At 41.8% G+C, this 140727-nt stretch overlaps 1 protein-coding gene across 2 annotated transcripts; it reads left to right on the top strand.

The window, feature by feature from the left end:
- The first annotated feature begins 36363 nt into the window (after positions 1-36363).
- EFHC2 (EF-hand domain containing 2) lies at positions 36364-126214 on the top strand. 2 transcript variants are annotated; one of them, XM_007064441.4, is made up of 15 exons: positions 36375-36592; positions 47877-48065; positions 52374-52524; positions 70324-70547; positions 78651-78902; positions 80533-80643; positions 80999-81137; positions 88995-89160; positions 91073-91215; positions 105763-105959; positions 110123-110256; positions 114980-115177; positions 115900-115992; positions 122293-122398; positions 125884-126214. In XM_007064441.4, exons 1-15 carry the CDS (start codon positions 36551-36553, stop codon positions 125977-125979), a joined length of 2241 nt encoding a protein of 746 aa, XP_007064503.2. In that variant the 5' UTR covers positions 36375-36550; the 3' UTR covers positions 125980-126214. The 2 variants fall into 2 exon arrangements, with proteins under 2 accessions (XP_043394046.1, XP_007064503.2); XM_043538111.1 differs by lacking the exon at positions 122293-122398 and having other exon boundaries at positions 36364-36592.
- The last annotated feature ends 14513 nt before the right edge of the window (positions 126215-140727 follow it).

The raw sequence follows: 140727 nt of genomic DNA, 5'->3' as shown, positions 1-140727 counted from the left end.
GATACTTTCAAAGCTGGAGGGTTAATTCATTCCAGAGAATTAAAGGTTTGTCAGTTTATAGCCCAGGGAGGAGATGACACTGAGTGGCCGGAAGATGTCTACTACGAAGGGAAAAGTGCTGGTGGTGTGAAAGAGGTGAACCTCTCCATGACCCTTGGGCATATGCACAGACAGCAGATCAAGGAGCTGTGCACTAGCTACGTGCCAACGTTCTCAGCCACCCCAGGACTGACTGAATGGGCATACCACTCCATTGACACAGGTAATGCTCACCCAATTAAAGCCCAACCTTACCAGGTGTCTCCTCAAGCTAAAACTGCTATAGAACGGGAGATCCAGGATATGCTACAGATGGGGGTAATCCGCCCCTCTGGCAGTGCATAGGCATCTCCAGTGGTTCTAGTTCCCAAACCAGATGGGGAGATACGTTTTTGTGTGGACTACCATAAGCTAAATGCTGTAACTCGCCCAGACAACTATCCAATGCCACACACAGATGAACTATTAGAGAAACTGGGACGGGCCCAGTTCATCTCTACCTTGGACTTAACCAAGGGGTACTGGCAGGTACCGCTAGATGAATTCGCCAAGGAAAGATCAGCCTTCACCACCCATGTCGGGCTGCATGAATTTAATGTACTCCCTTTCGGGCTGCAAAATGCACCTACCACCTTCCAAAGACTTGTAGATGGTCTCCTAGCAGGATTAGGAGAATATGCAGTCGCCTACCTTGACAGTGTGGCCATATTTTCGGATTCGTGGGCAGAACACCTGGAACATCTACAAAAAGTCTTTGAGCGCATAAGGGAGGCAGGACTAACTGTTAAGGCTAAGAAGTGTCAAATAGGCCTAAACAGAGTGACTTACCTTGGACACCAGGTGGGTCAAGGAACTGTCAACCCCCTAGAGGCCAAAGTGGATGCTATGCAAAAGTGGCCTGTCCCAAAGTCAAAGAAACAGGTTCAATCCTTCTTAGGCTTGGCCGGTTATTACAGGCGATTTGTACCACACTACAGCCAAAATGCCGCCCCACTGACAGACCTAACCAAAAAGAAACAGCCAAATGCTGTTCAGTGGACTGAAGAGTGTCAGAAGGCCTTTAACCAGCTTAAAGCGACACTCATGTCTGACCCTGTACTAAGGGCCCCAGACTTTGACAAACCGTTCCTAGTAACCACAGATGCGTCCGAGCGTGGTGTGGGAGCAGTTTTAATGCAGGAAGGACCGGATCAAGAATTCCACCCTGTAGTGTTTCTCAGCAAGAAGCTGTCTGAGAGGGAAAGCAACTGGTCAGTCAGTGAAAAAGAATGTTACACCATTGTCTACGCTCTGGAAAAGCTACGCCCATATGTTTGGGGACGGCGTTTCCACCTGCAAACCGACCATGCTGTGCTACAATGGCTTCATACCACCAGGGGAAATAACAAAAAACTTATTCGGTGGAGTTTAGCTCTCCAAGATTTTGATTTTGACATCCAACACATCTCAGGAGCTTCTAACAAAGTGGCTGATGCACTCTCCCGTGAAAGTTTCCCAGAATCAACTGGTTAAAATCGTCCTTGAGATGTGGAAAATATTGTTAGTCTTTATATACTTGGTAGTATATTTAGAGATGCATGTGTCTTATTAACTCTGTTTTCTCCTAGAGCTCCAGGAAGAAATCACAGCCAGCGTTTCACTCTATCTGTGATTTGGGGGGCGTCATAAATATAAAGGGAAGGGTAACCACCTTTCTGTATACGGTGCTATAAAATCCCTCCTGCCCAGAGGCAAAACCCTTTCACCTGTAAAGCGTTAAGAAGCTAAGATAACCTCGCTGGCACCTGACCAAAATGACCAATGAGGAGACAAGATACTTTCAAAGCTGGAGGGGGGCGGAACAAAGGGTCTGTCTGTCTGTGTGATGCTTTTGCCGGGAACAGATCAGGAATTCAGCTCAGAACTCCTGTAAAAAGTTAGTAAGTAATCTAGCTAGAAAGACATTAAATTTCCTCTTGTTTAATGGCTGGTAAAATAGGCTGTGCTGAATGGAATGTATATTCCTGTTTTTGTGTCTTTTTGTAACTTAAGGTTTTGCCTGGAGGGATTCTCTAGGTTTTGAATCTGATTACCCTGTCAGGTATTTACCATCCTGATTTTACAGAGGTGATTCTTTTTACCTTTTCTTTAATTAAAATTCTTCTTTTAAGAACCTGATTATTTTTTCATTGTTCTTAAGATCCAAGGGTTTGGTTCTGTGTTCACCTGTACATATTGGTGAGGATTTTTATCAAGCCTTCCCCAGGAAAGGGGGTGTCGGGCTTGGGGGGATATTTTGCGGGAAGACGTCTCCAAGTGGGCTCTTTCCCTGTTCTTTGTTTAACACGCTTGGTGGTGGCAGCATAGGATTCAAGGACAAGGCAAAGTTTGTACCTTGAGGAAGTTTTTAACCTAAGCTAGTAAGAATAAGCATAGGGGGTCTTTTATGCAGGTCCCCACATCTGTACCCTAGAGTTCAGAGTGGGGAAGGAACCTTGACAGAGGGACTGGACATTTATATGAATAACAAGACTATCCCGAGTTATAATAGTTAATTCTAACACATTTTTGGAAAAGTTCTAAAACTTCATGTTTAAAGACTTAAATTAATATTTGTCTATTAAGGATTAGGATGACACCTTAATGAGGAGCTGATTAAACCACATCTGCTTCCTGGTGGGTTTTGTGCACGTTCCTCTGTAGCATCTGATGCTGGCCACTGTTGGAGACCAGACAGACCACAGAGCTGATCCAGTATGGCAATTCCTATATCCCTGTGTAACATATAATGAACATAATTTAGTTTTCTGCATAGTGGGTTTTGAGAGAGCTCTTTAATAAGTTGTCTATTCAATTTGTATATGTATAACTTGGTAATCAACACTTCAACAGTTATTTCTAGGTAGCTAAACCAACGTCAAGCAATTATTTGTCGTTCATACTGACCCTAGTTCTCTTCCCAATGAAATCAATGGGAGTTTTGCTATTGAATTTTCAGGGATCAGAATTTGTCTCATTGTCTGTGGAGGCGATTTTCATGCAAAATGCAAACTGAAATGGCAGCACTGAAATTAAACATACAGCAGATATTCAACAGTGCAGCAGTTTTCAAGTATCTTTGTCTTAAGACTAAAGGCATAAGCATGCAGTAGAAATGGAGAAGCTACCAAAATTAAACACAGAAGGAGAAAATGTTGCTCTTTAAACAGTAGTACTTCACGATGTTTCATAAAGTCTGTAATTTCCAGTGCTGAGAAGGAAGCATCACAAAATATATCCTAGAGACCTTTATTCACATCTAAAGATGAGGGGGAACTAAGCAGAAGAGTGTTTTCACAGTTGAGTGCTGTTTTTATTTGCAATGCTCATGTATATTTCAATGGAAGTATCTGCAGCTGGCTGATTGTGACCCAAATGTTGTGGTGATAGAGGTACACTAGCACTCCTTTCTCCTTCCCAGAAATGAGCAGAATGCTCTTTAATACATGTTCAAACATTTCTGCATACATGCAGTGTACATTTTTCAAATCCTTAATAGAAAATAGTATCAAGAAATCAGTGAATAAGTATTAAATCATGAATCCCATTTACAATAGATGCTTTGAAGAACTTCCATTTCAAGCAGAGGTTGTCTACGTATGCTTGCCAGTATTGATTCAACAGAAGACAGAACCAGTGTGTCTTGTAATGATTGTTAATAAAACTTCATACTTTCTCAAACTATACATAAATTGGGATGGGAAGGTTACCCAATTTTCCCATATAGTTAAGGAACAACAAACTTTCAATGTAATAAAAAAAAAGTGAAGATGGTTTTATTTTGAGATTTTAAATTCACTGCAATGAGTCAGTCCAAATGTCTTGGTGGTTAAACACTGAATATTGAAGATGCCACACTTCGTCTAACCAAATTTTTACAAGAAAAACCTACAGCTGATAAAGCCAGACATTTTTTCAGTTTCCCTTTGAAATAAAAAGAATGAATCTTAAGTATTAATAATGTACTCCACCATGTGTTCCCACAGTTGCGCGTGATTGTCAAGGATAACAAATTTCTCTGGAAATTACAGCATTTTAAATTAAGGCTGTTGTTATTTATATAGCATCAAATGTGATTATTGGTTTATAAACATACAGTTTCCTCTGCCCCACAGAATGTACTATCTAAGGCCCTGATCCTGGAGACACTTATGTATGTGCTTGATTTTGAGCACGAGTAGTCTCACTGACTTCAATTTGACTGGTTATGTAAGTAAAGTTAAGCCCATCCTAAAGAGTCTGCATGATTGGGGCTTAAATGGATGAGATTTAAATGAAGGTTGATAACAGTAAAACTTTTAAGTTGGAAGAGGTAACTTGCCAGCTACACATTTTTTCTCTTTCAACAATGAAGCTCATTTCTTCACAAACTGGTGTCGATGTCCTTCAAGTGCTCTGTAGAGCTTTCTCATGTGGATCACAAAACCAACAGAAATGATACCATCTATTGAGAAAAATAGAAGAATTAAGGGGTTTGGAGTAATGAATAAGCCGCACTCTTACAAAGTAAGGTTTAATCGACTTGACTATTGACTAGCTGGCCTTCTGTGTTTATCGAGCTGTTAAGTATTTCACATTTTCAATTGAAGTCAACGCTACTAGTATATATTATCAAGTTGCAGGTGGCAGTGTTTTGGGGGGTTTTTTCAGTTCACTACCTCCAGTGATTCTTGAAATGAATTAACTCATCTTTCAGTAGTGGGAAAGGTTGATAACGTTGCAGTAGTACTGTAGAAGGCTGAGGTGCATTTTGGAGTTGCCAATGTACAAAAATCTGAAAAAGTCCATATTATTCCCCTTTATTCTACCTTCCATTCTTGTGTATTCCTGAAAAAAAAAAAAGCAATCAAGTCCATGGCTTAGTTCCCCCCACATGAAACATTGTATAGAGGATGATGTAGTTACATTTATTTTATGCATGTGTTTTTGGTAGGTTACCTGCTTCCATGTATTTTCAGACAAAGTCTTTACATTAACTTCAGTGGGTATAAGATCAGGCCCTAAGTGCTTGTATTTCTGAGTGTATAGAATAAAAGATCTTATGGTTAGTATCCTCATACTCATGAGTCTCATACTGACCAGAATAAATTGGTACTGAGGGCATATTATGATATTATAACTAGTTTTAGGTCTTTTTTTTAAAAGGGGGAGTTCATTGTATAAAAGTTGAGAGTGTAAAATAAACTAATCCGCCTTGCCTGGCTTACCTATCCTGGTTGCAATATTGGAGACTTGGATTAGGATGGGTTGGAAAAGATGGATTTCTGTCTGGCCTCTCTCAGTCCCAAGAGAGAACAACCAAGTAAACAAAGAGCACAAACAAAAGCCTTCCCCCCCCAATATTTGAAAGTATCTTGTCCCCTTATTGGTCCTTTGGGTCAGGTGACAGCGAGGTTATCTTAGCTTCTTAACCCTTTACAGGTGAAGGGGTTTTGCCTCTGGCCAGGAGGGATTTTATAGCAATGTATACTGAAAGGTGGTTACCCTTCTCTTTATATTTATGACAACAGCACTGGTAAGTGCGATACTAGAGTACTGCATACAGGTCTGGTGTCCACATTTTTAAAAGGATAGTGAAAAGCTGGAGAGAGTGCAGAAAAGAGCCACCAAAATTATTCAAAGGCTGGAAAAAATGCCTTACAGTGAAGGACTTAAAGAGGTCAATCTGATTAGTTTACCAAAAAGAAGACTGAGAGATGACTTGATTACAGTGAATAAATACCATCTGGGGAGAAAATACAGGGTACCAAAGGGCTTTTTAATCTAGCAGAGAAAAGTAGAACAAGATCAAATGGCTGGAAGCTGAAGTCAGACAAACTCAACTTGAAAATAACGCACAATTTTTTAAGTGAGTGTGATTAACCATTGGAGCAAACTGCCAAAGGAGAAGTGGTGGATTCTCTATTTCTTTATGTCTTCAAATAAAAACTGGAGGCCTTTCTGGAAACTATGATTTAGCCTAACACAAGTTGTGCTTTAGTCAAACACAAATTATTGGGCTCAATACAGGGGTATCTCGTTGAAATGTAATGACCTGCAGTATCCAGGAAGTCAGACTAGATGATCTAATGTCCCTTCTAGACTTAAACTCTATGAATGTATGTAATTCCTCAGCAATGTGGCAGTTTGGGGAGCAGGCGAGTATAGCAGGCATTGGTATGTACTCTGCAGGTCACCTTAGCAAATAGAAATCGAGACCACTGTCCATTACTGCCATACTTCAGAATTCATAGTCTTCACTCCCATCAAGTAGCAACAGTGCATGTGGCTTGCTATCACCCAGGCAGTGTACCAGGATGTATAATTATTTACTTGTGCAATTGACACCACACAAGGACATGGTCCGGGCAGCATAGTGATCTCATCAGCTTACATGGGTTGAGGAAGTCAGTGAGACCACACAGGTATAGCCATGAACCATCCTACTGCACGGGAATGATAGGCATGCTTAACATTCCAACCATTTCCACTACACAGAAGGTATTTTGTACCACAATGGAAGTGTGATGTTATGTTACTATAAGGAAGTGTGGGTACAGTCCAGTGTAATCAGGGGTGCATGGACATGTTGGTGTTAGCTATGACACCAGGAAGAAAAGCAACCTGGATGGACAGGGCATTCTTCCAGCACAGGCATTTGAGGTGTCGGAACATGGGCTTAGCCTGGACATGCACATAGTTCCCTGGACCAATACCATCTGCCACACATTTTCTGGATCTCACCTGGATAGCACTCACATTGCACAGCTGTGTTGCTCCAGATGTTGTTGCTGAACACTGAAGTTTTACCCAGGATCATTTAGCACTGTCACTCCCACATAGCTGCCTCCTGCATAACCAAGGCATCAGTGGAAAGGTGCTTAGCCATAATAAAAGAGCGTGATGTGTGGAGCATGCAATGTATGCTCAAGTTCCCAGCCATCCCTTACTTGGTTCTCTTTATTATTGATTATTAAAGTAGTGCCTATGGGCCCCAGTCACGGGCCAGGCCCCCATTGTGCTCCATGCTGTACAACCATTGTGCTGATCACTGTATTCTATGGGCATGTGTTTTATATTGCCACATCTTATTGCATAAATTTACTCCTACTATCCACACCAGGGATTGACTCTTCAGCTATTACATGCTGAGGACATTGGCTAGAGGAGCTACATATTCTTCTAGCCCCTCCCTTTATTTCCCTGCTTCCCTAGTAATCTATGCAATTCCAGCTAGGTTCTGTTTGCAAAGCTACCAAAGGTAAACAGAATGCTGTCCATAGTTTCTGGCTGTCTTCCTACCCAGTATCTTTTCATAAATTCCTTTCCAGCTAATAATACTTACACCTTTTGTAAAGCACTTTGAGATGTACCAAGTAAAAGTGCTGTGTAAGAGCTAAGTATTTTTATTTATTACTATTATCATAAATGATGCTTAAGTATAGGCATATTAGAAATGCATAAACTGTGATAGATTAGATCATCTTCTGTTGTTCTGAAGAAGTCCTTGGTATGTACTGTGGCAAGCCAAACCAAAAAACCAATCTATGTGGTTAGATATATGGCACAACAAATGGCATCAATACTCATTTTGCCACTCTGATTCCATGTGAAACAGCTGGCTAAGGAGTGGTTCCACATCCATGAAGCCAGGTCTTCTTTCTCTTTGTTAGCTGGCAACATGAGCAGGGATTTAAGAAGTTGTGTAGCAAAATAAAGAAAATGCTAGTGCTGTTCATTTCTAAATGGGTAAAAATTAGCTCACAAGAGAAATCATCTCAGATTCACTTGAATGAGGAGGAGGACTATACACCTCATCAAATCACAACCCCACCCACTTTTTGAGGATGCTGGCTGTTCTATACACCACAGAGGTACAAGACAGGAGCTGGGTCAATCTATCCACAGGTTAGAAGGAGAGTGCATTGGCAGAAATGGGTGGGATTCTTGGACAGCTCCAATCTAAGCTATGTTGGCTCTGACCAGCTCTCTGACTCTCTCAGGAGAATCAGCTTCACTTACCTTTTTTTTTTTTTTAAAAGCCATACAAACAAAACACGAATCTCCTCTATTTAGATCAGAGCAAAACAATTAAAGTGCTGTTACAGGGTACAGCTGGTAAGCAGAGATGAGTCATGGAAGCTGCTTACAGACTTTTATTCAAGTAGCTCAGGCACCTGAGAACATACTTGGTTGGGGTGAAGACGATGAGTTGAGAGAAGCAGAAATGGGAAAAAAAGCATATTCTACAATGAATGAGTTAGAGCAGTGGCTCTCCGCCCTTTCTATGATATGACCCCACATTATAACAGAAAAAGGTTTTGGGATGCCCCTGCCACTAATTTACACCTCTCTCTCTCTCTCTCTCTCAGCCATAAAGAAAGGGAGGGTATGAGCCCCAGGTTAAGAATTTTTGCTTATACTGGTTTGACTTATGCCCATATGGAAAGAGGAATAAACTATACCAGTATAATGCTCTTTTATACTGGTTTAACTGCATCCACACTTGAATTTATACCCATTTAATTATTTCATAAAAAATCACACCTCTATCTGAAATAGCTATACTGTTAAAAAAAACCACCTCTATATAGATTAGACCTAGAGAGTTGACTGGAGCTTATATCATCCAGAACATTCCATATTTTTGTCCAAAAATTGTAATTAAAAATGCTGATGATAAACTACAACTAGGATACTATACTGAAACAAATTATTTGTGGCAGAGTGGATTTATAATTTTAGAGAGGACTAAAAAGTGTTACTTCAAACTTCGCTATAAAATGTATAAACGTAGAAAACCATTTGAAATAAACTAAACTGTAGACATTATTGGAAGAGTAACAGTAAAGTTTAATATCATTGAAATTTGTTCTTGCATCAGTAGGAAGGGATTTGCATAGGTAACTCCCATTTATGTTAATAGGAATTATGCATGTAAATTCTTTGTACAATGATAGACTATACCCTATTTGCATCGTTTACATTTCCAGTGACACTTATGTTTGAATAATATATTCTGTTTACGTATCCATGCTGTCACTTACTAAATTATACAGTCATGACTCATCAACATTTCCAGTTTCTTCTGTAGAACCAAAGGCAAGCTCACAGGTCTATAAATTCTTGGATTTGTATCCTCTCTCATTCATTTCGGAGTATAAACTACATTAACTACTCATCAGCATTTAATAACCCTGTTTTTAGGAAGCTATCAAAAATGTTGCATAAAAGCTTTCCAATTTCATCTGCTTTCTTTAGAATTCTAGGATGTGATTTATCATTCTGGGCCCAATGCTTCGTCAACTTTTAATAGTTCTTATTGCCTTATTATCCACTCTAGTGCAATAGTAAAACCTTTTGATATTTCACTTCCTTCCCCCCAGGAAAATGTATCCCAATTCCCGGGATATTACCTTCTGTTGCTTCTGTGATTACTGGGGCGAAGAATTCCTTTAGGGCCTCTGTGTTATCAACCTCATCCATCTATTCCTGCATCCCAAAGGCCCCTAGCAACTTTGTACATTTGGTTATTTAATGTCATTTTTTCTCTTTTTTTATTTGCAATTTTAATCTTCTTTGTCAGTATTCTACCCTTTTATCTATGTGCTTTCCATAGTCTTACTTTCCTCATAGTGCGTTTTGTAGTATATATCCCACTCCAATTTACTATTTTTAAATGTAGTTTAGGAATCCAAAGCCATAACCAGTGCGGGGCAAGTGAGGCAGCTGCTCAAGGCGCAGAGCTGCAGGGGTGGGGAAAAAAAGGTAGGGGGAGCAAATATGCTTGCTTGCCCCGGGTGATAAAATGCCTACTTACGATACTGTAGGAATCATGTGTGTTAAAAACCAAACAAACTGTGACCTATACACCAAGTGGCTCTGCTGCCCCATATTATAAACGTGTTTCTTACGTACAAATGCAAATCTTAAGTCAACTTTTTTGTGACTTTTTTTAAAGAAGTTTGTAGACAGATTACCTTTCTTTGCTCAGTATTTAACAGGAACTGCAACTGCTTTGTGGAGACAGAAAAAGTCATCTGGTTTTACTCGTACTTCTGTAGCTCTCTTCATCTTCTACAGAAATGGCATTTGACAAATAACTATTTGATAAATAACATTTAAGTCTAAGCAAACCACAGCGAATATTCCTACATGCCCTCTAGCAAAGGAATTTATTTTTCTCGTGACAAAAATATACCAATATCACAGAAGAGTTTGGTAGATATCTTACACGCTTGGTGGTGGCAGCATTCTGTTCAAGGACAAGGCAAAGTTTGTACCTTGGGGAAGTTTTTAACCTAAGCTGGTAAGAATAAGCGTAGTGGGTCTTCATGTGGGTCCCCACATCTGTACCCTAGAGTTCAGAGTGGGGAAGGAACCCTGACAGCTGTATACAGAGGTAAAATCACCTTCTTACTCACTACACCTCTGTTCATACATCCAAGGATTGCATTAGCCCTTTTTTCCACAGCATCCCACTGGGAGCTCATTTTCAGTTGTTTGTCTACCATGACATCTAATCATAGAATCATAGAATATTAAGGTTGGAAGGGACCTCAGGAGGTCATCTAGTCCAACCCCTGCTCAAAGCAGGACCAATCCCCAATTTTTGCCCCAGATCCCTAAATGGCCCCCTCAAGGATCGAACTCACAACCCTGGGTTTAGCAGGCCAATGCTCAAACCACTGAGCTATCCCTCCCCCCCAAATCCTTCTCAGAGTCACTGCTTTCCAGGATACAGTCCTCCTTCTGTATCTATGGCCTGCATTCCTTGTTCCTAGATGTGTAACTTTGTATTTGACTGTATTAAAAGGCCTTTTGTTTGAATTGGCCCAGCTCAGACGCGGGAGTCCTAGTAGGACAGTGGGGGCTAATGTGCCCACAATAGAAATATTGTGGGAGCTATTTCCCCCCTCTCCCCACAATATTTCCTCTGTAGCTGCGGGAGTGTGAGATCCTGCTCCTTCTCCAGCCGAGGTCCCGCAGTGCCAGGGAAAGGGGATGCTTGGAGGTGGGGCTGGAGGTGGACCGGGCAGGGAAGGAGCTGCATCTTTTGGGGACAGAGGGAGGGCTGTTTTCCTAGCAGGGCAGAACCCACTGACATTTATGTAAAAGCAGCAATCAGGGTAGGGAGCTGGGGTATCTGGAGGCCTGGAGCGGGATGCCGGGATACTATTCTGCCACAGACACCCTCACCACTCCACTTCCTCTTCCTGCCATGCCTCTCTGAGGCCAAGGTGAGTGCCTGCCCACCACTGCCAAAGCCCTGGCAGTGCCTGAGCTCCCTCTGCACCCCGGGCTCCTTGGCATACCCACCCCCGGCTCCAAATCTCAGCCCTCCCACTGTCTCTGGCCCAGCTTACCAAGTGATCCAGATTGCTCTGTCCTCTTCGTTATTTATCATTCAGCTGATCTTTCTGTCACCTGCAAATTTTATCAACTGTGATTTTATATTTACTCCCAGTTCATTGATGAAAGTGTTGGAAGAGTGTTGAGCCTAGTACTGATCCCTGCAGAACCCCCCTAGAAATACCCCCATTCCATAATGATTATCCATTGACAACTACTTTTTGAGATCCATCAGTTAGCCAGTTCTTAATCCATTTAATGTGTGCTCCATTGATGTTGTATAGTGCTAATAAATGTCATGTGGTACATACATTGCAAAGTTGGTGTTTTCTGAGTGAAACTTGCACATGCATATTTCCATAAAGGGATTTGCCAAAGGTCCTGATGTGCAGTCTCTGTTATTCCAGCTCTTCTCCTGGAGTATCTTTCAGGACCCACTAGACCTGCTCCACTGTGCACTTTGCAGGTAGAGCATGTGAAGCTGCAGTGCTGGGGGTTGGATATGTTGAGTCCAATCGGGCTACTTCATTTCTTGCTCAGGAATGCCTACCTAACTTCTAAAAGCTGCTTCAGATCCATATCAAATGGGGAGACCTCAACATTGATTCATTTGAACTGTGGGTTTGTCAGGCTGGGCATTCCCCCTCCACCTCTTTTTTTAAAACTTTGGGACACCGACCTATCCATAATGGGGCAAAATCCCCGCTCTTGGACCTTTTTTTTTTTTTTTGGATGGGCTTCTCCCTGTAGCTTCCCCTCCAGAGGTCACAAGTTTTTCCTTATATCCAATCAGTTCATGCAGTGAGCAGTTACTGAGACTTTAAATTGAAGCGCTCCTGCTGTGGGCTCCTTACCTTAGGACACAAGTTAGGCTCTGGCCAGTTTGTTCAGTACATTCTGTAATCAAAAGAAAATCCTGTATTTCTCCTGGCTACATCAAGGCCCAAAGAGGCCAGTGATAGAAAGGAAGGAATGAATTTACCAAGAAGCAGAGTAGGTCACAAAGGGTAGTAAGTTTCATCTGAGCCCTGTGGGGAAAACTTGTTTTCAGATATTTTCCTTGCAATTTCTTTTGTTGGAGGAGGAAAGGTTAAAGATTGTGCCTGTGCTGATTCTGTTTGCATCATGAAACAACTACACTATGGAAATCATCTGTATACTTTTTTGTATATCCTTCAAAGTAACCACAGAAACATAAGATTAATATTTAAAATTAAAAGAAAAATTCTTAGGCTAAACACACTAATAGAATCTATCTATCATTACCCCTTTGGTCTGAGTGGTCAGGTTGTCTCCGTTAGGATATGAAATTCATGATATGAGTCAGGTATATTTCTGGTGTAATCTTGTGTTTTTACAACAAAAATATAAACAGAGCCCTGTTTCCCTGAATGTGGTATAAACAAACAACACCAGGAAGTTTTCTTGTTCAGAAATCCCCAAGTCTGCTACTCCAATGAATTCTGCAACCAAGAAGCCCTGTCTCTCTGCTTCCTCTCAGTGTCATGCTCATAAATCCATCTTATGACTTTTTTCTGTCTCCAACACAAACAAGCCTGCCACTGATATCGTAGCCCTTGCATGTGCAACCAGGGAAACCTCTCAGTTCACATAGCTTAGCTCTGCCCTGCCATGTAGCCTATTGTCTTTGAACATAAGTGACATAATCCCGACCATGACTGATTGAGCACTATGGACAAGGGCAAATTGTGTTGAGAAGTGGTTTTCAGGAAACTGCTCAGTATTACACTGGTTTTCCATAACCGGTTGATACAATGTTGAACATGACTTATTCCTATGTTAAGATTGCACAATTTTCTTTAACATTGTGCTAGTTAACACAACTCCTCAAGGTCATGTTCTGACACAAGCTAATTTTCTAGTGGAGATAATCTTTTATGGTACAATAGGAGAGCAGTAACCTTAAAAATAAATAGGAAAATATGATTGTAGAACTACAGAAATTGGCAGAGGGGCCCTTTGCAGGGTTGGTACCTGAAACTACTTTAAATTGAAATTTTTAAGCTGTCTTTGTTTTGGCTGACAGGGTCCCTTTAAAACTAAGCAGGTCATGTAGCTAAACTAAGCAAGAGCTTGTCTTCTGTATGAATTGCTGTGAGTCATGTTTGTACTCACAGGGAATAGCGTAATGCGTTAATTGAATCTCTCTCACTGATTTAATTTTCAATTGACAAGTAAATAGGTCTGGTTTAAAAAAATTAACATAGAAAAAGAAGCTGTCAGTAATACTTTGATGATAAATTTCTCAGGTGCACATTTTCCCTTTCTCAGACCAACAAAAATTGCAAGGGCTTAAATTTGCAGCATTCTCTTTTCAATGAATTCTACCACATTTCATTGCATTAATTTGATGGCTCAGTGTTTTGGCACTTATTTCCAGAGAGATTTTCTTCACATCTTTATATAAAGCTGAGTGTTTCCAGGAAATTTTAACACTTAATAGAACTACTAGTCATTTTCATACCCCAAGAGGGTCAACCCTGACCCAAGCCCCAATACAGAACGTACAAGTAATGCAAAATTAATAGATAAGAAGCCCAGTTTGAGAGCAACATGACTACATTTTAGAGGTCAAATGCTCCCATCCACTTACAGGAGCAGAAGGAAACTGGAACCTCTTGATGTCTATCCAGGGGCGTGGAAGTGGAGTGCATTTTCTTCTAGTTCCCCAGACTACACGGGAACTCCTCTCTTCCTTCATGGGGTTTGGACTCCATTGCTCAGGTGGGGGAACACCAAAGGTAGGATGGGGTTGTGACTGTGGGCCTGTTGTACAATGACATCATTCCTCCACCCCATTTACATGGGGACAAGAAGCACAAGCTCTCACTGACTGAGTCAGCATTAACATGTGCCAATTCCTGTTCCAATGGAAAACCTATTGCGAGGGGGAATTCCAGGGGCAGGGATGATAAGGTTTGAAATCTAGAAGCCTCTGTTCATTGGCTGAGCCTTAGTCAGGGGTGGGGCTATCAAGAAGGCCAGGGCTTTATAAAGCAGTGAGCAAGCAACCAGGGAGCTTTGCAAACAGGGACCACTAACAGGGAGTTTCAAGAGGGAGTTGGGAAAGGGAGTGGAAAGGGGGTGAGGTACACTTGCCATTCTTTAAAACCTTTAAACTAAACTATAATCAAAACTTCATGATTTAAACAAAAACCCCTATCATTAACCTAGGTAGCTGTAGGAGAAAATGCAGGCAGAAGCCCAGCAGCAGAGTGGGGGCTATCCTGTTTATTGCACTCAGTGTAGCATGTATGATTACCTGTCCTGTGGGCGGGTGGCGTATGTGTGCATTCGGTGCAAGGAGCTCCTGGCCCTCAGAGACTGTTTATGGAACCAGAGGAGTTAAGGGAGGCAGAGAGGTATGTTGATGAGGCTTTCCGGGACACTGTAGATTTGTCCCACCTCCGGTCAGACAGCCCCTCCGCTGTTAAGGAGGATGAAAGGCCCAGAGAAGGAGAGCAGTCAATGGGAACAGACAGAAGTCTTCTTATAGTTGGGACCTTCCTTCCAGATGATGTTGGGGTATCCTCTCACACGAGGTTACCTCTCTGGTGGAGGGAACTCCAGTCATTAGGAAAAGGCAGGTGTTAGTAATGGGAGATTCGATCATTAGAAACAGAGATAGCTGGGTTCGTGATGCCCGGGAGAACCGTATGGTGACTTGCCTGCCTGGTGCAAAGGTTGCGGATCTCTCGAGGCATCTAGAGAGACTTATGTGAAGTGCTGGGGAGGAGCCAGTGGTTGTGGTATATGTAGGTACCAGTGATGTAGGGAAGGGTAGGAGAGACATCCTGGAGGCCAAAATTTAGGCTGCTAGGAAAGAGACTGAAATCCAGGACCTCTATGGTGGCATTCTCAGAAATGCTTCCAGTTCCACGTGCAGGGCCAGGTAGGCAGGCAGAGCTTCAGAGTCTCCATGCGTGGATGAGACGATGGTGTAGAGAGGAGGGGTTTAGATTTATTAGGAACTGGGGAAACTTTTGGGATGGGGGAGCCTATACAGGAAGGATGGGCTCCACCTAAACCAAAGTGGATCTAGACTGCTGGCACTTAACATAAAAAAGATTGCAGAGCAGTTTTTAAATTAAGAGATGGGGAAAGCTGATTGCTGCAGAGGTGCACGTGGATCGGACAGAGACTTCTCTTAGAGGAGAGTCTATTGATAGAGATTCTCTAGGTTTTAGTCAGGAGGAGGGGATGGAAGAGGACAAAGTATGAGCCAGATCAGACAAGAAACATTCACATAAAGAATCTGACATCAGAAAAGGGCAGACAAATAAACAGTGACAAGTTTTTAAAGTGCTGGTACACAAATGCTAGAAGTCTAAATAATAAGATGGGTGAACTAGAGTGCCTCGTGTTAAAGGAGGATATTGATATAATAGGCATCACAGAAACCTGGTGGAGTGAGGACAATCAATGGGACACAATCATTCTGGGGTACAAAATATATCGGAAGGACAGAACAGGTCATGCGGGTGGGGCTGGGGAAGAGTGGCACTATATGTGAAAGAAAATGTAGAATCAAATGAAATAAAAATCTTAAATGAATCTGCATGTTCCATAGAATCTCTATGGATAGTAATTCCATGCTCTAATAAGAATATAACAGTAGGGATCTATTATCGACCACCTGACCAGGACAGTGATAGTGACGATGAAATGCTAAGGGAGATTAGAGAGGCATCAAAATAAAGAACTCAATAATAGTGGGGGATTTCAATTATCCCCATATTGACCGGGTACATGTTACCTCAGGACGAAATGCAAAGACAAAATTTCTTGATACTTTAAATCAGTGGTTCTCAAAGCCAGTCCGCCACTTGTTCAGGGAAAGCCCCTGGCGCGCTGGGCTGGTTTGTTTATCTGCCGCATTCGCAGGTTCAGCCGATCGCGGCTCCCACTGGCCGCGGTTCATCGCTCCAGGCCAATGGGGGCTGCGGGAAGTGGTGCAGGCCAAGGGACATTTGAGAACCACTGTTTGAGAACCACTGTTTTAAATGACTGCTTCTTGGAGCAGCAGGTCCAGGAACCCACAAGGGGAGAGGCAACTCTCGATGTAGTCCTGAGTGGAGCGCAGGATCTGGTCCAAGAGGTAACTATAACAGGACCACTTGGAAATAGTGACCATAATATAATAACATTTAACAGTTCTGTGGTGGGAAGAACACCTCAACAGCCCAACAGTGTGGCATTTAATTTCAGAAAGAGAAACTATGCAAAAATGAGGAGGTTAGTTAAACAGAAATTAAAAGGTAGAGTGACTAGAGTGAAATCCCTGCTAGCTTCATGGACACTTTTCAAAGACACCATAATAGAGGCTCAACTTAAATGTATACCCCCAAATTAAAAAACACAGTAAAAGAACTAAAAAAGAGCCACCGTGGCTTAACAACCATGTAAAAGAAGCAGTTAGTGATAAAAAGGCATCTTTTAAAAAGTGGAAGTCAAATCCTAGTGGGTAAATAGAAAGGAGCATAAACACTGCCAAATTAAGTGTAAAAAATGTAATAAGAAAAGCCAAAAAAGAATTTGAAGAACAGCAAGCCAAAAACTCAAAAGGTAATAACAAAATGTTTTTTAGTACATCAGCAGCAGGAAGCCTGCTAAACAACCAGTGGGGCCCCTGGATGATGTAGATCTAAAAGGAACACTTAAAGACATTGCAGAGAAACTAAATGAATTCTTTGCTTCAGTCTTCATGGTTGAGGATGTTCGGGAGATTCCCAAACCTGAGCCGTCTTTTGTAGGTGACAAATCTGAGGAATTGTCACAGATTGAAGTGTCACTAGAGGAGGTTTTGGAATTAATTGAGAAACTTAACAAGTCACTGGGACCAGATGGAACTATTAACTATTAACTATAGTTTGTAACCTGTCCTTTAAATCAGCTACTGTACCCAATGACTGGAAGATAGCTAATGTAACGCCAATATTTAAGAAGGGCTTGTTAGGGGGCTTATTCCTTCACCCACTTACTTCCCTGGTCCTTCTCGCATGAACAGAGAGCAACAATACCCAAAGTCCAAAGGTGCAAACAATTCGATGTTTATTGGGGTGAACTTCCAGCAAGCATGATTCCAGTTTCCTTCCTTAGTATCCTCCTTCCCAGCTCTGACACCACAGAGCCTTACACCTGTGTCCCTGTTCCCATTCCTGCCTTTAGCCAAATATTATTCCAATTTCCTTACCCCCATTCCCTGTTCCCATCTCCCCCACCCACACACCCATCCCCTCCTACCCACGCCCACTCACTTCCTCATTGACTACAGATTATATAGTAAAACTTGAGTTCTGCTTAGCTATACCTTAACCAATCATTTTCCTGAAATGTAACTAACCAATCCTAACATATTGTAACATGATTATGTAACCAATTATATCCCACCACCTTAATTAGTTTACACCAGCAAAATTAATTATACAGCAGACAGGAACAATCACAGAACCAGACAGAGATTATACAGACAAACAATAGCAAAGTGGGAACTATAATGACAAGACAATAGAGAAGTGAGGATTTCACATCCCAGCTATTGATAAGTGAGTTCTTGCCAGACAGGATGCTATCAAACTAAGTTTCCTTTTACATTTTCTAGGCACTTCCCTTTCTCTGGAGGTGATAGGAATACAATCCTGTCCTGATAGTGCCTAACAGCCCAATAGCACCTTATTTCAGTGTGACTAGTTTGGAATGTGAGGATGTGACTGTTCGCTTCCTAGCTTATGGCTGCCTCTGCTGCTTAGCCAAAGGCCTTAGCCTAAGAACAGGGCCTCAAACTGTCACAGTAAGAGAAGGCCCTTACACCAGCAGAAAGTGATTTTGATTCTTTCTTTTATACCTCTAGAACTAGCCAACTGATAAGAATACCCCTAAATTCTTAAAGTACAGGCCTTTGCAGACAGGCCTGAATATCTATATCCTAACAGGGCTCTAGAGGTGATCCTGGCAATTAGAGACCGGTAAGTCTAATGTCAGTACCAGGCAAATTATTTGAAACAATAATAAAGAATAGAATTGTCAGACACATAGAAGAACATAAATTGTGGCGCAAAAGTCAATATGGTGTCTGTAAAGGGAGATCATGTCTCACTAATCTATTAGAGTTCTTTGAGGGGGTCAACAAACATCTGGACAAGGGGGATCCAGTGGACATAGTGTACTTAGATTGCCAGAAAGCCTTTGACAAGGTCCCTTACCAAAGGCTCTTATGTAAATTAAGTTGTCATGGGATAAGAGGGAAGATCCTTTCCTGGATTGAGAACTAGTTAAAAGACAGGGAACAAAGGGTAGGAATAAATGGTAAATTTTCAGAATGGAGAGGGGTAACTAGTGGTGTTCCCCAAGGGTCAGTCCTAGGACCAATCCTATTCAACTTATTCATAAATGATCTGGAGAAAGCGGTAAAAAGTGAGGTGGCAAAATTTGCAGATGATACTAAACTGCTCAAGATAGAAGTTAAGACCAAAGCAGACTGTGAAGAACTTCAAAAAGATCTCATGATTGGGCAACAAAATGGCAAATGAAATGTAATGTGGATAAATGTAAAGTAATGCACAGTGGAAAAAATAACCCCAACTATACATACAATATGATGGAAGCTAATTTAGCTACAACTAATCAGGAGAATGATCTTGGAGTCATCGTGGATAGTTCTCTGAAGACATCCATGCAGTGTGCAGTGGCAGTCAAAAAAGCAAATGGGATGTTAGGAATCATTAAAAAAGGGATAGAGAATAAGACAGAGAATATCTTATTGCCCTTATATAAATCCAAGGTACGCCCACATCTTGAATATTGCGTACAGATGTGGTCCCCTCATCTCAAAAAAGATATACTGGCATTAGAAAAGGTTCAGAAAAGAGCAACTAAAATGATTAGGGGTTTGGAACGGGTCCCATATGAGGAGAGATTAAAGAGGCTAGGATTTTCAGCTTGAAAAAGAGGAGACTAAGGGGGGATATGATAGAGGTATATAAAATCATGAGTGGTGTGGAGAAAGTGAATAAGAAAAAGTTATTTACTTGTTCCCATAATATAAGAGCTATGGGCCACCAAATGAAATTAATGGGTAGCAGGTTTAAAACTAATAAAAGGAAGTTCTTCTTCTCTTAGCACACAGTCAACCTGTGGAACTCCTTGCCTGAGGAGGTTGTAAAGACTAGGACTATAACAGGGTTTAAAAGAGAAATGGATAAATTCATGGAGGTTAAGTCCATTAATGGCTATTAGCCAGGCTGGGTAAGGAATGGTGTCCTTAGCCTCTGTTTGTCAGAGGGTGGACGGCAGGAGAGAGATGACTTGATCATTACCTGTTAGGTTCACTCCCTCTGGGGCACCTGGCATTGGCCACTGTCCGTAGACAGGATACTGGAATGGATGGACCTTTGGTCTGACCCAGTATGGCCATTTGTATGTTCTTATGGGGAGCCCCTGGACGCAGAGTTTCTTAGAAGCCCAACAGCTAAGGAGCCTCAGGAAGCAGGAGTCAGGGCAGAGGAACAGAGCATCTGTGCAGAGGGCCTTGGCTTCTGGTGGCACCTTGGAAATCTGTAGGCTGCTGAGCTATTGCCATTTCAAACCTTCTCCACTCCCTGCAATAGAAGAATTATGAGGAAACGCTGCACGTATCAGCTCATGGAGTTCCCAGTGCTCTACCTGAAATATTTCCAGACAAGGAAGCACGGTGTCCAATCTGGTTTTGTTTCAAAGAGGCTATTTTATTTCAGTGGGACACCCAATCTAAAAAACCCTCCCTTATTTAATCATAACCTCATTTGTGTCTATAATGTCCCCTTGGAAATTTGAGATGGAGGGCCCTGATTCTCCACTATAGTCGAACTGCACATGTATACAGGAGAGTGGTGGCGATAGGGAGCTCCTTGATCCTTAGCTGCCCAACTCCAGTGGAAGTTAGAGTAGCCCTCCCCAACTCTAACATCTGCTGCTGGTAATAGAACTTTCAACAGTGAAGGATCAGGCTTAATGGAGCTTTGCTCCACCGCACCTTCTTCTGTCTTGCTCTGTCTATAACCCATCCATGTAACATGCCTGACATACCCCATGAATAGAGGAGAGTGCGTGAGGGGGAGAGAGACAGCTGGCATAGGAGGTGGCAGAGTGATCTCTGCTGTCTTTCCACAGAGAAAGTTCCCCTGTGCAAGGGAATTCTCCACTGGCTATCTTTAGCCATTTTAAGATGGTTTTTTGGTTTGTTGTTGCAAGGTTGCTTAGCAGTGTTGGCCTAGTAGTAATGCTTTGTATTTTATTTTAGAAAAAAGCATAGTCAGTCATTGGCTTGGGAAAAACACATATATAAAGAATGACACAGGCTTTGTAAGCAGATATAAGGGGATAAACTGGCACTGTAGGCCATCTCTTTAACTTTCCATAGAACATTGTAAAATGACAAATCTGTTAAAATTTGTCGTTATAATACTGCTCCTTCTTCTCAGGTTCTATATGCCATTAGGGATGGAGCTCCCATGACTTTCATGGAGTTGATCTGGGGTGACTTTTCTATGTGTATGTAACCAAACTTCTGTTGTGTATTATTATTTCAAAAATCCCTTTAATTAGAAACATTAATAATTTACTTCATAATTGCAGTGAATGGCTTCTGTGCCGTGTTTCTCTTTGTGTGGACATGTAACATTAATCTCTGGAATTAATTGTGATTGCAGACCTCATTGTTTTCCTTTGAATAGCGGACATTCAAAACAAAAAGTTCATAGTTGCATGAGGTAATAATAACAACACAATATTTTACTACACACAGCTGATATTTTTAATTTTTACTAATCTGTATGGGCTATGTTATTGTAAATTATACAAGACAGACAAATGTAATGGTTGATTGTAATAGTTTACTGCTATAGCTACCAGGCATCCCACATCTCTACATTTCCTAATGTATTACTAGAACCAAGCATGCACAGAGCAAAATCAACACGCTCTTACCTTTCTCTTAAGGACGGCAGCTTCACTATTTATTTAAAAGAAAAGCCAGAATAAAAGGACTCATCTTGATGGCCTTTTTCCCATCCCACTTGTATAGATACCAAAACTAAAGTAAATCCCTTCCATTGGAAGCAGATTGGTACAAAGTACATGCTTTCATCATGTATAGAGAGGAAGGGCTAGACTGGGGTACACCTCAGGCAATCTAGGACTGTATTCCCAATAGAGCTTGAGCATGCATTTATTTGCAGGCACCATATGGCTTTATAATTTGTTAATAGGCATTCATATGAATAGCTTCTCATTGTTATCAGAAGAAGATAATCCCCAGGTGAATAGAACACTGACATTTGTGTAGTCATTGCAGTGGTTAATCACAGCACAAGCATGAGCAACAGACTTGGCTGGATAGACACACAAAAATGTCCTCTTCACTGATGACATTGAAAGGTGGTTTGTTGGCTTCTAGGTGCTAAACTGAGGGTCACTGAAGAGGTAATATCAAATCAGTTTCTGAAAAATGCATTCGAACAGTGGCAATTAGAATCAGCATTGACTAATGCAAGTTCCGCCTCCACACTTCTGAAAACCTCCCTACGGTGAGTTCTTGAGATACCTGGGAGCATGGCTTTGTGCCTGACCTACAAAATTTGGTTCTGGATTCAAACTTCCCCAAAGACCGGTGGTATTTAGATCTGGTGTTTTAGTATGGCTCATTATAAAGATGGGGCCATAAATAAAGTCAGGGTCTGGATGTGAACTGACACCAAGTTTAGATGGTCTTTGGATCTGGAGCTTCAGTTTGAGCCCATTTGTACCAATTTTTGTTGAATTAGGAATACCTTATTGCAAAGGTTAGTCATTTCAGTTCAGCTGTTAATGATGTTATCTATCAAAACGAATTTCACTTAATATGAATAAAATAGATGCAGAGGCTATGTAATAGGAAACATCCAACAAATACTTCATAGTTTACAGTTCTTTTACTCTGCCTCAGTATAGAAAGCTGTCATTGTTAAATGAAAAACTAATTGCAGAAGTCACTAATTTTTTCCTGTATAATGCTCTGTCTGATCATCAAGCTAATTTACAATAGGAAGAAAAAAAGGAAAAATGTAAAGCCTTCAATTTTTCTAAAATTGAATTGTGGCTGGTGTATAGATTAAACCCCTGATGTGTTGCACCTTTAAACTATTTAAACTCTACAACCCCTCTCCTCTGTGAAGCCCACAGACAATAACCCAACTCGATAAAATTACTGTCACCTACCCATAAGACTAAATAGACCTGAAATCAAAACAAATATAATGCTTCTTTTAGGTCTCCCAGTGCAGTTTATGTTGACCATCTACTTAGATAATAAGTACATTGGGCTATTTCGTGGATCAGAAATATTGAATGGCTATCTATTCAGTAAAAAGAAAAGGAGTACTTGTGGCACCTTAGAGACTAATAAATTTATTTGAGCATAAGCTTTCATGAGCTACAGCTCACTTCATCGGATGCATTCAGTGAGCACCATCTATCCAGTGCACTAAATAAGGCAGAAGTCCTGTGGAAAAACAGTATGTGATCATGTAATTAAAGTCTATTCATAATGCATACACACAAGAGGGCACAGGTAGCCTTAATTCCGGAATTTCCTAAATTTTGAGGGCTTGACTTTGCAACCTTAACATTCTTGTAATGTCATTTTTGGGGATGTAATATGAAAATGATAATACCATGAGGTATCACACTAGGACCAATGTTGTTTAACTGTCATTATTTGGAAAAAGGCGGGAGCAATGTGATGGCAAAATTTGCAGATGACACCAAATTATTTAGGTTCCTCAAATCAAGAGAAGATTGAGCAATTCCAGAAAGCTCTAACCAATTTAGGTGAGTAGACAACACAATAGTAAAAGTATGTCAATGTTGATAAATGCCAAGTAATGTACATTGGAGGGAATAATCTGAACTGTCACAAACATTGCTAGTTCCTAAATTAACTGTAGGAAGTCAGGAAAACGACCTGAATATCACTGTGGATAGCTCAGTGAAAACCACTGGTCAAAAAAAGGAAAGCAGCTGTTAGGATACATAAGGAATGTGATGGAAAATAACACTGTCATTATAATTTCACGTATGCAGTGTTGTAGCCGTGTTGGTCCTAGGCTATTAGGGAGACAAAGTAGGGTAATATCTTTTATTGAACCAACTTTTGTTGGTGAGACAAACAAGCTTTCAAGCTTACACAGCTTCTCTTCAGGTCCAGAAGTCGGCCCAATAAGAGATATTACCTCAACCACATTATAATTTCACGGTATTCATGGTATAGTGTGTTCTGTCACACTATAGTATAGTATAGTATAGTATAGTTCTGGTCACCCTACCTTTACAAGGATATGATATGTAGAGGAGATTCACAAGCAGGAAATGAAAGTGACCATAGGTATGTAAGAACATTCAGAGATGGAATGTTTAATTAAGAGAGGAGATGAATACGGGGAGTATACAAAATAATTAATTGTTTACAGAAAGTAGGTCACATTTTTTTTTCTAATAATGCAAGAACAAAGGGACGTTAAATGAAACTGAAAGGCAACACATTTCAAAATGACAGGAGGAAATACTTTTCCAAGCAACACACAATTAATCTATGGAGCTCATTGCCACAAGAGGCCAAGAGCTTAGCAGGATTCAAAGAAGGACTGGACATTTATATGGATGATGAGAACATCCAGATTTACATTAGTAAAGATTACATTTTAAAAATCCGAAAGATTTGAAGAGACAAAAACCCTCCTGCTTCAGAACCTAACCTAACTTTTAAATGAGTGGATTAGAAAGAAATGTTACCTACTGTGGCAAGACACCGTCTCTGCTGCCACAGGCTCAGGGCTGCCCCCTCTGGTGGTGGGGGCCTGGACTCTGAAAGGAGGACAGTGTTGTGGAAGTGACTGAACCTTCTTCACTTGGGAGATGTGACAAACCTGCAGGGAGGGGCCCATTTGTGTGGAAAATCTATGAGGAAGATTTGTCCACTATCTCAAAAAAACCCCAAACAGTAGTAAGTTAGCACTTTCCCTATCCTATCACCTATAATATCAATAACAGTTACCTTATTTTTTCCACTTCTTTCCCTCACATCCAAACAGTTTTAAATTCTGTATCAAGCATATTCAGCATCCCTAAGGTTAATCTGATTTGATCCTGTCTTACTCCTTATATTTAGACGTCTTTATCGGGCACTACAACTTGAAACAGAGATGTCCCAGATACATTATATAACAACAAAATTACGTGTACATGTAAAAATTAACCGGTAGTAACTTGACTTATTGCTTGGGCTTGAGGATCAGCATGATCCTGGCCTTCTCATCCACATAAAAGTTATTCAGCCGCAAAAGGCCCTTGAGCATAACATGACATTTACAGCGTGTATCTGTATTTCTTGTTTATTTCACATAAATTTCCTTTGATAATGACTTGATAACTGAGAAACATTCTGCAGCATCCAAATACGGTACATGATTATCCCATATTTTATACAACACATGTTAAAGTAATTAATTTTCCCAGGCAAATGTCATACCATTTAGTTCATAGTTAAGAGCCAAATATTTGTGCACTCATTTGTTAGAAAGATATGCATAAGCACAGAACACTTTAGTTCCATTGTACTGAACAAGTGTAATTTAAAGGGACACTGTCATGGCTGTTAAGTTCTTAACTTTCACATTAGTTGTTGTTCCAGTTAATTGCAATTCCCTTAAGAATTCTGCCCAGTTTTATTTTTTTTTAAATATCCTTGCTACAGCATTTAACATGGAAAAAAAAAAAAAAAGACTGGACCTACTGTGTTGTGGAGTGCACTGCAGGCAGTCTGATATTTGTGTCCTATGGTGCCAGAAGGACATGTTTTATTTTAACCCTCTCTATCCTTTTTATTGACACGATCTTGAGCCTTTTTAGTTTGGAACCATAGCAATTGGGAGCCTGTAGGTGAACTTGAACAGAATTGCAAGTTGGAGAAAGAAACTTCTTTAATCTTTCCCCCCTCCCCACCGCAGCCCCCAAAACAATAACAACTCTGGAGCAGCAATTCACAAGACAATACCCTCCATCAGTGAAATACAAGTTAGCAGCATTACATCATCAGAACAATCTCGCATTGGCGAATCATGCTCTGAGGGCATGAAACCATTTCTGGCAGTTTCTCATAGCTGTTTATTTCCAAATTAACCCTTTTACATATACTACACTCTATAATGCAAAAGACCCTCACAGCACTATATTTAAATTGGAACTGAACAAACCAGTTCAGTGAACTGAAGAGTAGAAATACAGCTGAGCAACTACAAATTCTCCTCACACTTGACAAGATTGGATTTCCTGAGCGAAACCAGAAATTTCTACTGAAGCTTCCAGTTCAATAATTCTAACCTACACAGCCTCTCCTATTTCCTGCATGGCCACTTGTTCTTCAGCATGTTCAACATGCTTCCAACAGCTTTGGAAGCAGGGGGCCTGATTCTCTTCTCACTTACATTGGTTTTCCACCAGTGTAAGTCCACTAACTTCAGTGACATTAAGTGAGAGGAGAGGTAGGCCCACACCTCTTGTCAGTCACTGAAAGGAAGGCAGTGCTGCTTCTGGAAGAACTGATTTAGAAATGGGAATGGGTGGCTTGGCAAAAAGTATGAGGAGGACTGACAGACATACAAGCAAAACATGCAGCAGATGAGAAGATATGGATGGTCAATGGGAAGAAATACAAAAGAGGTCATGAGAATAAGGAGGATCAAGAAGAAGCCAGGAAAGGGATGATGTGGGGAGGGAAGAAGGGAATGTAAGAAAGCCAACAGAAATACAAGACAAAGGGGGAAGAAGACAAAAAGAGACAGGAAGAAGTGCAAAAATAAGAAAACAAAAAGACGAGAAAATGAAAGGCAGCGTGAAAAGAGATGGGGCTCTGAAACATCTGATTTTATTCGTTCACAGATTTTTGAATCCTTAGAGTTTCTCCCAGCACTGCTTCTAATGCAAAAATGTACCAGCTGTTTTAATATCTTACACTGCATTAACAGTCTGTATGGACAATATGCTATCCTATTCCAGGCAAAACAGATGATTCCTCAAAGCAGCTTTGATCAATACCAGATCCTCAAAGCAGCCTGCAAGGATAGCTTGAAAGCTTTTTATTTTAAAAATAAATGGCATTTCCTCCTCTATTTTCTTAATTGAAATAGACGCTGAATCTAGGACACAGTGTACCAGTAGCATGAGGGTGGAGTATAAGTACATCCTTAGAAAAGCCTTGATCAATATTAGAGTCTCAAGACTGACTGGAAAAAGGAAGCTTAAACATGGGCTTGGGAACTTTTTAAAATGTTTTTCTTTTTATCCATCAGCCTAAAAGATTAAGCTGGGAAATGCAGAATTTGGAGGAGAGAGGGAACTGGTAATTCCTTCATGCAGCTCCAACTGATGTCAAAGCTTCAAGGCAGCCTTCAAGGGGAAACTTGGAGAAATGCCTGGGAAATTTTCAAAGGCAGTAGGCAGCAGGTTAACAACCCTTGATGAGTAGAGACAGCAACTGGGCTTTTAAGCAACTTGCTGTATTTCAGTTATTATATTTGATAGTGTTTACAATAGAGTATTCAGGCTGCAGACAAGTAACCAATGGTGGAAACAAGAATAAATTTCTCTGGGCACTTCCTCTGGGCCAAATCTGTAGTTTTGTTACCTGGGCACAGCACACAGACACAGCAGAAATTCACAAGATGCATGTGCTGTGTGTAGTTTTGTGTCCTATCACTGAAGGGAAATGTTACCCAGTGATTAAAGTAAAAGGAAGTGTATAAAAGCAAAGTACAGCTCCCCACTCCTCCTTGGTTGGTGCAGTGAGAGTTCCTCCTCCTCTTTCATTCTACTTTAAACTCTGACGTTGCCATGCTGTTTTTTAGGTACTGTACCTTTAAATATAGAGGCCTCTCCCTGGCAGCTGCAGGGTTGGCTGGGGGACAGATTGCCATTTTGCATTTCAGTTCAGTTGCAGAATGTCACAGAGGGAGTCACAGGGCTCTCCCGCCTTATGGTGACTTTATATTAGTTCTTTCTGTGCAGTTTCTAAATCTAAAATAAATGTCACCTAGATTGAGAAATGCATGCTTTGTGTATGAGAAAATATAACAGAGAGGCCTCAGTAAATGATGAAAAATGGTTATTGCTGCTGAGCAGTGGATTCATGCTTCCCTTCGTTGCTTGTGTATGTCCTGTCACATGGGGCTAGAGCTTTCCTAGTCTTCCCAGCAGTTGCTGTGCGTTTTAGTAAAAGTGTGTCTACAGTTTTCCTGCAAAAACAGAGCATTCCAGCTCTGAGTTTAATCAGATGCTTTACTTTCACATGCATACTATTTCACATGCTTTACTTTCACAAGCATCTCGCGTTGGCCCATGATGTGGGGGTGAGTAGGAGCTGCACAGTTATAGCATATCCCAGGTCACACTGAATATATACAGTGGTTGCACTTTAAAAGTTTCTGTCAGTTGGAAAGTTTTTGCTGCTTTTACTGGTGATCCCCAGTATGGGTATGATTTTCAAATGCACTCCGTGTAGGTCTAACTCTGCTTTTTTTAAAGTCAATGATGAAATTCCCACTGATTTCAATGGCAGCCATGCTGACTTCTGATCACTTCTGCCTACATGTACGCAGTATGTATATCAAACTGGTAAGAACTTCAAAACCTGTAGAGACACTTTAAAAGTACCACTGTACCTGATGTAACTTTACATCCTAGTCTATCTCATATTCATGCTCATTATTATGAAATGGCAAGCTTTTACCATGAAGTATTTCACATACAAGCTCAGATTCTTCCCTGTGTTAGGGCAGCTTAGCCAAAGTAACTAGCCACAGGAAGGTCACTTCAATGTAGGGGGATCTGCCAGTAGTTTAAAACTGGCATAGCTGCTCTTAAACCGTCCCTCTCTCTGAAGCTGGCATAGGCAGCATGGCTGGGAGAAGGGGATTATGGTTCATGTGCCATGGCTCTTTCCGACTGCTATATCGTAGATGCTCCAATTACGTGAAGATTTTGCAAACATGAAGGATATATAGATGAAATGCATTCCTGGGACCGAGTTCTCTACTCATGTATACTGGTGTGAGTCAAGTGTAACTTCATTGAAGGAAATGTAATTACTTCAGTGTAAAACCAATATAAATGAGAGGAAAATTAGGCCCTTTGTGACAAAAATGCCCAAGTGGTGAGTAGTTTTGTTCAAAGCAAATCAGGAGATCATAGTTTGAATATTGCTTGAAAAACAGTCCCAATACAGATTAGAATCACTATGTTTCTCTTTTCACCATGGTAATAATATATTGTATTTTTTTTTAGCCCTTTGGCTTCCTTTCTGCCTTCTTCCTCCTTGTACTACAGAACCAATACAGTGTCTGATGTATGTTTGCCATTATAACTCTCTGTTGCTGTCAGGATGTACAACTCTGTCCACATATCTATTCAGGGGACACCATCATAGGACCTAATCACATCAGCCACACTATCAGAGGCTCGTTCACCTGCACATCTACCAATGTGATATATGCCATCATGTGCCAGCAATGCCCCTCTGCCATGTACATTGGCCAAACCGGACAGTCTCTACGTAAAAGAATAAAGGGACACAAATCAGATGTCAAGAATTATGACATTCAAAAACCAGTTGGAGAACACTTCAACCTCCCTGGTCACTTAATTACAGACCTAAAAGTCGCAATACTACAACAAAAAAACTTCAAAAACAAACACCAACGAGAAACTGCTGAATTGGAATTAATTTGCAAACTGGAGACCATTAAATTAGGCTTGAATAAAGACTGGGAGTAGATGGGTCATTACACAAAGTAAAACTATTTCCCCATGCTTATTTCCCCCCTCCCCCCACTGTTACTCACACCTTCTTGTCAACTGTTGGAAATGGGCAATCCTGCTTATCACTACAAAAGGTTTTTTTTCTCCTGCTGATAATAGCTCTCCTTAACTGATCACTCGCGTTATAGTGTGTATGGCAACACCCATTTTTTCATGTTCTATGTGTATATATATCTTCCTACTGTATTTTCCACTGCATGCATCCGATGAAGTGGGTTTTAGCCCACGAAAGCTTATGCTCAAATAAATTTGTTAGTCTCTAAGGTGCCACAAGTACTCCTCGTTCTTTTTGCTGATACAGACTAACACTGCTACCACTCTGAAATTAATTTAATATTACTGTCCTTTGTCATTAAAATCTTCATTTAATACAAAGATTTTATTAAAAAATATTTTCTTTTAACACTTTTTCAGTAATGGTACTAATGAATCTGTTTTTGTTTTGGCCATATTCTCAAATGAATATAAAAAGTGAGGAACAAAAGATAGCCATGATAAATCATTCTCAAAGAAAACTGGATGTGGTAACAGAATCAATGATTCTAGACAGGATATATTGCTCCTTCACTTCTGAAAGCAAAATGTGACGGAAGAGTAGATGGAAAATGTTTGCAATTGTGTGTTATGTTCTTACAGCAGTTCTCAAACCGTGGGTCAGGACCCCAAAGTGGGTTACAACCCCATTTTAATGGGGTTGTCAGGGCTGGTATTAGACTTGCTGGGGTCTGTGGCCAAAGCCCAAGCCAAAGTTGAAGCCCAAGACCCCGCTCCCCACCCAGGTCGTGTAGTAATTTTTGTCATCAGAAGGGGGTCACAGTGCAATGAAGTTTGAGAACCCCTGAAACAAACCATATGCTTCTCTCACCTGTTACATCATGTAGGCCAAGAGTAAAGTCCTAACTGTGCTGAGTAATTGTGCAGGGTGAGGTATGATGTGGAGGGAAAGCAGCAATTCTGTATGTGTTCCCCTCCACAGCTGCCTCTGGCCCCTCCAAGGCCACTATGCAGGAGCTAATTTCCATGCAGCTAAGAAAAGCTTGGCCAGAATGTGAGGAAGAAGTCATGGGACTGTTCACTATGGATGTTCCCTTGTTAGTGAATTGTACTTTGCAATGATGTCATCTGATACAATAGTAAGGGCTCAGGCATTTTTATCACCATGTTGTCTAATCTTGCTCTGTGTTGTGTTAGATGACATGGTAGCAAAAAGGTCTGAATCCTGTCTACAATATGACTTCCACTCTTACTACCTCTGATGGAGCTACACTAAAGGTGAATTATGGCTGCCAGTTTTCCTAGTGAGATGCACGAAAGAAGTAGGAAGAAGTGTGAGTTCTTTTTGGGCTATAGCTGTGTGAGTCAGATTTCCATTGCTATCTGGAAGGCAAGAACAACACAGGTCTTGTCTATATTGGAAATTTAGATCAAGTTAAACCCAACGTTGTGGGTTCATGTTAACTAACGGGATGTTAAACACAATTTTGCAACTGGTGTAGATTTGTACAAGTTATGTTTAACAACATGTCAGCTGGTTGCGGTTTAATGTATAGTTCCATGACCATCTGACACAATATTAAACACAACAGTCCCTGCCGATATTGGTTGCAAAGTCTGTTTGACATCATGTTAGTTAACATGTCACCTCAAAGTCATGTTCTAACGTGACCTAAGTTTCTAGTGAAGACAAGCCCACATATAAGGAAACCCTTATATAGCCTGAGATCTGAAGGGTGTTCCCTGGGTATCCCTGTAAGTCTCTGGGTGAATGAAAAATTCTAGTTACATATTCGTCCTGGGCTCCTGCTCTATTCAGAAGTCAGGAGAGTGGCAGCTTTTTGAAAGTCCTGCAACTTTGAGGGCTGTGTTTACATTCTGTGCATTTTTACACAGGAAGAGAAGCATATGGCCCACAGTGAATAACATGTTTTTGCAGAGTGTTAATTGTGCTAAGTATGGCTTTCAAAACCTCACTTGGAATTTACTTATGATTTTTAATAGGATGCTGATAATACTGTAGTATAAAACCATCTCTTGTTGCTTGTGACAGATGAAAGCACACATTCCTTCAGCTACAGAGAGGAAACTGATTTTTGTACACTTTCAAAATATATTTACAATCTGATGTTACCTAGCAGCTCTGTGTTCTTGGGAAACCAGGGTACAGTACCCGGCCTGTCTGACTCACAAAAGACCTTTCACCCTCTTCCCCACCCCCCGCCCAGCCTCTGCTTGAACCAAAATCGATCAGAAGAAAGACTTACAAAAAGCAATGAAAAGGCAGTGAGATACACACCTAAACCACTGGGATAAGGGTGACAGGATTAAGGAAACTCCCCTAGCCTCATTTGCGTCAAAGATGGGACAAGGAGGCATCTCCATTAACATACAGAATGGAGAACAGAGATTCCAAGGCAAGAACCGCATGGAACTCTGGGACCAGAAAAGCAGAGTAGCACTGCATCATGGGGGATCTCTGCTCCAGATATTAATGATCCAACCCAGGCCTGCATACACCCAGCTCAGTAGCTATTCAGACCAATTCTAGTAATAAGTCCATCATTGGTATCCAAAATAGTGAAGCTCCCTAATTGCATTGTGAGCTCCATCTAAGGAACACCGCCCATTGCCAGGAATGATCAGCTCCGATTGTCTAACCTGAACAAAACAACTTTGGTATACTCCCTTGAGCTATCAGTTTACACATAAACAAATCTAGTGTTCTCCCTTGAACCATTGTTGTTTCTCTACAAAAAACTGCTACCCATGCTCAAGTAAGTGTTCTGATACCTGGATCCAAAATCTGCAGCAGTTTCATTAGGACTTCATCTTCTCCTGACTGATCGTGTTGGAGGCTCTGCCTGTCTCCAGCACTCCGGACCCTCAGCTACCACCACTACCTGTCCCCCCTGAGCGATTCAAGCTTCACGGAGTGGTGAGAACCCAGCTCTCTCTCTCTCTCTCTCTCTCTCTAGGTATAGCCTTCTGACCCTGACTTGTGTGGGCAGTTACAGTTTTCTAAACCTCACTTTTATAATCAAATTTAAGTTAGATTTAATATTATAACTGTTTTGTTTGTTTGGCTCCCCTATGGTTATTACCTGGCAATAAATAACTTTCATGACTGAGCTGGTTGCTTCTCTTTCTCTCCCCCGCACCCACCATGCCCCAGGTGTTTTTTGGTTTCCTCATTTGCTCTGCAGCAACGCTTCTCGTACCTAAGCTAAAAGATCCCTGCAGTGCCCAAAAATCCTGTGGGGTTTGCTCATCGGGTGGGTTACTACCAGAACAATCGTAACGTGAAAGTGGGGATAGGGACGTGCTGAACCTGGGACATAGGAGGGTGGCAGATTGAAAGTGCTGCTTGACCCAGCCTGCTCAGGCGCGCTCTATTCTGGAGTGGTGCCCATGGCATAGGAGGGGGACAGCTTGGAGGTGCTGTTTGACCCAGCCTGCTGAGTCCAGGGACATATAAGGGGTCAGCTTGGGAGTGCTGATTAACCCGGTCCTCTCAGACACACTCTGTTAATATGTATGTGTGTGTGTGTGTGTGTGTGTGTGTGTTCTTCTGATTCTGGGGCTGGAAGAACTCAGCCCTGGGGAACCTAGGTCCTGCAGGATAGCTCCATTGAGAGGGAACTTGCAGCAGGGAGAAGCAGAGCTCCGTATGGGAACACAAGTGACACAAGCAGTACATTGATAGAAGTACAGAAACCCTCCCACCCCCAGAAGAGTAACCCTAATAAATGAGCATACCCCAAAGTAATGGGAAAAGCTGGTAACACTGATGATTTGAGATGATAAAGTTAAGGACATTATTTCAAAAGTAAAGTATGTAGGAGGAAAGTTTGCATTTTTGTTTATTTGTCTTGGATCCGATAGGGCTTTAATAACATCGTGCATCGACTATGAGAAAGGGACCGAGAGACTTTTTCCATTAGACCATATGAACTGGAACCATAAACTCACTGAACATTAAATCTCACCAAATGAGGGTCAATCCATCCTCACCATCGTATCCACTCATTATACTCCACACCTGAACATAGCCATTATATGAACAACGTACCCTCATATCTCAATGTCTGTACTTTGACCCGTCAACCTTTTACCCCCAAGCGAGGATATTGCAGATTATGTATTCCTTACACCATCCTATCTTAAACCAAACTTTTCACCCCTTGCTAATCTGTATGTTATTCCCTGATAACCAGAAACTTCTATGCTTAAACTCTCTACCGTTCACTTTTTAAAAAATCATCTTAATAATGGCTGGAGTTCATGCTGATGGAAAAGCCATGCTCACTTCTGTATTTTCACATCTTTATAGAATTGTCCCGACCTAATTTAGGATAAACTCTGCAGTACTTTCTCAATTCTTTCTGAGTTGAAAACTGAGGTATTAAAAGGTATTTTACTAATGTAGTAATATCATTTCATCAGCCTATTGGTCAATACAAGAAGTGTCCATAAGTAGTTATTATGAAATTGCACTAGTCCATTTAAGCTTTCCCTGTGGTTAACTAATGTAGTATGGAATGGGGCTCATACCTGCAAAAGAGACTGAACAGAAAACTCTATTTTGCTTAGAAATTTTAAAAAGTAGAAATAATTTCTCACCATGAATTAACAGTGAAATGTATATGAAAGTAGAACTTTTAATTGGATTCTCTGAGCCTATTTTTGATAGTAGCCCTCTTGCTTTCAAATAGGATTTATGATGCTGGATCTATGGAAGTGAAAAGAAGCTTCTATGCTAGTTCAATAATCACAAAAAGAATAGGAGCATATTGGCATGTAAGCATTCCAAGATGCTTTGTGTCAATGTCCTCCAGACCCTCTCTTTCAAATGAAAGCTACTAACATTGACAGTTTTGCTGCTTGAATATACAGTGTTTCCTGAGGACTATACAGATAAATAAAAGGTAAAGACACATTGAAATGGATATAGAAGGTACGTGTATCGTAGGGGTGTTCTTAGAACTTCAGTCAGCACAGAAAGGGGTTAGTCATATGCGTGGTACTGGTGCTACATACACACAATGGCACCTTCAAAAGTTGTACAGCTTTTTGCAAAACTTCTTTGAAACCAGAGGTGGTAACAAAACAGGTTATTTCCCCCAAGGAAAATTTCAACTTTTCTGCAAAACGTCAAAAACTGAAATATTTCTACCAACAATCAAAGTAATTTGATCAGGAAATGCTGCTGTGGGGATTGTTTGAGTTGTTGTTTGGATGCCTCATGTTCCCATTTTTCTCTACAGGGTGGGCTCCCTGATCAGACAATATCGCCTGTGATACCCCGTAGTCTTCCTCCCCCCGCGGTGAAGGGAGGCAGTGCATTATGGGAGTCTCATGATTATGGTGCACAAGGAGAACTGACACCTGCCTGCAGAGTCTGACCCATGGAGGATACAGATAGGAAGCAACTGAACTACAGTGCCGAGGAGGCACTGTGGTGGCAGATCAGAGTCAAAATATTTGGTTTTTTGGCTAAAATATTTCAGCTATTGGCCAAAAATCAAAATCTTTTTGGATCTAGGCTGTCCAGTTTTTTTTTATAAAAAATTGAAATCTGCTGTGGAAAGCAGAACTTTCTGAATTTTTTTTTTTTTGGCAAAAATCCAATTTTCTGTGGAAAAACAGTTTTGATGAAACAGTGCTAGACCATCCATACGTGAAACACAAGGACAGACAGGCCCTTCAGTTGCTGCTTTTCTGGACTATGTTTTGGAGGTGCACTGAGCATCCAGAATGCCCCGAAGAGGGTGTCCTATTTACCGGGAAAAATTAAACCTCCCTTGGGCACTATCAGCTTAAAGTTTGCGCTCAGAACCGTGCTCGCCACTACTTATAGTGAAGTTCTTGAGTAAAACATCATCATGGATTTGTGGATTTGTGCTGGAAATGGCCCACCTTGATTATCATACACATTATAAGGAGAGTGGTCACTTTAGATAAGCTATTACCAGCAGGAGAGTGAGTCTGTGTGTGTGTGTGGGGGGGGGGGGGTGAGAAAACCTGGATTTGTGCTGGAAATGGCCCAACTTGATTATCATACACGTTGTAAGGAGAGTGATCACTTTAGATAAGCTATTACCAGCAGGAGAGTGAGTTTGTGTGTGTGTGGGGGGGGTGAGAAAACCTGGATTTGTGCTGGAAATGGCCCAACTTGATTATCATACACATTGTAAGGAGAGTGGTCACTTTAGATAAGCTATTACCAGCAGGAGAGTGAGTTTGTGTGTGTGTGGGGGGGAGTGAGAAAACCTGGATTTGTGCTGGAAATGGCCCAACTTGATTATCATACACATTATAAGGAGAGTGATCACTTTAGATAAGCTATTACCAGCAGGAGAGTGGGGTGGGAGGAGGTATTTTTTCGTGCTTTTTGTGTGTATATAATAAGATCTTCTGTACTTTCCACAGTATGCATCCGATGAAGTGAGCTGTAGCTCACGAAAGCTTATGCTCAAATAAATTGGTTAGTCTCTAAGGTGCCACAAGTACTCCTTTTCTTTTTGCGAATACAGACTAACACGGCTGTTACTCTGAAACCTGTCATCATGATTTTTTTCTTTTTAATGTCAATGAAAACGGTTTAAAAATGTTTACATACTGCCATGTAATCCTGTAAATGCAAATAGCGGGCATGGGGCCAGTGCATGGGAAGCAGAAAATGAAATCCACTGAGCTAAATTTCATGGTCAGAACCGTGTAACGTGCAAGATCAAACAAAAAAGGTACGAGATTCTCTCTTTACGGGGGGCGTTTTGCACCTTCCAGGGGGCCACGTTTCCAAGCTTTTCTCCACAGCCACCAGGGTTGGTCACTGAGCGCCCCTAAGCGGGGGAGACAGGCGGAAATGCCGCCCCAATCCCCTGACTCCGGGAGCTGGCGCTTTAAGGGAAGCACCCCGCCCCCCCATACAAACCCCGGGGAGTCCCCAGCCCAGGGAAATCAGCAGCGGGAGCCCAGGCTGGGCGCTGGGTCCACAGGGGCGGGGCAGCCGGCAGGGGCACGTGCAGTGACCGCCCCGAAGCCGCAGGGGGCAGCCGAGAGCCGGCACTCCTAGGCCGGGCCCCGCCCCGCTGCCATGACACCGCCCCCTGTGATGTCAGACGCAGGTCTCTAGGCAACAGAATCCCAAACAGCGCGTTGACGTTTCCTCTCCGCCTGGCAGCGCGGGGGGCGCGAGCGGCCGGGGTCCGGGCAGCAACACCAGCCCCGGGGCGGCATCGGGCTCGAGACCGGCACGAGCATGGCGCTACCGCTCCTGCCCGGGAACTCCTTCAACCGCAGCGTGAGTGACAGCGGCAGCCCCGCCCCTGAGACCCCGCCCCCAGCCGCATCCTGTGCCCCCCCCCTCGCCCCCCCCCCCCGGGTCCTTTGCCATCCCGCACAGCCCCCTGCCCCTGCCAACCCTGCAGAGCCCCCTCGGCACTCCCCCTTCCCCTGCATCCTGCACCGCTACCCTCCTGTCCCCTTCCCACAGCAACCCTGTGCATAGCCCCTGCCCCTAGCCCTCCCTCACCCACTCTGCCCCAGCCACCCCCGGTGTCCCCCCAGTACCTCCCACCCTGCCCTCCTTGCATAGCTCTTTCACCAGCAACCCTGCATAGCCCCTGGCAACCTCACATAGCCCCTCCCCTGCACCTACCAGCCTGCATCGCCCCTCTCCTGCACCACCTACCCCTTGTACTCCCTTGCACCTAGCAACACCTGCACCAGAGCCCCTTGTATCTAGCAGTCCCACTCAGCCCCTTCACCTGTACTCTTTACCTGTCACACCTACCTTTCACAGAGTCCCTACCCCTGACCCAGCACTCCTGGCACCGAGCAACTGCACAAGCGCCTGGGTCTGCATCAGAGCCCCATCTGCACTGCTTCTACCTTCTGATACCCTCACACACCTTGTAGCTCCCGCACCTAGCAACCCCCCCTGCTCACCTCTCCTGGCACCTGCCCCATGAATGCAACAACCCCCAGATATTCTTTCTAATCAACCCCCACCTAGCCACACACTCCCAACTCCCCCTTTGTTCCTCTCTATATGCTCCCTAGGTATCTCCCCAGCATACCATACTAATCTACCGTGCAGGTGTTCGATGCCTTTGTTTTCTCATGTGTGGGGAAATAGGGACAATGATACTTGGCTCCCTTGATAAAAAGCTTTTGAGATCTACTGATGAAAAATGCTCTGAAAGAGCCAAGTGTTGTTGTTGCTCCCCTGCAACGTACTTCCCAAGTGCACCCTAATGAACTCCAGGCTCCCCCAGTATTCTTCCACAACATACCCTTCAGCATTATCACTTCCAGTATGAAGAAAAGGAGGACTTGTGGCACCTTACAGACTAACAAATTTATTTGAGCATAAGCTTTCGGGACTATAGCTCATTTCATTGGATGCATGCATAGCCCCGATGAAGGCATGCATCCGATGAAGTGAGCTGTAGCTCACGAAAGCTTATGCTCAGATAAATTTGTTAGTCTCTAAGGTGCTACAAGTCCTCCTTTTCTTTTTGTGGATACAGACTAACATGGCTGCTACTCTGAAACTTCCAGTATTCTCTCAATATACACAAGTATAGCCCTTGATTGAACTCAAGATGTGATTGCTTCACACTGTCTCTCTTATACTTATCATGTTCCTAGAAACCCATACATTTGAAATGACTGTGGTTATCCCAGGGGAGAAGGGAGCGTAAGTCTAATTTTCAGAAGATTGTTAAAAAAATGTTTATTACCGACATCAGGGATTGGCAGTATTTGCACCTGAGGAAATGTTGCTACAAATGTGGTCTAGCAGCAAGTGTAGATGAGGACAAACACAACTTGTCCTTGTCTATACTTGCAGGTAAACAATGTTTCAGCTGTACCCGTTGTCAGCAATAGGTATTTTTCTCTGCGTATATGAGGCTTTGCTTCCAATACACTTATCCTCTCTGGCCTTGTCTGCACTGGAGAATTATATTGTGTGTGATTAAAATATTAGTCTGGGCCCAGTGTAAGTGGTATACTACTACAGTGTCCAGACTATCAATAATATTTCACTTGCACTTATCTCTGCATCCACCCACAGCTGTAAAGTAAGCACATTGCCCTCAGGAGTCAGTGATGGGAGGACTAATTATCATTTACAAACTAGTTTTAGTGCTTCTCAATTTCATGAATACTGTAATATTGCAAGCTAACATTGACTAAGAACAACTTTATTCAGACTTGCTTACAGTACGGCAAACAAAAAAAGATATAAAGTATGCCTTTAAAACATTTGTAGCAAATCTGGGACTTGGGGGAGAGAAGGGGGGAACTGACCTCTAGTACATCAAAAAAAATTCCAACATAGGTATGTCATAGGTGCTTTCTTCTGCTTCCATTGAAGTCCATGGCAAGACTCCTGTTGACTTGTTTGGCAGTAGGATTGGGCTCCACAGTAGTTGTCACAAGCAGACTTAACTTAAATTCTGGAGTTTGCCACCTTCTCATTACACATTTATTGAGCAAAAGTAAAATAGTGTTACATTTATAACATTTCTTCTTTTTGAGGGCTAAAGTAAAAAATGAACGTATTTAGCAAGCAAGGAAGAACTGAGTAACCAACCAGTAGTTTTTAGGACAGTTTGAACTTTACTTATTTATGTAACAAAGGAAAATGGAAAGACAAATACACTGTTTAAAAAAACCCACCAAAATCAAAACCAGGACACTTCAGGGATAAACAAAGTTAAGAATGATAATACATCATTCATAGCTGACAACAGCATTATTTATATACTTCCATAAGTATTCATGGCTGTTTGTAAATATGTAGAAGGACAAGGTTCTTACCATGAACTCTAAAATAAAAGAAAATAGAGTTTAGGCAGCCACCACTTTTTCAGATCTGTCCATTAAGGATGGGGAAATTTAAATAATAAATTTGCTGAATAGCACAAATATTATCAAATATTTTTGAATATCAGTAGGTAAATACTCGGAAGTGAGTGTGCCAAAATGAAGTTCAGGTTCAAAGGCTAGAGAGAGAGAGTTAAATCTTCATGAGAATATTCTACTCAGTCATGTGGCCTCATTTATCTATTTTGTAATCATTCTTAAGATATTTTAGCTGCTGGTTGTTATTGCTAGCTTTTGCTGTTCTCAGTGCCCTTTTCTCGGAGAAGACTAGGAGGTGGGATGGGGGGTGTAAATCTCACTCTAAAATTTTTCTCATGAGCCACTTTATCTCAACTACTACAGTTGGCCTACTGTGTTTTAATTTTGTAATGAACTGGCTGGTGTGTATATGATTCCTCAGATACTCTGGTGATGAGTGCATTCATAGGTGCTAGTGCATCCCCTGGCTTGAAGTGATTTCTGTCATATACAGCAGGGGTGGCCAACCTGAGCCTGAGAAGGAGCCAGAATTTACCAATGTGCATTACCAAAGAGCCCCAGTAACAAGTCAGCGGCTCCCCGTCAGCTCCCCCTCCAGTGTCTCCCACCTGCCAGAAGCACCTAACCCTCCATCCCTGTGCCTCCCACCTGCTGCGATCAGCTGTTTTGTGGTGTGCAGGAGGCTCAGGGGAAGGGTGGGGGAAGGAAGAGGAGCAAGGGTGTGGCAGACTCAGGGGAAGGGCTGGGGGTCTTGGGAGAAGGAGTGGAGTGGGGCTGGGGCCTGGGGCAGAGCCAGGGGTTGAGCAGTGAGCACTTTGTAGCACATTGGAAAGTTGGCGCCTGTAGCTCCAGTCCCGGAGTTGGTGCCTATGCAAGGAGCCACATATTAACCTCTGAAGAGCCGTATATGGCTCCGGAGCCACAGGGTGGCTACCCCTGATGTACAGGGTTTACAGTTTGATTCAAAGGCTCTCAACACCCCTATGATACAAATAGTTCCAGCAACCCTGGATGCATTAGAAATACCTACATAGAATCATAGAATCATAGAATATCAGGGTTGGAAGGGACCCCAGAAGGTCATCTAGTCCAACCCCCTGCTCGAAGCAGGACCAAGTCCCAGTTAAATCATCCCAGCCAGGGCTTTGTCAAGCCTGACCTTAAAAACCTCTAAGGAAGGAGATTCTACCACCTCCCTAGGTAACGCATTCCAGTGTTTCACCACCCTCTTAGTGAAAAAGTTTTTCCTAATATCCAATCTAAACCTCCCCCATTGCAACTTGAGACCATTACTCCTCGTTCTGTCATCTGCTACCATTGAGAACAGTCTAGAGCCATCCTCTTTGGAACCCCCTTTCAGGTAGTTGAAAGCAGCTATCAAATCCCCCCTCATTCTTCTCTTCCGCAGACTAAACAATCCCAGTTCCCTCAGCCTCTCCTCATAAGTCATGTGTTCCAGACCCCTAATCATTTTTGTTGCCCTTCGCTGGACTCTCTCCAATTTATCCACGTCCTTCTTGTAGTGTGGGGCCCAAAACTGGACACAGTACTCCAGATGAGGCCTCACCAATGTCGAATAGAGGGGAACGATCACGTCCCTCGATCTGCTCGCTATGCCCCTACTTATGCATCCCAAAATGCCATTGGCCTTCTTGGCAACAAGGGCACACTGCTGACTCATATCCAGCTTCTCGTCCACTGTAACCGCTAGGTCCTTTTCCGCAGAACTGCTGCCTAGCCATTCTGTCCCTAGTCTGTAGCTGTGCATTGGGTTCTTCCATCCTAAGTGCAGGACCCTGCACTTATCCTTATTGAACCGCATCAGGTTTCTTTTGGCCCAATCCTCCAATTTGTCTAGGTCCCTCTGTATCCTATCCCTGCCCTCCAGCGTATCTACCACTCCTCCCAGTTTAGTATCATCCGCAAATTTGCTGAGAGTGCAATCCACACCATCCTCCAGATCATTTATGAAGATATTAAACAAAACCGGCCCCAGGACCGACCCCTGGGGCACTCCACTTGACACCGGCTGCCAACTAGACATGGAGCCATTGATCACTACCCGTTGAGCCCGACAATCTAGCCAGCTTTCTACCCACCTTATAGTGCATTCATCCAGCCCATACTTCCTTAACTTGCTGACAAGAATACTGTGGGAGACCGTGTCAAAAGCTTTGCTAAAGTCAAGAAACAATATATCCACTGCTTTCCCTTCATCCACAGAACCAGTAATCTCATCATAAAAGGCGATTAGATTAGTCAGGCATGACCTTCCCTTGGTGAATCCATGCTGACTGTTCCTGATCACTTTCCTCTCATGTAAGTGCTTCAGGATTGATTCTTTGAGGACCTGCTCCATGATTTTTCCAGGGACTGAGGTGAGGCTGACTGGCCTGTAGTTCCCAGGATCCTCCTTCTTCCCTTTTTTAAAGATTGGCACTACATTAGCCTTTTTCCAGTCATCCGGGACTTCCCCCGTTCGCCACGAGTTTTCAAAGATAATGGCCAAGGGCTCTGCAATCACAGCCGCCAATTCCTTCAGCACTCTCGGATGCAACTCGTCCGGCCCCATGGACTTGTGCACGTCCAGCTTTTCTAAATAGTCCCTAACCACCTCTATCTCCACAGAGGGCTGGCCATCTCTTCCCCATTTTGTGATGCCCAGGGCAGCAGTCTGGGAGCTGACCTTGTTAGTGAAAACAGAGGCAAAAAAAGCATTGAGTACATTAGCTTTTTCCACATCCTCTGTCACTAGGTTGCCTCCCTCATTCAGTAAGGGGCCCACACTTTCCTTGGCTTTCTTCTTGTTGCCAACATACCTGAAGAAACCCTTCTTGTTACTCTTGACATCTCTTGCTAGCTGCAGCTCCAGGTGCGATTTGGCCCTCCTGATATCTTTCCTACATGCCCGAGCAATATTTTTATACTCTTCCCTGGTCATATGTCCAACCTTCCACTTCTTGTAAGCTTCTTTTTTATGTTTAAGATCCGCTAGGATTTCACCATTAAGCCAAGCTGGTCGCCTGCCATATATGTAGATGTGTACCATCTCTATCCACTGGATAGAAGTACAACTGCTCAATTGTGTGCTATACCTTCTTTCTAATAGAGGAGCTCCTTTTAGCTTAATCGGTAAAGGTTTCTTTCTTGGTGGAGAAATGTTAGGAGTTGTCTCTATTGCTTCTGTGAAGTTTTGAACAGACTTTGAGAACCATGAAGGTTCTACTTTGTCACAGATTAGATACAGTACTTGGCTTTATATACTAAAGGTCTAGATAAGGAACATATATCTATGGTGTGTGTAAGAATATAATATATATATATATATAGTTAGAACTCATTGAATTATATATACATGTACACACACAAACACACACATAGTCCAGAGAGATCTAATTATATGCATCATTTTCAAAAATTAAGTCACAGTTAGTACAAGACAGTACAGAACACAACAGAGTCGGAAGGTACCATGCTCACAGCACTAAGGTGGTCTTCCAAGGCTATGCTTGCTGTAGTGTAGCAGTGATGCTTAATTTTGCTGAGAGGCATGTTTTTGGAGGTTGCTGCTTTTATATACTTTTATATACTATATACAGACTAACAAAAAGGTTTGGACCATTCCTGCCACAGCTGCCTTCCCTTCTCTTATCTTCACCATGAGAACAACAGGTGCAGAGCAGCAACAGTAGCAGTGTTCTGGATGTTTGTGGGGGTTGCTGCTTTTATGTACTGGAAAACACAAAAACCACATTGGTTACTACTAGGAGCACTACCGCCAGTGCCTCATCTTTTGTGGAGAAATCTAGTTCCAGCAGTAGCACCTACAAAGCAAGAAGGATTAGTGGCTTTGTCCTTGCTATTCCTGTTAGCTCTTGGCTTATTTTTTTTCTGCTGTTAATTCCATCATTCCGCTTCCTGTTGCTGTTGTCAACACTACTACAATGACCATTCTCTTCTGTTCCCACTGCTACTGTTATGCCAGTTACTATGCCTATGTGAAGGGCAAGAAGAAGTGTGGATGGAGAGGTGAAAGTACCCATTTTATTTGATTTGTACATGCCTAATCAGGAAATTTGCCGAACTAGGATGTCTCTCAGGGGTACTGGTTGAGCTTTGTGATTTTTGGCAATTATTCTAGCTCAGTGGAGATGATGAATTTGTTAAAATTGGGGCTTGTAAAGTGATTTCATGATGCTTAGGTCTTTGTGTATGTCTCAGTCTCCTTCTGGTTCTGTATTTGTCAAAATTTATCTACCAGCAGCATTCAGTCTCTCCTTAGCTATGATACATACAGAAAGGTTTCATCTCTGCTTGTTTCCTCTTTCCATATCAACTGTACACAATAGACGGCTAAGATGGACATCTCACAGCTGCCCCTGTTGCTGGCACTTGGTAGGTAGCAGTCCCTGTCCCTGTCCTACTGTAAATAGTGCCTCCTTCCAACTTGGCAGCTTCCCAGAAAACAGTATTACTACTGAAATGGCATATGTTGTTAGTGGCCATTCTACTTAATTGGGACCAATATCTAACCATTTGGGCATCCGAGTTAATTAGACTCAAGGATTATATATAAATCCTTATATATACACCTTATAAATACCTAAAGATAGATTTTTACAGTATCCACCCTAGTGCCCTCTTTTCACTGGATGAAACAGCAGAACTAACAGAAACCGTGCAACTTTTGATGTTTCATTTGCTGCAGAGGGTAGGATGATTTCTGGTAGAAATGGATCAGGAGGCAGCAGAAGCTTGAAACATTCACTGCTTGCAAAGGGAAAAGGGAGGAACTCGCCTCCCTGCCCCCTCTTTCTGCTGCTTTTTCTTTTAAGGCACTTATCATGTTCCATTGAAAAACAGGGGAAAATATATTGTGCAATTCCATTTTCCTGATCCTGCTAATGAGGCCGGGATTAATTAAGAACCAATGATGTCTTAGTAGTAGTTACAGCAACAGGACAAGCAAGCACAGCTTCAGGAGCAGGAAGTCTCAAAGGCCAACTAGCATTGCTATTGTTAATGTGGTGGTTGATTTTTAATCCATGTAGAATGGCAGCATTTTGAGCTTCATATAGTCAGTGCCACACAAGCTGTAGGCACACACTTTGGGAATGTTGTTTGCTGGGACAGAAACTTGTGAAGCCTGATAACTATGATCCATCTGTTGAATCTTCTCTGTAATGGATGTCCCAATTTAGTGCATGAGAGGTATGCCCAAGTACAGCAAAAAGAATGCACAAGCTGTTTTGAGTCCAGAATGGGTAAGGAAAGTGGTGCGGTGGCATGCCTGGCACTATCTCCCTCTGTCATCCTACTCTCCTGCTGTAAGTACTGTCCCATCTGCCTCCACTCAAGGTAGCAGTACCATCACTTGTATTCTCTGTTCTCTTCTCCACTGGGGCTAAGGGCAAAAAAAAAACCCCAACCTAAATTGGTGGTAGCAACATGAATGCCTATTATTGTTCCAATCATGCAGTGCTTTAATACCAAGATCAAGCACAGTTCCTCTCACCCCACCATGCAGCAGATCACACAGCTGAGATGATGACAGTGGGCATGCAGCCCTTTTAAATTAGTGGGGTGAAAGGGAGAAAGCTGGATTTTAGCTGACCAATGAATTTTTGTTCCAAAAGTTTGAGATCCTATTGAGATGCACCTTTTCTCAAACAGTTCTGCCTGGTACTTCTCAGAAGATCTGAAAGTGAGTTTACAGACCTGAGAAGAAGGTGGCTGTGGGGGAACGTCTCATCTTCTGTGCCACTAATGTTTGGAACAGCTCAAATTCCATGCATGCACCTCTGACTTCAACAGCTTACTGGAATTACCCTCAGTGATGCTAATGTTGCTATTGTTACCATGACAATTGCTGCCTCATGCATTCTCTGCTACTTCTCCAATGTTGCCAACCTCAAGAGATCAAAAGTTGGCCCCCCCCAAAATCATGAGATTTAAAAAAAAAAAATTACATTGTGTATGGCAGTGGTTCTCAAAGCCGGTCCACTGCTTGTTCAGGGAAAGCCCCTGGCGGGCCGGACCAGTTTGTTTATCTGCTGCGTCCGCAGGTTTGGCCGATTGCGGCTCCCACTGGCTGTGGTTCGCTGCTCCAGGCCAATGGGGGCTGCGGGAAGGGCAGCCAGCGCGTCCCTTGGCCCGCGCCGCTTCCCACAGCCCCCATTGACCTGGAGCGGCGAACTGCGGCCAGTGGGAGCCGCGATTGGCCGAACCTGTGGACGCGGCAGGTAAACAAACCGGTCCGTCCCGCCAGGGGGTTTCCCTGAACAAGCTTGGACTGGCTTTGAGAACCACTGCTGTAAGGGGCATTTTGGGCTATCTTTTGATTTTTGAGCACCCCCTGCCCATCCCCAGTGTGTCTATGTGACAATTAGTGCTGCCCACTCTCCCAAATGTACTGGGTAAGAGGATTTTGGCCCCTGCTGTAGGAGCTCTCACCCCCACATCTGCATATCCACTATGCAGTGATTAATCCTGTCCCTCCCAGCCTCACCTCTGGTCCTTCTCTTCATTCCTCTTTTCCAGGCCTGTGGGGCGGGGGCCGTCTCTCCCTTCCAGGCTGTTGGGGCAGGTCCATGGACTCTTCCCACCCCTTTACCCCTTCCCAGGCTGGGTGCTGCAGGGGGAGGGGGTGGATCAGAGGCACTGTCCTGTCCATGTTTCTCACAGTGGGAGGAGGGAGTGGAGCTGCATTGAGCTGCTGGGCTTTTTGTTCCCTCCTTCCTTTGCCCCTCCTGAGAGTCCAGCAAGCAGAGGAGTAAGACTCTGCTGGCTTCCTGCAGCGCTGAACTTCACAAGGGGGCTGCAGCTTCTCACGTCATCGTGAGATGAGCGTTGGCAACACTGTACTCTCCAGTCAGTGCCACCAGAACTAGTGCATCACTGTTTCTTCGTGTTATTCTCCTCAACAAATACCACACATCCCTAAACATATTGGATAATCTGCAGGAAGTCTTGGATGGTACATGGCTAGAAAATGGTCAGCTTAAATTTGCCTTCTTTGTTATAGCCGTAAGGTCTAACATGGTGAGAGAAATTGCCAATAGATATTGTGGCAACTTCTGTTGCTTTGCTTATCCCTCAGTTTCCTGGTCATCCATTATTTCCAGAGAGAACCTGAATGTCAGAGTGACGTCACTGCCACAGTGTATACCATATGTATTCACTTCCAGTGTTTGGTCAAAGCAACCAACAAACTATATGTGTAAAGAGACCTTTGTGCTTTTCTTCCTTTCTTACTTAAAGGAATTTGCTGGCACATACACACTGTTTGAAAAGTTTATTGTTTGCAGAACCTTTTAAGGTTAGTTTGCTTCTAATAATGATCCTGCATATAACCATTTTTAAGTGTTCTTTATGTAGAACCCTCTATGATTTTGCAGCAGACAGTGGAAGATTCTTGATGGAATTTAATTATTCGGCTGTTTGGTTTTCATATAAAAAGTTACATTTCCAGAAGAATTCCTATGGGAGAAAATCTTGATCACTTCACTTAACAATTTAAGACACAACTAACCAAAATAAAAAACAGACAGAACAACGGGAAGGCTGTCTCAGGACAGGCTTGAGATACACAACACCTAGTTTTGAGAGCTGTTTTCCTTTACCTAGATAAAATACTTCCCTCACTTATTGGCCATGCTTTTGACAACTGCGTTTTTCTCCCCAGCTATTGCTTCAGTAATAGAGGGGGAAAAAATAAGAAATATTAGATGTGCCCAAAGTGGTGCTATTCTTTAGAGCCCTTTGGTACAAATCAGCCATTTTTGCCTGCAAATTTATTTTTTTAAATTCAGCTTTATTATATTTATTTCCCATTTGAACTCAAATGTAGAAAGCTTTCTCCTGCTATGTCTCCTCCACACCACCTTTCCCAGTTTGGTGAGGAGCTGCTAAGGTAAGAAAATAAGGAAACAGAACAAGAGAGCCATTAACCAGCATCAGAAAAAAAAGATGGAGAATAAAAGTAGCAACCCGCAAACCTTTTACAAAGAAATTGCCATACTGGATCAGACCTGTGGTCCACCCGGTCTAGTGTCCCATTTCTGAAGGTAGCCAGCATCAGATGCTTCAGAGGAAGATGCACTGTGTTATAAAGGAGTACTTCTTTAGTTGCTTTCATTATGCTTCCTTGACCATGAACATGCTCCTTATACTCTTAAACAATACTTCACTTCTCACTGAACATATGGGTGTACATTCCTATTGCCAGAAGCAGGGAAAGAATGGAAAGGAGAGATTTATTCACCCTTCTAGAGGCATAGGGGCAACTGCACACAAGAAGATGAGGGAGGACCAGTGGAGTAATTTTTGTCCAACAGTTGGACTGAACAAGGAACTGGTTCCACAGATGAGCACAATTCCCCCTCTTCCCAAATCCCCTCACTAGTACTGTGTCCTACGTTTATACCATAAAAGTTTGTGTGTGTGTGTGTGTGTGTGTGTGTTCATGCGTGCGCATCTACATATGATCAAATATATCAAGGATACAAATATCCCTATCTGTAAGATGGGTATTGAGAATTGACCAGCTGGATTTGTTCACTTGACTGGCAGTATTCTGGTTATGATATATTTTTAGAATTTCCATTTATATTAAAATTAATTTGAGGGAAGTTTTTAAGCTGTTGATTTAAATACATCTTTTTACGATTATTTAGTAATGGCATATTCTCTTTTTTCCAATCTGTTTACAGCTAGGGAAAGAAAAGTTTCATAAGTCTCAGCATTGGGGTTACTGCAATAAAATTGCTATGTTGGTGGGAGAAGATAAACCTGGAATAGGAGGTGAACCTTTGCATGGACAAAAGCTGAAACCTAAATATTCTGTGTTTCCCAGAGGTATGGGAAGTGATGCTCCTTCATGGGTAGCATTTGATAAACAGGTATGTAGAAGTCGATCTCTGATATAAAAGTGTTTTTACAAATGGTTAATTTATGCTAAAAAAGTATAAAGTGGGTAGAACCCAGTTAAAGAAAAAGAAAATATTTTCTGCACAGCGATGGTTAACATTTATTTTTCCACAGTATTAAGTGTAGCTACATTGATCGATATACTAACTGCAACTGTCTAAATAGTCCACCACAAAGTTCCTAACTGGGGATTGGAGGGTACAGTGTGAATTCTGCAGGACATAAAGTATAAGGAAGGACAATGATATATTTCTTTTTAGTGAAATATATGGGGACCAAGAAATTATCTGGTTATCTTAAAAAACATCAGTGGAGCTCATATATGAAAAGTTACAAGATGTAACTATCCCTGTCCAGTGGTGAGCTATGTATGGTTCAGAGACCCACTGGAACACAATTGGGGCTCTGCTTCTACAAAGTAATTCGCCTATCTAGACCTTTATACCTTTGCGAAGTGCCATTGACTTCCCTGGAACTCCAGATGGGTGTAAGGGTCTGATTGGATTGATTCCTTTTGTGATAGATAGACTACCAAAATATTTTAAGACGTTTAATATCCAACAGAAAAAATGAGTTATTTGATTTGTCACCCTAAATAGTGTTTATTCTTAGAGCACTTATGTGGTTTTTTTTAAAATTAAAACATAACTAGTCATTTTTCAGTTTAAGGTAATCTCCTTTTCTCTTCCCCTCTGCCCCATCCTTTCTAAATGATTTTGCATTATTGAAATGGATGACTTAGCAATTACATATATGTCAGTCTTACAAAGCATAAGCATATTCATATACAAGGGTATAAAGAGAAACAATGTTTGTGGAGCAAAAAGCTTAATTGATCAAACTCGTATTGCAAAGTGAAAAGCAATTGGGCATATGAGTACAGTAATGAATGGTTATTTAGGACCTGATCTTGCATAGAGGTCCTTGCATATGGGCTCTTCCATCTAGACGGATTCCCATGGGGGTCAGTGAGATTCCATTTGGGCACAAGGGACCAGCTGCATGGATTCCTGTGCGGATCAGGACATTAAAGTAGAGAGGTGCGTCAGCACATAATGCATCCCATTATTATGGGACCAATGGCTCTGCCCCAGAGGTAGGCTTGCAAACAGTCTTCTCATTATAAACCCTGTACGTAGCCTAATCACATCTGTTTAATCAAGGAGCTGAAAATGTGACATGCTTACTCTATGGCAAGAGGAGTTTATTTTGCCAAGTCTGAAGGATCTAGATAAAACTGGTTTTCAGTAAGAAGCAAGTAAAAATTCCGCCTACTTTTGTAATATAACAAAAATAACTAATACTTTTTGGAGTGTATATAATGGAAATATTGACTTAGTTTTAAATTCTCCCTGAGCCACGGCAGCTTCTTCATGCTCCTCTCTGGGACAATGACGCTCCTGGGGGTTGGTGGTGGAATGTCTCCTTTGGGCACTTACAAGCTCTGAGAAGAAGGGTGCTCTGTGGAAATGTACTGTCCAGATGGGGGGAGGGATGGGAGATGAAATCTCTCTTCTGTTCTCCATGTTGATGTGTCTGATGCACCATGCCTCCAAAAGTCTTCTCCTTTCAGAAGCAACTTTGTCTCAACAGGACCCCTTCCCAAAAGGCAGATGATTCTTTATGTACACCACTCCTGCAGTGGATTCGGCAAGTAAAGGCAGAATCTTTCTTTGCCCTTTGCTGTTACCAACCTTTCCCTCTTTAGTCTTAGTTAATGGACCATTGTATGACTTACAGGAAAAAAATAGAAAATGATGGAACCATGACTTCAGAGGGAACCATGACAGAAGTACTTTTCCATTAAATGTATGAGACAAGGGTTTCTGGCACACAGAACACACTACTGTGTAAAGAACCGAATGGGGTTGGAGAACATACCAGCTACTGGCAGCCTCATGGTCCAGGTGCCCTGCACAATTAGCCTGGTTCCAGCTTTATTTAAGTGGAAGTACAAGCACTGGTTTGCTAGAAAAGCTTGAGTGGAGGTGAGAATAACCAAGGCAGACAGGCTTGAAGGCTTGGAAAGGGATGGGTTCTGGAGGGCTGTCGGGAATGTCAGGAATGAAGCTGGGGAAGACACTTCCCACAGAGAGAAGAAAAAGAGGATGGGGGAATAGTATCAGCCCAAACCATTCTCTGGTTCTTACCTTACCCTTTTCCCTCCTTGGAGGAATTCTCATTCATCATTTAACATGCCTTCTTTGAGATGCTAGCTATACATATGTCAAGCTGCCCAGTCACCTCCCATGGTTATTCTTGCTGCCAGAGGTAAGATTTAAGCTTCTACAGAATTTAAAAATAAGTAATAATCAAATTATGTTTATATAGCATTTGCATGAAAGCGCTTTACAAATGGGTGGGCATTAGTGTCCCCGTATGGGAAAACTGAGGCAGAGCGTTGAAGAAAGTTGTCTGTGGACACGCAGCCAGTCAGCAGCAGATCCAGGAATGGAACAGGTCTCCTTGTCCATTGAATCACAATACATCCAGTTTTGTTAAGACATAAGTAATGTCATCTGAAATGGTTGACGGTTGAGGGGTGTTGGGCAAAGTTAAGATTGTTTATGTTTACTTCACTGACCACCAAAAATTTTAGCCAGTATTTTCACATCTGGGTGCCTAAGGTGAGGCACTTAAATCCATGATTAGAAAACTGTATAAGTGCTCAACTTAGGCACCAAGTGTGAGAATTTTGGCCTTATTTTTTAACTATATCAACTCAAAGTTGATCGGAGACTATATTGTACTAGTTAGACAACCTTAACTGATAACTTACAGATTTGTTATGTTTTTAACTCCTAATGTTATTGTCCTGAAGCTTAAGTGTTAACTCATTTGTTAACTTGCAATCAAGGTTACTAAAGTTCTTAAGATTTTTTTTTTTTTGGGCCAGGGGAAGGGTGGAAGTCAGAAGGGCATTATCATGTACTGTTCAAGTGCTGCAAGCTGCCCAGGTCTTTGTTCCTTCAGGGTAAATTTTAACCCCTTTTCTGTAAAGAGAGATTCTCCATTCTTGCAGTTACATCCTTCTTCAGCAGAGCAGGAAGGACAGCCCAATTATGAAACAGGACTGGGAGCCAGGAGATCTGCCACAGAACTTCCTGTGTGATCTTAGACAGTGCACTTGGCCCTTCTCTGCCTCAATTTCCCCAGCTGTAAAAATGGAGATTGATACCTGCCCAGGGATGTGCTCAAGTCTACTTAATTACTATTTGTAAAAGTACTTTGAGTGTCTCTGGTGGAAATGCTAAAGAAAGGCAAAGTATTAGCAATTATGTGTTATGTAGAGAATTTTGACATCTTTAAAAAATTTCGAAGCCTACTTCTGTCAGACATCCATCAGTACCCGTATGGCATGAAGAATGGATAGATAGGGTCTTTCTTCCATTGGTCAATTTTATCAATGGAATCCAGATTAAAAATGCATTCTTTCATTATGTAAATCTTGAAAATATAATGCTTGTGAAAGAGGTACTAGTTAGCACTGGTTTGAGCTGGACATGATAGGGAAAACTATGCAAGTTTCCTTCGTGTTTTCTTGCTTGTTTGTGCTGTGCTTACTTTCCTCTTGGTCCATATACAAACATTTTTTACAATTTTCCCCAAGCTTGACCTCACGAATAAAGACAATAAATGGTGCCAAATTGTTGAGTAGTTTTGCTATGTGCACAAATGAGTATTAATAGATGAGCAAAACTCACTAGTACATGTAACCATATGGAAGATGTCAGGGTCTCTAGAGGTGAAAGCTGCTGTAGTAAACTACTGAGCAGTGCACCCACAAACATTATTTTAGGATTACTACTACTATAAGTTAAAGGAAGGGAGGATCTAGATTTGTGTTTGGCGAGGCCAGCCCCAGCCTTCCCTGAGGTTCACACACTCACTGAAACACAAAACCAGGTAAGTTTTGAAGTGATTGTTTTGTACAGCCCTAAATGGCACCCAGTTATAGGAAGCTTATATGGGCTTTCTCTGTGACAGTAGTCTGCTGATAGCTTAATATTTGATTTTTTTTTTTTTAGTATAATCTTCCTTCTCTACTCAGATGTCGTGATAAAAATGCCACCCAAAAGAATATAAAAATATGCGATTTCATGTGGATTCGTATTCTTCTATTTCTGAAAAGTAAATCTACCTGCTGAAATGCACACATTTTGTTATCTTTATAATTAATTGTGCATCTGTACAACTTCCCTTTGACATCTTTTTTTATTGCAAACACACTAGATAAAGACTTTGCTTCTTTATATTTATTTATTTATGCTTTTTTGTAGGTATTGTCTTTTGATGCCTATTTTAGTGAAGAAGTGCCTGAAAAAAATCAAGAGCTATATAGAATAAGACATTGTAAAATATACTTCTATCTTGAAGATGACACAATTCAAGTGGTTGAACCCCAAGTCAAAAATAGTGGAATACCACAAGGTACCTATTTATAATAGACCTTTCTTTGTTTCTTCACCTCTAATCTTTTGCTCATTGAAGTCTTTGTCCGTCTAAAAGGATACCTAAAGTGTCTGCTTACATAGGCCTGTTCTACACTACAAAGTTTTGCTAGCATAGTTATGTCCACTAGGAGTGTGAAAAAAAATCACACCTCCTACCCGACATAGCTCTCCTGGCAAAGCCCTCACTGCTCTGCTGACAGAGGGGCAGGTATTGGCTTCTGTCAGCATAGTTAATGTTTGTGGAGATGGTGCAACTATGCTGGGAAAAGAACTTGTGCTGGCTTACGCCACTTCTGTACTAGGGGGCTCTGCTGGCGTAGCTATGCTGGCCAAGTCTTTGTAATGTAGACAAGTCCATAATGTAGCTAATCTTGAGTACAAATCTATGACGGACTATAGATAAAATTTCTTTTCTTGCCATGGCCATTAATGAGTACTTCCTCACAGGCTTCAGTTTAGAGCAGGGGTGGGCAAACTTTTTGCCTGAGGGCCACATCGGGGTTCCGAAACTGTTTGGAGGGCTGGGTAGGGAAGTCTGTGCCTCCCCAAACAGCCTGGCCCCGTTCCCTCCCACTTCCCGCCCCCTGACTGCCCCCCGCAGAAGCTCCCACCCATCCTTGTCCCCTGACCACCCTCTCCGGGGACCCTGCGCCCCTAAGTGCCCCCCCCAGGACCCCAACCCCTACCCACCCCCCCCCCCCCGCTCCCTGTCCCCCGGCCCGACAGGCCCCCTGGGACTCCGACACCTATCCAAACCCCCCCCGTTCCCCATTCTGGGACCGCCCCCGCCCAGAACCTCTGCCCCATCCACCCGCCCCTTGTCCCCTGACTGCCCCCCAGGACCTCCTGACCCTTATCCAACCCCCCTGCTCCCCACCCCCTTACCATGCTGCTCAGAGCAGCAGGACTGGCAGCCGCACTGCCCAGCTGGAGCCAGCCACGCCGCCGCACTGCCCGGCAGGAGCTCACAGCCCCGCTGCCCAGAGTGCTGGCGGCACAGCGAGCTGAGGCTGTGGGGGAGGGGCCGGGGTCTAGCCTCCCCGTCTGGGAGCTCAAGGGCTGGGCAGGACGGTCCTGCGGGCTGTAGTTTGCCCACCTCCGGTTTAGAGGATCCAGGTCTAGTAGACGACCCTCCTGTTTTTGAAAGTACATTCTGTGACCAAGCTGCTGGACAGAGTCCCTATTTTTACACAGCTATGATTGAAATTACATGATTATGGGTCTGTCAGCACAGTTGCGTAAACTCTTAGTTTTCCAAGGGGATCCAAATTTTTATATCTGCACAGGGCTCTACTTATCAGTGTTAGGGGTGAAATAAAATCCAGGAGTCCCTTTTCCTTTAGACAGTGCTTTGTGTACTGAATGACACTGCCTCTCTTGGTGTTGAGTGGCCCCTCCTTGTGATCAGAGGTCTCACTGGCTGTTCAGCAGAGGAGCTGGCTCTGGTTTCAGTAGGCACTCCTAGTCCTACCTGGGCAAATGCTCTATCAGGCTCTGGATGAAGGCTTGTCAAATCTCTGATTCTTTTAACGTGGGAAAATATGAAGAATTTAAACCCTCCGTCTGTGATTGGAGATGGCAGCCCGGAAAGCTGTTCCTTGGTTCATGTGATACAGAAGTGAGAGAAGCTACTTCTGGGTTAGATGTTCACAGCCTTTCTTGGCTACTAGAATGATCTTCAACAGCTGGTGCACCTGAAGCTTGAGAGCCTGCAATACAACATGGGGTGCCACTATGGGGCTTGTTGCAGACTTGTTTCACTAAAGCAAGATAGAGCAAGACCACTCTCCATTCCATTGGAGTTAGGTGTTGGAGCAAATATGTATCCCTATTGCCCGTGTAGTGGTAGGGGTTGGAGAGGCTAGGCTGCTGGGCTTAGAGTCCCATGCCGTTTGCTCAGGTTCCAGTGGGGACTGGAGGACTCTGACTGATCTCTTACATACTTGATTGAAGCTAGTGCTAACTGCTATTGGAGTACTTTATTTTTTTTTCTTTTGGTTTTAGATACTGTAACTTACCTTGAACATTATTGTAGAGAAGCAAAAATATTTTCAATGCACTATACAGGTGTATCTGGAAGAACTTTATGGCTTATACAGCTCAGTCCTGATTCTTTACTACAGAATTAGCAACTATTCTTGAGAGACGAGGTGGGTGAGGTAATCTCTTTTATTGGGCCAACTTCTGTTAGTGAGAGAGAGACACTTTCGAAAGTTTGTCTCTCTCACCAATAGAAGTTGGCCCAATAAGAGAGAGTACCTCAGCCACCTTGTCTTTCTAATATTCTGGGGCTGATAAGGCTACAACGCTGCATACAACAACTCTTGAAGAGTTAAAATTCATTCAAAAGGACTACTCTGAGATTTTTTAAAAAACTGTCTAACTCTCTGTTGCCACTTGGGTTGGTGAAGAGGCTTTATAATTTCAGTGTGTCTATAGCAGAGTTTTTCAGACCGTGGGGCATGCCCCCAGAGGGGGCCATGGAGAAATATTCAGGGGGGCTCGGGTCAGCCCTGCGTGGGTGGGGGGGTGTTGGGCAGAGAGTGCCATTTCTACCCATGACTCACCTCAGCAGGCCACCCAGCCTATGGGTCAGTGTCAACATATACATGCCCAGTGCTGGCTCTGCCCCTAGAGACCATCACATGCACCTTCCCCTACCCTGAAAACCCAAGGGAGGGAGGGGACCTGCAATCAAAAATTGTAACTCAAACGGGGGGGCTCAGCTCAAAAAGTTTGAAAACCGCTGGTCTATAGAGAGATGATATGGATAGAAAGCCTCTTCAGCCAACCAGATTACAGATTTCAGCCAAGTCATTTGAATAAAATAGTCCATAAAGACAAAATGAGGATTTTAAGTGTTCTAAATTTCATGGCGGCTGGTGAGCTTTCAGTTGCCTGATGTAGGTAAGCTGTAAAATACAATGTGTCCATAAGGAATTTATATTTTGTGTTAAATACCCAGGAAAGGTAAGAAGTATGCATTAACTTGGCTTTTTGAAAAGGTGAGAAACTAGATTTTACAGAAGATTTTACAGAAGACTTCTATTACTGGTATATGTGAAAATGTCTATTACTGGTGTATTGTTTAGCCTGAGCACATTAAAAGTACTTAAGCAAAGACAACATTTTAAAAACACTGTTTTTAAAAAAAAAAATCCAAAATCACTAGTTGCCAAGTACATTCAGTTGTAGATACAACAGTGGTCTAATGTTGTTAATCATATTTATATGCTGGTAACCCTCAGAACCCGTTCAGGACTAGGGCCACACTGCATTAGGTACAGTATAGATATGAGAAAACTCAGTCCTTACCTAGAAGAGCTTAATCCTGAAAAGGAGGAGGGTGGGAGAACAGACAAAGGGCGTGGGAAAGAATTACAGCAAATAAGTGAAGAGATCCTGGGAACAATGGCTCATATGTTAGTTGCATGTAGTTATTTTTATACATTTATTTTTGTTCATACTTGTTCTCTTTTGAGTGACTGTGCACTTACACGTTACACGGCAGGTGTATGTGCACCCAATGCACTCGAGTCAGAGACTTTTGCCAGTAGTACCACTAGGTGCGGCATGTGCCCTCTCCCATCTTGTACACCTAGCCAAGGGCATAAAAAGGGCTGATCCGCTGCCTCCCTCTTAGTTCCTTCACGCAACCCGTGGCAAGAGCTGGAGCTTTCCATACCTTTAGCTTAGGTTTGCCAGCTTTCTAACTAATTGTATCGTATATAGCTATGTATAGGTAGTTCTAGTGTAGCTATAAGTTAGTGTAATTATTCAGTTCTAGTTTAGGAAAAAACTGTTCATTTGGAATGAAGAAAAATCATCAGGATTCAAGCAGTGTACCACATGCAGAGCTGTTTTCCTTGTGACAGGCAGGCATAAAAGCTTCTTGATTTGCCTTGGTAAGGGACATGTGCAGTACTTGTACCTCCTTCCCTACCAGGACTAAGAGACTGAGGGATTTCCACCTCAAAGCCCTGCTGAGGCAGGGTGATGCATCCCTTTTCCTAACTGGACCCCAACAACAAAATAATTAAATCAAGTCGACAAGAAGTACTCCTTCTGCTACCTGGGATCCCAAGCAGAAATTGATGGGAAAACGTCACTCTTCACCCTCCTCCCCAGCCTCCTCAGAGCACTCCCAGCATTTTGACCCTTCATCTCATAAGAAGGCTTCCAGTAAGCACGCCAGTACTGGTTTGAGGTGTCATAAGCACTCACGGGCTCCATTTGAGGTGACAGTGTCAACTTCAGCTCCTTTGGGGCCATTGAGAGCAGTGTCTTCATCCTTAGCTGGTACATGGTCCGTAAAGCTGATTCAGACCCTATTGGCACTGCTGGCTGTCCAACTATCCTAGCTGAAGTCTTATCTGTCTTGGTCCCATTGGCTCCTCAGGCATTCCTGTCTGCAAAGGAATCTGTGTCTCCCCTTACCAGACTTTCCATTGTTATACCCGGCTCCAGTTGGGGCAACTCAGTGTCTTTGGCACAGTTGATACGATCAGCACCTTCAGCACAATCAGCACCACCAGCCTGCTCAGCAATGCCAGCGCCTTTGATGTAGTCTGGGCAGACAGCATGTCTCTCCACATTATTATGCCAGCACCATTGGTTCTGCCAGTACCAATCACCTTGTTGGTACTCCGGCCATCTTGTCCCTTGGTTTCTTTGGACCTGCTGGTGTCCTCCATACCCTGACCACTACAGACTCCAAGGGGGACTGCCCCTCCCTTTTCTGAAGAAACCTACATTTCCTCTTCAGACTTTGAAACGGAGGAACTTGTATCACCTTGAAGGTCTTTTAGATCACCTTTATAGCCCTCTTACGTGGGGGTTATGCGTCCTAAGAATCAGGACTGGTTTTCCACCCTGGGCTACTCAGACATTGCAGTATCCCTCCTAGCTTTACTGATCTTGTGCTGCTCTGAGGGATTCTAGATCACAATCACAGTCTGAGGGGAGGATTCCTCCCACTCCAGTACAGGAAACCTCTGGTCAGGCTCCTGCTACCATCCGTTAACTTACTGGATTCAACAAAATCTGGAAAGGAGAAATAATGGAGGAGCTCCTAGATGTTCTTCTCTTCTCCCCCCCATATCTCATCCTCTTCTCCTGATGAAGCCGTCAGTCCAGATTCAATGTCTTCCCCCCAGAGGACTTCGGAGTTATTAACCTCAACATTTGTGAGGTGCTCAGATTCTGCCATGATGGGGGCGAAACAGTTACTTACCTGTACATTAATGGTTGTTCTGTGAAATATGTTGTGCACATATGCATGCCACTGCGGTGTATGTGTGCCAAAAACATTCGAGTCAGAGACTTTTGCCAGCAGGACCATTAGGTGGCACATGAGCCCCTGCTCTCCTCATACACCCAGCTTAGGGCATAAAACAAGCTTGTCTGCTGCCTTCCTCTTCATTCCTCCTTGCTGCTATCTAATGTCCAAAGTAGTGGGGAAGGTGGGAGGATTGTGGAAAGTTCATGTGTACAACACATTTTGAAGCACAACACTTACTGTACAAGTAAGTAACCTTTTTTTCCTTCAGGTGATTGTGCACATGTACATTCCACTGCAGGTGACTCATCAGCAGCTCCAATACAGATGGAACAAATTCAGATCACCTGAACAGAGACTGTAATGCTGACTTGCTGGAGTTAGCGTTGTCACAAGAACCTTGAGTAATGGTGTAATATCTGGAAACGGTATGTAGAGACAGCCACATTGCTGCTTTGTAGAAGTCTGCTATCAGGATATTGCTCAGAAGGGCTGATGAAGTGGACTGAGCCCTGATGGAGTAAGCTGTTATTCTCGGTGGAGGACAGATGTTAGCAAGATTGTAGCAGTGCTTAATGCAGTCAGAAATCCAGTGAAAGATTCACTGAACTGACATGAAAAGTATGTCTATACTGCAGTTAGACATCTATGGCTGGCCCATGCCAACTGACTTGGGCTTGTGGGCTTGGGCTAAGGGGCTGTTTAATTGCACTGTAAATGTTTGGGCTCGTGCTGCAGCCTGAGCTCTGGGACCCTCCCACCTCGCAGGGTCATAGAACTCGGCTCCAGCTCTACATCGCAGTTAAACACCCCCTTAGCCTAAGCCCAAGTTGGTGGGCATAGGCCAGCCACGGGTTTTTAATTGCAGTGTAGACATACCCTAATTGGCCTTTAACTCTCACACCGTAGGTTACAAAAACCCTGGGAGAGGCTCAAAAAGATCTAATATGGTCCAGGTAGAATGCCAAAGCTCTACAAACATCGAAGGTGTGAAGTCTTTCTTCAGCTTTGGAGAAGAAGGGGGTTTCGGGAAGAACACCAGAAGATGAACAGTTTGGTTCAGGTGGAAAGTTGACACTACCTTTGGATTAAACTTGGGGTGTGGCCTAAGGGAAACTTTGGCTTTATGAAAGACCATGAAAAGAGGGTCACCCAGAAGAGCTTCAAGTTCTGAAACTCTCCTTGCAGAAGTGATGGTAGCCAGAAATGCCATCTTCATAGACAGTAGAGGTAGTGAGGTTGTTGCCATAAGTTCGTAGGAGGATCCCATTAGTCTAGAGATCCCATACAGGTAGGGGACTAGACACAGGTGGGTAAACATTCAGCAGACCTTCTAGATATCTGGAAACCAAAAGGGTGAGAGAAAACGGAAAATCTATCTATTGCTGGTTGTAGTGAGATATGGAAGCCAGGTGGACTTTCCCAGAACTAACTGAAAGCCACATGATTTCAGGTGCAACAGATAGAATTTAGACATGTACTGGACTGTTTGATGGGGCAATAAATGTTGTGATTATGTGATCATAAACCTAAACCGAAACTTTGCTGCATACGTGGATCTTTGCTGCATCTCTACTGGATTTTTCTGTTTAACAAGATGGCTTAACTATCCTGGGAGCACAATCTCTCATGAGTTTTCAACCAGGGATCATCCATGACGTGGGGAGACTGGAGGTTGGGATGTAGAAGAGACTTGCCCTGGTTCTGAGAGCGGTGGTGAAGTGGATAACATATCCCTCCTTTACAGTGCTGAGCACCTACTTGTCTGATGTGAAGTCTTTCCAAGCACAGTGAAAGAGAGAGGTGTCTTCTGGAGGAAGAAGATATGGTCAGTGTGCTGTCCTTGATCAAGCAGTCAAAATGAATGCTTGGAAGTAGAAGATGTCTGCTGAGAAGGGCCAGCTGTAGACAAAGTTGACTGGCAAAATCAAGCTGTTCTAGACCTTCTCTTCATGGAATCTTGTAACATACATGAATCCTATAGTACGGATGATGCTGAAATTGTTTCCTCTGTCACTGGGGTGTAAACTCTTAGCATAGGAAGCATTACATGGGAGTCTTTCAGGCTGTGCATAGCACCATCTGTTTTTTGGGGGATATAGCTTAGACCCTATGAAGGGCAAGACCTTGATTGTATTTTGCAGCTTCTTTGGAATGCCAGAAGCCTGCAGCTAGGAAAAGCACTCATGGAGATGGACGTGGCCATGCAAGGTCCCATCAACGTCATCAATGGCTGCCTGGAAAGGTGTTCAGGGTGTGAGATGTCCTTTTGAAACCAGAGCCAGGAACTGTTCCTTATATTCTTGCAGCAACTTGTCATCAAATTTAGAAATTTTGCAAAAAATAATAAAAGTATGCTTAGACAAGAGAGTTTGATAGTTGGCCACTCTGATTTATAGAGTAGTGGTAGAATAAGCCTTCTGGCCATATAAATCCAGTCTCTTGAACTGCTTGTCTTTGGGAGTGGTTTTAGGATGGGACTGTCAAGAGCAGCCATGACCACCAAGGAGTTGGGAACTGGTTGGGTGAAAAAGTAATTTAAGTCCGGCTGAGGGACTTGACAACATTTGTCCATCCATTCGACTTGGTATAGAGGTGAGGTTCTGCCAGATGGTTTTTGCCAGCTCCAACAAGGCTTCATTGTTGGAGGCAGGGGTTTGTAAAATATCAAGGGGGCTGTGTGTATTTTCTTGCACAAGCTCAGTGTGCACTCCTAAGGAAATGGCTACTCTTTTCATCAGGTTCTCCCTTCACCTCCAGAGACTCCCAATGTTAATTGATTTAACCTCTCAATACCTCTGTTAAGAAGGGAAGTAAAAATATCCTCATTATACAATTGGGGAATGGAGGCACAGAGATTAAGTGTCTTGTGCATAGTCACACAGGAAGTCTGGCCGAACGAAGAAGTGAACCTGAGTCTCTAAATCCCACTCCAGTGTGTTAACTACAAAAGCATCCTTCTGGTGATTTTAAAAAAAGGCATTTAATTATTACTGAAAATGTATGGATTTTTTGAGGGGGGGTCAGCGCTCAAGGTTGAATTGCAGGAGAAGGGATTGTTGGAGTAAGGGGAGTGGATTAAGTGAGAGGATAACGGAGTTGGGGGAAGTTGGAGGGATGAGGGGAAAGAAAGCAGAGGGGGGTGTAAGAAAGATAATAGTCATGGAGAATCAAGCTGGGTAGCTAAAGGGCTGCAGTGATAGGAAAGGGGCAGAATGAGGGAGAAACAGCAAACAATGGCAATAGAAGTAAATGAGGGGAAAGAAGTCTCCAGGCCAAGTGTCAGGGTTGATAGAATGGTGGTAGAAGACTGAAAAGGCTCCTGCTGACTGACCCTGTTTTTCATTTGGAGAGGATATAGGAGGGTGATCCAGAGGGTCTTTCTGGGTGTAGTACTGCTAGGGTGGCTGGAGGGCCTTGACTTATCCCCTACGCTTTCAGCTGCAGATGGTTGCTTCAGTGAAGAGGCTTGGGTTTTCTATTGTCCATTCCCTGTGAGATCTCTCCAGCTTCTGCTGTATCCCATGTAGTGTAGATAGGGGGTGGTGTCCTGTGTGGGTCTCTCTGGAAATGGTGGGGTCATGGAAGGTTGTGAGTTACCCACTGCGCTCTCTGTTGTCGCTAGTGCTGGCTGCTTTGGCAAAAGAGTATTATATAGACTCACATACCGAGAGAACATTTCAAGGTAGACACACTTGAAAAAGAAGAGTTTTTCTGAAGCAAAAATTATGAGTTTACAAATGTAAAAGAATTAGCTCACAAACAAAACAGCAGAAAATGTGTGTTTACCAGTAATTAAAACCCCCTAAGAGTAAAGGATTTCCAGAAATGATTTTCAGAGACTTGAAAAAAGTTTCTGTGAAATTGGCAACAATACAGGGATGTGAGTATGTACAAAATATAAATAAGGCTGCTGTGACGGAACTAAAATTGTAAACTTGATTTAATGTTGGAAGATGAATTGCTAAAATTTGAACTTACAATACTAAAGGAGGAAAAAAACCTTCGGGTTTATTTTACACAGCAGGGTAATGTGCTCCATGGAGGTGTGTTTCTAAAGCTCACCAACATGTTGCCCGTTAAATGGTTCATATAGACCCTGCTGGTGCTCTTTAATGTAGTGCTGTTTGAAGCAGAACTGCATTAAAGCACATTAGGGAACCTTTAGTGCACACCAGCAGGGTCTACGTGGACCAATTAATACACAACACATTAGTGCTTTGTAGAAATCTCGTTCCTGTAGAGTGTTACCCCACTGTGTATACAAGCCCTTAGAAGCATTAGAAGAAGCTATCCAAGCAGAGAAACAAATACATTCATTCATGTTTTGCCAGGCCAATTTGAAACTGACTTTGGAGAAACTGGAACCAAAGCTAAAAAATACCAGGACAATCAAAATACACAAAACTAAGTAAGGCTATGGGGGCTGTCATAAATATAAAGGGAAGGGTAAACCCCTTTAAAATCCCTCCTGGCAGAGGAAAAATCCTCTCACCTGTAAAGGGTTAAGAAGCTAAAGGTAACCTCGCTGGCACCTGACCAAAATGACCAATGAGGAGACAAGATACTTTCAAAAGCTGGGAGGAGGGAGAGAAACAGAGGGTCTGTGTCTGTCTATATGCTGCTTTTGCTGGGGATAGACCAGGAATGGAGTCTTAGAACTTTAGTAAGTAATCTAGCTAGGTATGTGTTAGATTATGATTTCTTTAAATGGCTGAGAAAAGAATTGTGCTGAATAGAATGACTATTTCTGTCTGTGTGTCTTTTTTTGTAACTTAAGGTTTTGTCTAGAGGGATTCTCTATGTTTTGAATCTAATTACCCTGTAAGGTATCTACCATCCTGATTTTACAGAGGTGATTCCTTTCCTTCTATTTACTTCTATTTCTATTAAAAGTCTTCTTGTAAGAAAACTGAATGCTTTTTCATTGTTCTCAGATCCAAGGGTTTGGGTCTGTGGTCACCTATGCAAATTGGTGAGGATTTTTACCAAACCTTTCCCAGGAAGTGGGGTGCAAGGGTTGGGAGGATTTTGGGGGGAAAGACGTGTCCAAACTACGTTTCCCAGTAAACCCAGTTAGAGTTTGGTGGTGGCAGTGGATATTCCAAGGACAAAGGATAAAATTAATTTGTACCTTGGGGAAGTTTTAACCTAAGCTGCTAAAAGTAAGCTTAGGAGGTTTTCATGCAGGTCCCCACATCTGTACCCTAGAGTTCAGAGTGGGGGAAGAACCTTGACAGGGGCACAGAGTGAAGGAGCGATCAATAATTTTGAAAACACAAAAAAAACTCTACCTAAATCTTTCCAGGGTCAGAGTTTTACTGCAGAGCTGTAACAAGAAATCCTCCATGTGCAGAGGAGACAAGTTAGGGTGATTCTAATATGCATTTCAGAATCCCCAGCTAACTTGAACCCTGGCTAGCTGACGCTCTCTGTTATGAAAGTCATTTATGTCCCATGGGGTTAACTGTAGTTTCCAGTGCAGCTTAGGTCCCACAATCTAGAGCACAGTTAAGCAGCTGGCTGGCTTCCCCAAGGTCAGCCAGCTGAAAAGGAGAGCGGAGCTGCCTGCTGGCTGGCTTCCCCAAGGCCAGCTGGCTGAAGAGGAAAGTGCAATCAGGCAAGCGAGGTTGCAGTTAGCTCCTCCAATTTAACTGAATCTGATTATCTAAAGTTTTTTGATGTTTCCTGGAACGTTCAGATAATCAGGATTCTATCATGTTTATTCAGGGCCAGATCATGCCCTTGCTGCATGCTTACACAGGTGAGTGGATATAAGGAGCCCTCTTACTCCTCCATGCTTGCTCTTTCTATTGTGGGGTGAGCAGAGGCTCCTGGGGTGCTACTCCCCTGTTCTGTGAAGGTTGCTTTGAGTGAGTGGAGTGAAGGCTTCGCTCATTTCCCTCTGCCTCCCTTTACTCAATGCATGGGCCAACACAGCTGAGCTAGTGTGTATGGGAGGTAAGATATACCAGGAAGAGTGCTGATGCTGTTTACTTTCTCTGTGGAGTTAGGGAGGAAGTGGAGACTCAATTTTGACATAATTTGTTCCCTGCTCTGCTCAGCAAGATTACAATTGTAACCCTTCTGCCTGTCAGAGTTGGCAGCAACAAGGGCTGGGTTCAATAGCTAGGGGTTCCATTCCAATAACACAATGCAAAACCGGCTCGAGCCCCCACCCAGTGACCTGGGACAAATATATACCACCCCTGCTGGGCGCCTCCAAGAGGCAATACTTCCCCTCTCGCAAGCACAGAGTGTGAGTGTAGCAAAAAGCCTTTTAATAACAGAGAGAAACAATGTGGCATTATGTTGGGGAAACACCACCAACAGGATTCATAACACAACCCATGAGCAAAACCCACCCCAAGCAAATTGGGGCATGTCCTTTCCCTTTGGTTCTTGAGTCCAGCAACCCAAAATCATTCAAAGTCCCAAAAGTCCAACAACCCAAAAGTCTCCGTCCTTGGTCAGGGCAGCCCCAGAGTTCAAACGTTTATCTGCAGAGTTTTTACCTCCCAACCTGGGTGGAGGATGAGGGGGGGAGGGTGTTAAAGGGCACCTTACGTGGTCCAACACTGATGGCCCCACCTCTCCATAGGGCTCCGCTCGCTATCCCGCAAACTGCAGCACGGTGAGCGGAGCGAACAGCTCTACCATATAGCTTCAGTCTCCCCCACTACTTAACACAACACTCAGTGATTTCAGCTCTTTTGTGATTTCAGCTCTTAGTAGGGGAGCCACAGTGCTGCTGCACCATTAGCCCAAAGTGAATTCAGCTCAGCATCCTGTAACTAGACTCCTAATGGAGTCAAAATTAGCTCTGATATTCCACAGTGGAGAGAGGGGAAAGTGCAATTAGCATGTAAGGCCCACACCAGGGGGCCCATGCCACTAGGTATTAATACCTGTTCCCAGCCTCTCTCAATTCAGAGTTTTGGAACCCATGTCCCTTGCCTAGCGAGTGCTACTTAGTTGATAGCGTCTCCATCATAACAAAAGGCCAAGTACAGTTCCCTGTCCTTGATTCCCATAATCAGGGTAATAACAATTTATTCTTCCTGCCCCATTAACAGAGACACTGGGGATCCCACAGCAGCCAAAGTGACCATTTGGGCAGCTATGGCCTCATTCTAGGTGGGGTGGGTGTGCCTATGCAAATGAGATCAGCCCCTGAAGTTGTTTTCCACAACTTGCCACACCTTATCACCAGATGTCAGGGTGGAGCTCATCCTGACTCTGCTTACACAATCTAACCTCAAGGCTTCCTTGCATCCCTTTTTGGTATTAAAGATCTCTTGTAAGATGTCATTGGACTTGTCCAAATCAAAAATAAAAGCACACTTTAAAGAGACACAGACAGGGGTGCTCTATAAATATATCAATAACTTCCTGTCGCTCAGACTCCAACTAGGATCGTGGAAAGTCAGTCCACCAGTCATGCCAGAAAAGATAATATGTTCTGGCTCCTGGAGTAAGCATATAGTGAAAATAAATGCCAGCACCACAGGCTGGTACAGAAGAGAAGCTATATTCCAGGTAGCAAAATGAGTATAATGAAGAAGAGGGTTGGCCCTACTGAACAGAAGGAGATTACAAAAAAAAAATCAGTAATGCAGTAGAATAGTCTGGTGGCTGCTGCACTGTATGAAGTAACATCTACTGAAAGAGGTGTCAGAATGTTCACGCATTCTGAGTGATCTGATTGGCTGAGCATGCATACACAGGTCCTCTTAAAATGGATTCTTATGGCAATTTTTTTTGATGCGGAAATGGTTTTCCCCCACCCCCCCGATGAAAGTAGGATAATAAAAACCTAATCTGTGCTGAACAATGTCTATTAAATCTCAAATTCACCAGTCTAAAGTTTATCATCTACAGCAGTGGTTCTCAAAGCCGATCTGCCGCTTGTTCAGGGAAAGCCCCTAGTGGGCCAGACCGGTTTGTTTACCTGCCGCGTTCGCAGGTTCAGCCGATCGCGGCTCCGACTGGCCGCGGTTCGCTGCTCTAGGCCAATGGGGGCTGCAGGAAGTGGCGCGGGGCAAGGGATGTGCTGGCCGCCCTTCCCGCAGCCCCCATTGGCCTGGAGCAGCAAACCGCGGCCAGTGGGAGCCATGAATGGCTAAACCTGCGGACGCGGCAGGTAAACAAACCAGTCCGGCCCGCCAGGGGCTTTCCCTGAACAAGCGGCAGACCAGCTTTGAGAACCACTGATCTACAGTACATGTGAAGAAATGAACCTGATCAGGCATAACGATATCTAATTTTTTTAAAAGGGTGCTTTTGACACACTCTGCACAAGACATTTTTCATTGGCAAAGAAATCCTTACCTACGTAGCACCAAGATGAAATGTGTATCCCAGTCAGACACAGTATCCATGAAAAACTAGTTGAAAACCGACTCTCGGAGTCTTTTGACTACACTGGGAAGATGTATCATGTTAGAAAACCATCAACTAATGCATTTTAACTAAAATGCTAATTAAACATGATTTTGCCCCTTATATGGGTAAGGATAGTTGTGTTTAAAAATATGTAGCAGGTCATGGTTAACCCAGGGGGAGACCTGTCAGGATGTTCACTGGGTGACTCAGTGAAGCAGAGGTGGAGCTCATTTGGGCAGGTGCATGCTAGTGTAGGGCCAGCTGGAAGCCTGAGGCAGGAGCCATGCAGGCTGGAAGCCAAAGCAGTCTGTAACACCACAAGGCAGAGGGAGAGTTCCCAGCCAAGTGGTGCCGTTGCACAGACTGGCTGACTGCTCTTTCTGTGGGATAAATAGCTGTCCACAGGGGTCATCTGACTTGGTCCTGGCTTGTGTGTTGGCTGTTGCAGCATGCCTGGGGGATGAGTCATTGCAGGCTCTGGCTGAGGGATTACCTCACAAGACCCAGGTGTTAACCATGACCAGTTAACATTTTTTAAACACAACCTGTGCCTGTGTACAGTTGGTACTAAGTAGTGTTTTACATCATGTTAATTAGAATATGTGTTATGATTTGTTGTCTTAGCGGAGACATGGTCTAAATGTGCACATAGGTAGTATATTGATACATCATAAACCCTGAGGAGTATCTTTGCAACTCATTGTATGGCTCCATAGAGCAGGCTTTGTTTATCGTGAGTATCCAAACCTGGTGTTGGACTAGCTAGATAGTAGCTCATAATTATTTTCCAATGAGAGGTCAGTGACACAGATATGATATATGTGTGACATAACTGGGTCTTAAATTACAGAATGAAAGTAGGGGGAAAACACTGGGAAATTTATTTATTCGGTTAACTACCATGAAAATTAGAAGAAATTGGCATCTTTTAAGAACAGGAGTGAATATTTGACAAATAACTCTGAGAATACAGGGCTGGAATGTAACCCGTCTAGAGCCATTCCCCAGGGAAATAAGATATCCAATAAAGAGTTTCCATGGGCTAACTAAGAAACAGAGGAATTCACACACCAAACAGGAACACATAAGAAAAATCCCAGCAAAATTACCACTTCTCAACACTGGAGAAATATCAAAAAGGGATTCAGGTAGTAACAAGTAGAGTGCAAGATGCACAGCTGAAAGATATTGGGAAGAGATCTCCTACTTGCGCGAAGACTAGGGACAAGACCCCTGAGATATTGTATATGACACACACTTACACAGTACTCACTTAAGTACTAGAACTGTTTGAATATTGTTACATCTTTATTAGTATTGAAGGCACACTGGGAACCAATAGTAGTAAAAGAACAATGTAGCTGTAAGTAGTGATTATAACAGTTTACAATTTTTGATTGAATGAGTTGGTGATATTATTCCAGTCCTAGCCAATAGATGTCCTCATTACAAAATTATTGCCACAAAGTAGTACCTTTGTTGCTAGGCTCCTCAGGGAGGCAAAGATTGAAAGGACATGAAGGCTTAACTACCTTCTCATTCCCTAGAGATGGTTTCTCAGTAATGGGTTGAGAAACATTCATGTGGGAAAGCTTTCCTTTTTACTGTTGCCCATGCTGGTGTTCCTATGTGGATAAATCCTTGGACTAAAGGCATCTGTTGTCTTTTCACCACTTGTTAGAAGCACTAAATTCACTCAGAAGAGAAAAATAATCATCGTGGGTCCTAATGCATACATGCCTAACTGCAGCACATTACTTGAGCAGTAGGCTACAAACTGCTTCTTAAGTACTGTGAATAATATGTGATTTTAAGGCATTGATCACCACAATGCATAGTGCCCAGTTCAGCAACGTACTTAAGCACGTCTAACTTAAACAGGAATAGTCCCATTGAAGACAATTTACGCCCACTTTAAGGTCCCTTTGCGCTCTGCTAACAGTGTAACAGTGCATTAGTGTAAATGAGACTCGTATATCACAGGACACCCATCTGCTGTACATTCCACCCTTTCCCTGAGAGTCTGGTTTTTCAGGCATAAATATCTAAAGGAAAAACCAATGTAAAACTTGCAGTGTGATGGATGTAAAGTTTGTCATTCTCAATGTTGGGAGTGCCTGTTGGGAATTACCAGCCCGAGAGGGACAAGTATCCAGACAAGGGATGGAAGAAGGGCTACTAGTTTATCAGTTCTCTTCCTAAAGTTAAATGCACAGACATTTAAACAATATTATCTGTGAGGGCTTGGAGGTGGCATTGTCTGTTATCAGTTGTATCTGTTTTTTGACTTCCATGATTCAGCATGGAGAGCAAGGGTCTCAAGGATAGATGCTTGCAGGCACCCATGGGTGTAGCAAAAGGCTGAAATATGACAGAGTTTATTTTGAGGGGTTGGGTGGGGAAAGGAGGTTAGACTTGTAAAAGCAAAACTAAGGCTGCTGTGGATGGGCCATCTATGGTTAGGCAGCTGGTGTGCTGTGACCACTGCTTATTGTTCTGTATTTAATTTGTCTCATTGTTACCTGGTGCTTCCCCTACCTGGTGGTGGTTTGTGCTTGTTATCACTCATTTCATATTTAGATTGTAAGCTCACTGAGGCAGGGACCATTTCTTTGTGATGTATTTGTACAGTGCCTAGCACGGTGGGGTCCTGCTTCCTGATTAGGGCAATTATGTACTACATAATATAAATAATAATGGGTAATTGAGCAATCAGCTGATTATGGCTGGCTCTGTGTAACAAGAAATAGGGCAACAAGCAGTTTGAAGGTTACTAGGATTTAATCATGTTCAGAACCTCTGGAAAGAGATTCCGATAGTTAGTAACCCCAGTCCTCCTGGTGTTGTATATATATTAGTCAATGAATGCCTTATCTTGTGGCTGCAGCACAGGAGGTGGAGTCAGGAGTTCTGGGTTCTTGTCACAGACTATCTGTGGCAAAACTGAGGCCTCAGGAAAGTAATTTAACCTTTGTTTCAGTTGATGGCTATCAGTTGATGGATTCTTCATGGATGGAGTGGTGTTTACAGATATCAGTGAACTAACCCAAAGTCTTTTGAGATGCACAAAGTGCTAGGATTGTGAATAATAGAAAAATGTAAGATATATACTGGTCCCCCGGTGTTTGGCTGATAAAACAATAGTGATTCCCTTTCTTAAGTGTGGATATTAGCAGTCACCTGGCTCCCAGGGAGATGGTCCTTTGCTTCAGGTATTATAAAGAATAAAAGCAAGTTCCAAATTTGTCTAGGTTGTCAGATTGGTGAGCCCTGAGTCTGTTCTCCAAGTCAGTGGTCTGCATTTCCCTACTGGAAGCCAATCAGTTCAATATTGCCCCTGCTTTCAACTTACTTCTCAGTGACCTTAAGCTGAAGGCCCCTCCCTCCATGCTTGGAAGTTCAGGCTGTTTCTCCTGGGCAGGACAGTTGTCTTCTCTTATCACAGTGATGGATTACTGTTCTCACCCTGTAGAGTGTTGTATAGGGACATCCCATCTCTGCCATCCTTTGTTTCCCAGACTGTGTCATCCAGCTGTCCACCTCCATAGAGTTTTAGCCATTTGGTTTTTGTGTGACTTTTCACCTTTCTCTTTAGAAAATAACTGGTCATAAAAGGCAGTAGGGGCTACCATAGCTTCTCAATAGAAGTGGCAAAGACCGCCCTCCCCTTTGGATGGTCATCCAGTTTAGAATGCTGCTAAGAAAATACCCGCCAGTCATGTCCTGAGATCTAAGGGCCACAAGCTGGCAATCTGTTCTAATAACATACTTGTAAATCTTGGTCTCAGAAGGTAATGATTTTCTTTACTTGCATCACAGAGGTGTGTTTGACCTCAGTATTTGGAGAATGATTTGTGACCTTCTGAAGGTGATGAATGCAAAGTATTATTATTAATTATTATTATTAATATAATTATACAAAGAAAAAAGATCCCCCTTTACATACAGTTATATGCACAATCTTTGTTGAACAAAGGAATAGTTGTCTCAGTTTCTCTGATTTTTTATTTTATGTGGGTTCTTCCATTATTTTAAAAATCAAGCAAGCCTACTAGGTTAATGTGAAATTGGATCCTTGGAGCAAAAGATACTTACCTTATCATTTTGCTACAGGAACTATTGTCCGGCGTCATCGGATTCCACTTCCACCTCCTAATGAAGATCAGTTTTATACTGTAGATTATTTCAACATCAATACAGAAGTAATCTTTTATGCCCAAAGGTATAAGATTGTAGATTGTGATCAATTCACAAAAAATTTTTTGAGGAAGCTGGGAGTCCGATTAAATCCTCCAGCATATCATCTAGAAGATCCATACACCAGAGCCCGGCAAAAGGTAAGGCAAGACAGTGATGGTGAAAATCTAATTTTACAAACACAAAAGCCTCTGTGAATTCATATGCAAAGAACATTTCCCCAGCAAATTAAAAATGTGTCCAAGTAACTATTTTAATATATGTTAATTAAATTTGGAATTAGTACTAAAAAAATAAAGCAGAAAAGAAAACACCCATTTGGTATACTTTGACTCACTATCACAAGCAATAGCATGTAATATAGTCCCAGACAAGTCAATTTTCCTGTTGATGTGCACATCTACTTTGAAGCAGAGGAGAAGCATTTGGGGAATAGCTAGCATGAGAAAGTCTTATGATAAAAGCAATATCTGTTGTGTGTATTTCCTTGATAAAACAGTTCTTATCTGTTACTAAAAATTGTAAGAACACAGGAGTGAAATTGTCTTCAATATTTGTATGCATGTAACTGCACAATATTACATTTAATATCTATATAAAATGAGTTACTTCCAGCCCTATATGTAGTGAATCAGATTTATTAGAGACTTATTATAAAGAACGAGATTGTCTCTAATAAATCTGATTCACCACGTGTAGGACTGGAAGTAACTCTTTTAATATAGATATTAACTGTAATACTGTGCTAGCTGTTTCCCAGATGCCTCCCCTCTGCTGAAAAGTAGCAAGAATTCCTCATGGTTGTTTCCCACATAAGAAACATGGGGAGAATCTAGGAGATGATCGGGGAACTTCTCAAATAGCAAACAGGGGAGGAATCAGATGATCCGAGTAACGTGGGCCCTCAGCAATAAACTTTAACATCGTTTTCAGAGTCTGGTCGAATTCTTCAACCAGACCATCCATTGGCGGATGATAGACAGAAATATATAGAGTCTTTCGTTTTAGTAGATCACACTTCAGTAGCCAAGACGTAAAGCTGGTGCCTTGATCAGTAAGACTCTCCTTAGGTACTCCTTACTCTGGCAAAGATTTTTAGCAGTTCTGCTGTAATAATCTTTGCATTGAGGGCATGCAGTGGGATTGCGTCAGGATAGCGGATGGCGTAATCCACTGTAACTAATACGTGCTTGCACCCAGCGGCACTTTTTTCTAAAGGCCCTATGAGTTTCATGCTGAGTCTTTCAAATGGGATGCTTACTATGGGGAGTCAGACCACAGGGGGCTTTTGTCACTCCTTTAGGTCCTACCTGCTGGCATGTGAGGCAGGAGCCTTTGACTTCTTGGTGAATTCTGAGCCCAAAAAATATGATCCAGAATCCTGACAGGGTCTTCTCATGATTGAGGTAACCCGCAGAGAGGGTGTTGTGAGCCAGTCGCATAACCTCGCACCTATGAGGCCGGGGAATGAGGAGTTGCAACTGAACTTCACCTGTCAGTTGGTCTTTCTCCAGTTGGTACAGTTGCTCTGCCTGGAGCTCAAACCAGGGGTACTGCTCTGCTCAGAGGCGGATTTACAGTGAAATACAGGGTGCCCTGCCACGGGGCCCCCCAACAACAGGGCCCCCCAGAGCCAGGCAGTTGCAGGGGCAGAAGCTTGGTCCTGCCAGCTCCTGGGGCTCCTGCTACAGGCTCCGCACCCACCGGCAGCCAAGGTCCCCCCTCCCCCACCTCTCCCCCCAAGTGTGCTGCGTTCCTGCCCCTCTCCCTCCCAGCACTTCCCCCGCTGCCAGACAGCTGTTTGCAGGCGCTCAGGTTGCTCTGGGAGGGATGAGGAGGAGCAGGGCTGCAGTGCGCGTGGGGGAGGAGGCGGAGAAGAGGCGGGGGCAGGGCCTTGGGGAAGGGGGTGGAATCAGGGCAGGGTGTAGCAAAGGAAAGGCCCCCACACTCCCCCTACACCTACACCGTCCCCAGCCCCCTGCCACGAGCTGCTCAGGGCAGGGGGCTGGGAGCACCTCCGTGACCCCAGCCCTGACTCCTGCACCCCTCCCATCCACACCCCTACCCTGAGCACCAAATAGGAGCTCCTGCACCCTCCCCTCCACATTCCCACCTGCACCCCTTGCACCAAATGGGAGCTGTCCCAGGTAAGTGCTCCACACCCCAACCTCCTGCCCCAACCCTGCGCCCCCTCCTGCATCCTAACTCCTGGCCAGACCCTACACCCCCTGCCCACCCTGATTCCTGCACCCCCCACACCAAAGGGGAGCTGCCCCAGGTAAGCGCGCCACTCCCCTGCCCCAGCCCTGAGCCCCCTCCTGCACCCAGCTCCTGGACAGACCTGCACCCCAACTCCCAGCCTGCTCCTGCACCCTAACTCCCTCCCAGACCCTGCACCCCCAGCCCTGAGCCCCCTCCCGCACCTTAAGTCCTGGCTAGACCCCTCACCCCAATGTTTTTTTACATTTTTTTTAATCGAGCGCTCTTATCCAAAGTGCTTTACAATCATTAGCTAATGGTACAAACAATATTTGGAAAGATCATTAAGTGGTCTCCCAAGACCCTCAGTGATTTTCAAGTGGTCGTTGGAAAAATAAGTTAGACTACAAGAACAATCAAGGTACCTCACTTTATTTTCATTTACTTCCTATTACTTATAGGAGGAGGATGAAGAAAAAAAGAATGAAAAATGGGGCTAAGGGGGCAATAAGAGAGTATGTTCTTTTTCTTGGCTGGGTCCCAAGGAGGAGCCCCAAAAATGAAGCTGAGCACAGGGCCCCACTAACTCTAAATCTGCCACTGGCTCTGCTTTTTGAGCGTCTATCACCTCCCTGTTCACCACTGGCAGTTGGCTGTAAATGGGGTCCTTCCAAATTCACAGGCCATTTTTGGTCAATTTCATGATCACAGGATTTTAAAAATCTGAAATTTCATGATTTCAGATATTTAAATCTGAAATTTAATGGTGTTATAACTAAGGCGATGTTTTAGTCCTGTGTATTTTTAGTAAAGTCACGGACAGGTCATGGGCAGTAGACAGAAATTCATGGCCCGTGACCTGTCCGTGAGTTTTACTAAAAATATCAGTGAATAAAATTTGAGGGGGGGACTGCCCACATGAAAAGCAAACTCCCACTGCTGGCTGAGTGGGCACTGGCCCTAAGCCTAATATTTGAGGTAGCCTTTCCTTACGTGGCTTGTCTGCTCCCATGCCTTGGCTTTCCTGCAGAGGAGTCCATGGGGCTCCCAGCGACTTTTGTTGAGCTGAGATGCTGTGGTTTCCCAACAGGGACAGCCTGGGGCTCCTTAGAGGCTGGTGCTTCTGAGACCATACTGCCTGATCGCAAATACCCCTGGTGAGTCGAGGGGCTCCCTTGGCGTCAGGCAGGTTCTTGTGTGATGCTGCCAGAGCCACTTCAGCAGCTAGATCCTCGGCTAGGGACTCTGGCTGGTGTTTCAGCACCTAGTGCCTACCCCGAGCTGGAAGCATGTGGGCAAACTGCTCCACCCATGATGAGCTCAGCCAGCTGAACTCCTGTCCAAATCTCTGGCTTTAAATACCTTCAGCATAGGTCTCAATTTCTGGGCAACCGTGTAAGGTCAGGCTCCCTGGGGGTATTTCTCCCCATGGAACCTCTGTCAGAAGGTCTTCTCCATGATGTCAGGGTAGGTGAGTATAGCTGCTTTCACTTGCACGTAGTCTTGGGCACACACTGTGTCCAGCCCCTGATATGTAGCCTATGCTGGTCCTGTCAGGTCAGGTGGCTACTGGGCTGCTGTTGCTACTCACTCAAACATTGCCAGGAAAGCCTCTGGGTCCATCCTCAGGTCTCATCTTAGTGAGTTTCACTGACTGGTGAGGCCTATGGGCTCTGGAGGGGAAACCCCTGGGAGACCCTGAGCTGCATCAGACCCTTAATTGTTGACCAGCCTTTGCTGCTGTTCCTGCGGTTGTGCCTCTAGGGCCCAGGCCAGCTGTTGCTGTTGGGCTGCCACTTGCTGCAGGAGTTGCGGCTTCTGCTGCCTGTTGCTGCTGCTGATTCTCTGTCATGCACTTGAGAAGATGCTTGAGATCCATGTGGTCTGACCTACCAACTCAGACCTGTAGAGGTGTAGGATGTTTGACCATCTGGGTCAATCAGTCTTCACCCTCTCTGGGGTGGGGAGGAGTCCTGCATTCTTCGCCAGTTGTGAAGGGGTTGACTCACTGATGGTTCCTAGTCGTGGTGAGGCATGGCATAGCAGCTCTCTCCCCGCTGGGTATCTCCTGGCAATGGTCGCTTCTCTGTGGTGATCTGCTTCTTCCTGTGACTTGGTCCTCCAGCGAGGTCACTTCACAGTCTCTTCACTTCTGGGGTGGGGTGGTCCATGAGCAAAAAACTAAGGGAATTAATGCAAATAAACTGAATTAATAAGAGACAGAGGGGAATGACTCCGTCTCAGAGTGTGTCAGAGTCTGGCCCTCACTTCCCTCAGGGAAGGCTTCAGGCAGTGGTTGTCGGGGAAGCTCCTGCCTTCAGTCAGCCCTTTCCTCAGGGGCTGAGCATTGACTGTCTGTCCTCTTTGCAGGTATGCCCACAAATGAGCTGCTGTTAAGCTTCTCCTTCAGCCTGTGCACGCTTTGCAAGTTTAGCAGGCAGAGCTGCCTGAGCCCAGAGTATGTCTTTAACCCTTTGTTGTTCAGTGTGGGGTTTGTATACCCAGTCACAACATCCTGCTTATGATATTGCTTAGGCTGAATGAATACTAATAAACCTATTAGTCCTCATCCTAAGAGGAAACCTGCACAACACTTTTTCAAAAGACGAGCCTGGAAACTTGCATTCAGAACTCTGGTCGACACTAAAAAACATGGCCTGAATAGAAACATTGGATTTATGGCTTATTACAACAATCTGTAACCCATTAATAACCCCCCCGCCCCCAGCTTCCTCCTCCCCTTGCTACTTCACCTTTAATAGTCCCTTGAAATATGGGTTAACTACTTGTGCCAAACAATCTGTTCCACTTTATATTTAACTGTGACACTCAGAGTACATTTCCCAGACTTAAAAAAGAGCTCTGTGTAAGCTTGAAAGCTTGTCTCTCTCACCAATAGGAGTTGGTCCAATAAAAGATATTACCTCACCCACCTTGTCTCCCTAACATTTTTAAAGGTAGATTTAATTGGGATCATGGGGGTCTACCAATACTTTGGACAATACAGCTATAATTCAGAGGGATGTTGATTAATTTTGTCATCTATAGCCCAGTTCTCCAATTTAATTCAACAAAGACAAATGTAAGGTGCTACATTTAGGTAAGAAAAATCAAATGCACAAATACGGAGTGGGGGATAACTGGCTTGGCAGCAGCACTGCTGAGAAGGATCTGGGAGTTTTGGTGGATCACAACCTCAGCGTGAGTCAGCAGTGCGATACTGTTGGGGAAAAAAAAGAAAATGCAATTTTAGATTGCATTAACAGAGGCATAGCATGCAAGTCATGAACGGTGATAGTACTACTGTACTCGGCTCTGGTTAGGTCTCAGCTGGAAATGTATAGAAAGGATGTAGAGAAACTGTAAAGGATCCATAGGTGAGCAACAAAGATGATCAAAGGGATGGAATGCAAGCCATGTGAGCAAAAGCTAAAGGAACTGTGTATGTTTAGTTTGGAAAAGAGGAGATTCAGAAGCGATGTGATAGTGGTCTTCAAGTACTTGAAAGTTTACCATTAAAAAAGATGGAGAAAAGTTGTTCTCTCTTCCACAGAGGGCAGGACAAGAGACAGTGGGTTCAAACTACAGCATAGCAGATTTAGATTAAATTTCAGGAAAAATGTCCTAACTGTAAGAACAGTAGGACAATGGAACAGACTGCCTAGGGAGGCTGTGGAAGCTCCTTCACTGGAGGTTTTCAAAGGGATTCTGGATAGGGATAGTCATCTGTCTTGGATGGTTTAGACCCAACAAATCCTGCATCTTGGCAGAGGGTTAGACTGGATCACCCTTACGCTCCCTTCTAACCCTATGATTCTATGGTCCAAGCACAAGTGTGACTGTAGATTCATTTGTTTGGGCACTTGTTTTCTGCAGGGCTTGGGATCCGTCTCCCCACAAATCAGGGAAGAGCAGTGGGAGTAGCAACAAGAGATTTTTCCCTGGTCACTTTCTTGAGGGCCATGTCTCCTTTTCTTCCTCACCAGTATGGAGAAGAGGAGGCATTGTGCTTTTTTTCTGACCTGCCCCCTTGGGAGTTGTGGTCAGGGGTTTGCAGACAGTTGTCAGGGGTCCAGCGAGCATCCATGGAAGCAGCAATTAGTACAGACCCCACATGTCTGCCTCTCCTTTCCTGTTGTTGAGGCTCCTCTGTGACAGTGCTCAGCAGTGACAATGGGATTTAACACCCCATAAAGATATATGAGGCAGCCTGCACATCTTGGAAGCTGTGTCAGGCTGTCTGCAGCCTCAGGCAGACATCTGTGCATTAGTTGTCCTTTGATGTTTTCAAGCTTTTCACCATAACTACAAGGGCTAGAAAGAAACTTCCTCTATTTTTTTGTCAGATGAAAACGGAATTTTTGAACTCATCACATGACTTCGGGTATTGGGCCTATCCCCATGTCTTAATCTGACCCTGTAGAATACACCTTTGTGAAAACACACCCAAGACGTATTTTCCTAATGTTGATGAGCTCTTAGTTGGTAGTGGGTGTCTTTGCCAGACAGCTCTCAGCTTTTATTGCTAAAGGTCAATCCTATTTCTTTTAAGACAATGTATAATAAACTCACTCAAATGGGGAGAGAGAGAAGAATACCAAAGACAAAAAAATGCAGCTTCTCTCTTTTGGTATTTGCAGTTCAGCTACTGGAAAATCATACACACAGCTGTAGTGCAAATTCCAGCTGCTTTTGTGGCTCTTATTTTTCTGTGACTAGTCCGTGGAAGACAAATATTTTATTTTACTATGATTGGGCTGCTCAGGACCACTTTGAACAAGGTGAAGCCTCTCTTGATTAGCTAAACCAGGCTCTAGATAAGTAGATGGCAAAAAGAGAAAGATATGAAAGAAGCAGGAGGAATAAGGTGGGGATGGAAAACGCTACACAAACAAGGTGCAGTAGGAACGTTAGATTCATATCTCTGCAGTTGCTCAGACACAGCCATGGAAAAAGTAATGACAGGTTTCAGAGCAGCAGCCGTATTTAGTCTGTATCCGCAAAAAGAAAAGGAGTACTTGTGGCACCTTAGAGACTAACCAATTTATTTGAGCATAAGCTTTCGTGAGCTACAGCTCATGCATCCGATGAAGTGAACTGTAGCTCATGAAAGCTTATGCTCAAATAAATTTGTTAGTCTCTAAGGTGCCACAAGTACTCCTTTTCTTTTTGCGGAAAAAGTAATGTTGCCTAGTTCCCTCCTCTTGTTTAGTCTGGTCACAGCACCTTGGAGGTCTAGGGAAAAGAATGCCAAATTGTGTGGTGGTAAATCCCTGCATTCCAACATTGGGGGATGGTGGTGGCTATGATGGAAGTGCTGGTGCTGGTTGGGTTTGACATGGATATGCAAAGCTTAGGGTCACGTTCTAGAAAGTTTTCAAGTTCCCCTTAAGGAGAAGAAAATATCCAAAAGTTGTCCCATCTAAATGCTGTAAAGGTCAAAGGATGCGTCTACATGTAAGCCATCAAAAATTTGTCTTGATTCATCAAGTTTAGTCTGTTTCTAAAACAATCACGTAAGCTCCCCGGAAGCCTTGAAAACGCCAGATCAACAGTTTTTTCATTTCAAACACCATGGTTTACATCATCTCTTTGACTGCATCCTATGCTTTTTTTCAGCAACTATTTTACAATAGTTAATTACTGATATAAAATATCTTCGAAGAAATCAAAGAGGGTGGTGATTATCATGAAACGTAGCCATATAGGTACCAGAGATAATTTGTTGAAACTTGTGTGGCACAGGTTATTAATATCTTATTGTTAAAAACTTGACAATTTTCTGATTGGAAGGACTATTTATAGCAGGAGAAACAAGGATTTAAAAGTCTAAAAATAATTGATCTTTTCAAAAATATACTGAGAGTATCCTCTTTTTTCAAATAGTGCTTTGGCTATGTTGTGTTTGATTTACTGTAGCTAAATTACATAATTTGAAACCCTTAAAACTAATCTGAGAACATGTCTTTACCCTGTGTTTTTTTCCTGCACTTGAGAACACGTCATTTTAAAAAAGCTCTCTTTCATTTCTCCTTGATCTTCAGATTGCGGATAGTATAAAGCCCTTGCGCCCTTATGAGCGCTTTGACACTCTGAGACAGTTTCTGGAGTACGATGGACACGTTTTACGTTTTTACTGTATGTGGGATGATACAGAATCCATGTTTGGGGACCCACGAGAACTTATTCTGCACTATTTTTTGGCTGATGATACTATTGAAATAAAAGAAGTGATACCAGTAAACTCGGGCCGGGATGCTGTTCCACTTTTCCTCAATAGGAAGAAGCTACCAAAGGTGAAGAATAAAAAATACAGCATACTTTAAGTTTTTTTGCCAACTAAAAACTTAAATGCATTATTTTCAAATTCCTGTATTAGGAGTATAATGTTAATTACAGTATATTATCAAAATGACTGAGTATGACCACAGTTACGGGATTTTTTTTCTTGCCCATGTATTTGATCACACAATAGGTACAAAAATTATAAAAAATAATTAGGCTTGGGAATGCTGTACTTAAATCAAGAAGAGAGAAAATTCAGATGGGCGAACTAATAGGTTTGTATTCTACAATTTCCTTTTCCTTATAATTTTATACTAATGGAGAAGTTTAAGTTTAATAGTTTAATACCCCAGCACACCTGTGTAAATCAGTGTAAGTCCATTGAAATCCGTGGAGTTACACCATCATAAAAATGATGTGCATTCAGAATTGGGCCATGATATTTTACTAAGTCCTTAGAAAAAGTCCAGTTTCAAGATTCAGCAATGTAAATTGTTGCTAGCAGCTACAGTATCATTGCTTTAACTTGAATTCTTAGAGTCGGGTCTAATCCAAAGCCAAATTGAAGTCAATGGGAGTCATTCCACTGACTTCAATCGATATTAGATCAGGCCCTTAGAGGGGGTCTACTAATTAGTTTAGTCCTCCATAACTTACTTACCATTTTAGAGTTTAAACACAATGAGCATGAATCACCTTTGTGTCATTCCATTCTTATACTGGTGATAGACTTGCATCGCTGTAAGTCTGGAGTAATGCAGTGTTGAATTATTTCCCCCCTCCTTTGCTTTTAATATTTGTTATAATATTTAATTCTGTAAGCCATAGGTGTTTATAGGCCAATTTTAAAAAAACAACCGATCCCTGCCTTGAAGAGCCAACAGTCTGGGACCCTGGTCTTGCAGTGAGCGCTGACTTAGCAGACCCTATACCCATGCACTGCTCATTGAAGGATTGGGATTCAAGTGTCTACTTCTCTCTGAAGTCAATGGAAGTTAGAGAAAGGGCAGCAAAAGATTACCCAAAATGGGGATGGTATACAGGAGGGACTGGGGTTACATTAAAAGATAATAAAATCTGTTTTAGTTATGTGCACATCTAGTTGATTCTTCATTTAAAAATGTTTTTTTGTTTTTTTTTGGTTATAACTAGAATAAATTACTAGTATAAATTAAAAACCTACTATAGGAACATTAATTATAACATTCATCACAATAGAATAGGCTGATTAGCTCTTTTCTATATTTGTGCAGCACCCAGCACAATGGGGCCCCAATCCCGTTTGCAGCTTTTACATGCTACAATAATATAATAACTACCAGCAATAATAATAATCCTCAGAGCAGAATTTTATAGGTATGCAATACTTTAGTTGTGCTAACCTTTGCTTTCCAGTTACTTCAGAGAAAGAGACTGTGCCCTTAGGTGCACAATAGGACTCTGAATGTATAGTTTGAACAGCAGAGTGGCTTTGGAGGTCAGTAACATAAGCACGCCTCACTATGCTCACTAAAAATGTTCACACAAAAACAGTCATATAAAAATTGTCTCATACAACCACTGGTTTTGTTTGGTAACTGAAGTCTCTGTTTTTTGCTTTATTAGATGCAGTTCTTAAGCATCTGTTCTCTTTCCTTGCAGTATGCTCCGGCAGGGCTGTATCAGCCTGGTGAAATCACAGATCGCACAGTTCTCAATGTGTTTGGAGGCTTAGTAGGAAACAAAGGCCGTTACATTCTGGACAATCGTAAGGTCAGATATTTTTGAATACCTCAGGCCATCTAACATAATTACAGTTGTTTTATCGTTTCTAACATCCTGCTTATCTAAAACAAAGAAGGTTATTTGTAAGAATGGTGGTGTCACTGTAGAACTGCTTAAATGAGCAGTGTTGAAATTTAATATGCAGTATTTGTGAAAATGTTTAGAAAAAGCTTTAGCTTGGAATGGGAGTAAAAACATCTAAAATGTGAAATATGGAGGGGTTTTTTTTTGTTAAAGATCAAATATTTATGTAAAATTCCAACAGTTTGGTTTTTTTTAGAAAGTTCCATTTTATTCTGAGATTCATAGAGATGCTTCTTAAATTTTTTTTTTCTTTTCTTAGACAGGAACTGTGCATCAGGAATTTTACAAAGACTCTGACCTGACAATAGGGGCAGTGATCAATGTTTGGGGAAGGAGGGTAAAACTCTGTGACTGTGATGAATTCACTAAAGAATATTATACGACAAAGTATGGAATCAGTAAGTAGTCATATTTATCCTTTTCTGTGCCCGCTTTTAAACTTTGAATTTTTAAAAGAATCTATTAATAGCAACCCTTTTATCTTTTTTTAATTAGAAACCAGGAGCTATAATCTGCTTTAAGTAGCTAACAACAAAATAGTAGTTTTGCAGGGGTCCCAGTGGAGTTGTTATAGAGTCAAGGCCAGAAAGGACCACCCGTCTGACCTCCTGCACATCACAGACCACAAAACACCACCCAACCACATCCAGACCAAGCCCAACAACCAGCATTAGACCAAAGTGTTACAGTCTTCAGGAAACTGAACTATTGTGTGCCGAAGTCAGTGAACAGGACTGAGGTGCACCGATGCAATGGCAGGGAATTGATTTAGTAAGATATACCCAGATGATCCTAGCAAGTGACCTGTGATCCATTCTGCAGAAGAAGGCAAAAAATGCCCAATGTCTGTGCCCATTTGACTTGTGGGAATATTGCTTCCCATCCTTGGATATGGTGGTCAGTTAGACCCTGAGCATATGAGTGAGACCCACCAGAAGCCCCTGAAGTGTGAGATTTTAGGAACATAAGGCATGAACTGTAAGAGATGTCCAGAGGTGCCTAGCCCAGTCCTCTCTCAGTGCAGGCAACCCTGTCATACAATCCTACTTCATAAATTATCTTAAACCTAATTAGGTTGTTTGCCCCCACAATTCCTGTTGGGAGGCTGTTCCAGATTCTCACCCTTCTGATGGTTAGAAACTTCTTCAAATTTCCCGCTTAAATTTATTCATGGTCAATTTATACCCATTTATTCTTGTGCCAACATTGCCCCATAGCTTAAATATCTCTTCGCTCTCCCTGTATTTAGAGAGAGCAATCATATCCCCTCCCAGCCTTTGTTTTGCTAATCTAAAAAAGCCAAGCTCTTTTAGCCTCCCCTTGTAAGGTAGGGTCTCCATTTCCCTCATCATCCTAGTAACCCTTTTCTACACCTGTGCCAGTTTGAATTCATCTTTCTTGAACATGGGTCATCTGTCATGATCTATTTAAGACCAACCCAGATTTGCATGTTATGCCCTTGACTGTTTTTATTTCAAAACCAGAACAATAAAATGATCCTACATAAAGGCTATTGATTCTTCCACTTCCCTGTTCCGATATCCGTACCTTCAGTCAAAGTATGTAAAAGAATGTACATCTGAACATGTGTGTACACTGGTTTCATATTCTTCCCTATCACACTGCATTTTGTAAAGATGTCAGATGATCTATTTTCTGAAAATGGTAGCTGAGTTTAGATGTTTGTCTCCCTTGAGATGATTCAGTGCATCCTCACAACAATTGTGTTTTCCTGCACAATGATGCTGGCAAATCTACACTTAATGCTCTCTACTATACAGAATCTGTGCAGTCTAGAACATCACAGCAGCTATCCCATAAAGCCTCAAGAATTGCAAACTGGAGCACTGAATTTTGGAAAACAATCAGGGTTTGTCTCCAAGATGGGAAAACATTTTGGGAGTATGGGATTTAGTTTAGCAATCCCAGAATTCCTCATTCAGAATCAGAGCTGTTTTTAGTATGGGTGTCTCCTTGGAAGAGCAGTTTATCCTACCATCAATTTAGTTATCCAGTGAATAGATACTAACATGTATCTGGACTGCTCAAAAGTGGTGAGAAAAGTGCTGCTACAACCCTTTCCTGACATGTGAAACCAGATACCAGGGTAGACTTGTTTGTGACCCAGACTCATGATCAGATGGAACACAGAGTTTGGACCAAAGTCCAATTAACTCCTTGGTGGAATGAGGTACTGTAGTGCTGTAGAATGACAGCAGCAAATGACTGAAAAACATCAGAAGGAGGAAGGCCACCTTTTTATTTCTCTGGAGCTTGGCCCAGTATTACAGTAGAAGCCTTTATTGAAGCTATCTACACATATTGAATACTGCTTCTTGCCTCACTTGTTGGCATTAGAAAAAAAAACATTTGGAACAATACTGGTGCAAATATGCCAGACATTAAACAAGACCCTATCAGAACATGTTGTTAAAATGAAGAATGTCCATACCGTGATTACTGGAATGGTGAATGGGGCTTCTGTAATTGGGGTGGTGTGGTAAATGAAACACACACAACTATTATCTGCCCGCCAAGTAATACAGCTAAATATTACGGCTGCAAAGGTTGTTTCTCTAGCGTAATAGTGGCTGGCTGACTGCTGGTACTAGTTTATGGATATTAACTTCAGCTAGTTGGGCAAGTTTATGAGAGGGCAGAATGGCACACTGTTTCCCACACATATATCAGAAAAATAAATAGTGTGTATTAGGGTGGTAGGATCTATGATTCTATGTAGAAATGCAGGCATCTCAATGTGACCCACTTTGTTAGCAGGGGTTAGAACCTTGCATAAAGCTGCTAAGTTCTGCTGACTTACCGTGACGTGTTAACCCCCTGGATACCTTCTCAGGATATAAAAAGGAGTGACCTTTTAGTCAGAGGGGACTAAGGGTAGAGACAAGGAGGTCCTGTGGGTAATTCTTGGAACAGGTACCGTTGGGGGAGAAAACTCAAGGTTGGGGTTTATGTTTTGTTGTTTGTGAGTTACCAATAAATTCAAACCCCAGGAAGAGGGTATGTTTGTCCTCCATGGAGCTTGTGCAGACTTTATTTGGAGCGGGCAGAAATACCTCTGTGGGCTTGATCATGCAATGTGCTCAGCACTCTGTTCCTGATCCAGAAAAGCATTTAAGCAGGTGCTTAGTTTTAACTTGTCTTCAGGAGGACTGTGCCCTTGGCAAAGGTTAAGCACTTGCTTAAGTGTTTTGTTAAATTGGGACCAGAGTGCTCAGCACCTTGCATGACCAAGTTCACTGGTGCTGTTGCGATTTTGAGTTACCCATCTTACCCCTTGCTGTTCTTTGTTCAAGCATTTATTTGACTATATGGCTTCAGCAGGAGTTGTATGCTAATAGAATTGCCTTTTAGGAGGACAAGGAGATTTCTCTTGAAGTGCAGTTGTTATGATAATCAATATGTTTCCAATGTTTCTGTCTGTTTTGCTCTGCATAATATTTGTGAAAGCAAAGGGAAAGTTTTCAAAGGACAGCAGCTTTGTAAACGATAGCTCATGCCCTTCAGCGGGAAGCCTGACATTATTATGGATGAATGCAGCACTGGTCTGAATGCAAGGGAAAGACACCTCAATATCGGATATAGTCTGCCTAAATTTTGCTAATGCAGCTGCATAGAAAGAGCAGGACGATCTGAATGCAGCAATGGCCACATATACATTATAGACAATGAATGCCCAAATGAAATGGGAAATATACTCTTGAGTGTGTCTCTGAGGAGAACTATATTTATGCTTTTTACTTACTGTCTCATCATAGCACAGAAGTAGAGTAAGAAGTGTCCTTTCATAAATAATATTTAATTAATAAATAATAGAAAAGTATGTGGAGGGGGAAGAGGGCCTCCTATTATTCTTGTGAGCCAAAATTAAATAGTATCACATTTTTGGTTGCATTGCCAACCATGTGACAAATAGGTGCTCTTGTAATATTCCTTTTGGAAGGCAGGAGAAAAGGAGGCATTGCCTCTTTATTTTAGTGACATGAGATCCTGGTTCACAGTTCACCTACCAAGTAAAACAAAGTTGGAAACTAGGGGAGGCCTCTTCTATACCTGTTGGTTGTTGGCAAATGCATGAACCTAGCATTATGTCCAGTACTAGTCATCTGTGTTTAGTCCAAGGGAATTGCAAGTACCCCTTCACTGGTACTTTTAAAACTCCATTGAAATTGGAAGCAAAAGATGAAATCTCAAATTTGAAAGCTGATTTCTTGCCAGCATAATGCTTTTGCTATGCCACCGAACTGGTCCTTACCACCATTTTCGCTACTGAGAAGACTACATAATATTCAAGTTGTTTTTATTCTTAAGGGGGACTGGATGGCTCTGGAGATTAATAATGGGATATAAAGTTTTTTGCCTGGATGTTGCTGGTTCAGATCTTGTTTCGTGATTGAAAGTGGTTAGAATGTAGTGACTGTTTGGTATGTTATGTGAAATGAATCTGAGGGTGTCAGTGGGTAGGTGTTCTGGTCACCAAAACCAGCACCACAGTTAGATTCCTTGAATTGCTCTGGAGACTGAACTGCTCTCTCATGCATAGAGTATGTCTTCACTACACAGATAACCCAGGCTTTTATCTGGGTTTTAGCCCGAGTTCCCTAATATCTAGATAGAAAATCCTCTGACTCAGATCTGAGGGTGCTTTAAGCCCAGGCTATCTTACATTGCTCAGCTGGAGGCATGGGTTAGAGCCCACTTTCACTTTGGCTAGAACCCACCCACTTGGCAGTGAAGATGTAGACAAAATCACTGATGTTCTGGTAGTCCTCCGATGCCCTTCCCACAGTCCCTCCAGACAGACAAGTTCTCCCTCAACTGACTGGGAATGAATCCTACAGCAAAGGAGTATGGGATATACCTCCCTCCCATCCCTCCAGACACGCATGGCCGAAGGCAGAAACAGTGATGACACATTAAGTAGGGTAGGACTGTGCAGTGGGGGCGCTCACACTTGGGCACCTAACCCAGGTGCTCAGACCCAGATGTCAATCATCCAGGTTAACTGTGGAGTGAAGACATACCCATCGAGATGATCCTTCAGTTTCAAGATTGAGGTGCATTGATGCAGCAGGGTGGAGAAGACTGCCAGTGCCTATGGTGTACCTGTCCTGTCCATGAATAGGATTTCATTACCCCAGGCTTTCAATACCACCGTAAATTCACATTAAAACGTTGCAAGGAATGGTACAAGATCATCATAGTAGGGGACGACCAACCAGGAGATGGATAGATGTTGTGCAGCAGATCACTGGAAGATCAACTGCTGTGTGTGCAAAGTTAGCTATGGATTGAGAAGGATTCTGAAAATATTGCTATGCTATCAAGAGTATTCAGACTTGAATAAATGGACTTTACTTACTTTATTTTCTGCATTGGTCCCTAATGATTTGCAAGATTTTTTTTGTGAAGAACATAGAAGAACATCGGGTTACTCTGCAGATTATTAAAGCAAGCGACATATTTACAAATGTTCAAAAATACTTCTGCTAAACTGTTTTGTTACAGATTTTCAGGACTTTAATAGAGATAAAATATGAATTCAGGGATAACAAATCATTAAATTCTTAGGAATTGGTTCTGAGGGCCAAAGTTAAAGACCACACAGGAATATTACATAATTACACAGAGCCCAATCTAGACTGGCTTTATGTAATGGGACCTGGGAAGACAAAAAATGGACACCTAAATACTACAGCAATTGAATACGATAGTATTTTGTTGATATCATGACTTATTAGTGCTATATTAAGCATGGTTGATTACAGGTATGACTGACACATTAAAACATGTGTACAATTGCTGAGTACCAGGAGAGTAAAACTAAATTGAGTAATTATCTTGTCTACTAGACATACACTAGGTGGCACTCTTGGAGTGCAAGAAAGATCTTAATCAGTGTTCCATTTGTTATGTAGGTCCCACAAATTAAAGCTACTGTAATTGAGAATAATAAACATTATAAATCTGATAGTTCTTTTTCAACTAGAGAATACATGTGTGATCACCTTGTAATTCAACATACAAAGTCACATAAGGGTTTTTCCCCCTCTCAATATGCAGAGACTTATGTACACAGTGTTTTGTTTTTTAACTAGAGTTGGACATGTAACTCCTCACACACTACACTGAAATTTTCTAGAGGGTCAATATTGCCGGAAATAATGTTTTTAGAAAATAATGTTTTGTCATGTGTTTACTTATATGATTCTACTCTGTTACAGTGATGGCTTTTGGTGTAAAATTTGAAAATTTCCTAGCAGGAGACTTCTTTTTATGTATTGATTTAGGATTTGAGCCCCCTCAGACTAGTTGCGCTATATCTATATCTGTATATATAAAGGGCATGTGTGACTTCTGAGGGAAATACATTGGCTGCTTTGTTTTTATAGAAACTCCTCTTGACTGGTTCAAGAGGAGGCGTTAGATTTTCCATTAAGAACTTATATTCAACAGGATATGTTGCAAAAGAAGTAACTGCTGAAGGAAGCATGGAGAAGGTGCTTCTTGTGTTTAGGACTTATACTTAGGAGAAATTCTGACATCTGAATTCTTGCTCTACTTTTCAACAACAAACTTGTGTTAGATAAATCTGAATTTCAAAGAGTAGGTTGCTATGATCTTCGTTTATTAGCATGTTCTAAATCACCGGTTCTCAAACTCCATTGCGCTACGACCCCATTCTGACAACAAAAAGTACTACATGACCCCAGAAGTGGGGACCACAGCCTGAGCCCACCAAAGCCTGAGCCCACCAAAGCCTGAGCAGAGGGCCTGTAACCCGATCTCCATCGCCCAGGGCTGAAGCCCAAACATGAGCCCCACCACCCAGGGCTCAAGCCCTCTGGCTTTGACTTTGGCCCCAGCAAGTCTAACACCAGCCCTGGTGCTCCCATTAGAATGGAGTCGTGACCTACTTTGGGGCCCCGACATAGTTTGAGAACCCCTATTTTAAATAGATATGTAGACTGAAAAAGCACTTCAGGAAAAGTTTGAATTGGCCCAAATTTCACCCTTTTCCTCTACATGTGCCAAAACCAAACCTACAGTACAATAATGTTGGGGATGTTTCAGATAAAAAATTCATTATTCATTCAATCAGTTTTTCTTCCTATAGAACTGTGTGTAAATTTCACCATTTTCACTGGATACTTTTGTTTTGGTAATGAAAAGGGAAAAAATAGTGAATTAAATCTCTCCCACTCCAGGTAGAAGAGACAAGGCTTGGGAAGAAAAAAAACCCATTCTTGTTTGTGGCCATTGTTGTACACTGCCTTTCTGAGGCCCTCAGTTCTTTCATGGACCGTGGATGCTGTGACATCCTTCTGGCTGGTGATTTGCCTAGTGCGTTGTCCTTTTGTTTTCCAACATCTATCAGTGTTGCTTCAATGTTAATAAACTTTATTTTCAGGGAAAATAATAATCAAAACTGTATCTGTTTAGGTTCTTATGTTGGTTGTAAGCCTCAATAGCTGTTGCAAGTTGTAATACTGGGAAACACAGGTTCAGGGGAGCAACTATGGCATGCTATAGCAGCAGCTGACACTGGGGCAGCAGGATCTTTGCTAGATATAGGGATCAGGGTGGACCTTATAACAGCTTGTTGAGCTGACAGGCATATGTGAAGAGAGGACAGATTGGTTATTGGTCATGTTCATATGGAGAAAGGGATCATAGTTGTGGAATAATGCTGATGAGTGAGTCTGGAGCTAAGGCAATATTTAAGAGTAGGGTAGGGGAAGGACTATAAAAGTAAAGCTTCAGAAAGTTTGGATGTATTTGGGATAGGACTGAATTTATTGGCAACTTGCCAAGACTGACATAAACATTTGAGTTCTTCCAATACAAAGATAGAAATTGACAAAAAAAAACAGAGAAAAATATCACAAGTAAGGAATTTAAATTGTGGAATGATCCCAAGGGATAAGAGTTGAAAAGTGGTTTTAAAAATTTGGTTCTTCTGTTTAGGAATAATATTTCCCTTCCTATTGACTGATTTCTGCCAAACATTACTGGGCATGGATGAAATCCTGGCCCCATCAAAATTATGATAGCAGTTTTGCCAATGATTTCAATAAGTCCTGCATTTCACCCTATAAATAGTGAAGCAAGCATGATTTAAAGAGAGAGATTCTGCTCTGTTACACAGATATATTAATAGACATCTATACTGAAAATGCAATATCTTTAAAATAGCATGATCTGAAAAAAAATCTTGTTATCTTATTTTCTTATAGAGGATTTTACTCCAGTTCCATTCAAGGCTCCACCTCCTCCAAAAATAGAAAGGAAGTTTCCACCATACACTGGATTTGGCTCTGAAGAGGATTCTCTAGGCTCCTGCATGAGCCTTCTTCCCCAACCTCCCCAGAAAGATTTCAAGAAATTCTTGGAGAAAGACAGGTATTTTAGTGAAAGATAATCCCAGTTGTGGCAAGATGGCCAATGTTAGTATGGTGGGTCCTGCGCTTTTCTTGGCAGGGGGCTAAGATGCCACCTCTTGCCCCTGTTCTTGGGCCACTGAGGTCCCCAATAATGGCCTGGGAAGGTGGTAGAGGAGGGAAGCAGGGGAGGGGTCTGGGTTTGCTCCTCACTCTGAGCCCCAGCCCCTCTCAACTCCTGTGGGTTCTTACCCTCTTCCCCCTTGGGTGGGGAACCTTCGGTCCTTAGATGTTGGGGGAGGAAGTCTCCCTCCCCTGCAGGAGTGGGTCTCCCTTACTTCAGTTCTCTGTTTTTTCAAATCTTACAACTCCAGTCCTCACTCCTTCCTCCTCCTCCCCTGACTGCCTGAAGCGGGGGTTTTATTAGGTTCCTGACAGGGCTTAATTAACTACAGGTGCTCCAATTAACCTGTAGCAACCCTTCCTAGTCTACAGGGAACCATGCTTTAATTAGCCTAGGGCTTATATATTTCCCCTCTACCACTGCTTCCTGGCCCACCTGTATCACATAGTCAATATTTTTAATTCCTGGTTGCAGGGGAGAGTGGTGTTAAGTGAAATCTCAAGGTTACCTGACGTAAGTTTCCAGGTGTATTAGGACTTGGTTAGCAACATTGCATTCGGCATTTCTGTGAACTGGGCAAATACGGTCTTCTATGAAGTTAGGGTCTAATCTGATTCCCATTAAAATAAATACAAAGACTCCTTTGACTTCATTTGGCATTGGATCAGGCTCTGAGGGTATGTCTACGCTTGGAGTTAGGGTGTGATTCCCATCTCGAGTAGACATACTTGCACTAGCTCTCATTGAGCTATCGTATTAAAAAAAAGTTATGTAGCTGTGGTAGCACATGCAGTGGTGAGAGGTGGTTGGGGCTAACTGCCCCAACTATGACCCAACCAGACCCTGTGGATACATACTCGGGGTGGCTAGCCTGTACTGCTGCTGCCACTCCCGGTGTTACCGTTGCTCCACTACTATTTGTAGCATGCTAGCTGGGTGAGAGTGTGAGTATATCTACTTGAGCTGGCAATCGCCCCCCCCCCAGCTCCAATTGTAGACAACTAAAAAGAATTTCAGAAGATCCACAAATACGATATAACCCCCGTTTGTTTCTCTTGAGATTTCCTGAGAATTCTTTTCTTTGTTGACTGGTTTTCATGCACAGTTGTACTGTAGCAATATGAAAACATTAGCACCTTTTATTTCCATTGTGGGTTATACAGACTGTGCCCTGATTTATGAGTCCTGAGTAAAAAACAAAGCTGCATTGCAGATCTGAGGTTCATTAACCCATGTGTAGAGCCTTCAGAAAAGGAGAATGCTATTAGAAGACTTGGTAAAATTTTAATAATTTATATAACCTCTGTATATTTTAAAATAGTAACGTCTAAATCAATAAATATACTATTGTTGAATTCATTCTGTTTTCACATTTTAAAAAATAGCCACATGGGAAAAGAATCTGATTGGCCAAATTTCCTGGAGAGGGTCCTGACATGTATTTTGATTTGTATTTAGGTTTGAAAATGAATACATCTAAAAAATGTTTCCCCCCTCCCCACCCCGCCAATTAAATTTCTGGAAATAAACTTTGAGCCTGATTTGCAATTGAGATTGAATACAGATGCAATCAGAATCTGTAATCAGAGAACCAACTGTGCCCTGAAAAATAATTCCTTTCTATCTGGCTGACCCTGCTTAGCTTTGTTAACCGCAGCTGAAAATTATTTTTGAAAAAATAGGGAACTTCATTCCATTTCCCGTCCAGACCAAGAATAACACAGTTTATTTCACAGAATGCGTCTCCAAGTGATGAAAAGCTTCATCATTCTATGTACTGAATTTCTTGCCACTTCTTCTGCCCTCATAGAAAAGGCCTCGAAAGTAACCTGCTGCGCTTTCTTGCAAAATTTATTACTGATAATCCCATTGACAAGGATCGGCAATTCATTATTTCTTATTTTCTGAGTGATGACACAATTTCAGTGTTTGAGACCCCACAGCGAAATACAGGTAAGAGATAATAATCCTCTGGAAGCAATTCCAAGAGCTCTGCTGCTTTGATTAAGATGTAGTGATCATTAAACCCTAATGCAGAACTCAGTCCTAATGGAAGCCTGTGCAAATCCTTTTGAATTCAGTCAGATCTACATTTGCTTCTTTTGGGCTTGACAGAGGTCTACTGTTTTACCTTAATAGTAGTTTGCTGTGCTAATTTATAATCTGTGATACTCAGAATGAAACCATTTGTTGTAAGACAGCACTTCACAACATTTAAAGTTATTGGCTCCTAAAGATGGTGGCACATATTCTATTTGCAAATCTTATCCAGGGGAGCTTGCTTTTGTTATAGGTAACTTATAGAAACTGTATTGTTGTCATTGATGGTAAGTAGGGATAAACCCATAGAAAACATAACAGATTGGAAATCATACAGTAAGTTCTATGTTTTGCAGGATCAATATTATTAGTCTAGCTATATGTTTTCCATTATATAAAGGCATGGTATAAAAACAAAATCATTGTAATTATTTTAATATATGTAACAATATCTTAAACAATATACAGTTTATTTGCATTTGAAGGGTAAATTTGGTCTTGTGCCAGCAGCTGTCCTAGTGACCTACTAGAGTGACATTGATTTGAATTCGAGGAGACAGCTCATCCAGCCTTTCTAGAGATGAACGCTTCAAGTTCTTGTCCATATATATTTCACTGTTGGTGAGCATGCATCCAGTACAATTAAGTCCAGATACTTTGGGCCAGCAATGTTCTTTGGGGGTCATGCCTGCGCCCTGAGTATTCTGGTGCCTCTGAGGGCCAAAAGGGCAGAGCGACCCTACCCTTCATTTCCTTCTCCCTTCCTTTGGGTATGGGTTGGAACTTGCAGTGTCCAAGCTTCTTTGCTCATTATGTGGCCTATTCTTTGTCATGTAAATAATTCTGGATAGTGGGGTACTTAGTAGTTAGTTAGTTAATAGTGTTATTGTTACAGATTTTTGGTAGTAATTTCTTTCTTCCTTTTAGAAGGAAATTCACTTTTTTTGTTTTCCTGTGAGTTAGCTCTGGTACTCAGATCAGTCATTATGGCTGAGCAGAAATCTCTAGGCTTCAAAAATTCGTCTTCCTGCAAGGCTGTAATGCCTTCCAATGATGGGCACACTAGATGCTTGCTGTGTCTGGGTGAAGTGCACATAACAGAATCACGTACCATCTGTAAATCATTTTCTATGAGAACCCAAAGAGCTAGGGAGTCTCCTCTGAAAATATTCTCTCTGGAGAGGTCAATGCATCCCAGTCAAACTCCGAGACACCTGGAGCAGCAGTTTCTTAACACTCATCATCTCAAAGTGCTCTGGCTGCCTCCTTAACTCCTGGAGTCAAAGTGGGAGCAGAAGCAGCCAAACTGGGGAATGCTGCACTGGGTGTGGGGTAAAATGGGGCCTCAAGGGGTGATCTCTGACTCTAGCATCTCTTTGAACCGTGAACTATGCAGGGGAGACTTCCTGCTACTCTGGAGGCACTAGGATGCAGGTGGTGCCTCCCCTCTTCCCTTATAATGTGGCCTAGCTGACCAGAGTCTCCAGCCGGCTGGAGCAGAAATGACCAAAGTTTTAACTGGACTTTCTCTGCCCTGTGTTTGATTGGGTGTTTCAGCACACTCCTCTCCCTCCCTCCCTCCCATTCTTTTCACCTCAGCTTCACAGCACACCTGTCCCTCTTACCCTGTCTTCCTCATGCCCTGGCCTTCTGTGTCCCGTCTCCCTTCCCTTTTCTTTCCATTTAACCAATCCCTTCCTAAGTAAATCTATACCCTAACATCCCCACAAAAAAAAACACTTGTGGAATTAGTTTAATGTTAGCTCCCATCACACTATTCACTCTGCCATTGTTAGCAACTCCTTCCTCCACCCTCTGTTTGTCTTGTCTATTTAGACTGTAAGCTCTTTGGGGCAAGGACCACCTACACCTCTGGGTTTGTACAGTGTCTCGCAAAGAGGGGTCCATTCTTTGTTGGCCCTTAGACAGTATGATATTATTTATTTATTACTGTAGCACCTAAAAACCTCCGTCATAGACCAAGATCTGATTGTGGTAGACACTGTTCAAAATAAACATGATTAATAATTAATAACAACAGCTACTTGTAAAGATCCATATTTCTAGTTTATAAAATCTCAGGGTACAGAGGAAGGAAAGAGCACTGGACCCACAAAGGAAAGAGATCTCTGTCCTCTTCCTCAAGGAACCATAAATCCTCTCCAACTTCAGAAGAAAAATCTCTCAGTACAGACCTCTCAGCACCGAGGCCCTGATGTCTCTCACACTAATAACCCTGGCACCATGACCATCTACCATCTGCTCACCTGTCTTTGACACCAGCATATTTGGTATCGAAATCCTATATAGCATTGAAAGACCTACTGGTCTCTTCAGTGCTGGACTATCCACTATTAGCAGTGATGAAACTGCCTCCTCCAGCGCTGACTGCTGCTCTGACACTGGTACCAGGTACATTAGTGGTACCAACCAGAGCACAGACTAAAGGTGCTCCTAGCACACTAGCTGCTATAGCTCTTCCTCTCCAGGAGGACTATACATTCTTCTCCTCAGGTTCTGAAGGCAGTAGGGAGGTTGGACCAATTTGTTCCCCAGGGTCCAGATATTTAGGTAGCATACCATGGAGAGGGAGTCAAGGGTTGAGTTTTATTACCCTAGACATAGAAGCTCAAAGAGGGATAGAATTATCTGGTATCCTCTCCCTTGGCCACTTGTATCTCGTGCTTAACAGTACCTTTGTCTGTATTGGGCTCTGGGAGGAAATCATCAGGCTAGAAGGCCAGTGTCTGCCTCCCAATCCAGGATTAACTCCCCTTCTTCGCCTCAACCAACCCAATCTGCTCCACTCCAGCTGAACAGACATTAATGGTTCCAGTGAGGAATCCCAAGCAGAGGACATCTTAACCCAGTTTCAAACGTCCTCATCATCCGTGCCTGAGATTGTAGTCCCTGAGTCCTCTACCTCAACCCCAGAGGGCTATAAGATGTTCCAGGAATAGCTGACCCGCTGGAGATTCCAGCTGAAGCAGTACAGGAAAAGTCACAGAAGCTTCTAGACATCCTACACGAGTCCATACTTGGATCTCTTGCATTGCCCATCAAAGGTGGACTGCTAGAGTCAGCTAAATTGCTCTGGCAGACACCTGTCTCTTTGGTATCAGCATCAAAGAGCTCAGATCATCATCTCCACCTATTGTCTTCCCAGGGTATTGAGCAATTTTATACACACTGGCTGGCATCATGGATGGTTCTTGTGGTGAATGAGAGATCACATGGAAGGCAACACAAAGCAACATCAAACGACAAGGAACCCCAAAAAATAATTTTTTTTGGGTGGGGAAAATTATTCCACATCAAACCTCCAAATGAGAATCGTTAACTACCAAGCCTGGTTGGCAAAATACAAATATCTGAAGTGGGATTACATGGTTAAATTTGTAGACAGGCTTCTTTAAGACAGTAGGGAAGAATTTAAGTTGCTGAAGGTGAGGTTGTGTTATGCATATCGCTCCAAGCAGCTTGTGATGCTGCAGGTATAGCTTCTAGATCTATGGTGACCTCATTCCTATAACGGATCATCATGTCTCCGCAAGGGTGGATAAAAATCAATGATTTTTTTTATTTAAATCCGATTGTTTTGATAAAATGCTTTTTGAGGAAAAAACCTATGTAAAGATAGATACATTATAGCTCAAAGATATTTCATCATGAATTAGAATTTATAATCCCTATTCCTTTAGCATGAGACAATATATTCATATAATGTTTAAGAAAAGTTTTGTAAATGAGTTCCAATAGTTCATGGACTAGGGACCCAATCTTATGGGGTTCCAGAGGCTTCTGTATAGATTATTTAGGTTAATCTTTCTATAGTGCTCAGTCTAGAAGGTACCATCAGAGATGCTTAGTTTTGCAGTTCTCAAACTGTGGATTTGGGTCTCCAGAGATAACATGCTTGTTAACAGCAAAAATGTTTTTAAATAAATAAATAATATATAGAGGTGAGAAATAACAGACCTCAACCCTATTGTCTGCAAATTTGTGTCACACAGAATCAATCGCTTACCTCTCTTTAAAAGTGAAAAGTTTCAAAAAGTTCAATGACTAGAAGATTGTTGGGGGTGGAATAGACCTGGACAAGGAGAAGAAGTCTGAAGATAAATGTGAGAAGGGAGGGACAGGCAGTAGAAACAAATATGAAACTGTTTGAGCAGCATATTCCAGAAGTCTTGAGGTCTATCTGAGTGTAGCCTTCATTGATTTGAGATCTACCATAATATTCTCTCACTAGACGGGAAAACCTATAATGGCAGCAGGCCGTAAAAGAGACCCAGTTTGGGAATATTGTGGGTAAGACAGGCATGCGTGCAAAATGCAAACAGTGCAAGAAAGAAATGCAAAGCCTGGTTGCCCAAATGAAACAACATCATGAGAAGTATTTTAAAGAATCCTTATTAAGGTTACAGGAACAAACCATCCCAATGTGTAGAAAGAATAGTAAATATGGCAGGCAACCAGCTTGGCTTAACAGTGAAATCCTTGCTGATCTTAAACACAAAAAAGAAGCTTACAAGAAATGGAAGATTGGACAAATGACCAGGGAGGAGTATAAAAATATTGCTTGGGGATGCAGGAGTGAAATCAGGAAGGCCAAATCACACTTGGAGTTGCAGCTAGGAAGAGATGTTAAGAGAAGGGTTTCTTCAGGTATGTTAGCAACAAGAAGAAAGTCAAGGAAAGTGTGGGCCCCTTACTGAATGAGGGAGGCAATCTAGTGACAGAGGATGTGGAAAAAGCTAACGTGCTCAATGCTTTTTTTGCCTCTGTCTTCACAAACAGGGTCAGCTCCCAGACTACTGCACTGGGCAGCACAGCTTGGGGAGGAGGTGACCAGCCCTCTGTGGAGAAAGAAGTGGTTTGGGACTATTTAGAAAAGCTGGACGAGCACAAGTCCATGGGGCCGGATGCACTGCATCTGAGAGTGCTAAAGGAGTTGGCGGATGTGATTGCAGAGCCATTGGCCATTATTTTTGAAAACTCGTGGCGATCGGGGGAGGTCCTGGACAACTGGAAAAAGGCTAATGTAGTGCCCATCTTTAAAAAAGGAAAGAAGGGGGATCCGGGGAACTACAGACCAGTCAGCCTCACCTCAGTCCCTGGAAAAATCATGGAGCAGGTCCTCAAGGAATCAATTCTGAAGCACTTAGAGGAGAGGAAAGTGATCAGGAACAGTCAGCATGGATTCACCAAGGGCAAGTCATGCCTGACTAATCTAACTGCCTTCTATGATGAGATAACTGACTCTGTGGATGAGGGGAAAGCAGTGGACGTGTTGTTCCTTGACTTTAGCAAAGCTTTTGACATGGTCTCCCACAGTATTCTTGGCAGCAAGTTAAAGAAGTATGGGCTGGATGAATGAACTTTTATGTGGATAGAATGCTGGCTAGATCGTCGAGCTCAACAGGTAGTGATCAATGGCTCCATGTCTAGTTGGCAGCCGGTATCAAGCGGAGTGCCCCAAGGGTCAGTCCTCGGGCCGGTTTTGTTCAATATCTTCATTAATGATCTGGAGGATGGCGTGGACTGCACCCTCAGCAAGTTTGCAGATGACACTAAACTGGGAGGAGAGATAGATACGCTGGAGGGTAGGGATAGGATACAGAGGGCCCTAGACAAATTAGAGGATTGGGCCAAAAGAAATCTGATGAGGTTCAACAAGGACAAATGCAGATTCCTGCACTTAGGACGGAAGAATCCCATGCACCGCTACAGACTAGGGACCGAATAGCTAGGGAGCAGTTCTGCAGAAAAGGACCTACAGTGGACGAGAAGCTGGATATGAGTCCACAGTGTGCCCTTGTTGCAAGAAGGCTAACGGCATTTTGGGCTGTATAAGTAGGGGCATTGCCAGCAGATTGAGGGACGTGATTGTTCCCCTCTATTCGACATTGGTGAGGCCTCATCTGGAGTACTGTGTCCAGTTTTGGGCCCCACACTACAAGAAGGATGTGAAAAAATTGGAAAGCGTCCAGCGGAGGGTAACAAAAATGATTAGGGGACTGGAACACATGAGTTATGAGGAGAGGCTGAGGGAACTGGGATTGGTTAGTCTGCAGAAGAGAAGAATGAGGGGGGATTTGATAGCTGCTTTCAATTACCTGAAAGGGGGTTCCAAAGAGGATGGATCTAGACTGTTCTCAGTGGTAGCAGATGACAGAACAAGGAGTAATGGTCTCAAGTTGCAGTGGGGGAGGTTTAGGTTGGATATTAGGAAAAAACTTTTTCACCAGGAAGGTGGTGAAGCACTGGAATATGTTACCTAGGGAGGTGGTGGAATCTCCTTCCTTAGAGGTTTTTAAGGTCAGGCTTGACAAAGGCCTGGCTGGGATGATTTAGTTGGGGATTGGTTCTGCTTTGAGCAGGGGGTTGGACTAGATGACCTCCTGAGGTCCCTTCCAACCCTGATATTCTATGATTCTATAAGTGTTCCTTCTCAGGAGGAAGCTGTGTTGAAGATGATGAAAGGAACATGTCTGAACATGCAGGATCTTCAGGTTGGTAAACTTTTATTTCATAATCTTTTTTAAGGACTGCCTGTCTTCCTTCTGGACTATTCTTGAATTCTCATGTTTGAGCAAAAAATATAGTAGTATTATCATTTTAGATGCAGTTGTGATAAAAAATAAATAGCTGAAATAGGCAGATCTTCCTTTTACAATTTCACCTTTAAAGTAGTACTGAGTGTCAGGGAATGCAATGAGTAATGCTAAATGAGCAGTATGGTAATAATTAAATAACTGCATTGACTTATTTTGTTTAGGAGACTCCATCCTCAACATACAGGATTCTGAAGACTATCCACCTTCAAGATCACCATCATTTTCTATAGTTTCAGAGTTTTCTGCCAATGATAGTGTTTCAGTCACATCATGTATGTCACATAGCCACAGTATATCACCTGTAGCAAAAAGAAAACAAAAATCTCCATCATCCAGAAACAGCCATAGATAAGTTTGTGATAAGAACCAGCAGATTACAGAAAAAATTGCCCCGTTTGTTTCTGCAACAAACTCTCATTTCCGTATGATTGAGAACCCACACTTTATTAACATGGTTCAGTCAGTAAGACCAGGATACAGTCCACCAACAGAGCATATGTTGCAGGCACATTGCTGGATAAAGTGTGTGAAAGAGAAACTGAGCAGTGTGCAAAAGGTCTAGAGGGTAAAATTGTTAACCTGAGTCTTGATGGGTTGAGCAGTGTCCACAATGATCCTGTTGTATGTGCTTGTGTGACAACAGAAGAAGGGAATGTCTTCCTTACAGAAACAATTGATACATCAAGAAATGCACACACAGCAGAATACTTACAAGAAGTAGCAGTAAAAGCTATAACAAACTGAGAAAAAAAATACAAATGTCTAGTATGCAGCTTGGTCACACAAAATGCTGCAAATGTGTCCAAGATGAGAAGAAATTATTTAGAAGAGTGTGAAGAGAGTCCCAAGCTAATAACATACAGTTGCAGTGCTCATTTGATGCACCTCCTAGCCAAAGACTTCAGTGTTCCGGAAATAGAGGCTAATATTGTTGAAATTGCAAAATACTTCCGTAACAACCACTTTGCAGCAGCTGCTCTGAAAAAAGTGGGAAGAACCAAGCTAACTCTCCCACAAGACATGCGATGGAACTCAGTAGTGGACTGTTTTGAGCACTATATCAAGAACTGGCCTAATCTGATGACAGTTTATAAACAAAACCATGAAAAAATAGATGGCACTGTCGCAGCCAAAGTTCTCAACGTTGATCTTAAGAGAAATGTTGAACACATGCTGAGTACCCTGAAGTCTATTTCTGTAGCCTGGAACAAAATGCAGGGAAATGGCTGCTTTATTGCTAACACTGTTGAAATTTGGAAGGAACTGAGTGAGATCTTAAAAAGAGAAATATGCAATGACAGAGTTAAATTACAAGCATTAAAAAAATAAATGGGACAAGCACTATCTCCAGCTCATTTTCTTGCAAATATTCTCAATACTTGGTACCAGGGTCAAACCTTAACTGCTGAAGAAGAAGAGCTGGCTATGACATGGACATCCAGCAATCATCCCTCCATAATGCCAACTATAATAAACTTCAGAGCTAAGGGTGAACCATTCAAGAAATATATGTTTGCTGATGATGTTTTAAAGAAAGTCACACCAGTGAACTGGTAGAAGTCACTTAAGCACTTGGATTCAGAGACTGTTGAAGTGATAATTTCACTTTTAACAGCAGTAGCTTCTTCTGCCAGTGTAGAAAGGATATTTTCTTCCTTTGGACTAATTCATTCCAAATTGAGAAATCATTTGGGACCTGAAAAAGCAGGAAAGCTTGTTTTTCTTTCCCAGATTATGAACAAACAGGAAAATGAAGGTGAAGACAACTGAGTGAGCTGCAGAAGCCAATATTTCAAGTTTCTCATGTTGACTTGGCTGACCTAGTCAATTTAATTTTTGGTTTTTGTTTTTAAAAAAATGTTTCATTTAATTATTTTAGTTTAAAACAATGTTAACAAAAACAAACCTGATTTTTAAAAAACTTGAATGTTTAACTAAATTCAAAAATTCATATGCTTGTTTTGTTAAAATATTACATTTTGCTGTTCAAGAAAAAAATCCAGAATACATAACGTTGTTGTTGTTGTTGTTTTAGTTAAATAAAACAATTTAAATGTCTCTCTGGTGATGTTCTCCTCCTAATACTGCATGGCAAGAAAATCCTCCAAATATTAATGATTAACCTGTTGAATAGTCTTCCTGAATCATGATTTAAATTAAATCCACCCTGGTCTTTGCTCTTTAGGGATCTCTAAAGTGATTCAAATAACAATTGAGGATCTCCCATTCAAGGAATGTGAACTCAGTGCTAAAGCAGATGAGGCCTTACGCTCTCTAAAGGACTGACATACCACACGGAGATCCTTAGCAGTTCTATACTCCTGCACCATTGCATTTATCCTGAGTGTTCTCAGGATGTTCAGGCAAGATGCAGCCAGGATGATCATAGCTTCGGCATGGCTAAGATAATTCTGGTACTTACACCTAAAGAATCTCTCCATCCAACCTCCAATACAATTGGCTCTCCAGCCAGTAATATCTCAGGCACTATCAGATTCTCCATCTGGATCCATGTTCACTGCACCTTATGGCATGGGAGCTGGCTAGCTGACCTGAGTGGAAAGATCCTATTAATCTGAAGTACAAAACATTCTAATCCGCAGTAGAAAAGATTCTACAAGGCATACTTATGCTGCCAAATGGAAGAGATTCATAATCTGGGTGCAGCATCAGTTATCACCATCCCTGGAATAGATTCCAGACATACTGGACTACCTTCTATCTTTAAAGAACTCTGGACTGTCAGTGAGTTCCCGGAGGGTTCACCGAGCAGCCATCTCAGTTTTCCGCCCTCCACTTCAGTGATATTTTACACTTTCACACCCTCTGGTAGCTAGGTAATTATATCCCCCAGTCAGAGAACCTCCCCCTCTTCAGGAACTATAAATATTGGACTGATTGGGGCTAATGGGCCCACCTTTTGAGCCAATGGCCATAAGTTCTCTCTTTCCACTTTTTATTAAAACAGCTTTTCTGTGGCAGCAACACTGGCCTGAGGGGTTGAGGAGATACAAGCACTTGATGGCAAGTCCCCCCATAAAGACAGAGTGTCAGTAAGACCTCACCCTAAATTTTTACTGAAAGTGGTCTCTGTCTTTCACTTAAGTCAGATCATCCCTCTACCTGTCTCTCACACCTCCCCCCCATCCACATTCAAATAAAGGTGAGATGAAATGGGACACCTTACAGAAGTTCTTAGAGTGCTCTCCTGCTGTGTAGATAGGACTAAGCCATTCAGGGTATTTCTAAGATTATTGATATTTTATGCAGACAGGGTTAAAGGACAAGTCCTTTCAACACAGATGTTCTAACTGGATCTCTGCTTGTATCAAGTGATGTGATGAATTAGCAAACATACTCTCATAGGTGGGTCTAACATCTCAGTGTATCAGAGCAGAAACAACCTCTGTTGTTTCTTTGATAAATGTTCCCATATTTGGAGATACTAGGGTAGCTACTTTGGGCTCAATACACATATTCACCCAGCATTATTCCATCGTGGAAGCATCAAGAGCAGATGCTAATTCTGGTAGGACTGTCCTACAATCACTGGTTAGGTAGACTCCTAGCACCCACCTCCTTGTAACCTAGGTCATTGCTTGTGAGTTACCAACAGTGAAATGTTTATGGACAAGCTCTCGAAGAAGAAATGGCTACGTGTACCTTACAGTAACTGGTTCCTCGAGATGTGTTGTCCATATATGTTCCATGACCTGCCACTGCCCTTCCCCCTCCCCTCTTGGAGTAGAGGCAAAAATTCGGTGTAGAAAGGACCTGTGTTCCATAGCTTCTAGCTTTCACACTCTACTGTTCCATCCTACATATTGGATCCATAACTAGTTATAACAGAACTGTCTGTAGACACAGTGGCTTCCATATATGTTATATCAATAGAGAGAGGATGCTGGTACAATCCCACAGTGTGGAACAATATATCAGTGTCTTTCCATTGCTTTGGCTTTTGCTTATTTTAGATAGTATGCAATGCATATTGCATACATAAATCCTTTATCCACACTGATGCTTCCAGTTGCTGCTGTTATTGTTTATTCCTTATTTTATTATGAAACATTTGTGTATAGTGCTATAGGGATGCATGGCAATTCACATAGCAAATAAAGATATGTCCACCTCGGGCAGCTAAATTGACACAAGAAGACACTGGAAAGAGAACAAGAAGCAAGGGAAATGGAGGGATGCAGGGAAGAAGAAATACACAGAATAAAGTTAAGGGTTTGTTTGGGTACTACGTTACCTATTGTAGTAGTTCCTAGGTGGTCTTTTTTGTTTTGTTAATTGCCTTTAAAAATTGTTTAAATGGAATTTGCGGATTGTTGTTTGAGGGATTGTGAAAAGCAGTGGGTTTGAGAAGAAGTATTCTAAGGGAGATTGCTTGGCCTACCAGACCAGTGAGGCCATTTCAGGCTCGGAGGCCAGCACTCAGGAGAGCACAGGCACTTGTGCGAGAAGGGAACAAAAGGGGATCAGTCATTGGCAGAGAGAGAGTCAGCATAAAGATAAAAGGAGGACTGGTGGCACCTTAGAGACTAACAAAGGTGTTTGAGCATAAGCTTTCGTGAGCTACAGCTCACTTCATCGGATGCATACAGTGGAAAATACAGTGTGGAGATGATATATACACAGAGAACATGAAACAATGCGTGTTACCATACAGACTGTAACAAGAGTGATCAGGTAAGGTCAACAATTACCAGCAGGAGAGTGGGGGGTGGGGGGGGAACCTTTTGTAGTGATAATCAAGGCCCACCTTGATCATCACTACAAAAGGTCCCCCCCACCACCCGCTCTCCTGCTGGTAATAGCTCACCTTACCTGATCACTCTCACTACAGTGTATATGGTAACACCCACTGTTTCAAGTTCTCTGTGTATATAAAATCTCCCCACTGTATTTTCCACTGTATGCATCCGATGAAGTGAGCTGTAGCTCACAAAAGCTTTTGCTCAAATAAATTGGTTAGTCTCTAAGGTGCCACAAGTACTCCTTTTCTTTTTGTGAATACAGACTACACGGCTGCTACTCTAAAACCTAGCATAAAGATAATAGCTCAAATCGAGTGGATGAGGTTACCCAGGCATAAAGTGCAGAGGATAAAGAGGAGAGGGGCCAAAGACAGAATTCGGATGTAGAGAGGGGGTAAAGAAGAGGTGGTGCCTCCAGAGGAAATACTCGAGGGAGCACTCCAAATCAAGTATCTGAAAGTCAAATAAAAGTACATGAGTTCAGAAACGCAAAGTAGAAGAGAGTTAGGAAGGATGATATGGTCAACAGTGTTGAAGGTAGTAGAAAGGTCAAGTAGGGTGAGCCTGGAAAGGTCAAGGAGGATGAAACTGAAGAAGAGAGATTTGGACTTGGCCAAGAAAAGCTAATTGGAGATTGACTCAGTCAGAGAAGCCACTGTGGAACAGAGGAGTGAAAGGAAGTACAAGCAACAGGAGGAGCTAGGATGTGAAAGGGGTTAGGGAGACAGGGTAGCAGTTGGAAAGGTGGGAGAAACTGAGGAAGATTTACTTCTCAAGATGCGGAGAAGTAGGTATGTTTGAAGGCCAAGAAAAAGAAGCTAGCTGAGAGAATCAAGATTAAGAATGAGAGAGGAGTGGTGGCGGAGGTCACAGATGGGTGAGGATAAGGGCAAAGGGACAGGGACTGAAGGAGGAGAGTGGGAGGGACACTTTGGCATAGGGAGCAAGGTCGGGCTGGAATGCGGCTAAGTAGGGGGGAAATAATGATGACTTCAGACCATCAGGAGTTAGGGAGTAACAGTAAATTGTTTTTTTTTAAATGAAAGCCTGATCATCCCCTCTTTTACTCAGATTCAATATGCTTATTTTACTCAGATTCAATATGCTTATTATTCCTATTTTAATTTTAGAAATTGATGTTAATAGGCAAGTTAAACTATTTGGAGTTGCAAAGCTAACACTAAAACCTTAAAGTTGTTCTTATTTTTCTCATTATAGCATCCTGAAAATCACAGGGGGAGAAGCAACACAATATTAATATTTTGCAAATTAGATTAGAAATTTAATTTAATTGGACATTTTGAAGCTTCTGTTGAAAAGGGGGGCAAAATCTGAGACCTATGGCTCCCCATACGGGAGACTATAACCCATTTTTCACCTCGTGTTAATACTAATCTAACAGCTGTACAAACACCTGCAAAGGCTGATCTGATCTCAGTGGAAGACTTTTTCCTTGATGTTTATTTTGAGTCTGCTTCTTGTAGATTTCCATTTGGTCATCTGCAATCCAAATTGCTCATCTGATCTCAACCTAAGGTCCTTAACCTAATGGTGTTCCTTATTGTTATTTTCATTTTTCTTTGCACTACTAGAAAAGCACTACTTTTAAACATTAAAAAAAAACAGAAAAATACATTAAGGTAAATTTCTAATTTAAACACACAGAATGAGGGAAGTGCAGTCGGGGCTGAAATTCCAATCTCATGGTGGCCAGTTGTGCTTAAGTATTGCATACATCTTCTAAAACTGTATGTTAGTCTCTATGGTGCCACAAGTACTCCTTTTCTTTTTGCGAATACAGACTAACACGGCTGCTACTCTGAAAGCTGTGTATGATCTAAAGTATCATATGTGTTGTAATACCTAGGTGAAAAGGAATGTGTTAAGTTGAGTTCCATTCTTAACTTTGAATTTTCATGCTTTATTGGGGTTTAAGCTAGACCCTGATCATTACCTTAATGTATTTTTTTCTGTCATTTTTATGATGTTAGTAAAGCAATTAAGTAAGATATCTGATCCAAACTCTTGTTTAATAAGTAGTTGGGTTTCACATTCACTTACAGTTTTGACTATAAATGGCATTTTATTACACTGTCCATCAGCCTTTTATTGGACTTACATCACTACAGAATATGTAAGACATCATAAAAAGTTACAAAAGTATGCTTTTTGGCTTTTGGTTTGAAAGGTTAGATATAAACAGGAAATGAAGCCCAGGCACTACGGAATTGGCATAGTGCACATTTAACATAGTAACATATCTTGATAAAACATAACACTTGACAGAGTGTATTTTAGAACTTGGTAAATGTGATGCAGATTTGCTGGGCATTGCAAAACTATAGTAAATCAATTCAAAAGAAAGCCTATTCCTTCTACTGTTTTACATGCTAGTCACTTTAGCTTTACAAACAATGGTACCCGGTCTGCCCTACTTGCACTTGTACTTGGCACTTAAATGTAATTTACATTTTAAAATCCCCCTATAGTATAAGTCACACAGTGCCCTTCAACCATGTGCTCAATTCCCATGATGTGAATAAAATAATTATATATGAAAACAAAATTACCATGAGGACATCAAGTTTATAAAGGAAAACAGATCAGAATTAAGTTGCATTGGAAGAGCTATCTGGGAAAGCTAGAGCTACCTCAGTGGTATGTTTTTCACATTCATAAGCTCTTAAAAAGAAGTTGAAATAATGGTAAACCAAAAATTCAGTATATATCACTAGGATGTTCTCCTTATCCAAAATTGTATTTGGCTTTCGCAGTTCAAGTGCAATTGCTTGTGTTGTATCCCTCCCAAGGATCCGAGTGCTGGTGTCTGGGTTGTGGAAACCATGAGAAGAGGCAAACTTCTGTCACATTTTCATGAAAAAAGGAAGGTGTTTGGTAGCCATTAAAAGGAGTGTCATGGAATGTGCACAGTGTAATTGTTGCTGTGGGCACTGATATAGATGGTCCTTTTCAGGAATGAGAGAGGGAGTATGGGAGATGAAACTTGAAGATGAAAACTAATATTTAAAAACAAAATAGCAAAGTACAGCTAATAATTTACAATTCTGTTCCTCCAGGGATACTTGGTGGGAAGTTCCTGGAAAGAAGTCGTATTAAGAAGCCTGGGCAGGAGCTCTTTAAGAGTGAGATATCTGAGTACTTCAAAGCTCAGGATCTGTTTGTTGGAGCCAGAGTTTGTTTCAATGGTCACAACTTTCATTTGGTGGATGCTGATGAGTATGCATTCAACTATATGGAGAAGCATGCAGATGAGGTGAATTGGGCTTTTGCTACTTTATTTTGCCTTTCAGCACTATGCATTGAGTATCATATCTATATAATTTTCTCAGAACCAAGTTTACCATGTTTCTTCACACTACAATGTGTACTGAACTATCATTATTTAATTATTTATCTTAACAATTTGATCATTTCGTTCCCCTCCGCAACGCCCCCCCCCCCCATGTGTATACAATCTCTGATCATTTGCTTTGTCACAAATATCACACATTCCCTTCACAGCTGGGGATTCAAGCTCTCAGTTGCATTGAGTTTCATGATCTGCTGACACTGGCATTGTTTTCAGAAAGGAAAGCAATAATTAGCAGAAGGAGGGGAAAAAGTGATGATACATACTTTTCCTGTGCCAGTTAATTTATATCTGGTCCTGGTAACAGAGTCAATGTTAACCAAAGCCACAAGGTATCTCATAGTTGTTCTGGCTGCGTCTTCCAACAGCAGTGGTCACATGAGGCACTAGCAGAAATAGTAACTTGGAGGAGAAGATAAAAACAAGCTGCTAAAAAGAATGGCAGGGTATTATGGGTGGACTACTGGGCTGGGTATGTTGTGGAGAAGCATACACTTACAGAGATTCTGATGAAATAACTATGATTGTAGGTGTACATATTTGGGAAGTCTTTTCTCTGAAGTGTTGAAAACATTATTCTGAAATTATTTTAAAATGTATTTGAAGAATATGTGACGTCAGGAACTCCTGAGTTCTAACCTCTGCTCTGCCATACTCACCTTGAGCAACTCCCTGAGGGCCAGATGGTGCCCTGAGGCACAGTTCTATACAAAGCATAAATTGCATTGCTTGTGGTGGAGCACCAGAAAGAAATGTGTCTCCGCTTGGCCACACTGGCAACGTGGAAGCGCTGCCACGGCTAGAGCTAGAGCTCTCTCACAGCGCTACCATCTCCACGAGGGGCATAGATACCAGCTCTGGGAGCGCGGCTCCGAGCGCTGGTGCACCGTCTACACTGGCATGTTACAGCGCTGAAACTTGCAGTGCTCAGGGGGGTGTTTTTTCACACCTTTGAGGGAGAAACTTGTAGTGCTGTAAAGTGCCAGTGTAGACAAGCCCTCAGACTCAGTGTGTCTGAGTCATTATTTCTCCAAAGCTGCCTTTCCCACAGTGGCAGGTGGGGAGGGGCAAAGAATACACGGAATCAGTCCTTAATAAGAAAGGAGATTGCCCTCCAGCCTTGTGTCCTGCCATCTTGTGGGGGTGGGGGAGGGGGGGAGCACTGTCACTCTAGTCAGATCTTTACCTATTCCCTGCCCACCTGCTCACTGAAAGGGAAGGCAGGCAAGAAGCAGCCATTCAAGGACTCTGCTGTGCCGAAGTCCCAGATCCCAGGGGCGGGTAGGCCTAACACTGTTTCATGTGGGAGGGTGGAAATCCTTATTCCACTACCTAGTCGTGGTAGAGTAGACACAATCTAGCCCTTAATGCCTTTGGGCCCCATGCACTACTCATTTGAGTGAGACAAACAGGTTTTCAGCCTCTGTTTCTTTGTAAAATAAGGGTACTAACATTGTCTACCTCACTCAGTGAAGTAAGGATTATTTGTTGTAGAGTGCTTGTTGATATAAAGTGTTTTAACTGTTATGTATTAATAAAAAAATAAATCTATATATATACCTCTTATTCCCTGCAATTTGTTTGTACTCCTAGTATCATAACCAAACTTACTCCAAAATATACAGTGCACCATTAAACTACAAATGTTCTTTGGAGCTGCTGTTTGCATTTGATTAATCCCTAAGCAAATAAATGAGATCCTAGTTTTTCAGACTAAGTGAATGCATATATCAGCATTACAATCTGCAGAATGTGAACAAGAAACGTTGAGAAAACAGCCCTTTAAAAATGAGTTTTGAAAACTATTATTCGTGCAGATAAGACTTTAAAACAGATGGTGAGAATAAGCTTTACTGTTGTACTGATGCCTAGGTGATTTATACATGGTATTTGAATACTGAATATTAGGATTAAGTATGCTTGTTCGTCACAGTGGTCCAGGGAGAGTACTTCATGCACCTCTTCAGGTGGAGTCATGTACTTCACTTACCTGAGCAAATGTAAGGAACTCCAATAAAAGTTGGAGATAAACAGATAAAAAATAAATACGTTCTAGAGGAAGAGAGTTTTAAGATTATTCTTAATCCTTTTATTTTTAAATTCAATATTTCTTTAAACTTTAGTTCTCTGTTTCCTTCCTTTGCCTTGATCACTTTCCTCATCAGTATCTGTTTTTAGAGTTGGTCAAAAAAGTTCCGACTGACCATTTCTCCATTACAAAATTCCATTGTGCCAAAACAGAAGCTTTCTGCAGAAATTTGTTGATTTTTGTTGCAATTTTGTTTAGATTTTTTTTTAAAGGCATTTTGATAAAGTTCCATTTCTATATTTTTGAAACAGAGCATTTTGATTTTCATTTTGAAATTTAGTTTATTTTTATATTATAAAAAATAAAAAAATCTGAAAAGTTATAATCAAAGGAAACATTTTGATTGATCCAAAATGAATTATTTTCAAAAATGTCATTTTGTGGCAAATTGTGAAATTGTTTGGTTTTGTTTCGATTTGGAATGAAAACAAAGTTAGACACGGAGGAATTTCCCACAAATTAGAAATTCCAGTTCCCACACAGCTCTACATATTTTAGCCAAGTTGAAGAGACTAGATGAAAGCACATTAAGGAGCTGGAAATGTGTGTCAACAAGGTACACACGGACAGATAGCCAGCCTGCCATGCACTCGTGCGCGGTAGAGTCACACTCCAGCTTGCTGTAAAGTAAGTATTCATGTAGACAAGCCCTAAGTCACAAAGTGTGCAGGTCCTGTCTAGCAAGTAGGTTAATTCAAACAGGTGATTATTAATTACAGTAAGGCCCCTTTGCGCTGCTCAGGCAATGTTACTAGGGTCTTAAGGTACACCCACTTTTAGGGCCCTTAACACAACCAGAGTGATGTGAAGAGGACTAAGAGACGCTGGACCTGACTCTCGGTTATGCTAAGTATAGCTGGGAGTTGGGCCCAACATCTCTTATGGTTAGATCCTTAATTGCCAGTCTTATCTAATTTCAATATTTGCTACTCAAAATAACATCATGTATTGAATGGGAGAAAACAGTTTTCAGCTTGTTTCATTATACTGTATGTTCTGCAGCAGAGCATGTCTGACTTTCAAGAACTTGATTCAGCATTTGTTAAATGACTGTTTATTCCAAAAAATAAAAATCAAAGTTTTATTCTTGTTGACTACACACTTTTAAGAGTAGCAAGCAAATTATGTACAGGGTTTTAACATAGCAAAGCTGAATGCTGGATTTGAAGCTTAAGTGCTCAAGTCTAATTGGAATGGCCTAATCGGGAAGAATGACACTTGTTGAAATAAATGCAAAAAGAAAAGGAGTACTTGTGGCACCTTAGAGACTAACCAATTTATTTGAGCATAAGCTTTCGTGAGAGCTCATGCTCAAATAAATTGGTTAGTCTCTAAGGTGCCACAAGTACTCCTTTTCTTTTTGCGAATACAGACTAACACGGCTGTTACTCTGAAACCTGTTGAAATAAATGTTCATCTTACGTTCTGGGAAAAATTGGTTCCTAATAGTACAATCTGTGCTGAACTTAGTGTGAATGACAAGTTTATATGACTGAGCATATACATTGGAACTGCAGTGAACTGTTCACCAAAGCGAAGGACACAAAGATTTATTTTAAATTGATCATCTGTATTTAATGAGGATTAAGTGGGATGCAGCAGTGGACAGTGAGGGCAAAGGTACTGTTTAAACTTGTGCTTTAAAATGTACCTCTAAGTGCTTTGATGTTGCATTGAAGCAAGACTGGGCAGCGTTTCAGTCACTGAAATTTAAGCTTTCTGAAGGTGTAACAGATAAGTACATTTAGTGAGATTTTAACATTTTCAGTAAAAAGCAAATTTTCCCAGCAGTTGGCTTTGTCTCAGACTCACCTAGAAAATGCTGTGATATGTACTGCACGTTTGAGAGGAGACAATGAAGATGATAATGCTTAGCAATTACACAGTGCCGTACATCTCCATAACACTGTGCATACATTAACTAAGTAATGCCTTTCTGCGTGTAATATATATTTTCTGTCCTCCCCCCTCCATTAAGTTCCCAATGGCCAATATCAGCCTCATCCTGAACAAACTGAAGGCTATAGGAGAACCTAGTTCCAGAGAGATCAAGCAGATTTTTGCAGCCACTGACCCGGAACACACCAAGGTGATGGAATATAACCCTTTCAGGTAAGAACGAGGGATTCTCAGTTTTAACATTTACTGAGGACGATTTTTGAGAAATGCACAGAGCATTGCTGTTTCTTGAAGCTCTTTGCACAATTGTGTATTAAGTGTTAAGTGATAGATGACTTGTATTTGATTTCCACTAGTTTTAGGACTTTGTGTGAAATGCAATACAATGAAAGGTTTTTCAGGTGAAATTTAAAGAAAAGGAAGTGATTCTGGCTTAGACCGAGAGAATTTTTTGAATAGCTTGGACAGCACAAATGAATGTGGCTGTTCCCTGTGGAGTTAGCCATGTGGCCACAGGAGAATAAGATCAGGACTGCACAGGCAGGGGAGTAGGTGAATGTATGGGCAGACAGGTAGGGTCAGCCAAGTCAGCTGGAAGTTCTGAAAATCAGGAAGACAACTTTGAGTTGAATTCAGAGATGGATAGGAAACAATAAGAGAGAATGGGGTTAATTCAGTCCTGATTCTTTGAGCAAGATGATAGCCTGGTCACTGAATCCAGGCCCCTTGAAGTATAGGAAACAAACTGGGAAGATCTTAAAAGAGGGGAATGTAGTAGTTCACTCAGGCAGTGATTAAAGCGTGCATAAGTATTTGAGCAGAGGTTGGATAAATGGAAGTCTGGATTCTGGCAATGATCCATTGGTGGTAATGAACAAATTTATAGGCAAGTTATATATGGAAAGGGAAATTAAATTCAGGATCAAGGCTGGCTTCAAGATTTCTGGCTTTGGGGGTAAAGAAGGGGTCTGAGCTAAAGAGAGTGGTAGTAAAGTCAAAGCTGTGGGACAGGGAAGATTGTTTTACTTAGGACTTCAGTTTTTGAAACTTTGAGTAGTAGTATATGATGATATAATCAGGAGCTTCGGAGGTAAGTTGGGTGGGTAAATGGGAAATAAAGAGATGTACCATGGGATGTCATCCATAGGGAAATGTTAGCTCAGATAGAAACTACTGATGAAATATATTAGAAGATATATAGGTGAGAAGAAAAGGGCCAAAGACAGGTCTTTGTAACACTTCATAGTAGAAGTATCAACGAAAGAAAGAAAACCCATCTTCAGTAATGAAAAATGGGTGTCTAGAGAGGTAAGAGTCATACCAGGAGAAGTCAGTGCCACTGGCATCTTCTTTTTGCTCGAGGTACTCAGGGATCGGTGTTAGAAGTTTTATTGAGATCAAATAGGAGTCAGTCCATGATCAAAGTCAAGTTATTAGACCATTAAATGCATTGAGATGGTTAGTCTTACTACTACAGTAAGAAAGGGCAAAAAACCTAGTTGATGATGTATATGTTGAAAAACCGTACTATTTGAGTAAGCAGTTTATTGCATATGCCCAGTAATCTGTTTAAAAACCAAATAACTTGATCATTAAATATTTGCTCTGGTCCCAATTCTGCACTAATTATCTGAAATATTTTGTTGTTCTCTGCCATGCATTGGTAATGTGTCAAAGTCTCTAGCACTTGTATTACCAAATTGGAGGGGCAGACTTTAGAAGGACTGACTGCACTTATGTCTAGTGGGAAAAGGTTTTTATTTTGGGAGGTGTAGCTTTTGTTACATTTAAGCTTAATGTGTAGTCTTTGAAGCCCGAATTCTGTGCCGCTGTGAACCGCCTGAGTGCTAAGCTGTTTGGGCAGGGCAGTGTGAGAGGGGCATGGAATGAGATGCATTCTCTCCCCAAGGCTGTGGAGCCACTCTGTGGTCCTTCTTTAAGCTGCGAGGCTTCAATATCCTCCTCCACAAATGTGAGAGGAGAGGAGGACTCACAAAGCAGTGGATCTTCTAGCCTCATCTCTTACATGGATCACCACAGGCCTACCTCTTCATACCTCCTGTGTGCTGAGGTGCAGAGGGCTCCTGTGGGGATGAGCTGTACCTCATAATGTGTGCCCATCACCTGCGACTGCTGGCCTTCTGAACCCCCTTGTGGAGTGGAATCCCACCAATTCTGACCGGGGAGTATCCACAGATTTGAACTATCTTAACCAGTCGTCTTGTTCCATTTTGCAATATATGCATTACTATAGAACTGCCTGGAAATATATCCACCATTCGGAGGGAAAATATTTTTATGCCAAAGCAAACAGAAAACCTCTCTGCTTCTATAAAAAGTCAATTTTTTTGAGGGAACGTATGTTTTTTATTTTATTTTTCTCTCATATGTTACTATTGCTTTTAATCTTTCACAGCATTTCACAATTAGAGGCCTTTACAAAATGCATATTTTTAGTACATGCACACACCTGCATGACAGTCTGAAGCTGTAAGGGACACTTAAGTTTATGCTCCAGTACTACAGTCTTCCTGGCTTGTCTTAGAATGAGACAAGAATTTTACTGTGCTCTGAAGTTTACAGTTCAAATATACTCCTGTCTGTCTAGTTAATGAGTCAAAATAGCTTTCTCCATAATGCACAGATCCTCTCTTGTGTACTTTTCCTCAAGCTACACTGAGAAGATACACCCTTAGATGTGATGCAGTGAAGCAGAATTCTAATTATAGCATTTATTTATTCTGTTTACAAACCCCAAATCATACAGCATAGAAAACAGGAAATAAATAAATGGAATACACAGAAAGTATCTGCAGAGGTATTGGTCATGCTATTGAGAAGCTTTGTTAAAGAGAGCAAAGAGCAGTCTGGAAAATTAAACACCCTGTCTTAGTCCTGTCCTGACCTCTGGTTTTCAGAAGGTGATATGCAGGGCCATTCACTGTGAGAGAGAAAGCAGAATCACATGGGTTTAATGAAGATGCTGCTCTTTCATCCATCTTGTGAAACAGTTTTCTTGAGCAGTTAATTATAATTTCTTCTCCGATCCTCCTAATCTCAATCTGCTTCATTCTTATAGAATGAAAAAAATAAAAGAAAAGAAAACTAAGTTACAGGGAAAATTCATGAGACAAAGTGGCTGAGGTAACATCTTTTATTGGACTGACTTCTGTTTGGTGGGAGAGACAAGCTTTCGAGCCACACACAGCTCCGTGTGGCTTGAAAGCTTGTTCCTCTCACCAATAGAAGCTGATCTAATAAAAGATCCTACTTCACCTACCTTGTCTCTCTAATTTCCTGGGACCCACACAACTACAACTATACTGTACAGGGAAGATTCAGGTTACTTGACATTGTTTCCTGGCAGGAGAAGTCAATAAAATTCTGAGTTGAAATTTTGGGTCTTCAGCACTATTCAGATTATAGTAACCCTAGAAAGTCCCTTAAATTCCAAAAGAGAAAATAATGTCATCTGGTGAAATCTTTGGTGCTTTGATTGTCATTGTCTGAGTTGAGAAAACATATGGAAGGACTTATTTAGATCCTAATCCTGCAAAGATTTAAGTGTGGATGTAAAGTTGTGCATGTGAATAGACTCACTGAAGTCAAAGTGACTACTCATATGTGTAAGGTTATGCGTATGCTTAAATCATTGAAGGGTCTGAGTCTTAGTCGTAAGCCGTTTGGGGTGGGGATAGTCCTCTACGATGGTAGTATAGTGGCCAGCACAAAGGCCTTCAATTTTGATTGGGGCCTCTGAGCATTACCCGTAAAACACATAATAACAAGGGAGGGACCAAGCTTTGGTATAGTGTTGTATTTCATGGTAGGCATTCAATTCAAATGCAAATGCTCAGTTTGCCTGTGTCTGGAAATCAGATTTATCTGGAGCTCTGTATACCTTGTCCTCTCCTGATATTCATCTCCAGTCGTTGTAAATAAAGGGTCTTTCTGCGTTACTTAGTACAAGTCCAGCTCACAGTGAACCAGCTGAATCAAAGCAGAGAGTACATTGTGTTCAGTATCCTTCAGTGGATAGCTCTGAGAATTTAGACTTCACAGGCCCTGGATTGACACCTTTATTTGGGCAGGGCTCCCCAAAAAGCAAATCATTTAAACGAAACAAATAAAACAATCGTTAAATTTGTGGTAGAGTTGTGTGTGTGTGTGTGTGTGTGTGTGTGGGAGGGGGGCAGTATGTATTTGTGTTATGAATTAATTGTTGACTATTAAGGGCTACATTGTCAGAGAACTGTGCAAGGTTTAGCCATGCACCATGCTCCTGACATCTCTCTGCCCAGCTCCTTGTTTTTTTATCCATCTGCCAATCAGAGCTTCTGGGGTGGGGCCAGCTTTCACAGCACTTCCTCTGTGCTGGGGAGTGGAACTTCACACCTCTCCCCCATTTGCGTGCCTAGCTCTGTGTCTCTGTCCTTTTGGCACTATCCTCGCCTGTTTCCCTATTTTCTGTATTTTCTGTGTACGTGACATAAGTGCAGTTGCGTTGCTAGCTCATAGTCTACAAATATCTGATCAAGTAGGGTGGAAGATGAAATAAGATCATGTACAGTAGTTGGACATAGACAATCACACAATAAATACTGTCTTCAGTATGACTCCAATAGGACATTGCTGTGGAAAGGTACTTCAAAGATTACAAAGATTTGTATAGGACCAGCATTGTGCGAGGTATTTTACAGATCGGTAGGAAGAAATGGTCTCTTCCCTAAAGAGTTACAATTTAGGTAATTCCTAAAACAGTTTCTTGAGTAGTGTTGAGTTCACGTTAAACTATATGGACTTAATATCAGCACCACAAGTTGAGCATAGTTCATCACCTAATTTCACAGAACTCTTAATTACATTAAATACTCTGCTTTAAATTGACTGTTTTGCTTATTTTTGTCTATTTAATTTATTTGTTTCTTGCTAACAGAAATTTGATGGTGAATATCGCTGGTGAAAAATTGTCAGAACATGAAATTATGACTATTGGACGTTATTACAGCGTGCAAAATGAGTTTGAAATGGACATCAACTTCCTTCTTGCAGTGGCTCAAGAACAGCTAAAGAAAAATAGCTTTGAGTATTTCGGACAACTGTCTGCTACCTTTGTATACAATGACCGTGAAAAGTAAGGTTTCTGTATTTAATGCAAGCTAATAATTGACTCCTTTTTTTTTAAAGCTGGTTCACAATTTGATAAAACTCTATTTGGAGACCCAGGTTCTGTCTCTCTCTTGCCTAGCATATCATATGAATACATTCAAAGGATTTGGTTTCTGGTAGGAGCCATGTGAGGATGGATGAGAACTAGACTGCTTCTCTGTCCTCTTTTTTTTTCCTTTCTGATTTGCTGATGGAGTCTCCATCATTTCAAATGTATTGAGTAGCCTGTGAAATAGTTATGTTCCTGGTCCTGTCACCATAGAAAAACTTTTTTTTTTAAATCTTGGAGGAAAAATAGACATTTATCAAAAATAAAAAACCTGGGATTTTTAGTCATTTCAAAATAATCACTTACATAAATTATTTGTCCTTCGGGTTTTGTGGATCATAGATTTAGAATTAGAAATCTGTAAACGTATACCTTCCACTTGTAGTATACATGTGTCTTAAATACTTTAGGGGAAGAGGGCTGTGTGTGTAAAGTGTTGATGTTTTTCCTATTATGCAAAAGTGAAGTTTTGTGAAATCTGATTTTCATTTTTACCCTTAGATTTTCAACAAGTTTTATATTATTTCCTTATTCACAAAAACATGCATTTGAAATATACATTTTGCTTCCATATTGTTAAACCTGTGAAGACAGACAACATGAAGGACATTTTTTCATTTCATTTTATATTTGTGCAGATGTGGGTTGCTGCCCCATGAGAAATGCAGGACTATTTGCAAGTCCTTCAGATTGCCAGTGGCTGATGATCTTCTGCGAGCTTTACTGACCATGTAAGTCATAGCCAGATAAAGTGCTGTGTGTGAGTACAAGTCACTTGCACTGTAATGTAATGTATGTTTAATGGCAGGTGAGTATTTAACGTAAATTGTAGAAATATTTCCTAAGAATTTCAGCAGTTCACAGAATTGTGTATATGCTATTGTGCTGATTCTTTCCATGCATTTCTTTGAGTCTTCATATTGGTAAACATTTGCAATTCACAAGGAAGAGAATTGCAGCATTTTTGTCATTTTTGGTTGGCAGAAAAAATCACCTAGGCTATGTATGAATACTATGATTGAATAAGCTTACAAGAATTAACCACTAATGTTTATTGTCTGGGATAAATGGGTGGAGAATTCCCATTTTTACATTCACTTTCTCCGTGTATTGGTTTGAGGAAAAAACATAGTATCTCAAGAAGGTACACTATATATGATCTGAGAAAGATGCCATGATGAATAACGTGGAAAAGTTCATGAATCAAATAGATGGTATCACTATAGATACAACAGTCCTTCTTTGTTACTCCTATATTACTCTTGGTGTTGTTCTTACCTGAAATATATATTTTAAGTTTTTTAGAAAAGGGAGAGAAATTATTGGCAAAAGCAGAATTTACATAATAGTTTCAGTATTTTTTCTTGGAGTGTTAATTTGGTTGTACATATATTCTTTGAAGTAGAATTCTTGATCAGCTACACTGATCAGAACAAGAACAGAAAAGCACAAATGTTCAGTGCCCTTGTGTCAAGACTCTAGAGGGCAGAGTTCACAATAAAAACAGGTTTACCAGTTGGTGATCTGAACACTCATCACAGATTGCTAGGCCTCCACAGAATCATAGAAATGTTGGGCTGGAAGGGACCTTGAGAAGTTATCAAGTCCAGCCCCCCTCTTTGAAGCAGGGCTAAGCCAACTGGCCAACAGTCTAGTCTGAGTTTTAGAATATGGTCTTTGGTCTCTTTTTTTCCCCTACTAGAAATCATTAAGAAAATTATTTTGAGAATATGGAGACCTCTTAACATCATGTCAAAAGCAGAAGGAGGTCTTATTTCTTGTCAGGAATAGATGCTTTCATGCATGCAAGCTTCTAGCTTTTAGCAGAAGTTCAATATATGCTTCAGGGATTTACCATTGAATGACAGGATTCTGTTCAAACAGGAAGGTGAGGGAAAGTTTGACCACCTTTAAATCCTTAATGCCCAAATCTAGCCCTCTACACTTCACCAAGCTCACATGACACTGCTTGGGGGAGAAATCTTTTAAAGTCACTCTTTACCTGCAAGTCTGCCTTAAGAAACCTAAGGCACCATTGTTTTTAAGCCCAGTTTGTCTATGCACCAAAAGCATTCAGAGGAGTTCCCTGTGGTAGCCAGATGGATGACTTCTACAAATTGCTGGCCATTCATCACTTCTGACGGTTGGGTCACAAGCATTAGTCAAAAGACGTATAAAATTCATTTTTTTAGAACTCCCACAAAGCTGTCCAGCAGAAAAAGTGCATCGGGACAATTGGCATTTAGAGTTAGAATTCTCATAGTCTCAAAGACTGTGATTGAATAGATGCAACTAGAGGAGGAATGAAGTGGAGTTTTCCTTTATTTACTATCTAACACCGAAGAAGAACTGGCAGACCTGATACATCATAGGCTTCAAAAATAAATGTGTCTTGTTTGGCATGAGGGAAAGCTTTTGAAAGTTGACAGCCTCTCTTATAAGGGAGGGCTGAATGGAGTCAGCTTCAAAACCAAAAATCCACCAAACCCCTTTCATTTAAAATTATTATTAAAATAATATACAATCTTAGAGGACAAGGAGGAGGCTTAATATCTATTGCAAGATCATTTCATTCCAAAAGTTGCTTTATATGATAAAGGACTGCGAGTAATTTGAGTGATAAGATAAAGATTCGTTGCATTGAAAGATCTCAGTGTGTACAGCAAGTCCTTACATTACAGATAAGAGGAAAGTATTTAAATTCTTAAACAAAGGCTTGTGTAGTTGATACCACTTAAGCAAGGATGTGTATTTAATAGTGACTTGTGTTTATTTGGGTTTGTGGTCAGGAAAATGTTTCCTGTAACGGATTTAATTGGAATTAATTTCCATTTTATTGGGAGGCCTCAAACTCTACCTTGCAGGTAATAGGAGTGTTTGAAGAATATTTAGTATCTTGTCCCTCCATCCCCCCATTTATCATGAAGTTTGAACAGCCATGAAACATCTAACATAGTAGCATTGCTGCTGATAAGCCAGTTTCACTTCTGGAAAGTCTACTGTTTAATCTAAAGCAGTGCCACTTATCACTGATGTCCCTTCACCTATTTTTATGGATGAGGAAAAATTTGATTTTTATTTCCCTGGGTATTTCTAATGAACATTTCTGAATTTATTAAATGTATTAAGGAGGAAAATAAGGCAAATCCCACAAACACAGGCAACTTTAGCTACTGTATTAGCTGGGGGTATATATCCTACAGCTTGCAGTTTTTTTCTAAATAACTTATTGTTAACTTTTAATTTTCTATTTAAAAAGTAATACCCATAAATATCTATTATTTGACATTTGTATATAATGCCGCAGGTGTCGGTGGCTCTTATCAAACAGAGGAAGGATTTAGGCCACATTGAAGTAAATAGGAGTTTTGCTATTGGCTTCAATGAGCCCAAGATTTCACCCATGATTTCTGTTCCAAGGAGCATCCCAATCTAAGCAAGTGAAGAGAGAATCTTGGCCAATAATGTCAAGTTACAGTGCATTGAAAGTACTAAGGCAATTCTTAGTGTCTCATTGGTATAAATATATTTTTTAAAATTACAGAGCAGGTGCAGATTTTTTACCATGATGTATTAAGATATGCAGAGACTTCCTATTTGTTTCTACCAGTAAAATGCAACATTTATTATAGCATTTCTTTAAGTTTATGCAAACATACAAGGAACAATGAGCTTGTTTAATACACAAGCACAATTAAAATGCTTGAAAAATAAAATTTTGTATTTTGAAATAGTTGGTATTTTCTTTTGATCCTATTTTTATTTATTCACTGTGCACCTAACAGTGCACTAATAGGCAATTAAAAAGGGCTTACAAACTAAATAGGGACATGGCGAATGAGGAAAGATAAAATGGAGGAAAGGAAGCAGGGAGAGGGAATGTACGACAAAGGTTTCAAATATAAGATCATGAGTTAGTTCGTCTGTATTGCACGCAGCTTGTGGCTTTAAAAAAAATGGTAAATTTTATGCTAAATAATCGCTGTGGAGGACACATCTGGGTGGTTTCTCTCAGCCCTGCTGCTGTGAGGTGGTTGTGGTGGGCTTCTAGGGCAGATGGAGGCTTGGCAGCTGTGACTCAGGAAAGCCTGTGGGGGCAGCTGCCAAGCTGGGGAGGGCTGGAGCGGGTGTGCCTCTGGAACCTAATATCCCAAGTGGTTGCTCCTTGTGCCAGGAGGCCCACACACCGTAACTCCAAAATTTACTGTAATCCCTATATGGGATGCAGTGATGAACATTCAGTAGAAGAGTGCATACATCAAAGACTAACTTTATGCAAACTAGATGCATTTTGAGTAGAGCTGTGGAAAATGCAGCACCTTCAGGTTGCCGCTGTTTGCTGGCTGTTTTTTAGTTCCATTGTATAACCCCCAAGTTTCCACATGTGTATGAGCCAACACACAACGAAACCGTTACGGTTTGCTTCAATTTTAATTTGAACAATGCAAAACTGTTAATTTGTTTTTACATGGTACCACCCCGAGGGTCACACATTCCTCTGAGCACCCCACCTCCCCTGGCTTAACAGAAAGAGGGAGAAGACATTCAGGCATCTTTGATCCTCAGAAGGGCCAGAGCAATGAGATTTGGGCCAGAATAATTCTGTCCCTAGAACTTCCCTCCCACAACAGGCCAAGACCTCTCTGTTTTTTTGCTATCTCTTGGTGCGTGAGCCCTTGTGACTTTTACCCAGAAACCTATCCTCAAAACTCTGTACATTTTGGGGGTGCTATGCTCCCTCCAGGAGGGTAGGCATAATTCCCCATCCACACCAAAAAAGATCTTGAGGCAGACGGCAGGACTCAAAAGGCTCCCCTGGTCATCCTGCCATACTCTCTCTCCAGCCCAATGTGTTTGGCACCTTAGACACACCTGTCTCTACTGTGGCCTTAAGGAACTCGCAGGTACCAATATTTAGAACTTAACTTTTTACAAACATTTTTTTGGTTTTTCTGTTCCCTATGACAGACAGGTAGTGTGGTATACATTTGTTAGGTACATGCTAATCAGTATATTTACCACAGGTTAGCCACCAACATTACTCAGCTCATACTGACCAGTTGTACAAACCAGCTTGTGTTAGTCCTTTAATCTTTCCCTGTAACCAACTTAAACACTTATTCATACCCAGAATATACAGAAGCTATCAAACAAACTGAAGTTGCAGCACAGCCATACTCAACAAATATTCCGTTAAGTCAAAGTGACATAGCCCTTTCTATGGCTATCAGATTAACATTTTAATAAAGTGTTTTTCAAAACAAAGGAACTTAAGCTCTGTAAATATTGCTATCTAGAAAAAGAACACTTGGGTTGCAACTTTCCTGGCTGGAAAAAAAACATTTGTAAAAAGGTTGAGTCATTCAGCACTACATTCTTATAAATTGATAAAGCAGGCTTCTACACGTTGGGGTATTCCAAGGTGAACACATTCTGCAGAGGCCACAAACAAGAGCTATCTGTCTTCTGCCAAAGAAAGAAGAAAATTGTTCTCCAAGTGTTGTGGGGAGGAATGATTCTTAAACCATATTCTAACCTCAAATGCTTTGATGATGATCTAGAGCTAAACTAAAGGGGGACAAGGTGTCACATGATCTTAGTTGTCTCCTTTTGGAAGAGGCAAATCTAACTTCCTTTATTACTGAAAAGCATTATAGTATCTACTCATATTAACTCTGATCATTCAAATGTAGGGCATCTCTTTCCAGGCCATCTAGTACCTTTGACTCCAAACTCATAACTCAGAAATAGGGCATCTCCTTATTCAAATTCACTTGTGTAAGCAGGTGCAGTCCATGCGAGTCAAGGGCTTTGTAGCCACCTACTATATACCAGTATGAATTTGGAATATTTTCAAGCCACTTTTACATAGCTGCCTAAATATGGATTTAGGAGCTAATTGTCATCACCCAGGCTTGAAAATTTTCACTCTAGTTAAGGGTACTAGTTCAGAGACGGCATTCTTAGCTGATCAGGGTGCTTTCACAGTCAGATCAAAGGACTTTGGCCCCAATCCAATGCTTGTGGAAGTCAGTGGGAGTCACTGGATTGCACCTATACAGTCTTAGATGAAAGTGGTCCAGTATAGGTTTAAGTAATTAAATTCTTTCACTTTTCCTGTATATAAAAAAACTGCTCCGTTAACCTGTAGAACTCTAAGTCTGTGCTGTGGATTATATCTTGACTTTCCACAAACCAGCAAAAGGCCAACCTATACTGAGAACATACAACTTCAAAGGGTCTAATTAATGAAGTTTTAGGATGTCAACATAATGTAGTACTCTAACTTTTTCTTCAGAGGGTTGAAAGCAATACTACAGGTTGGTAATAAAAACAAATCACATGTCATAAGGCTTATGAAATTCAATGTGTGTGCACCATAGATCATATTAAAATAATATGTGCAATCAAAGGTTAATGCCAGTCAACTTTTATGGCACATACTTCCTACTTTTTGATTAAGAAGCAAGCATTTGTCCTGCTATACTCAGCACTGGTGATCGCAAAATGGGTGCCCAGGGCATTTTGGATGGGTGCTTATTTTTATGAAAGGATTATAAATCAAAGTAGCAAAATAAACCAGATCAGCTGTATTTTCGTGTGTCTATAGCACCAGCAGGTTCTCTTCTAGACATAAAGACAGGATTTTACAGGGTGCCTCCAAGAACATTTTCACTCCTTATCCCAAAACTATAAGGCTGCCACTGATCATAACATTCGTTTATTGAAGAAAAATTGGTTAATAGTAATGTTTAAAAAATTGAAATGAGTTGAACTCTCATACACTTTAAAGACAATGAAAAGTCTTATGTGACAGACAATAATGAAGAGTAAAGTTTTATATGAAGTGTAATATATAGAACAATAGAGAGACATATTCTGCAGAGTCTTCTCCTTAGCCAGTTGTCCATTTTCTATATTTTTGAAATTAATTATCAAATATGCAATTTGTTGTGTGATGTAAAATATGACAAAGTATATTAAAATAGGTAACAATTGAATCAAAATATATATAAATATTCTGCTTTTAGGTTTGAAGATGGCAAGGAACAAGTAGATTATAAGAAGTTTGTCAATGGGCTGAATTGGAGAGAGAATCCAGTTCCGACTTTCCAGACAATAAAGGTTCCTATAAAGGTAAAGTTAAGACGTTTAAAACAAAACAGCAGTGCACAAAACTTGAAAGCTCCTTTCCTGCTGCCGCTGCTGTCATTAAGTCAAAACATATTAACACCATTGATTTATCCAACAAAGAATATCTGGGACTCGATCTTTATGGATCTTGTCTGGGTTTTTTGAGCAGTTTGTTTCTGTGGTGAGGTATTGGGCGAAGCAGAGAACCAGTGTAAAGCAGGGAAACTCTGTAACTCTTTTATGCACAGTGGATGCCACATCTCTAATGGATTTCTAGGGAAATATAGGAAGGAAAATGGCTGTGCTCTCCTGTGAACAAGGGCATAACTATCAGGTGCTCACACTTTCTATTACACAGACCTTATGTTCAGAAGTCACAATTATCAGGAAAGTCTACAAATTCCACTGACTCTGCAAAATGTAACAACAATTGCCTGTAACTTGGTGGAAACTTGCACAGAATACACCACTTCCGTGGTAGGTAGTGGGAGTAGCATGGAGAAATCAACTAATATGTCTCTCTCAGCCTAGTACTTAGAGTCAGTAAAAATGTCATGTCAGCAAACGGCAAAGATTAATCTGACCTGGCTGTCGTGTGCTGGTGTGAGAATAGAATGGTTTAAAATAGAATTGTGCATAAGCCAGTCAAATTGACTTTTTTTAAAAATGTCACAGCAAAGAAATCCAAAGCGTCTTAGCGCACATATAACATCGCTTTTCTGACCCAGCCCTTGACGGCTGATATTGAATGTGTTTCATTTAGTCTCCTCTGCTTCTGCTGGTTTAGAAGCATAGGGTTCACTGCATTTTAAATTCAGCTGCTGCATATTTTCACCAGTGATATACAAGTGCTGTGTTTTCATCCTGACAACATACTGGCTTCACTACTTGCTCACGCTTCTGGAGCCTATAAAACTGTCTATAGGGGCTAGTGAGGGCACAGTGCTGCTGAGTTGCTAAGATTTCCTGGGTGTCATTTTCTTGGATTCCTTAATTCAGAAAAATTTTCTTGTATGCCTCTAAGCAAGATCCTGTACATATTTTTACAGCATCCACATTATACTGGATATGTTTTCAGATTTTAAAAGTGTGTGCTCCAGGTTTTGATGAGGGCACTTGTCAAACAGGGAGTTCAGAATTCTACTCAAAGCTATTACTCAATGATTATGTTGTGATAGCATCCAGTGATGCTCATCAGGATTAGGGCACTGTTGTACTAGGTGCTGTGCAAACAGAGGTGGATGCAGTTTCTGACCCAAAGCACTTACAAAACTACGAGGATGGGCACCATGTGAGGGGGGGATGTGTGTGTGAAAGAGGCAGAAAAATATACAAATATGTTGGCTCGTTATTTATTTCATATTTTTCTCCTAGCTGTATTGGCTGCCTGCCCAACTGCCTCATTGAGCACTGACGGATTTCTTGTAGGTGGTGTGCCTGAAGTGAATCTTGAAGAGGGGGTGGAGGACCTGCGTGGTAGTGAGGAGAGGCAGTGTGCTGTTTGTAGTCGTAATAAGCCAGTCAGTGGCTGTGATCACAGTTTGCCACTTTGCCTCACTGTTATCAGATGACAGTGTTTTGTAGGCATCATGGCAGAGGTGATTTGAGGGAGGATTGGTTTTATGGATTTTGACAGGGAATTTCTTCAGTGTCCATGGGACAGCAAGGGAGAAAAGACAAAGGCACTTGTGAACCAAGAAGTCAGTTAGGATTGGCATCTTAAGAGGAACAAAGGCTGTGATCAATATAATAAAATATCAGGGATAATTTGGGCAGGGTTATACTGTAAAGGTCAGGAAAAGACATTTGTGTTTGCAGTGGAGCCAGTGGAGGTGCTTACAGAAAGTGAGCTGACAGAGCTACAGGCTAGGAAGACCATCTTAGTGGCAGCAGAGTGAACGGACTTAAGGGGAGCAAGGTTGCAGACAAGACCAAAAAGATGGAAGTTGTTGGTTATATTCTTATTTTATTATTTGCATTAACGTAGTGCCTTGGAGCCTCAGTCCTGGACCAGGACTCCATTGTGCTAGGCACTTTGCAAACACAGAACAAAAAAAACCTGCCCCAAGCCACAGAGGTGTATTCAGTTATCCACTAGATAGGAGAATCACTTCTGCATTCATTGTTTAAAAAAAAAAAAAAAGGCTGGAAATTACATAACATACTGATTTCAGAGTAACAGCCGTATTAGTCTGTATCCACAAAAAGAAAAGGAGTACTTGTGGCGCCTTAGAGACTAACCAATTTATTTGAGCATAAGCTTTCGTGAGCTACAGCTCACCTCATCGGATGCATTCAGTGGAAAATACAGTGGGGAGATTTTACATACACAGAGAACATGAAACAATGGGTGTTGCCATACACACTGTAACGAGAGTGATCAGTTAAGGTGAGCTATTACCAGCAGGAGAGGAAAAAAAACCCTTTTGTAGTGATAATCAAGATGAGCCATTTCCAGCAGTTGACAAGAACCTGTGAGGAACAATAGGGGGGAATCACTTGATTATCACTACAAAAGGTTTTTTTTCTCTCCTGCTGGTAATAGCTCACCTTACCTGATATCTCTCATTAAAGTGTGTATGGTAACACCCATTGTTTCATGTTCTCTGTGTATATAAAATCTTCCTACTGTATTTTCCACTGCATACATCCGATGAAGTGGGTTTTAGTCCACAGAAGCTTATGCTCAAATAAATTTGTTAGTGTCTAAGGTGTCACAAGTACTCCTGTTTTTATAACATACTGAGATATCCTGCACTATAGTAAATGAACAAACAAGTTAGTAAATTATGTCCAAATTGGCTGTGGTGGCATTATTTATCCAATTTATTATTTTGTTGGTTAGCTGTAATATATAATAATGAATTTATTTTAGATGAGTACATTTTAATGAAAAGATGAGTAAAGAAAAGAAGAAAGAGAAGATACCAAAGGGAATGTAAATCCTTTTATTGATTCTTTGACTTTCTCAGCTGAATCTTTATCCGAGCTGTGGTTTAATATGCACGACAGTAATTTTGTCTAGGTGTAAGATGATTATATTTGACAAACCAAAATTTCAGTTTGTATTCTTACTCAGTGATGTAGTCCTGAAGTTTTGATCTTCTAACTTACATTTCTTCTTTGTTTTGTCTACTCGTTTGAAAGCTGACAGTTCCTACAAAATGTCTTGTTCTCTTAGCTGACCTCCATGTCTTTGAAGTATAGTTGTGTGACTGAACAAAACAGTACATGCCAGTCTTTGATTTTTAAAAAAAATTGTGCAGAAGTGGAGATGATGGGATATTTTTAATAAAACCTTCAGTAGCATTGATCAAAAGCAACACCACCATATTCTTTAGGAAGATATGCTTTACACGTTTGTTTTTTTCACAGGTGATTTGCATGTAGAAATGAAATAACTTGCTTAACATTATTTTGTGACATTTCTAGTTATTTCTGTTTTCAAAACGGAGTTCTAAGTTTGTCCTCTTGTTTATCACTTTCAGTATGAAGATGACTGGAGTGGGCAGCCACCATCCCTTCCAGTGAAAAGAATCAAATATTTACCCCTAATAGAGGATGTTTTTGGCACTGAAGAATAATCTGGTCTATGCAGGTCACTTCTTTTGAATTACTGTTGCAACTTCACCAAGAGTGTCTGGACAGATACTGTAAACTTTCGTTAAAAAATAAAAGAATCACAGATATAGATTTTATTGAATTTAAATTTCTTACTCCAATGTAGAAATATAGTTCATGTATTTTTGTAATTCTTTCAAAATACAAAGTACTGTACTGTAAGTACATGAGCACAATTAAAAATATCCTTTAAACTGATCTTCATGTTTGCTTATATGTAGAATGCACAAATATTCAGAAATCTTACAGTGAGAATCAAATGTAGCAAAGCGTGACTGACCCTAAACCATTCTCATGTGCAAACAAACGAAAATTATCACTGACAACATTAAGTCAGACTATATCAGCACAATAATTTAATATTCTCTTCAATTTTTTTTTCATGCTGCTTAGTTTTATATTGATGTATCCCTGCTGAATCTTAAGTGTTGTTTATGTCAAAGCCAGTTAGTTTATGGAGGGGTTCTAGCACAGCATAACATTTCCTGGTATCAAAGATAATTACAGCCTACCAATATAGAAGTAAATATCTTGCAGTGTAACACAGAAACTCTGAGCTCTTGATTTTTGCTTTACATACATCCTAAATCGATAGACGTCAAAACTTGTTTGGGGAATCTGTGTGAAATGAATTGGTGGTTTTAGTCCAGTCTTAGTGAACAGGTGTCCTCAGTGTAAAACTGCACTTTCCCAACTGAAACAAATTGATACCCTGCTTATCGTTCAAGATTGTGATGATTAAGTGGAGTTCCTGTCAGTACTTTGTACGTATGTAGCACTGTACGAGTTCAAAGCCATGTTTAGACAGGAATTCCTTCATTATCACTACACCCCTGTGAACTGGTAAGTATTATTCCAGTTTAAGAAGGGTGGGGAAGCTGGGTCAGAGGCGTGGAGGGACTTGCCCAAGGCAATAGTGAGTCAGTAGAAGAACCGGGATTAGAACTTAAAAGATCCTGACTCTCAGCTCTGCACTAGTATTTTCTGGTTACTTTTGTGAAATTATTAAATTCTTTGGTTGAGGATGACAGGTTTTTATCTCAAATTGCAATTCAAGGAGAAAGACAAGTGCTTAATTTAGAAAGCTTAATTTAGCTTATTTTATGATTCTGTATTACAAACAAGTTTAATAGATTATTTAAATCAGATTTGTTTTGTGGTCATACATTTTAAACACAGATTAGACTCCATAATGTCATAGATTCCAAGGCCAAAAGGGGCCATTGTGATCATCCAGTCCAACGTCCTACAGGCCACAGAGCTTCCCAGAATTAATTCCTGTTTGAACTAAAGCATATATTACAGAAAAAACATTCCATTTTGATTTAAAAATTGCCAGTGATGGAAAATCCACCACAACTCTTAGTAAATTGTTCCAAATCATTAAAAATGTGTGCCTTATTTTCAGTCTGAATTTGTCTAACTTCAGAGTCCAGGGATTGGATCTTGTTATACTTTTATCTGATAGATTGAGGAGCCCTCTATTACCAAATTTTTGTCCCCTATGTAGGTACTTATAAACTGTGAACAAGTCACTCCTTAAGCTATTTTAGACTTGATAATGCCTTCTCACATGTCTGACAAGATCTCTGTGTAGATAAGTAACAAGACTTGTTTTTCTTGGAAAGAAAGGTTGAGAACTACCATCTTTCTGTCTTTTGACTATTTTGTAATGCTGTTCTGTGTATTTTTAATAATACTCACTGAATTTTCTCCCTGCTTCTGTATGTGCCTTCTTTTCTTTCTCATGCACTAGGCAACATGGATAGCCACAGAAAAATCTACTAGGAATGGTGCATAGCAGGTTCATGTAAGGATTTTCATTCCTTGCCACCATGTTCACAATGCGCCTGGCAAAGTTGTGTGGAACTACATAGTACAAATAATTTTCACCAGATCTTCTGTTCACAAGTGGCAATGAAAAGGCCCCAGCCAATCATCAGCCAGCCTTATTGTTTGTATAATGTAACATAAAGCATACAACCCCCCTGACTATTTCAACCCCTTAATCCTGCCACCAGGTTCCTCTCTCTCTTCACATTGCTAATGAGATGCCTGAATGAAGACCATATCCTAACATTGTTTCCAGATGGCATAAGGCCACAACTTTAAAGCACTTATCACATAAAGTGGGAGGCAATCCTTACCGTTGATCTTAACGAACAGTCTCTGGAGAAGAGCCTCCCTCATATCGTAAATATATCTTCTGTCCACAGACATCCCAGCTCTGCATGGCAGTAGCTAAGAGATGCACACTGAGGTACTGCCTCACCCCACTATGCTGACTGGAGCATGAAAGGACCCAATGTTGACTTACTAGCTCAACCCAGTACCTGAGAATGTGTCAGGGGCCACAGTGGGGCAGCATCAGAAGCCAAGACAGGGTCAGAGTCAGAAGCCAAACCATGGGTCAGGGCCAGGGTGGAGTCGGTAGCCATACAAAGGAGTAAGCCAGAATCAGAGTCAGAACTCAGACCGAGGGTCAGGCCAGAGTCAGTCACTGGAATTAAAGTGAGGAAGCAGGAGCAAGGAGCAGAACCAGCTGAGAAGGCAGGAACTAGGACCAAGGTATGGTAACGGACAAGGGTCAGGAGCTTGATATCAGGAGTCTGGTCAGCAGTGGACCTGGCAACTAGTTGCTCAGACAAAAGGTCAGACAGGAACGGGAAACTTTATGCTTGGTGGTGTCCAATCAGCAGTCTGCTGCTAGTCTCCTGACCCAGCTGAGTCAGTGAGAGTAGTCTGTGGTGGTGAGGTGTTAGCTGCACTTCCCTCATGTAAGCTTGTGGCACAGAGACTAAGGTTCTTGCTTGACACGTCCCCCTTTTTCCCCTCCCCGCCCCCAGCCTGGGTTCGAGCGCCGCGGTACCTGACAGAATGGGAATTCTACATATTCCTCAAAAAAGCTGCTTCAGCCAAACAACTTGTCATATGACAGCCAGGGCTACCTGCCACCAGGTGCAGCTAATGCATTGCTAAGATGCTGTCTCCCCCAACACCTTCAATCCACGTCTGTGTGTCTCCAGTAAAGGTGTCTGGTACAGTCACCATGTATAACAGGCACCCATAAACAGTGTCGTCATGAACCAGCATCAACTTACCACGAACATGAGTAATGTTCCTCATCTTATAATATTGTTCCATGCCCTGCTCAGTACACCAGCTCTCGTGGACAGCAGTGCCAACTGTACCACCTTCATGTACACCCAGATCAGTGCCAATGACTCCTTGTGCAATTCACTCTCCTTCATGCTACCGCCTCATTTTTGCCCAGATGTGTGAAGATAGTGTTGAGCTCACTCGTCCTCATTATTACATCAGGTGTCACTCAAAGGAGCTGATTCCATCTCATGACAAGGAGGCCCCCCCCCCCCCCGCACCAAAACAAACTGATAGACCCTCTCTTTGGTCTGTCTTTTAGCTCAAAAGGCAATTCAGTATCCCCAGGTACAAACTTCCCATGGAGGATCTACAAAGATCTTAATATCATGATGTCTGAAGCTTCAGAAGGTTTAGTCACTCAACAACAATAGGAGAGAAACATCCCTCATTCACCAGTAGCAACTTGCCAGCTTATTTCTGGTTAAACACCATCAGATGCTCCCACGGTTCCTGATAAGGAATTACGGAGCCATTAGAAAAACTTTTCTCATCTGGGTGATCCAGCAGTCGGGAGAATAAAACTAGTATCTTGACCGGAAGGAAGAGAGGAAGAAATTCCATCCAGGTATAGCATATTAAGATTATATATTATATAGGCTGTTACTGTGTACAGCTGGATGGTCTGAAACATCTGCCAGTTTTTGTTTTGTTTTGGTATGTGTTATCAGTAAATAAATTGGCTGTCCTCAACTGCCCTTCAGCTGAGCCATCTGTCCACTTCCTCTCTCCCTTCTTTAGCTAATAGTTTTACATTGAGAATTAGCCATAGTAAAAAGTGGAGGAGCCAGTTCAGAGTCAGCCGCTTCTCAGGACCATGGTGTAAGCCAATGGTAAGCAACTTGGTAGAAATACTCTTTAACAGTACAAGTTCATAGTGTTAACTACGGTAGTTTAGAAAATGTCCTCATTGAAAGGAAAAACTGTTAGAAGAATGACATTGTCTTGAAGGTTCAGTGGTACAAAATTGCCACTTGCATGTATTAGAGGAAACTCAGGGCTCCCATTATGGTCACCATGATCCATAAGCTCACTGAAGTCAATAGAAATACACCCATTGTCTTCAGTGAGCTTTGAATCAGATCCCAGCTGTAGTATCCATAGATAAAATTCTTGCTCTATTAACGTCAACAGTAAAGCTCACATTGACTTCAGAGGAGTCAGGTTTTCTCCTTAACTGTGTTGCACTGCTAGACCCCAGATCATCAAAGCATTTAAGCATGACCTTAAGCCCATCTCTATTTAGCAAAGCCATTTAAGCATTTTTTAAAAAAATCTCATTGAACACAGTGCAGCAGACACACATGCTTAAATGCTTTGTTGAACGGGGATGGACTGCTGAATAGAGGCCCTGGTGAATTTAGTCACTGTAATAAAAATACATTATATTAGAAGATAGGATAGAAAGGGGTATTATAGAAGTGTGTGTGTGCCTGTGTGCGCATTTGGGTCTGCACTCATGTGCATGTGCTATATGTCATAAGTTATTACTGTATTTTTTTCATAGTATAAGCCAACAATTAGCAATTAAATTCCCATTATGGGATCATGTTGGTAATTGTGATAAATTGAAACTATGTAACTGCTTTAAACTGTTCTCTTAACTAACCCAAATACTGTAATACTTCTATAATTTAGAGATAATATCCCCATTAGTACTGTTTATGACTCAATAAACAGCTCCCACAAGTTAATAAATGCCAAAGCTGTAAACACCAAGACTATTAATGCTGTAGAATTTCTGTGCCTCCCTCTTTTGTTGGTGGTCTCGATACAGCAAAGGGAAATGCTATCTCAGGAAAAACATTTATTCTGGCTATATAAATACAAATGAATTGTCTTAAAACCCATCTGGAAAGCTCCCATCCTCCCTATGTCCCAGGTGGTCTGGCAACAGTGATGAATTCTGAATTTGTCTGCAGGCAATAGAAAAATCTTCCTTTTTAAATAAAAGAAAGAGGCTTAGTTTTAAAAGCTCTGATGACGTCTTCACCTTGTCTTTCCCTGCTGTGGAAAGTGGGAACAAAAATCCCCTCCACTGCAATTATTCAAGTATGTTCATTCAAAAAAAAAAAAAAAAAAAAAACCAACCAACAATACCACCACCAGTAGTGTCTGGATTTTTACATCTCTTTAACCGTTTTGCTGCCAGCATTCTTCAGTTTTGATGGACAGATGGATTTGATGGAAGAGAGTCTGTGGGTGTCACTGGCAGCCTGAAGGTTAATGCGGGCAAAGCTTTTCTGTAGTAGGAACTCCTTTGGATTCAGAGCTGAGGGAGTGATTAATGAAGTCATTTGCAAACAACACCAACCCTTTGCTTTATCTAAAAAACAAACGCATTGAAATATGTTTTTCAAGATGCCAAGACTCCATTTCATTAAGTAATCAGTTGTTCAATGAGCCAACTGTACCAGGGGAATTTTTTTGCTGAAGTACATTAATTTTGTGTATATGTTTGAATTCATCAAAATAGCTGAATGTTTTGGCCTCTGCAGCTGAGTTAATCCATTTCTGCATGAAAAGCCAGAGTGTATGCAATGGATCAATTTCTCTCCATCCCCCATCTCCCACATACATCTTGTCCTGGTTATGTAACCCCTGTTTTTATTTAATTTCCCGCCCCCCCCCCCATCATTTCATAGCTTCTATTTTGTCACTTTTTGTGAGAGTCTGTTTCAGAGCGGGATCATATCTCAAATGGCTATTGAGATTCATGCTTTTGACCTCTGTGCTCTTGCATTTGTGACCTTTACACCTATGGGGTGGGGTTGGCATTGAAGGCTTCCAAAGAGCTAGTTATCATGCAAACAGAACCTCCACAAATATCGCCATCAAATATTTTTCTGTGCAAGTGCAATTAGCAGGAAGCAAATGTATTCTCTGTTGGCTTTAGAGCTGTTTTAATTTAACTATCCTTTTTATTTTGCTCTTGGGTTATGTTTCAGGAATAATTGTAGCTAACAGTGGTGTAATCCCTAAGCAAACATGCAAATGCATTTCAACACTTTCCATATGGCACACGCACTAATATTTTGTGGCCACTCAGCAGATCCAGAGATGCACCCATCGATTCCCTGTAGGAAAGAACAAAATGAAGAAAAGAAAACCCACTGAGGCAAAATCAGTTTTTTCTGATTAGAAAAACAAGAGACCCAGCACCCTAGTGGAGCAGAGGGCTTTGTCTGAAGAGGCAATCCCAATGGTCATTAAGTCAGTGGCAGTTTTATTATTGATTTCAGTGTGAACAGGATCTGACCTTAATTCAGCATAAATGGGTCTTCTTTTGCTGCCTCCCTTAACTCACAGCATCATACACTGTACATGATATAAAAATGGATTGTGACTCCAATGAAAGCCAGAGCTCACAACTGACAAGGTTCTTAAGTAACTTTAGCAAAACTATCCTGGGATATTAAAAGCAATAATTCCTATCCATCAGAGAACACTCTTAAAATGTTCTGCATATATATTGGTGAGTGGTACAGTGCATCACACACACCATCCTAAGAAAAGTCTGTAAATTGGTCTGTAAAGCCTATTATACCTGCAGGTCTGCAATACCAGCACTGAAGTATAGGGAACTGGTAAAGTGACAGACAAATGTTTATATATAAAAACCTCCAATGGGAGCAGAACTGAGGACTAGAATAGTTCCTTATTTCAAAATATTCCTTAATTTAAGCAGGCATGATGTTACATGAGTTACAGAGAAGAAGAATACTGGAATCCTAAGGGTTATGTGTTTTAACAAAATATATACATTTAGGCACCGCTCCAATGCCCATTGAAGTCATTGGAAAGATTCCTGTTGACTTAGTCAGCTTTGGATCAGGCCCTTCGCTCACATGGGTAATCATTCAGTGAGGTTTAAAATTAGGATTGTGGTGACCTCAATGCCCTATTCTTTAATTCATCGAGTGCTTTTTGGGAAGCCCAGAAAGCCCTCAACTACCACTGGTTTCTTGGAGGGAGAGGTCCATGTTTTTCTGTATTTCTTTCCTTTCCTTTATCAGTAAGCACTTTTGCATGAAAACACGCGTGAGGCAGTGCGTCCTCTGTTGTGAAGCAGGGTTACAAATCAAACGCAATTGTGTCTGTTACCTTCTATATTATCAGTAAAATGGTATCATGAAATTTTTGGAATATTTACTCTCCTCTGGAAAGCCTCCTGGGTAAGCTTTTCCCTGCTAGTGGAGTACATAGAGCTGTACATGGATTTATAGTGTCGATGTTAATGTCTCACATGTAGCTGTCAAGTGAATGATACCCTCCTCTTGAGGGCCTTGCAGTTGGTGAATTCCATTTTGTTTTTATGTCATGTTTCTATTAAGGGGTGACTAGACCCTTTAAGGGAAACAGGTTCAGCTCCCCTGTGATGGAGTAGGTGGCCCTGATGAGGGACAATGATAAGAATATCAGGAAGGGCAGCTAAGGGAGTGAGGAGGGGGAGCCCAAAGGGGCTAGAGGATGAAGATGTTGCAGATATGGAAAGCTCTTCAGGTTCTCCCTGTAAACAAGGAGGAGGGGGTTGCCTAGAGTGGAGTGGCTTGGGCAGGGATCCCAGGATGTGCTGGTGAAAGGAGACTGCAGGAAGCCCTTAGCCTCTAGCAGGGATCCCTGGATCTAGGCATAGAACATGAAAGGAAGGAACTCTAAACATTCAACAGAAAGCTATGGTGTGTGGACTAAGAAAAGCAACCTGTGGACCAGTGGGGTCCTGGCTGAATGCCTTGAACAAAAGGGAAATGACTCAAAAAGGTCTGGACCTGTTGAATAACTGTCTGGACTACAAGCCTTTGGTGAAGACCATGTAAAAGCCTATACGAAGCATTGGAGTTTTGTTTATTTAACTTTTTTGTTTGTTTGTTTTGTTCCAAGAAATAGCGATAGCCTGATGAAAAGGCGTCAAAGTGGACTTGAGACTTGGTGTTGGTTCTTCCGGTTTGGTGTGACACGACAAATCTGTGGGAAGAGGAGAACCTAAGGGAGGATTCACTTGCATCATTGTGACCAGCCTGAAGTAGGCACTCCAGGATGGTGAGCTGGTGACAGTTGTATTGGTTAAACATTTAGGATTCCTCTGTCATCTGTTGTCAAAAGGCTTTCCCATGCTCCGTTGTTGCATGCACAGCAGAAGTTAGGGTACAATATAGAATTTCTTTTTATTTAATATTGCTGTTGCTCACATCAACTCTTTAACTGGTTCCACATTTGCTGCACTGAGTTGGTATCACTTAAGATAGCAAGCAGTCTGCCATCATTCTGGAAGCAGACTGTGTATTTTCATAACCAAAGCATGAAAACCAAACTTAAACAGTGTCTACAGTTTACAGTACAATGTAAGTCATTCTTGGATGTACCTTTTATAATGTTGCATTTATTTTTGTAGCACTGATAATAAGTTGAATACTACACCAACTCAAATGGATTTACATTTAAACATCGTAGCATCTAATCCTTGTGCATCGCAGAACATTCTGTCAGTATAGTGGTTTAAAAGTGCCATAGTGTTGCAACAGTGAGATTTCAAAAATGGAAAGTTGCCAGACATTAACAAAGTGAAATACAGGGGCTTAAAATACATTACAGTCCAGCGCTGAAGACAGGATTCCATTTGTTCACAATGAGTTTCATTAGACAATGGGCCAGATTTCTTTGCCTGACTTCACAGCAAGGACATCACCAGGTAAAACACTAGTTAATGCAAGCCAGGCATACATATGTAGCTATAGTTCTCATTTATAATTTAATTTATCGCATCTGGGAAGTGGTGTAAATGAGGGGGAGTAAATGTCCCCCCACCTGCAAGATTTTTGAACTTGCGCAAAGTTCCGTAGGTTGCAGAGCTGGGGTTGCAGGGCGGGGCGTGGCCCAACCATTTTGAAGCAGTCATCCCATAGTAAATCAGTATGGCTGCTGCGGGAGTGGTCTTGAAGCATCACTCTGGCTGTGTGGTCTCAAAGCCACTGAAATTTGACCCAGTCACCCCTCCATACAGACGTAGTGGTATCTGGGCCAAATTTCAGTGAGTGGCATTGAGATCTGGCACATGGGGTCACAACACCACTCAAATTTGGCCCAGCTGCCCCATCCTCCAGACAGAGGGTGGGCTGGGCCAAATGATGGTGTGACTTGGTGCAGGGGGAGTTGTGCCCAAACAGCAGCATGCAGGGGAGTCTGCCAAGAGCTTGACTCCCTGGTGGAACCAGCTCATGCATGATGTGGGTAAGAGACGGGAAGACTCCCTGGCTGAGGGAGATCCAGGGTCCCTGTGGAAGGACAGGGATGAATGGGGATGAGAACAAGGTCCCTGCTGGGGGGCCTGGAACAGAATTTGCCCCCAAGAAATATCTGAATTGGCACCACTGCACCTGGGATTCCCCCATTATGGGGTAAGAGTATTTTCGAGTGAGTGAGATGCGGCAGCTGAGAGAACTGCAAAGCAACAATGAGCAGCCCTGAAAGCCAAACCACAAATGAAAGTGTGCCTAAGCAGTGTCTGTGGTGATTCCTGTGAAAGCCCCAATTCTGCAAGACGGAGAAGCAAGTGCCTAACTTAAAGCACAAGACTGGTTGCATTGATTTCAACATTACTGCTCTGGTGCTTAAAGTTAGGCATGTGCTTAAGCACCTTTATGGAATGAGGCCTTTATTGTTAGCACTAATTCCTATTTTTTGCATTTCATATTTTTTGAAATTGAAAACATTTTTACATGTGTTTACTGACTTATTTGTCTACCTCTCTAGTCTAGTCTAGTCTCTCTCTCTCTCTCTCTCTTTCTCTGTATTGTATATCAGGCCAAATTTTAAAAAGGGGCTGAATCTAGATACCAGTTTTGTGACTGTAGATAATTAAAAGTGTGAACGGTTATGTTCAAGCAACATAAACTAAGCCAAAGAAAGGCCGCTGTCATTCTGAAAAAGAGAGCCCACTCAATGAGTTATAACTGCATCATTATAGCATTATAATTATACCAGCACAGTAATGCCAGTATCATAGAGTCATAGAATCATAGAATATCAGGGTTGGAAGGGACCTCAGGAGGTCATCTAGTCCAACCCCCTGCTCAAAGCAGGACCAATCCCCAATCAAATCATCCCAGCCAAGGCTTTGTCAAGCCTGACCTTAAAAACTTCCAAGGAAGGAGATTCTACCACCTCCCTAGGTAACGCATTCCAGTGTTTCACCACCCTCTTAGTGAAAAAGTTTTTCCTAATATCCAACCTAAACCTCCCCCACTGCAACTTGAGACCATTACTCCTTGTCCTGTCCTCTTCTACCACTGAGAATAGTCTAGAACCATCCTCTCTGGAACCACCTCTCAGGTAGTTGAAAGCAGCTATCAAATCCCCCCTCATTCTTCTCTTCCGCAGACTAAACAATCCCAGTTCCCTCAGCCTCTCCTCATAAGTCATGTGTTCCAGACCCCTAATCATTTTTGTTGCCCTTCGCTGGACTCTCTCCAATTTATCCACATCCTTCTTGTAGTGTGGGGCCCAAAACTGGACACAGTACTCCAGATGAGGCCTCACCAATGTCTAATAGAGGGGAACGATCACGTCCCTCGATCTGCTCGCTATGCCCCTACTTATACATCCCAAAATGCCATTGGCCTTCTTGGCAATGAAGGGCACACTGCTGACTCATATCCAGCTTCTCGTCCACTGTAACCCCTAGGTCCTTTTCCGCAGAACTGCTGCCTAGCCATTCGGTCCCTAGTCTGTAGCTGTGCATTGGGTTCTTCCGTCCTAAGTGCAGGACCCTGCACTTATCCTTATTGAACCGCATCAGGTTTCTTTTGGCCCAATCCTCCAATTTGTCTAGGTCCCTCTGTACCCTATCCCTGCCCTCCAGCGTATCTACCACTCCTCCCAGTTTAGTATCATCCGCAAATTTGCTGAGAGTGCAATCCACACCATCCTCCAGATCATTTATGAAGATATTGAACAAAACCGGCCCCAGGACTGACCCCTGGGGCACTCCACTTGACACCGGCTGCCAACTACATTTCGCTGTGTAGACAAGTTCTTAACTGTGGGCTCAAACCACAGCATTTACTGCAGATGTCTAACTACGTGATAAGTTCTACAGATTTAGTCCAAATACTGTCATTTGCATCCACTGAGTTTTGCCCACAAGAGACTGCAAAAGCAAAATTCTGAGTGCAAAATTACAGACTGTTTAAATGTCCAATTAAAAATGCAAAGACCTAAGTTAATGGAAACATTAAGGGAGCAAAGGAAATGTAGGAAATGCAACTTCTAAATGTTTTAGGTGAATTGAATTTGGTTCACTTGATATAAGAAGTTATGCTTTCAACAGCAAAGTGAGTAATCAAAACTTTAACCCATCCACAGTGCATACTTGTAGTCATTTTGATTACTAATTACATCTCAGATTTAAACCATATTTTTTCAAACATAGCAAGTTGAGTATTTTTCATTGAGAACTATGGCTGTACCATGCTGATAACTAAACACAATAAAACTGTCTAACTCTAAATAAACAAAATGTTCCCCTCGAACTAAAAAAAACAAAACCAAAAACAAAACTGAGATAATGTTGATACTGGGAAATGTGCATTTTTTCCCTCCTGGATAATTCAAAAACAGCTGTAGGGGTTTTGTTCAAACTTCCCCCCAAAAGTTCATATTTAGGCTGAGACAAAAGTTTTGCTCCAAAGAAGACATATTTACATAAAGTTGTAAGTGGGAGAAGACGGGTTTATAATGAAAATTATCTTTTGCTGCTACCTTACCTAGCAATTTACAGTAATTTTTCTAACATTTGTTTGTCTTTAAGGAGAGCAGCCTTGATTTAATGAAATCTGTGTTCTGCTGGGGGATAAACAAAATTCTTGTTGACTACTCAGGATTTCCCAGTGTCCTGAAAGCTCCATGAGACAACAGGCTGGGTATGTCTCCACTGCCGCTGGGACTGTGTTTCCCAATGTGGATAGACAGATATGTGCTAACTCTGCATGAGCTATCATGTAGCCAGGGGTTGCGTGCCTGGCAGCTTGGGCTAACTACCAGAGTATGTACCCTGGGGTCTGGCCTGGGTGAGATTATAATCAGGAGGCTAGCCCGAGCTGCCCCCCATGCTACCCCTGCCTCCACTGCTATTTTAGTGCAGACATAGCCCTAGAGTTAAATGTTGTCTAAAATTTTCCTCTTTAAAGAATTGTTCTTAGTTTCTGAATGCCTTTGGGGGACAAAAGTCCCCCACAACATAGTTAACGTAACTTTTTTCTCAATACTCAATGAAAGTGCTGCTTACAGTGGCTTATAACTTTGCCATCTTTAACTGTTTGGGCTGAAATTCTCCACTCTAGATGTCTACTTCTGGCTGAATAATTTGGGAAAATGTCAGTGAAAAATGGTGAAGCCATTTCTGAGACTGCAGTAAGGAAAATAGGGATGGTTAAAATCTCCCTCCCCACCTCCAGTCATGTCTTCAAAGAACTCTGATATCTCCAGGGGTTAAAGCAGAGACTTGAAATGAGTCTGGGGGAGTAGTCCTGGCTCAGAGAGATGCATTTTGTTGTCACCATAAAAAATCCACCGTCATTTGGCCAAGTTCTGAGCCTCTGAAAATCATAGACTCATAGAATATCAGGGTTGGAAGGGACCTCAGGAGGTCATCTAGTCCAAAATGGCCATTTGTGAATGCCCAGAGCTTGTTAGAGACATGATGCTATGTTACCGGAACATTCCCTCAGCACTAACCATGCTCCTGCTCAAGGGCTTCCTATGTGCCACTGTAACCCATACACCTCCTGGGGGTGGTGTTCTGTCCCCGCTAGTGGCATCAATACCACTTATGGATTAATGAGTCTGCTACAGCCTTAGCGAACAGCTATGGGACTTTTAGCTCACACTGTAGAGACTAATGCATTTAGCTCCAGAGGTCCCAGGTTCAATTCTGCCCACCAACAACCGGGGTCTGTTGGTGTTACACCATCAGCGCTGAGTGTGCTTCTAGCCCCCCATTAAAATGCCTATTTGGAACGCACAAAGCTAGAGTGCTAAATAAAGTGAATTATGGTGAATGACTGCTGCTGTTCCCACCACTGCTTTCCTCCTCTGGCAGAAGGAAATGGGTACTGGCTTTGGAGCCAGAGGCGATCATGAGTTCTAAGTTCAGCTCTTCCACTTCTTGTTGTTAATAAAGAGGACATTATATTAGATTACAAGAACATAAGAGTGACCATACTGGGTCAGACCAAAGGTCCACCTATCCCAGTATCCTGTCTTCTGACAGTGGCATTCAAGAATATTAAGAATGCAAAGTTAAGCATTCAAAAGTTAGGAAATACCAAAATTAAGATTGTCCATGCAATGTTAATTTGGCTAGTCTTTAACTAAACAATTATGTAGTATTTGTTCCAGAGGGCCCCTGCCTCATTCAGGGCTTGAATCCTTAAAGTCAGTGGCAAAGCTCCCATTCACTTTAATGGTGCAGCTTCAGAGCCTCAGTGGACAAGATGGACAGTGAATAAGGCAGAAGATTGCACGAAGAAAAAGGCTATTATGTGTTAAAGACTCTGTACTGGAACCCAGGACAGCTGAGATCTTTGAGTCCTGGCACTGCGCCAGACTCCCATTAATGATGTTGGACAAGACTTTCATAATGCATATGCATGCAAAAGGGGGTTAAATTAAGTTGTTTTTGTATGTAAACTATTCCAAGACTATTAAGGAAAAGAAGAACAGGAGAAACTCTTGCTACCCTTGAGAAGATTTGTGTGGTCTCTCACAAAAGTAGATCTTCACATCAGCACTAGCCCTATCTTTCTTGAAGGGTACTTTGAAGAGACCTAGGGCCTTTTGTACTTTGTGGATCTGCAGCTTACAACTTGCTTTGCATTGGCTTGACCTTTTTTATTATATAATACAACCTTGAAGAAAGAAAAGCAAGCCTGAATCCTATGATTTATAGCTGGATATTTAGTTATTCTATCTGGGAGCAAGACCTAGTCCAAGAAACAAAATGATATTGTGTGCCCAGAACAAAAGACACACACTTAAGCACTAAATGTGTTTTTCTTGGAGCTCTCTCCCCACTGGCTTTAATTGGAAAACTGACCGTTTGCTCACCCCGTGGGTGTTTCCAAGCTCACGTGCTTTTCCTTTTAAATTTCTCTCTTGGAAAGTTATTCCCACTTTTATCTCGTGGAGCTAACTCACTGTCCCTGCTGCTCCGTGCCTAGTGAGAACCACACTGCTTCCATTTATGCTGAATAAAAAAACACCTCTTCAATAAATTAAGACAGAACTATGTGATGCAGGAGCATCTGGTGTTCCCTGGTCTGATTTATTTCTGCAGCAAAACACACAACCCCAAGTGATAAATGATTCAAGGTAGATGGGCCCTTGGAGAGTAGGGCCATGATGAATAGTCAGCAGTTGGCATCCTACATAACACTGTCTCCCTGTGGGCTCCCTAGGGAGGCAATAGGGGAAAAAAAGGGGTAAAGCCTTTGAAGGAAACAGCTGGTTGGAATGTCTTCCTTTGAGTAAAAGATTATTTTTATTTTTAATGCCTT

This window comes from Chelonia mydas, chromosome 1 (genome assembly GCF_015237465.2).
Source record: "Chelonia mydas isolate rCheMyd1 chromosome 1, rCheMyd1.pri.v2, whole genome shotgun sequence".
Taxonomy (NCBI): domain Eukaryota; kingdom Metazoa; phylum Chordata; order Testudines; family Cheloniidae; genus Chelonia; species Chelonia mydas.
Note: the sequence above shows the minus strand (reverse complement) of the source record. Positions and strands in the feature narration are given on the sequence as shown.

Coding starts and splice junctions, on each gene's coding strand:
- EFHC2 (XM_007064441.4), top strand. CDS start 36,551: ATGGCGCTACCGCTCCTGCCCGGGAACTCCTTCAACCGCAGC. Junction 78,903..80,532: donor ATAGGAAGAAGCTACCAAAG/GTGAAGAATAAA, acceptor CTTTCCTTGCAG/TATGCTCCGGCAGGGCTGTA. Junction 122,399..125,883: donor CAATAAAGGTTCCTATAAAG/GTAAAGTTAAGA, acceptor TATCACTTTCAG/TATGAAGATGACTGGAGTGG.